The sequence below is a fragment of the Vanellus vanellus genome, assembly GCF_965231255.1.
Source record: "Vanellus vanellus genome assembly, chromosome: 1".
Classification (NCBI taxonomy): Eukaryota; Metazoa; Chordata; class Aves; order Charadriiformes; family Charadriidae; genus Vanellus; species Vanellus vanellus.
Window position 1 is genome coordinate 50,921,266 of NC_138905.1, and position 143,815 is coordinate 51,065,080.

The following is a 143,815-nucleotide window of genomic DNA, read 5'->3' on the forward strand; positions in this document are numbered from 1 at the left end:
ATGCTACACGTTATTCCTCAACAACAACAAAAAATATATATTAATGCCTTCCTCTCTGTTCTGTCTGTTGTAAACATTTTCCAAATCATTTGATTACTCCTGACAGACTAAACGGGAGAAAATAATACATTAAAAGACTCATGTTTAACCTGCACTGTGCTTACAGTCCATACTACTATGGGTAACAGATGTGAGGCACCTTTCTGCCTCATCACAATCCTCATCACAATCATAGGGCTATGTCATGCTGGCTGCAGCCATTTCATTAAGATCTTGCTTCCAGGCAAAAATCAATTGAAGTCTTTTTATTATGGTTGTAATAAATGCACCCATGTGCATTCTTTGATGCTGCAGACTGCTTTTCTAAGGAAATCTTCAGCAGCCTCTGTAAGATGTCCTAAGAAGTAGAAAGATCTGAGCTGTGAGAGGATCTGATTCAAAGAGTAGGTGAGTTTGGCTTTCTCTAAACAAACAGTAAACCTGCATTTTAAATCATACCTATGAGAAAACTTTTCAAACTTGTTATCTGCTTGTACCTAGTTCACTGTAAATAATAAAAAAAAAAAAAAGTAGTCTGGGTTAAAATTTTCAAAAGTAGCAGAAGTGACTTAGGCTCATCAGTCACTTGTGAAAATGGGACTTCAGGGCTTTGAAATTTCCATTCTAAGTAAGTTCCTAAATTAGAGAATACACTGAAACAGAGCTTCAGCAGTAGAGCGGGCCATTTGATAAGCCAAAAAAAGCCATTAGCAAAGCAAATATAACTCTAAAGAGATGTAATCTATTTAGAAGAACTTTGGAAGGTAGAAGGTGATGGAAGGAAGGGAAAAGCTAATGCAGAGATCACTTATAACTTATGATGTAAATGAAATATGATCCCATGGCATCTTGAAGCTTGGGATATATTTGTTCATGAGATACACACTCATCATCTTCTATATAGAGTTAGGACAGCCTTGTAATATTACGTTTTTCTGCCCACCCTCCCTAAAATTTTGAAGGAGAGTGAGGTAAGCAAGTTATAAAACGAAGTGGGAGAAATTACTCTTTTACTGAGCAATCCACCAGCAGTTTTGTGCTCTTCACTCCTATGTGCAGTTACATTGTTTTCAATAAGACTTTGTTTCTGTCCTGACATTTATTGTGCCATTACAGCCATTAATATGTGAAAGCCTATTTTCAAAGCACTATCATTCCTCTTATCTTCCATTTATTGGAGTGAGTATGCAATGTGAAGAGTGGTGGGAGATGATATTTTTTGTCTGAAAGTAATAAAGTTTAAAGAACTAAAATAAGCTGAAAAAATAATTCCCATTTTCTGTCTTTTGTAACCACAATTCCACTCGCAAATATTTTGCTACTTAAGAGTGATTATATATGTTCATAGGAAGGTAGCAAACGGCAATCCAGTATTAGGTAGGCTTACTGTAGCTAAAATTACAAAGTAAATATCAGTTCATTGAGAACTTACCCTCAATTCATTAGAAAATCTTATCCTCAGTATCTTGATGTGTATACACTGCTACTCATTCTGCTAGGTCTTGGCAAAATGGATTTGCCTCCTTTCTCGTGTACAATTTTTCCTTGGATTTGTGCTCCATACAAATACAGTCACGCTAAAGAAAGGGACGCTTACCCTTTGCTTGAGATTATATTTTTAGAGTGTCAGTTATAAAGATATACTAAAGCAGTAGCTCCCTTTTACTTGATAATAAACATAGCCCAACAGCTGAAAAGATATATTTACAATCTTCCACCAGAATCCTCCCAACCCTTTACTGCTAAGAAAAACAAGTGGGCCACTGCAGCATGTCCCAGAACTATTTTGGTATTGGGGGAAGTGCAAGTTCCAAAGCAGTGTGGAAAAATGCCCTGCCAGCTGCTCCCCTTTCATACAAATGTAGGCTTAAGTGTCTTCCCTGATCAACTAGTAGATGAAAGAACTTTCAGATAAGTTGCTTCTACATCATTAGTGCCACATACACAGAGATTTTTAGGTGTCTGAAGGCTCATAGGTTCAAATTAATTGCTGGAAGCTAATCAAGTATCACACCTCAGCTGACCTACAGTAGTCGGCTGTGCAAGTCAACAAAAAAAATGCAATGTAACTCACAGCAGCTCAGCTCTCAACACTATGGAGTACACTCAATCAAATTATTTGTGCCTGCCACATATTAAGAGCACAGAGCATACAGACCTATTGAGGCACAGTAGCTTGTTACCTCATACAAATGGCTCTGCTCTGAGTAACATTTGTATTTATAAATACAAATCTGCTTTCAAAGCTCTGGCACCAGTGAAGTCATTGGTGCCTTAACACTCACCAGTGAAGTTAGCTGAGTGCCGGACGTTCTACTACTCTGCCTGCCAAGATCTTGGTTTAGCTGAACATTTCAAGGGCCCATCTCATGCCTACTGCTCACAAGCTATCAGGCCTGAGCTTTGTCTGCCGATCAACCCAATAGACAGGCTTGTAGTACAAGTGCCATGCCGAGACCAGATTATAACACTGGGTATAACACACACTTTCTCTTCGAAGCGATACTAAAGCAGAAGGTAGCATCGCCCACCTTTTATGTGGCTGTCTAAAGGCTGGCATACTCACGGAGGTAAAAGACTACTCAGCTGAGGCAATTCAAACCCAGATTCTTACATAGTTCTTAGAAACATGAGGGCATTGGCCTTTTTAAAAGGGATTTATAATGGAGTTCATGCTTCTAAAGAAACATTTAAAAATGTGAAGCTTCAGTGAGTCAAAACCTTAGGAAGCAAAAAAAAAGTCAGGTGTGTGTGGACTTTTTCTAAATCTCATGAGCTGCTGGAATCTGATTCATGTATGTGGCATTAATGACAATAGTAAGTGCAGCAATGGCAGTAATAATAGCTGACACGAAGCATGCTGAAACTAGTTTAGTCTGGAGATGAAAAAGACTAAGAAAATAGTTGGGTGGTCTATATGAACTGCATATAAACACAGCTTCTTGGTCAAGCTGAGACTAAAAGCCAGACAGACAGTCTGGCTGCTGATGCTGCAACATTAGTGCTTCCCTGTCAAGAAAGCAGTTGTAAGATCAAGTCCTAGTCGTAAGATGCAACATCACCTCTTCCATCTTGACTTTTTTTTCTTCAAATTAATCGCTTTCTTTAGTATTAGTATCTTCTGTTTCTTCAGGATGACTTTCAGGCTTCTTGTAAGTTGCAGTCAAAGATGGAACTGAAGCTGATTTATACCAAAACTCATTAGCTATAAGCAGAGTAGCACTGCAGAGGCTTCAATTACAACATAGTACCAGGATAGCACCCATATTTGTGCAGCTGAAGCCAAATTCAATGCTTTTGTAACTTCAGCTCTGTTGCCTAGGCTACCTAGATCAATATTTGCAAAGCAATATCTATACAAGTCGCTGTCACACCTTTAACTGCAATGTAGATAGAGTCACAGGTAGTGGTCATTAGTGCTCTGAACTCACATAGAGACCAAAACTGGCAATTTGCCTTCTCAACTATTTGAGACACGAAATTTTTGTGAGTAGGCTAGGTTTTGTTCGAAACTGCAGAACACAATTGGAAGGACATTGCAAAGGGGTAAATGACATGACAAAGCAGAGAAGCAGACTGGGAATTAAATCTATCTCAGTGCAAACTGCCAAACTTCCAAGACACACTGAATACTGCTATTTCAAAATGAAGAGATGCTAGACATTCTCTGTGCCACATTTTGATTGCCTAACCTAATGCTCTCATGAACTCAAATTATATTGAAATTTGAGGAGAAGCAGTTAAGCCATGAGAAACTTCTATTAGTCTTCCAAGATAAATTTTTCCTTTTGATGCCCACAACAGTCTTGACCTTTTTCTGAAAGCAATATATTACATCATAGCAATGTGTAATTTTACTATGCAGTGCAGGTATATATTTAAGGTAAACTGTAACTTATACACACACGCAGCTCCACTGAGAAATTGTTTTCAAAAAAATACTTTGGTGATCCAAGCATCCAGGAGAGAATCAAGGCTAACAAAATGCTAAAACTTTAAAATGTCTTAGAATTTCTGGGATTTTCATTCTCTACTCAGTTTCAGCTCTGATGCTTTTATAAGCAACAATCAAGAGGCCATGGTGCAGACAGAGAGGGAAGAGGCTACAAAATGGCACAGCCACCTTCCTGTCACCTGAGCCTGAGCATGCATCCCATGCAGGATGGCGCTGTTGAAGAGCTACTGTCTCCGTATCACCTTTCATACGTCCACATCTGTTATAACACAATTTTGTTTTACATATATCTAGTCTGTTCCCAACGATTGTGAGGTTTTATCTGCCAATAAGGGAATTCTATCTTCAGTTTCAACCTTGGAATAGAAGGCAAAGGCTGGGAGCTTGTGCTACAACTTCCATCTGCAAAACCTCTTGTGTGGGCAGCAACACAAGAAATTCTTCAAGGCACATTGCAGATCAGAAGACATTGATGGCTATGTTTGCACAATGTAGTGACAGTAGATACAAACACTGTTTGAGCATGTTTTAAATTTAATTTCAGAGCATGTGAACTGTGGGCATGCAGAAGATGGGACACAAATATAGGAGCGGAAGACTCAGAGTCAGTGCTGCCACTCCACCTTTGCAACAATGGTGGTTCTCAGTGGCCCTGCAATAAAATTGGTAGGAATTTTTACATCAGAAAACCCCCAAGCATATCACTAGTAGTGCTAATGTATTTCCCCACCCTGCTAACTAAGCTTAAATGATTAGACCAACATCCCCCACCTCCAGTACAAGACTAATAAACATTTTTATAATAACACTGTACTCCCCTTTACAAGCAAGATGACTGTGCCATGTCTGGAAAAATCAGTGGATAAAAATGGTCATGTACTTTTTCAAGAGTTAGTTAAAAAGAATACAAAAGCATCTCATGACATAGCTACCAAAGATGCTACCACACAAATTAAGAATTAAAACTTTTTTTTTTTTTTTTTTAAATAAGGAAGGGGGGGACATTTAGATTTAATTGCACGCAAATGTAGAACAAACAAAACAACCCAAGAAACAAACAGCTTTCCAAAGTATGGAATCTTTCCCTTTCTTAAATACAAATGCAAAATGCATGCTACTGGTTGCAGAAAGGACTATCTTTTTAAGCTAAAAAGTGAGAGATAACATACATCATGCAGGAATCAAAATAAGGAAAGATGACACACAGAAACTAAGGAGTCTTTGCTGTGGGCTACTGTCAATGGAAAGCTCAACTTGACTGTCACAAAGAACAAGCTGTCAGCAATCTCATCACTGATGGTGGTCCAAGGGCTGACTAGCACTGTTCAAACAATGGGTAGGACCAACATGAGAATGGAAGTGGAACCCTAAACGTGCTGGTTGATCCCATCCCATCCATGGTTCCTCCCAATAACATTGTTATGCAGCCTAGCCAGAAATCACTCACATTTCCAAGTGCCCTTAAGCACCCAATTCCTATTGATTTCAATGGGAATTGGGCTTCTAAATGCATTTGTCAGTCTCAGCTTTACTGCCTTTGCACTCCAACAGCAGGGAGAAGCTTTGTACTACACTGTTTTGCTTTAATACCTTTTCAGGAGAAAGGGAGAAAAATCCATGCATGTCTTAGACATGACTCCTGTTCGTTTTGCATGGAGATAACCACATAGCCAGCACAAAAAGATATATCAAGAGGTATATCATTGTGTATGGCTTCTAATAGTAAGTGACAGCACTGGCCGGTTACCAATATATTATCATACTTCTTTCAGAAACTGACAACATAGTCCAGTATTAAGGAAATCCCTATTCTTCTTCTCTTTCTTTCAGACATCTTTGAAAACTAGCTTTAAGGCCTTGCATTTGTGTTAAGTTTAACAGCTATTTTATAAGCAAAATGTATTCAAGTATAGTTACTCTGGCTGTCAAGAAGCTTGATTGCATCAGTTTATAATAACACAATGGAATGTATTTAAGGTGACTGTCTTTAGAGTTATGTTCTGTTAGTGTTCAACTTCCCTTATGAGAGGAGATGATTGAAAAACAAAGAAAAATAGCATATGGCAGCGATTACCAAAATAAACACATACCACATCTTGTTCTGAAACCCTGCATGCTACTCAAGTTACTTTAAGAGTAAAAAGATTAAAAAAAAAAAAGAAAACACATCAATTCCATTAACTGTCTCCCGAGATTTTTTTTTTTTTTTTGCCTGGCAACAGGACATCCTTGCTGGCATTATGAAGATCTGATATTCATTAAGAAAAAGAAAAGAAAAAAACCAACTGTGCTAGAAATCATGAATGTCAAAGAAAATTGAGAATGCTAGCACATGCTGAGTCTTGTTCTCCAGCATATTAGCAGAAATACATTCCAAAACCAGGTTTTACCCTAAGAAACCCTGATTCAGAGTAGAAATTCGTCTTGATGTGGAAACAGAGAGAAATATGCAAAATGATAACCAGTACTTTTAACGCTTAAAGACTTAAATGGCTTATGGACATACCATCACAGACATCACTTATTTTTGCATGCCACAGTGTCATCACAGATCTTCAGCAGTGACAGCTGACTGACAATTTATCTCCTTTTGTATAAATGAGACCTAGCTACTGGTTGGACTACCCTGCTCCCAAGGGCAAAGAATCACAAAAAAAATATCTTTCTTTCTAGGACAAGGACTTGAAAAAGTAGGACTTAAAATGTCATCTGGTCCATTCCTCTACTCCAAGACAGGACTGTTAGAGTTTAAACTCTATTTTGTCATTTTTGAGTCTGTATCTGGAATAGCCTATATCTGATGACTAGAAGATACAAGTGAAACCAAACCTCCCCCATCCCAAAGAAGGTTTCCACCCTGCAAACTAATTACGGAAAAAATATGAAGAGCGATACTCTAGGAGTTGCACTTGAATTACATGGTTTGATCTGTGGGAGGTTATTGTAAGCTGTAGTGTTGTGCCTTGAAAGTGATGCTTTTAATATGAAAATTCCTGAACACAGGAATGCCTAGGTCCACAGGCTTTGCCATTGGCTTACAAAAATTTGCTATACTGTAAGCACATCAGAACAGTTAACAACAATTATCTGATAAAACAATACAGAAAAATACCTGCTTTATTTTCTGCATCTATTAGAAATGTTGTACCAAAGTACAGATATCATTAGACATATAAGCCGACATGTTCAGCTTGCAGGTAAGCAAATATTCCTTTCTCACTAAAGAATAATAGGAATTAATGTTGCTTAATCTATCAGATGACAGAAGTGTCATCTAAGTAAATGGATGCTTTGTGTTCCTCTGAAGACAATGTGATTTTAAGCATGTGTGGAATGAACTTGTTTCCCTTCTGAAGAGATTTATATTTTCTTACAGCAATCCTACAGATTACTTCTATGTAACAAAACCCCCAGAGTGTTAAAAAAAGTAAAGTTAAGCACATTTTCAGAGGCATTCTCCTGTTTAGTCATCACTAGCAACAAAATGATGGCTTTTTGTTAAAGAAGAAATATCACAAATACCATATACAATGAGGTTCCCAAAATGGTAGCTAGCAGCAGCAGAAAACATGCTTTCACTGATGCAAAGACCAAAATCCTAATTAAGAAGGGCAAATTAAATACCATTTTTACTAGCAGCACCTAATATGTACCATAAAAGCATCTTAAAAGCATCTTTGTTCTCTTTTTTTTTCATTCATACGTGCCTGTCCTTTCTGTTCCATTCCTTTTCTTGATGCTCACTCTTGTTACTTTAGTTTTCAGAAATTCTTTCTATAGTTCCACTTCACATTACTTTCAGATCAGCAGACAACTCACTGCCTACCTGTTCTCAAATGACAACCATCTTGTCCTAAAAAACAGCTGAAGAGCAACAGCTAAAAAAAAAAAAAAAAAAAAAGAGAGGGAGACTAAGCGATAGCATGCATTAACTTTCAACTATTTCAGCCGTCTTTAGCACAGCAGCAGGAGGCAATTTGAGATGTTTCCACTGCTGGAAGAGCTGGAGCAGGGGGGGACACTTTTTAGAAGTAAGTTCAAAATTTTTTTATACTATTTCAAAACAAAGTAAAAATGATTAGTTTTACTTTACCATTGCAAAATAATTGTTTAGGATTTACAAAGACCAGTCTGGCCTGGGTTACTGTTTGAAAATATTCCTTACCGGTAAAATCAGTATCATGGCTAATGTGAACCTACACAATCTACTTAGGTCATTTTGTAGCTCATTTCTGCACAAGATTACCATTAAAGTCATAGAAATAATGCTGCTAGATAAGCCAGTGACCCTGCTGTTTCCATGAGCACTTATAAAAATATCCTTCAAAGGAGATTATAAGAAGCCCTGTCGTGTCCCACGCGACATCCTTCTCTCTAAATTGCAGAGACATTGACAGATGGACCACTCAGTGGATAAAGAATTGGTTGGATGGTCACACTCAAAAGAGTTGTGGTCAACAGCTTAATGTCCAAGTGGAGACCAGGGACAAGTGGTAATCCTCAGGGGTCGGTACTGGGATTGGTACTGTTTAACATCTTTGCTGGTGACATGGACACAGGACCAAGTGCACCCTTAGCAAGTTTGCCAATGACACCAAGCTGTGTGGTACGGATGACATGCTAGAGGGGACAGATGCCATCCAGAGGGACCTGGACAGGCTGGAGAGGTGGGACTGTGCAAACATCATGAAGTTCAAGAAGGCCAAGTGCAAGGTCCTGCATGTGGCTCGGGACAATCCCAAGCACAAATACAGTCTGGGCAGAGAATGGATTGAGAGCAGCCCTGAGGAGAAGGACTTGGCAGTTTTGGTTGATGAGAAGCTCAACATGAGTCAACAAAGTGCACTCACAGCCCAGAAGGCCAACTGCATCCTGGACTGCATCAAAAGAAGCATGGCCAGCAGGTCCGAGGGAGGTGATCCCGCCCTCCCCTCTACTCCACTCTCATGAGACCCCACCTGGAGTACTGTATCAGGCTCTGGAGCCCACAACACAAGAAGGACATGGACCTGTGGGAGCAAGTCCAGAGAAGGGCCATGAAGATGATCAGAGGGCTGAAGCACCTTTCCTATGAAGACAGGCTGAGAGTTGGGGTTGTTCAGCCTGGAGAAGAGAAGGCTCCAGGGAAACCTTATAGCAGCCTTCCAGTACCTAAAGGGGGCCTACAGGAAAGGTGGGAGGGACTCCTTATCAGGGAATATAGTGATAGGATGAGGGGTAATGGTTTTAAACTGAAAGAGGGTAGATTTAAATTAGATATTAAGAAGTAATTCTTTACTGTGAGGGTGGTGAGACACTGGAACAGGTTGCCCTGAGAAGCTGTGGATGTCCCATCCCTGGAAGTGTTCAAGGCCAGGTTGGATGTGGCTTTGAGCAACCTGGTCTAGTGGACAGCATCCCTGCCCATGGCAGGAGGGTTGGAACTAGATGATCGAAGACAGATGTGAGAATGTTGAGAGTGGAAAACTGAATTTTACTTGAACTCTTAAGATATGCATATTTACTTTGCTAAGTAAAAGCTCTTCCAAAATACAGATACAGAAAAAATCTAAGTAATATAAACCAGCACAAAAACTATGAGAGAACCACCATGGGCCTAATCCTCCAGGTTTTTGATGATAAATACAGGAATAGGACTGATTTATTTTGTAGTAGGGGGTGGGTAGGGGAAAAGTATTACCAAATATTAAACACTTCCAGGTGCAGCAAGACACAAATTATGCTTACACAACATTTCTATCTACATGCATTTAATTTTATACTTAGAAGTCTTCTATTGCCTTAAAAATGCATACAGAAAATACTACTGCACATATTAGCACAATACTATCAAATAAATATTTTATCCAGCACCAATAAAGGATAAGTACAGCGTGGTCATCAAATTATAAAGGTCATCAATACATATAAGAGATGAAGGCAGAAAGTAGATCCTAATTCCAATCTTCGGACTGCACACACAAGCAATAATTAGCCGGGCTAAAATTTTTGGTAGGAAGGATTAAGGCAACAGACATACACTAAGCTATACAGCTCATCAGAATGAGACACAGAAGAAAGAAAATAACCATTTGACTACTCTGCTTTTTTCCATTTAGAATACAAACTTCAGTTTTCCCTCCCGAGCTCTGCAACACCTTTACACCATCCACTAAAAACACGTCTTGAAAGATCTCCTAAAGGGGAATGGACAGCATTAACACTGATAACCCACCCTGGGGATGAGCCATAATTATTAGCATAGGATTGATGTGGCTTTCATAGATGACACTGTACCATTCTGTATGCTTTTCTACAGCAGAGTAACTGAGACATAATATCTTATTTCAAGAGAGCCACTGAATATATTTGAAGACTTAGAACCTCTCTGAAGGAAAAAAAAAAAAAAACTTGTACATCTTTTCCAAGCTGGGGATTTTTATAGGAAGTGTTCTAGGATGCATGTATTTGATGTATACCATAAGGATGAATACTCATTCAGGCTATTCAGAGAAGCTGTCTGGAATTGGAGGAAGAGCAATGAAGCAGTAAAATAAATGTAAATAAAATGCAAATGAAACATTAAAAATATACATCAATTAGCAGCTTCCTCGGTTGTTGGGTTTTTTTTTTGTTACTGTTGTCTGTTGGAGTACAATCAACTATGATAAAAGTTAAAGTAATCTTTGAACAGACCAACCCTTCCGCACAGTGAAACAGGGATAATTATCCTTCTATTAGTAATGGTGATACCTCATAACTTCCTTACTGCCAGGATAACCTGATCCTATAGAAAGAAGCAGGCATGAAGGGAAGAAAGGAAAAGCAGAAAGGAAATTAAGAAACATAAAACTTTTTAAAAGCAAGGTGACGCAATGTATATTCTGTATGTTTTCTCCCAGCTGCAAATGTCCTGTATGAAGTAGCATTTTTTTTTCCTTTTAAGAAACAAAGTTCTAAACTTCAACAGGAATAAGGCCACCACCAATGCCCACATCCCCAGGTATCCTTTCCTGCTTGCCGACCTTGCTACAGGTCTGCTCTGTTCTCCACTACTCTTTTACTCTTTTCTGTCCACATGTCGTGTCTCATTTTAGCTTTGGAGGGGGTTAACTGTTCACTTCAGCAGCCATTGCCTTCATTGCACTCTTTGCTTTGATTCTGGCCCTTGGATGAGTCTTTTCTTTACCAGCTGCAGTTCTCTCTCATTCTTAGAACCTGAGTGAGGATCTGTTTTTTGTTAGTACTCTGTAAGGTAATCCAGCTACCTACTACTCCTTCTCAAATTAAGTTTTTAACTTATTTTTGTGCTCTTACACAGTGACAGTTCATTCACACAAGTGCTAGTTATTCCTATGCAATAACATTCAACTGTGTCTGTCTCTGCCCTTAACAAATATGTATTGCGCCTTTTGCATACTCAGGAAGACTCACTCATTCCCTGGCACAACCCTAAATATCTACACAACCAGATTTACTCCACACGTTGCCGTACACATGCTGTTTCTGAGCACATTCTTTTGCCCACATTCACTCAATCACACCCTCATCTTCCTCTAGTACTATTCAATTTTTAAAAGCACAAATATATTACTTGCAAGGCTGGAGTTTCAAAGTTTTGTTAGATGCAAATGTGACCAAGTAAAAATGTGGAAGTTCAATGTGTTAAGAAGCTATCTTATGGCTGCAGAAAGAAACGGTAAAGTAGAGTGCACATTAGTGAGTGGTCTCTGAAGTAGAATCATCCAATGGTTCATCTGAAAAGGCAAACGTGAAAGAACATCCTCTTGCAGTTTATATTATATCCACATTTAACAGTTGCTCCACAGCATTCTTACAAAGAAATAATATTATCTAAGAAGTTGGATTCCCATCCAGCTTGTATCTTCAAGTGAAATGAGTTTAGGAGTTTATTTCCTAGATCATGTAAAAGAGAACCTAAAGATATGTCAACCTTTCTTTTTGGTTTTTTTTTAGGACACACTACATATTTAGTTTGCAGCACACTGGCTGTACAGTAGGGGAAAACTGCTGACTATGATGCAAATTTTGCTCCCACCATAGTGTGTTGTCTTGACGTACATCAAAATCTTACTTCTATTGTCAGTTTATGCTGAACTTCAGCTGTTCAGTCATATCTTTCCATTCACTTTTCTCCTAAATATTTATTTTATAAAGCATTACTCAAAAAGAAAATACCTGAAAGGACAGTTTCTTTGTATCATTTTACATTTGAAATTGCATTTAGTATTTTAAGTCTATTCATTCAGAAATACAATGAGGTAACATACTGTGCTTCAAGTTAAAGCTCATAAGGTGGCAAATGCTCAATAGCTATAGGCATGAAAGATCTCTTCAAGTATCTGCCAAGAGAGCAATATTATGCTTTCATCTGTAGAAGTATACAGTCCCTAACATAAGCACAAATTTTACGATACCTTTAGAAATGAGTCTACTGAAGCAGTTTCTCTGCATGAATCAAAATCATTGTAACAGAGAAGCTGGTAAAATAACTAATGTTCCCTTAAAATAAACAAACATCTCTGTATAATGCATGCACATTATATTTAAAAACTCTTTAGGATGGGTAGCGTCAGCATGAATTTTAAATTTGTGTATTAAAGTACTTGTACTACATGTTCATTCTTTGTATTTTAGACTTTATTATATGAGGCCCGTACACTGAGTTCAGCTGAGGACAAATCAAGTGGCAGACATTACTTCATAGTTAAATGGGATTGCTCCACTTTTGTTGAACCAGGAAAGCGCAGAACTGGAGTCCACATAATACAATTAGTATGCCATTTTGCAGTGTTCCAGAATTAAATGGCCTTATCACAGAATCACAGAGTTTCAGAGTTGGAAGGGACCTCTAGAGATCATCTAGTCCAACTCCCCTGCTAAAGCAGGATGGCCTAGAGCACATTACTCAGGACTGCATCCAGGCGGGTCCTGAAAATCTCCAGAGAAGGGGTAATGCTTACAGATCAAACTCACAGCGCTATTACCAAGCATAATCCCAATTCTACAGTTGGATCTTTTCAGGTCACTTTCACATACATGAAGTCCCAAAAGACTTTAGCAGACCTTTGTGAAAGTCCACCTGGCAGCAGCTTAGATATGAATATGACACAAAACTGATACAAAGAGGATAATGCTTCCCAAGGAAAAAAAGATAAAAGATAAAAGGAAACAACATTGGGAAAATTGGAGAAACTCAGGAAAAGGAAGGAGGGGTAAAGGCTAAAAAGCACATGCTTAGCGTTCATATTACAGAATTATAATTCATGTGGTTACTTTTCATTTATTTTACTGGACTCCATTTGGTGGCACTTACGACGCATCTCTAGAAATTATGTGCACTTATGTCAACAATTTTGGTCCTACTATCAGGGGAAAACTAGTACCCAAGTGCAGATTCCAAGTAACCAATTGCAAAATCTGGTTCCAGCCACATTCCAAGGCAAGTATCTTGACTCTAATAGATGATTTCAAAAGACATGTCACCACTTTGAATAGCGACAAATTTGCAGTTGCAAATACAACTGATCTTTTAGCATTTACATAATCAGGATTTGAATTGTGAAGCCTATGCCTTCTAACCATCTAAACTTGATTTGATCCTCAGTCACATGCTAAACCCTATTCCAAATTTAATTCAGACCATAAGATCCTCATGTCTTTTAAAACTCAAAATGACAAGACTTGTAGTAAAGCACTGCCCTAGCTGGGTCAGTCTTGTAAGTTTCTCGCTAATTCTAGCAATCCATGGCATCCTTAAAGGCAGAAGGGAGGCATGATAAACAATGAACCACAGAAATAAGGTCCATAATTGCCATTAGAAAGAAAGAGGCTGTTTGAGACACATTTTATGTTTCCAGTGATGCATTGCTATTGTCACACCTGTCTGTCTTACATACATATAAAGATTCTTTATCTAAACTCTAAAAATAGTAACAGTAAGGCTCAGGAAATAATATAAAAATCAAAAGAAGCCTCATCCTTTTACAATTTTGTCCTTTTATATCCTGTGAGAAGTGTTAAAACTGGCTACAAAAAGTGAAATAAGAAATAAGGTGTTTTCTAAACTCTTGTCCTGGAGTTGTACTTCTGTATATAATTTACATAAATGTAGCTTAAGGACCAAGATACACTGTCTTTTAAGAACTCTTACAGTTTTTTTTCACCTACCCTTTGTCCACAGTGAAAACATTAAATGCTTGTTCAGAAGAATCAATTTTAATTTAATCAGAAATATTACTCATGTATTGCTCTTTTATACCAGTAAAAGCAATATTAAAATCAGTATGGAAAATGAAGCTTTTAAAATAAAATTTTAGTACTGATAATATGCATAACAGTTGAAACTTTATAAGTTCTCTACACTCTCTACACTTGGTCTGTTGAGAATGAGATGGACTGAACACCATCAGTCCATCATGAAAATTCACACACATGCTCACACAAATAAGGAAGCCTTGAGATAAACCTGAAAACATTTTTAGGAAAACATATGATAAATACAGAGCTACAATGTCATAAGATTACACGATCAGTTGTATCTAATTTGGTCAGTGAGGTAAAGTTTTAAAGCTTGCACAAGCACAGTGGAGGTTTGGAATTTGTTGCATTAATTATTTAATTTAATAAGACAACAAATTAAGTAATATAGCAAAAATTAAAAAAAAAAAAGGCAGCCTTCAGATGATTGAAGAGACAATTACAATACAATAGCCAAAAGCTGAAGAGACATAGTTAGTCTATCAATACTAGCAACAGACAAACGCAAAAAATCCTAAAAAGATAAAAAGACTTTCCTCTTCTTCCTGAGAAAGTCTTAATCACTGCAGAAGAGAACATTTTTATCTGTGGAGGAGTCTGAAAAAGCTGGATTTGTTCCCAAATTCAGGAAATAGCAAACTTCAATAAAGCAGTGGACAAACTGTTACTGTGATTCAACTTTACAAGCAATAACAATGCAAAAGGTATTCATTTACAGCATACTTACACTAAACGCCACTCCCATCAATATTTTAACACTTGTCATCAAGAGAAGAGTAAAACCAGAGCCTCATTATACTGAAAGATGTGAAGCTGTTAACACACATCTCAATAAGGAGTTGCATTTCAGAATCAAACACCCCCAGGCTTTGATTTGAAACTGCCCATATTTGTTGTCTCTCAGGACATTGTTCAGTAATATTTACTCAGCTTCTATTGGGAATGAGCAGGAGTTATGATAATGTAGTAACTAACACCTGATTCGCTAACTTCGGGAGGAACTCCAGGAGGAAAACTTGGTTTTACTCTGTATAACTTCATTTTTTAATTTATCTTCCTAAAATTTAGGAGAGATGTTTTAAATTGCTATTAAGAAAAACTACAGCGTTAGTGAATGCATTCTCAAGACTACCTGCATCCATATACCAGACTCCCCTCATATTTGTTGTACGAGGGGAAAAAACCAAATCTTTACAAAGTGATAAACAAACAAGTTTTAAGATACTTATCAAAACATGCAATTTAAATAATTTAATTTCAAATAACAGATATGGATTGTGCCATGAAGAAAAACACTCACTCAGAGCACTGGTCAGAGAAACAGCTAGAAGTTCCCTTCTTGGCTGTTCCTAATTTGGAGCTTACTGGGTCTCAATGCTCCAACCATCTGCCCATTCTGATGATCTTTCTCAAGTATCAATTCTGTCTCAGAGGACCTGGAAAGTTTTCCAGAGTTTGTTTGTCAAAATAAATACAATTTCTCAGTAAAACTTTCTTTTCCAGGGAAAAAAAGAACTTGAAGGAGTCCTAACAAGCTCTAATATATTTTTGTTTTACCCCATCCTCCACATCAATGCAGTTTTATTGTAACCATACACAGAAAACATATTCGCTCAGAAGCTGAGCAACAGAACCCCAAGCATATGGAAATCACTAGGCTAAAATCCAGAGCCACCATAGTGATATCCTACTGCTATCAACATGTAAGTTTATATGCAAATCTTCTGCTTGCCCACAAACTGTCCTTGCACAATTCTCTATGTGCAAAACCAAAACAGGCACACATCTGTGCCTTTGACCCCAGCAGAGCCCTTATGCACAGCTTAAATGCTACCTCCTGCTGGCCCTCTTAACACTAGGACGTTCAACTGTTAAATTGCAAACAGCTCTGATGCATATATTTAGTAAGAGTAGCTAAACCACAGTCTGCAACAAAAGCACTGAAATAAAAGTGATAATACCAGGCCCCACTGTAATTTGGCTCCCAAAGCTGATAACACATTCAGCCATCATATACTCCCTTTAAAACAGAGCAATGATCCGCTTCCATGTCTAGGTATTTTCAAATAGCCCAGAAAGATGATAATGACTAACTGATTAAAAATTGGTGGGGTACCAATTATGAGTCTACTCCACCCATACTAACCTGTAGATCTGATCTTTTTTTGAAGGTTGCTTCATATAAGAAAGGTTAAGCCTGACTAAACACATCAGGGTCAAAAGCCAACATTTTGGAATGAAGCCTTCAGATTAAAACAGTGGAGAGGAACATTCAGGGCTTTTTATTGTGTTATCTGCCACCACACCTTTGCAGTAATCACTTTTTCCAGTACGTTGGTTGAAGCCTGCAACATAACAGCACTGAAAATACTGTTCAGATATTTAAGAAATTGCTATGGTCTACTACCAAGATTTACCTTTGAAATTCAACCAGACAAAAGAGTAAAATTTAAGTGCTGTTTACTTCTCACATGGAATTACCTTTTGTAATTATCTCAAGTATTTCTTGAACTCACAGCTTCCACTCCTATTTAGCCAACTTCTTCAGAAAGCATAGTTTGGCCAAGCCTCCATTGTTTTTCTGCCACAAATTACTACGTTTTTCTACATGGTCAAAAAAGATGTGCATTATCAGACAAGCTCTTCTACTAGATTTATATAGTGTCATATTAGAAATAGACAGGCTCAAATAGTCAGTAACCTGGCTTTACAAACATACAAAAATAAACTTAATAAATAAATGACCTGTTCTGTGGGACTTGAGTTCCAAGTCTAGCTAAGCAGACTTCTGTTAGATTGGGAAAGAAGATTGCTTAAATGGCAGTCTCTCTTTCCGTTTTTGATGCATCTGTTAATAATACAATACAACTACCATTTTATTATTAACCTGGCTTCTAAGAGATAAGCTCTGCCAGAAAGAAATGCATGGTTTTAGGGTAATCCCTCTACCAATTCTTTCCATCACCCCATTGCTGGAAACCACAGGAGATTTAGCCAAACAGAACATGTGCCCATCTCTTGGCAACCAAATTCACAGTCCCATTTCCTCTGTATCTTAAACTCGGACTCTGAAGCAGTTGATATTGGATACAGATTTGCTGCTGCTATGGGAGTAATAACATCTTAACCACAGGGAGACTTCCAAAACAGTTCAGGTATTTTTTCAGCTTTGAGTCAGTGACCATGAAGCTCAACTCCCCAAAACCTAGACGTATTTTACCCTATTTTATTCAGGAAACTGAACAAGGACCAATGACAAGCCTACTCATACTACTACAATCTTTATGGAGCCACACTTATAATTTTAAATGTTTGCGAGTAAAGCAGGATTTCACTGCAATCACTGGAAGGCATAACTTTATCACTGAACAAGCCCAGTAACTCATGTAGTCTCTCCAAACTACATCCACTTACACCAAAAATAGTCTACTACCAGAATTAACTCAAAACTTGAATAACAAGAGTATTATGACAATGAATTCATAACTACAGAGGAGAAAATAGTAAGGACCCCACTGTGAAATGCATTGTTTACAGGAAGAATATTTATGAACATAAAACTAAACAATAGGACATCCCACTAACAAAGCCCTACAGGCAAGGGAGCTTAAACACAAATTTAAGATTACATAATCTCACAGATAATCTGAAATACACAGCCATGATCTTAATTCATACTTACTTATTTAATGAATTCTGGCCAAATCCTTGGGGTTTTATGTTGTCTCTATGATAAAGACAGAGGAATTTTGTATCAGTTAAAAGAAAATCTTCAGGTACTTTTACTGAAATTGAGTATCATCAATCTAGCTTTATTGTAGAAGCCCAATAAAATACGCTAAACAGTTCTGTAAAACACTACTTTTGCTATTTTGCTAAAAAAAGTTCAATTTTAAGCAAATCCAAACCAATCACAATTCACTGAATCAATAAAAGCACACCAAAGTATACAATACTCAATGTATAAAAATAAACATGCTCAGATGTCTACATTCAAATAAACATAGCTGTATTTAATTGCTCTCCCCCTTTTCATTCACTGCTGACTATTATTTACCCCCATATGGGAGCATTTAATGCAAACCCCTATCTTTACTGGGAGGGTCACTCTTACCAGACATCAAAGCAATGCTAACTATACTTTTTCATAAAAGGCAAGATTATAAAGCTGGATTAGCAGACAGTAATTGTGTAATTACATACAGTTCATTCAAGTTGTTCAATGATTAAAAAAAAATATATATTTATTGACAGTTGTAGCAGTGCTCTAGGTTCACCTGAAAATAAGGGAGCCCCGTGGATGGGGAATGCAACCCTTACCATAGCAAGCATGTACGTGTATTGTCTTTAAAATGCATTTTACAACACAGTCAGGAGAAGATCTGGCTCTAAGGGAAAAGACAATGTGCGACTCACTATATAAAAGCTGCTTTATGCAGCAGCATGATTTAGAAATAAATGTGTTCCATTTTTTAAAGTTCTCTGTTCAGTGTTTACCAGAAGAGAGCGTGTGTATGTTTTGGCAAGCTTTTTGCATATTTTTTGGCACTTAAAAGTATTTTAAGACTAATGCTGGCATTTTCATAACTGCTAAATCATTGGAAAGATGACATTTTAAGTTTGCAGGGAAGTTAACATGGCACTGCTCTCATTTGCTTCCTTATAGCTAATCACAGAGCAGTACAAAATCTCAGGAGAATCACTGCTCCCTGCTATTGTATCTTGAGGGAGTGAATCACCTTAAAAAGGAACTAACCTGATGAATACTTACCCCTTTCCGTATACCAAACCTCCTTATATTCAAATACATTTAAGATTTTTTTCTAGGTTTGGGAAAGGTGCTAACCAGTTTGGCTGTCAGGTTAACCTTGCCAACCTCAACGCTAGAGTTACTGTAAGTTCTGCTGAAATGATGACGGGGCCTAGAGCTGCAGGCAGCCTTTCACCAGACTACAATGCAGCTGAACGAGGATTTACTGTTCCAAAAGCCCACACAATGCAGCACTGGAGGGATGCATTCTCAATACACTGTTCGCTCCTGAAGTTTTGGATTTTTGTGCTCGTTTAACTGTTGAATACCAAAGAAATGTTATAACCACAACAGAACAAATGATCATCTAGAATGATGATAACTGAAGACACTGGTTTCCCTAATGGAATACAATTAAATTGTTATGCTATTTGCAGAGGCGAGAAAAAAATCTAAGTATCTATTTCTCTTCAGAGCAAATGTTATGCAGAGGACTGGAAGTACCTCCAAAGAAAATATTTCATTTTTATTAACCATAATAAACTAGGAGTGGAAAAGAAAGTTACATAAAACTTGCCAGAACATAGTTATTGGTTTCTAATCTCAACAATAAATGTAGGTCAAGGGAACTGGAAAATCTAATTACTCTGTAAATTTTTAAACCTGTTTCTTTCTTCTCAAGAAAAAGCAAATTGTTCCCTTGCATTTAAGCAGACTTGTCTTCACTCAATGTGTAACTACAGCTAGGTGGAAAGTTATTTTTGTCTGAATGTAGAGGTGTTAGAACTTCCTTTAAAGTGTCTTTGCATCCTGCATTATTTACACAGCTCTGGTTCACACTTGTACCCAAGGTATCATCAGTTACTTCACAATTACTATTGCTGTAGTGCAAAATCCAGAGACACTCTTCACAAAAACAAACAAAACCTCCACCTCTGTATAAAATCGAACTTAGGTACCACACTGTAGCAGTTCCTTTCAGTAATATATCCCATGCAATCATGGTTTGATAGCCAATATTCATAAACTGTGTTAACAAAATATGAAGCAATGCATCATTACAGAACTACTGTGAATGTGAATATGTGATAGCATTGTAAATGTTAATTATTTACTGATGATTGACTGTTTCATATACAGTTGTTGCTGACTTCTGTGTATAGACAGACCACATAACTTAGACTTACAAGATCAAAAATAAAAAAAAAATACAAAAACCTTGAAGATTCAAGCCTCTGGATGACTCTAAATACCAAGGGCCATTTAAGAATCACTACTCCAAATAAGAAATATCATTTCAGGCATTTAAGATTAATTTCTAGGACAAGGAATCTCAACTTAAAAAAAACAAACAAACCAAAAAAAAAAGCCAAAAAATAAAACCCAACACCTCTCAAAACAAAATCCCTCAAGGTCAAAATCAAAAAACCAAAACATCCCCTCACTTCGCTTTTTAGAATTCATCTGTCATTATTTTTCAGTATTTTTCCATATTCACAAAGCTGGGTTTCTTCTAGTTTGTAAAATAAAAGCCAAATTACATCTAGGTAGAAGCTGGGGCTTTCACAAAAACAATGGGAGCCCCAATGAATTTACACATCACTGGAGCTGTTACTGTTTTTGAGGATACGTGGACTAGAAAACATAACTACAGCCAGCTAACTGACTGGCTTGATTCGAAGAGCTCTCTCTTCCGGCTCTTACCCCTGTGATACGTGACAAAGAAACCATCGAGTTTCACAACAGAGATAGGATTTGTGTGTTGTGTTCTGATTTGGCAGTCAAATGTTTTGTTTGGTTTTGGGGGGTGGGAGGGGTGAGTTGTACAAAGTGGAAAACCTGGCCTAAGCTCATCTGATCTTTGGACACTGTTCTCGTTAAGTATAAATCCTACTTTTGAACTTCCTCCAATTGCGTGAGAGGTGAAGCCTCCCAAACAAAAAAAAAAAAAAAAAAGAGATAATTCAGGAAGAGCCATATTGAAAACTTAAAACATGTTTGTCTTAAAAGGTAAACCCTGAAACAGTAGCTCAAGGAACACCCCAAAGCAAAATGAGTTCTATCATAGTGATCAATTATCACAAGCAGACCAATGGCAAGATGTTTTTAGCTATATGCATTACATGAATTCACATCTATGCTGTGATTTACCTTTAGAACTACACAGAAATACAGCAAAGGTGGCAAGGTCAAACATGTCAAATCTTAGAAATGTTGGTGCAATGACTAACTGTGCAATCTTAATTTGTAGCCCTTGACTTTCATTACCACACTCCCTTTTCTGTATCACGGACAAGTTTATGAATACAAGCATCAAAACCATGTTTTTATTCCTCAGCATTCTCAAAGGTTTCAGATCTCAACCCTTTGAACTCTAAACTAAAAATTTCAGATACTAATTGGGTATTGGTCCTTCCCTCACAAAAAAAAAAAAAGTTTATACTGAATAGGGATCCATTAAATACCTATTAAAATTGTGTGTAGCCTGAGGCCTGCCTAGTGACAGGTAGTAATGAGACCTGGATCTGCACTGAATGAGCAGAAAAAGAAGAAATCTAATCTGCTGGTCCATTTGCTAAGTGGCAAAAGTGGCAGGGGCCTTCTTAAGAAAAATATGCTTATACAAGTAATCAGCGTGTAAAAGCAGATTAAATTTGGAATTTCTTAATCTTTGGGTATTTGACTTTACAGCTTGTTATAACTTTAACAAAATAATATAGTTCAATACAATTGTGCTTTCCCTGCTTTAGCATCCATGGTTTTCAAGCATGATATTGCACTAAGTCATTGCACGCAGTTCATGCTCTGAAGAACAGGCAGCCCACATTTCTCTAAGAACCACAGTAACCAGTGATGATGAACCAATCTCCCTTCAATGCATGCCACAAAAAGTATATAAGGAGTCCAACTTGTTACAGATCAACAAAAGTGTTAAAAAAATATCTTAGGATGAAAAAAATAGGTGTTCTGGAACAGCAAGAAACAAGTAGAGTAGAAGCTTAAAGCACATCGGTCCACTTTAAAGGCACAAAGGAACCTACTCAACATCAGTAATATTCAGGTGAAGGAAAAAGTTTATGAAACAGTTTAGATAGGTGATAAGTACAAGTATTGAAGTGCACACTATGCTTTGTCTGCCAATATAACAAAGCAATCTTTCATGCACAAGCAGTAATTGATTTGATGGCTACTTGCAATTGACGGCAATCCGGGGCCATTCAAAATAGTAGCATTTTCTTGTTTTGCTTTTGGGTTGGGTTTTGCGGGATTTTTTTGATGATAATGAAAACACCCTACCAGATCATAATAAAGGCATGTGGATAGAGCTTTTTCTGGCCTGTCATCAGTGTGGGGAAGGCCTTTTGTCCATCTTTAACTCCTAAATAACGTTATTACCTAAACAAAACAAAATTAAAAATAGCATGGGCTGCCTGCTTTCCCAGCCTGCAAACACCAGTATCTTCTAAAAACAAGTTATTTCAAAGCCGGATTAACTTACAAGGGCAAAGCTATGCTCTCACTGCGCTCCTTGAGAGCCATGTACATCCTCCAGCCCACCGAGCCCCGCAGCCGGGAAAGCCGCCCTTGCCTCGCACACCTACGCCGGGCTGCCTGCCACGGGGGCTGCCCGCAGAGACCGCATCCCTTCCGCGCCCGGAGAGCCGCGCTGGACCAAGGCCCAGCGCCGCTGGAGCGGCGCCTGCGGTAGCTCCGCGGACCCGGCGGGACGGCCGGGCGCCGCTGGCGGCGGGCCCGCTCCCTCCACACGGGGACACCAGGTCGCACAAGCCCGTAGGGGCACAGCCCTTCCCCACCACGCCCGCCACCCCCACCAACTCGGCGGGGTAAGCGCAGCCGGTGGGACTCTGGGGAGTGGTGAGGGGGCGGACCCCGAGTCGCGGCCCGGGCCAGTTCCTGTCAGCCCGCAGCGCTGTGAGGGTGGGGAGCGGGCGGGGGAAGAGACCGGCCTCGCCCCGCCTCACACCAAACCCAGCTCCCCTCAGGGGGAAGCAGGGCCAACCCCCACCCCCGGCGTAGCCCAGCCGCTGACTAAGCACACCCGCCGCCGCGCCGTGACCGGCCTTTTACCTCTCCTCCCCTCCCGCTCCCGGGCCCCGCCCGCCGCCGCGGCCCGCCTCTCCCCCCTCCCCCGCCCCACCTTACCTCGCCCCGCCCCGCCCCCTCCCGCCCGTTTGCCGCGCCCGGCGCCTGCGCGGTGTGGCGCGGCGCGCGCGGGCGCAGGAATGTGCGTTACAGTTAAATAGTGGGCGCAGGGGCGGCCGCCGCGGCGCTTGGAGCCGGTGGGGCGGCGGCTCCTCAGGGACGAGCCGGGCCGGGCCAAGTGGGGCAGCAAGGGGAGCCTCCATGGCGCGGCGCGGCTTCTGGGGCGGTGGCAGCAGCGCGGCGCTGCTGTGACAGGAGCTTGGCAGCCGGGACTGGCCTTCCTCCTGCCCCACTCCCCAACCGGGGGGCCCCGCGCCGGGCGTCCCGGGGGCGCGGCGGCGCTCGGACAGCGGAGCCGTGGCGGCGACGGCGACAGCGGCGGCCGGGAGCAGCCGGCGTGTCACCGCCTCTATGATGAAATTTAAGCCGAACCAGACACGGACGTACGACCGGGAGGGCTACAAGAAGCGGGCGGCGTGCCTCTGCTTCCGCAGCGAGCGGGAGGACGAGGTGAGCCCCGTCGAGCCGCCGCGCACGTGGGGCGGGGGGCGCCGGGCCCGGGCGGAGCTCCCGTTCTGCCCTCACCCGCTGGGGCCGCGTCCCTTTGTCTGACCGGGGGGCGCGGGCCCTTCCCGGGGGACACCCCCCTGCACACACGTAGTCGTACCGGAGCTCCCCCCTGCGACGCGAAAGCCGGGGGGGGGGGGGGGAGGGACCGGCGACAGCGCGGAGCTGTGCGGACCCCCGGCCCCGCAACCTGCGCTGGGAGCGGGGGCGGCGACGGCGGGCGCGGCGGCTCGAGTCGGCGGCGCGGCGCTCCTCTTGCCCACCATCTTGGGGCGGCGCGGCGGGGCGCGGCGCGGGCCCACGTGCGCGGCGCCCGCCTTTGTGCGCGGCCGCGGCCCCGCGCGGCGGGCGGCGCCCCTCGGCGGGGGGGTGGGGAGCAGCTCCCGGGGTGGGATCGGGATCGGTCACCGGCTGCAAGTGCTGGGTTATCCTTTGTGTGCCCACCACGCGCGAAAAACCGGTTAACGTGTAATGGCGCATTGAGGGGCAGGGCGGGGGTTTGCCCTTAAGACGAAGCCGCTGCCGTACTTGGGTGGCATTAAAAAAAAAAAATTTAAAATTTATATTTGGAAAAACTTGGGGGTGCCCCCCCACCCCACCCCGTCGCCCAAGAGAGTAAAATGGTGCTCAAAAATATTTTGTCAAGGAGTTCGGGGGCGGGAGGGGGGGGGGGGCGTTGTTGCGGTTTTGGATGTAGGAGGGTATTTCTCAGCCGGGGTTTTGTGTTGCGGCAGAATATGGGGAGGTGGCAACAAAGTTGTCCTATATTCCTGGCCAAGGTCAATTGCACTGGCCGTTATCTGGAAACTTTGCTGATGATTCCATTGCACAATACCTTTATGGACTGTCTCAGGCTGGAAGCGTACCCTTCCCTAATCTTCGTTTTCATTTTGTTGTTTAATAGCTATAAAGTAACTACAAAGGTTAAGGTTTGGTGTTGGTTTTTTTTTTTCTCTCTTTTTCTATATGCTGGAAGAAGCTAGTGTCCTATCTTATCTAAACTGTCAATTTGGCAAATTTCTTGCATATTTTTAAACATCTAATAAGGAATATACTGCAGTACGGAGAGATCTGATCTCGAAATACTGACCCTTGTGTTTAGGCAAAAATTTTGCATGGTGTTCCGGTATATGCCGTTCCCTGCACGGTATAAATACAGCCTTGGGGTCACACTGATCAGCCTTTCTGAATTTTTATAAAGGAGCAAGGTGCGCAGCAGAAATCTCAGTAGTTCTTGCTAATAGTCTAACTCTTCTTTGGTTTCAGCAGGGCCTCTGATACTCCAGCATGCTTCCCCATTTATGTGTCTTAAGTATTTATCTTCGGATGCTACTCCAGCTCAGGCTCGTTCAGAGTTCCAACACTTGAGCCACTGTTACAGCTTTCCTGCACCAGTTATAGTTGGAGGTTTATTGTTGGGGTCACCTTTGTCAGTGTTTTCCGTTCATTTTTCATTTCCTGCTGCAACTTCTTATATTCTTTTTGAATCTTCTATCCAAATGAGACCACCGATTGCTTCAAAAATTATTTATGCATAAGAACACCTTCCAAGGCTAAGGATAGTAGTAGCACCTTTGCTAGACTGTGGAAGAAGGGTGGATGCCAACACTTGTTGCACTGGAGCGCTTTGGGGTATTGCAGGTGGAGCACCTGTATGGCAGGCATGAAGCTGAGCTTTGGCATTGCGCAAGTAGACACAACTTGAGGATGAAATGAATAGGATAACACCAAGTCAGATTCGCAACATAGATTAAGCGTGTGGAAACAATTCTAATTATTTTCTAGTTAGTCACTTCCAGAAAAGCAATGGCAACATCTTGAAATCGTTCAGCTGTTTCCCAAGTCCCAGCTCCATCTGTATCCATACAGAACCTATTCCTTGGAAGTTTGATGCCTGTCTGCTGTTTGTGACTAACTTGTGTCACCAGCCACGTTCCCCAGTTTGGATGAGACTTGCCTCAGCTGTTTTTAAACACTGTTGTCTTAATATGTTTCTGTGTAGGTCTACTTCAGACTCAACCTAAACATCTTCAGTGTTTCCTTTTCAGTTCTCCAGAGATCGTACCATCAATTTTCAGCTGACCTACGTGTCCAGGGATCTTTAAGTGCAGGGTAACTGCTGCTTTGAAAGAGCACAAAGGCAGTACCGGGGTGACTGGAGGGAGAAGAGAGGAACAGCAGACTCCTGTAGAAGCTATTGGGGGAAAAAATAGTTTTCATAGTTATTTTAACCTATGGGTTTACTACCCTGTAAGCAAAGAGTTGCTAGACATTGGAAGAGAGACAATAGAACAGCCAACTGAAAGCAGTCTTTAGCAATACATTTTGGTTTAGAAGCCTTAAAGCAAGAAATCAAAATCACAACTTTTTTTGGTTTTACTGGAGGTACTGTCTGCAAGACTCTCAGCAGATCACATTCTACTTTTCAACTGGTTAGTTTCTATCTGGATGAATGAGTATCTGCAGCAATCTTCTGATACAAATCTTAGAATTAAATTGTCTTCCTACTTCATTCTGACTCTCTGAAAGGCCAGTCCATATCCAGTTGTGCTTGTGCTTTAGCTTTTTTCCTCCTTTCTTGCACTTAGCTTTCTGACATATCTGCTGTCAGCAGTCATTCCTTTCTTAGCACCTTTTGGATGGACTTGAAGTCTTACAGCCTCGTCTCCTAAAACCAGTTTTCTCTTTTTCTGATCATCATGGTAGCTCTTTCATCCCCCAGTTTGACAGCCGTATTTTTTGAATGTGGGCAACAGTTATGGTTGCCTTAGATGGAATCTCACTGTGTTGTGTAAAAGGTTACTAATACTTCTCTAGCTATACTGGGAAAAAAAACATTGTGATGGGACCCATGTTTGTCATGACTGTAAAGCTGTTGTGTAGTCATCCTGTGATTAGTGGTGGTATCTAAGTCTCTAACTTGTTCCCACCTCATGAACTTTCAACTTGTACCAGAAATTTTTAGTGCCCTGTGCATTAGATTCACGATATGTTCTTCTTAACCAAGTGTGATCCTTCTTCTGCAACTTCAACATGACATTGCCTGTTGATATCATGACTTATGGACACTGCCTCTTAATTTGGAAACTTACAAATTTCAGTAACAGTTTTTTGTGATCATCACCAATGAAAATTGGGACACTCACTAAGACGTTTAATATCTCTATTGTTAATTATCATCTAGCAAAATCTCCTTGTTATGGCTTTTTGGTCTGTTTCCTATCTGTATAGCACTACTTATTCTACCTTCATAGCCTTGTTGAAGCCCATGTTACAGCTGAGTTTTATGGACAGTGAAGCAACACGTCGAGTGAAAAAGACTGTGGTAACAAAGGATATTTGTGATACTCTATTTCCATTCATTTTCTGTTCACTTCTTTTTCTTAATTTGAAACATAGGTGGGCTCTAGAATACTGCTGAGGCAAAACTCAGTCTGGTGGTCCCTGCAGACAGTTTGAAATGCAGCTGTTGAACTCCCGCTCTCCAGCTACAGCACCCTGTCCAATTAGATTTAATGGTCTTTGCTGCCAGACTTAAAAATCGTTGAGTCAGTTCTCTTGGGTGTTGCAGGCTAGAAACTGGGCTTGCCTGCAGTCGTGCAACCTGTCAAAAGCTTCTGCTTTGTCTCGAGAGCTGGTCTTGCAGCTGAAAGCATGTGCTTGTGAGGTGACTGATGGTTGTCCAGACGCACCACTGCAAAAATCCTCCCTTCCTGTTTCTTTCTTCATCTTCGAGTGACTCCACGTATGCCAATTTACTACTATATAGCCCATCTTGGTTTAGATTTTGTAGCCTTCATGCTGTGATATTGTATGATTTTAAAAAAAAAAAAAAAATCCTGGAGGAAACCCAAATAGCCAAATAATGTGGCCAGTAGCTTCAAATTTGGGGGGTTTTGAGTGTTTTAGATCTCTTGGACTACTGTCATTTAAGTGTTGCCTGTTTTGGTCTCTCAGTGCTGTCATTTGGGCTGAGGAGAGCGAGATGTGGCTGGATGTGAGCTTAAGTGCTGGCTCCTTCTGTTGTTCTTAATGGAAATGAAGCAGTAATTGCAGGCACTGTCTGCCCTTTGAACGGAAAAAATTGCTGGAAATAAAGCAAGAGAAGTCCCATGAAAAATGAAAGAAGGCTACGTGGGCATGAAATGCGTGGGGGCTGCAGGCTTTTTGCTTTGAACAAGGCAAGAAGCTGTTAGGTGTGTGCAAAAAGCTGATGGTATTCAGCAGGCTGGGATGGGCCGGTGGATTTGTGCATGTGGAAATGCAAGTCTCTTGAGCAACTAGGAGATACGGATGGCAGCTTTAGGATAAACCCACAGGAGAACCTCTCAGTACTGTGAGGACAGACCGCTTCCACGGGTTGGAATTGCTTGTGTGTTCAGTACTGTGCTAACACTAGTTTTACATAAAATGCTGCTGTCTTAGAGTCTGGGCGGTGGGTGGGCAAGGAAATTCTTACCTCTCAAAGCAGAGAATGAGGCAAGAGCAAATAGTAATAAACATTTTTTTTTCTAGTCATTTGGATAACTTAAACAATTTTAAAAGCTAGTTTAATTTTTCTTCCATCAACTACATATTTAAAAATAACAGCTCATTTATTTGTACAATACCTTGAATATAAAACTTGAGTGCATTCTAATTAATTTGGCATCTGTAACACAGTTTTATGTAATTAAATATAGTATTGAAAGCCCTAGTATTCAGCCAGCAGTTGCTAGTGGCAGATCTAAAAAAATAATTTCAAATGCAAAAAAAAGTCTTCAAGCTTTTCAGTTTTTAATTTTGCCATTTTTGTTGTTCAGCCTTGTACAAGAGATGAAAATAGATGGGAAGGGTTTCCTGTTCCTATTGAGACAGTAGTGAGGGTAACTATTGTTACACACTTATGGGAAATGTAGATTATCTCTCTTTTCCAGTAGCAGGGCATATACTTGCATGTCAATTATTGCCTCTTAATTTTGAGGTAAAAGTTATAGGCCCCTAGTATTGTATCTCCTTTTTGGTCTGATCTAGAGAATTTTATTTCTTAGGCTGTAGAATGTAGAGATTTAAGTAACACTTGTTAGTTCTACCTTGTTCTGGTGGTCACTGTTTTATTACTTTAAAAAATAGTAGTGTTCTGCTGTTTGTTTTTTTTTACAGCTGTTGCTTCATATTAGCAATGGTTTTATTAAAGGATAATAAAGGAAAAAGTGAAATGTTATTTCTATTTGCATCAATCTAAATCATCTGAAAAACAGAAAGATATGTTGTAATGTAACCTGATCTCTAAAACAAGGGCCGAGAAGTGGTCTAGGAATTACTGTAAATAAACTTGCACAGTGGTGAAAGATATTCCATACTTGACTCAGAATTTGTCATTTGGTTTCTTTATCCTTCAGTGTAAGCTCTCAGGTGCAAACACACAGATAATGTGTGCTTTAAAATATAACTTGGAGTATGGCCGTGGCACCATATTTAAGGCTGGTGTGCTCTTCAAAGCTATGTATGGGCTGATACAGGTTACCTAGCTTGCTCTGTGGTTGCCTAATGTAATATAAGCATATTTTAAAATACCAGAGAATACATGTTTCAATCTGCATGCACTTCAGGCATACCGTGGTTTGTACTTTTTCTGTCTCACGTCTCTGCCCTGCTAACATACAGGAGGAATAATGGACATAGGGTGATTACTGCCTTAGTTTTTCCTCAGCATTTTCTTGATGTTTGGACATCATCTGTGTGGTGTAGGAAGGGTATCACTCAAAGTTAAGACCTACAAATAGCTTCCAAAATGGCTCTGATGTTTCTACAGAGACAGTGTGTGCTTACGGTGTATCCCTGTAGGCTTGCATGGTGTTCTGCAGTGGTTTAAGCTTGTGTTAATGTTAATAAAAATAATTGAATCTCAGGTTGCTGTGGTAGGGTTTATATCAGGTAACCAACTTATAAATCACAAATGTCTTATCTTTACTTCCACAGAAAAACAGCTTTCTGCAAGCACTGCATATGCACCTTGTCTTTGTGTTAGGGTCTTTTTTGACAAACTTCATGCTCCCACTGCTGGCAAGCAGTTGCAATTTCGGTGAAGAGGTCTCTGCCATGGCAGGAAATGTCAGTCTTCACTCATGCCTCTTCAGATATTGAAATTGGTCAACCATGAGCTGGTTTCTACTGCAAAACTTCGATTATTTTTTTCCAGTACCGATGGTGTTACTTGTCTATGCCATATGAATGTGTTTAATGGGATGAATAGTTGCCCAAAATGGGCTGAGCAGAGAAGGAAATATAGCTGTACCTGTCTAACATCAGGCTAAGGCGTCCTGCAACAAAACATGTTTTGTGTTTTTTTTCCTGTTTAGGAGAGGCTGTCTTTTTGAACTAGTAATACTTGTAAGTGTTTAGATACTTGAGAAAATGTCCTTTAACTTGCTTACACCATCCTAAGTTTACTTTGAGGATTTAAACAGGTGGCTAAGTTTCTGTTTGAATTGCCCCAGTTAACTTGGTGCTCAAAACTCCCAAGTTACCAGTTTCTGTGAAACAGTAGAGTGGCTGACTTCTTCAGAAATATATACAAATCCTAGCTAGAGAGAGATATGCCTATATGTGTGTGTATATATGCATATATCCCTAGCTAGGATTTGTAGCCATGTTTAAGAAAACATCTTTTGTAGATATGCAAGTCTGCAGACCACAGGTTGATAGACTTTTTTTCCAGTCTTGTTTGTAGAACACTTAAAAAGCTTATTTTAATTAGATAGCTTTCACCAGTTATTCCAACTTGAAGAAAGATGTGTTTGGCTTTGGCCAGCCACTGATTTAATGAAACACTACAATCTGACTTGGTGCTTAAGCACTTCAGTGGAACCAGTCTGATAAACATAAATACTTTCAAACAAATTTTGTCTTCAAAGAGGTATGTTGTTTGTTTGTTTTTTCCGAGTATCTCAAAGACAAAAAAGGCTAAAAGGTAACTGGTACTTGTCAAGAAGTAACCTTGTCATGTCTTTACCTGCAGCTGAATGGTCTTGAAGACTTGGAGCTCTTGTTTCTGACAAGTGCTTGGAAGCTGATCCCTTAGTCAAACAGATTATGTTGCTGAGTAACCGGTAAAGCCCAGTTCTGCTGCTCAAGATTAGGCCATGGTTTCAAGTTACAAAGAAATGGGCAGCAATGCGAGTTTTAGCTCTTTCCCTACTACCTTATGTGTTTTCTCCCTTGGTCTGTGTTGGCAAGTGAAAAGGAAGAAGGACATACTGTAAAGTGGATTGGGGAACTGACCCAGTGTGAGAAGTAAAACTTCTATAGGTACCTGTTTGTGTGGGGTTTTTTTTCAGCCAGGAGTCTCCTGTTGCCCTGTGTCTGGGTGCAAGATCCACACCCTTCGTCGCACCATGAGACCTGTCACATCTGATTTGGGAAGCGTACCAAAACTTAGGGGGAGATCTAATGTTACAGGTGACTTGAGTGCTTGTTGACGTGAGGAAATGTGTTCTGACTGACGTACTATAGTAGTATAGCGCTGTCTGTTCCTGATATGAACACTTTAGCCAAAGAACAAAACAAAGTACTTTAAATAGCTTGGGGAAGGTACTCAAATTCTGAATCACTATAACATGTTAGCCAAAAAGTGAATTTCATGTGAAATAAAATTTATAGAATAATCAAATTTTAATTGCGAGTTCAAGCAAAACTTCTTCTGAAAAAGGCTGATGTTTTTCCGCCCTATTGCCATATAGCCTTAAAATCAGAAGTTCTCAAAGGAAAAATCATTTGCAAATACGATTTTGAAGTCTTATATGCATCTATTTCTTTATCGTTCATCTTCAGAATTCTGGTAAGGTTGCACTGACTGAGATCCAAGTGTCGTGCTGCTGCTTTGAAAAGTGATCTTTACTTAAAGTTTGGAGGATATTTAAGGCTGTATTTAATATATTGTATAGACAGAACCCAGTTTTCTGGGTTGCTTTCAAGATGCTGTGCTCAAGTTAATGAATGTTAGGATTAATGTACTGCTAGTTGTTACGCCATTTCTCTGCTGCTCTGCTAGTTCCTTGTTCATTGAGGCTAAATCTTCTTTTAACCTCCCTTATAGCTGGGGACAGCTCTTCAGTCTATTGTCTGTAAAGTATTTTGCTAGAGGCTCTTGAATTGGCTTAGGGTGATCTGAAATTGGGTAGCTGCAGTCATGCCTTTCTGCCCCAGTTTGTGCAGTGTTGACCCATGTATGGCTGTGTACTGACAGCGTTGAGCATCTGCAGGCTGAAAACTAAGCTTTAATGGTATGGGCTAGTTTTCAGCCAGATCAGCTTCCTGAACTCATTGTGCCACTGTAAGGAAGAAAGCAGAGATGCTGCAGCCTTGACTTTAATTAGCTTTTAAAATGCTGTCTAGTCTGATCCCAAGGGTGTTTTTTTTTTTACTACTCTACAATAACTTTGTGCGCATTACAGGTTAAGAAAAGTCATTTTGAAAACAATTGCAGTAAAGCATGAGGACTATAAGCAATCACTCTACTGAGAATATTCTCAGGAAAGCAAAAGTATGTTCCTTACTAAGTGCTACCTGTGTGGCAATGCTATGGCAAGTTGTAAAGCTCCATTGCATTTTTTTTTTTTACTTTCTAGAATCCAAAAAGAGACAATGACATTCTAAAACAAGGGCACCTATAGGGGAACTGAGAAACTGTTTCAGAACTACTGAAATGATGAGGCAGGGATTCTTAAAATAGCAAAAAGCCTTAGATAAAGGAAATCTCTTAACTACAGTAGCAGGTTGACATGTGCTCTCAGATCTGAGATGTGTGCTTTTGCCTAAGAATTCATACAGTGAATCCTGCAAATATGATCCAGGGTTTGTAAGAGATGCTTTTCCATGGTATTTAATAGTGTTTCTGTGTTGTAGCATTCCAAGTAGTTTCCCAGTGCTCTTAAGGAAGCTCCTGAGCTGAAAACAATTGGAAGTTGGAAGTCTTAGGGAATAGTGAAATACTTCCTGCTCATATTCTTCCCTGAGCATCTGGTTATGGCAGTTTTCAAACAAATCATAGGGCTTGACTGACCATTTTGGCTGTATTTGTGTTAAACCATCTTTATGACTCCTTCAGGTGCTTGTAACTTTGGCAGACCAACCATGTAGACTGAAGTTCTCTATGTTGAGTGTGCTAAGGTAGATTATATTAACTTCCATCAAAGTGGGTCCTGTTCCTCAGAACGGGATGGATTTTTGGAGTTGGATTATTTTTTTTTATGCCTCCTAATGTTTCTGGCACCTGTGGGAACATACAATTTGTTCTCTGTAGTAGCATTTGACACACTGTTTTGTACTTAACAGGTACCTCTTGCTGCCCTTAAGATTTTTCCTATACTTTGACCAGCTTAAAGCTTCTGAAATCGTTCACGTGTACTCAGCTTCACAGAGCTTGGGAGCTAAACCCTTCATCTTCCATGCACCTGCCTTTTCCTTTCCTTCTCTGCACAGTGTTCAATCGTACACCTGAGTGATGTGATGTTCTTTGCAACTGAGCTGCACGTGCTCAGCAGCCTTTTGGGCACAAGGCATTGATTCTGTTCCTCTTGAAAGTTGTTCCTTTTAACTGCCAGTTTTACTAGAGAAAAAGGCAAACTTAGCTATCTCCATTAGGTAATTCAGCCATCAAGTTGGATGTAGCTAGTGGATTAGTGGGGGTGATGAGAGGGGAGAAACTGGAGTGTGCAGTGCATAAGAGAGGAATAGATGTGATTAGGCTGGGAGGAGGGAGCTTACGTGGATACCTAATGACAAATCAGTAGGTTCTGTGGAACTGGAGTGGAACCTGTTCAACTGTAAGTACTTTTTTCCTTGCAAGGAATACATCCACTATGGAAAAATTCCCATCCTGCAGTTGTTTTGTTGTGGGTAACTCTGCTCTCAAGTCAAAGAATCCATCCATCGGGGGTTGCTCTTTCTAGCAATTTTCAACTTTAACCATGATTATTTTTTTAATGTAAGCTGATTTTAATACAGTTATTTTTGTAAGCTGTTAATGCCCCACAGTTAAGGAAGATAGAAAGCAGTAGTATTTTGTATAACCTTGAGTCATTTTCTACCTCTTTGAGTGCTTGATATGGGGGGAAAAAAAAAATAAGGAAGAATAGCTTTTGGTTATAGCTTGTATTACTCTGAGCTGTTGCCATTTTAGTTTTCTGGAATATGTGGCTGCTAACTGTTGCGCAAGTTGCTTTTGACTTGAGAACACTAAATGGGACAAAACTTAGGCATCTTTCTATAGAAATTTTCAGTTGTTTGTCTGCAGGCTTAGCATTTATAGTGAGCAAGTCCCATGATGTCATGTGCCCTGTAATTACCTTTGGGTTTTTGGTTACCTGTATCTTGGTTAAGCATATTGATAGGTGCTTATTACAAGTAGACTGGTTAGCAGTTTCTCTTCCTCACTGCACTCAAAGGTCATTGCTATTATTGGTCTTGAAAACAAGGTAAAAACTTGGCTGGTAAGACTTAGTGGTGGAATTTTCTTTTTCTCGTCTTAGCTGAGTTTTGCAGCTTTACTGCTTCACTTGGCAGTATTGTGGAAAATAATAGCTTTACGTTAGCCTTTGGAGTAAGATAAACAACATTATAACTAGGCAAGCAGATTTGATTCCATTACTCTGGAAATCTTTTGAAGAAGCGAGTCAGTCATCAATAGCAAGGCTTTTCAGAGACATGGGGAGAGCAGTGACCACTTGCAAGTAATACAATACAAGAAATCTCATTCCTGTCTCTGCATTCAGAGATACGGCATACAGATTTCCCTGCATAGTTTGGTGGTTTTCTTCTGAGCCTAATGAGGCTATGATGTAAAATTCAGTGTGCATAGGCCAGAAAAAAATGTAGGTGTGTGAGACTGCAGTCTGTCTTTTTGGTACACAACTGTCATATGTGTGAACATGAACCTCCTCAAAAAAGACTGGATGTCCAGGAAACCTAGACCACTTATTCTCCTGGTTTGCCTACCTTATATTAAGGGAAGATGAATTGCTGGCTTTTTTTCCTGTTGATTTTGCACCTCTTTTTGGCACTTGAGTGCATTGTCAACTGACCACAGCTTTTTAGTGTCTTCATTTTTAAATGATCTGTATATTTACAGCCTAGTCATTCAGGTACTGTGGTATGTGTCTTCTGGCTGCTTACAGATGGAAATACGTGAAAACTACATCCACTGCATGGAATAAAAACCAACAACACACCAAAAACATGCAAATGAGTGCGAGATGGCTTGCTACCCTAACAGAAAGAATCTGTGTGGAGTGCTTTTCAGCCTTACCACACAATCTTGTAATTGCTAGCTATGGTTATCAGCTCTTGGCTTTGGTAGAAATTGATTGCCACTGAATACATTTTTGGTAGCATACCCCAGAAAGGATTCCTCATGCCCTAGTGGCTTCAAATGTTAATGTTACTGGGAGGGAAAAATTGTGCATCTGAAGGTCTTGAGAATATACCTTCGTGTGGTCCCCTGGATTCAGGCTGTAAAAGCACTGGGTTCACAGGAGAATAAAGCATAGAGGGAAAGATGCTTGAGAAAACGCTTCAATTCCCAGGTTAGTGGAGACCTGGATGGTTGCCAAAATGAACTCCCAGGCTGTAACCTTTGGGAGTTTATTGTATGTAAAGCTGTAAAGCCTGTCTACCAGAGTTTATGTATTTTAATGTTGATTACTTGCTAGATGTATTTGTTTCTGCTTTTTAAAAGGGTGATTTAAAACTAATAGATATACAAGCCCAGCTCAATAGACCATTGATCAGGTTGGCAGTAGTCAACTATTACATATAAAGGCATAAAAGATTCCTGGCTTTATGCTACACTGCCAGAACCAGCAACCTGATTTATCCCTTAGTAGTAATTAAGAATTTTGTTTAGCCGTAACTAAACAATGAATGCTGATTAAAACCATTCTACCAAGCTGGGAATGATTTAATGTGATATAATCATCCTTTTGTTCATCATTGTTGCTAGCTTCCACATGACTGCAGCCAGTGCTAGTTTCATCAGCAGAAAGTAATGTGTAATGCTTGTGTCTGGGATCCCACAAGTGAATTCATAACTTGATTTTTACAACTGCTCTTTAAGCATTGCCGATACAGTGGTTCTTTATAGTGATATAGATGCTCCACTTAAGTGTTCAAAAACTTACTCTAAAATTACATTTAGTAGAGCTGTGTACCATCTGGGAATTTTTTGTTAATATCAAAAGATCCTAGGGAAACCACAGGTTGTAAGGATCAGGTTGAGACGCATTTGTGTCTAACCTTGTTGCCTTTGACTATTTCTAGGATTTTAAACAGCTGAATCAAATATTTGAGTTGACTGAAAACATGAACACTTAGATCAAGAATTGTTCTGTACTAAATGAGGTCTTTGCTGCGTTCCTTATTTAGTGTAGGAAAAATTGGGGGGGAAATCAGTACAGTGGAGAATCCTTCAGAGTAGGACAGATCTTGACTGCAGGTAAAATAAACACTACAAGAAGAAAATCTGTCAGATACTGCTCTTCTAGGTGCACCTCAGTATGCACAGGTATTGTTGCGTTCACAAAGGTGTGCAGTCATCATAATTACACTCCACAGTTTCTGTAGCTGAACCTACACTGCATTTCTGAGAGCGCCAAAGGGACGTAGTATAAGTGATAAGCACTTCCCTGTTGCCTTTATCAGGGAATTGTTTTCCTATTTAATCCAGCAGGAGATGAGTTTAAAGGATCATAAAGGTAGTTGGTGAGGACTGGACTGTCACTTCAGTCATCTGGTCCCAGTCAGTACTTTAACCTTTAGACTAAGGTTCTTGTTGCTAGTCTTTTAATTGCTCTTAAAGATTTGAGCACTGACCCCGTCCCTTTGCTCCCCAGAGTTGTCCTTTGACTTTGGGGTAGGGCTTCTGCAAGTATTGCCTGGAATATGAAGTGTGTTACTACAGAGCTGATTGAGTATGTCTTACTAATCGGGATGTGTCTCAAATACAAGTTAAACTGTTTATTTCCATGTGTTCCTGAATGAAGGCCTTATTTTCATCGTCTTTGACTGCAAATTACTCTAAATCTGAGGCATAAGATGTTTTTTGGACAGGTGGCTAAAATCTTTTCAGCTCTGAATATTATGTAGGATGGGTCCTGCAGACAGTGGTTTTTAAATTGGTAGATGTCAATGATATGACCAGGTTATAGAGTCAAGTTAAGTGAAATTGAAGGGAAAAAAAAATGTTATTAAATTTAGAAATCATTTAAAAATCAATGTGTTAGTTTTTCCTCTTACAGAAATGTTAGAAGAAACCAACTTGGACAAGGGCCGATGAAGTACTCTCCTGATAATTTAGTTATGCAATATTGTAAGCATGCCATGCTAGTATAATAGTTCAGTTACTGAAAAGAAGCTTGTCTAAGACTGAAAATTAGAAATATTTTCAAAGGTCCTTTTTTTTTTTTTTTAGCCAAACAATGCCATTTCAGAAGAACTATTTTAACTTCTGTGTGATGAAAATGTCTTAATTTTCACACTTTGTCTATATGACTCTTAAGACTTAGTATTGGAGAATATTGTTATTAGGTTTTTTGTACATCTTTGTTCTTGTGCATATTGTTTTGTGTATTTCTCACATTGTGTCTTAAGCATGTGATGAAAGTGTGTGCAAGGAGATTACAATGACATTGTCTTGACTTAGTTGTATTAAAAAGACTAGATGTTAATAATGTCACTCTTTTTTTTTTATTTCTTGCGACTCCTGATTGCCTATTATATTTCATTTCTAAAGTCTATAATCCATCTGAGCTATATTTAACAGTCATTTGCAATTATTTATAGGTGCTGTTGGTAAGCAGTAGCCGATACCCAGATCAGTGGATTGTACCGGGTGGAGGAATGGAACCAGAAGAAGAACCAGGGGGAGCAGCCGTCAGAGAGGTGTATGAAGAGGTAACAAAAACAAAGCAAAAAAAAAAAAAAAAAAATTCCAGCTGCTTTCTGGTGCTGCTACCTTCAGACAGGAATCAAGAAGAAAGAGGGAATTCTACCTCCTTTATCCAGGATTTGACTGAGACTTCCAAAGTTGTGAAATTCAAAGAACTGCAGTTCTGTATGTTAGAATTGGGGTGTAGTGTGGTGAGGTGAACTAACTAGCTTGCTTCCCAGCACGCTCTTGTTTCATAGCTAAATTTTTGTCTGCTTTTATAAATGCTTACTGGAAGTGCAACTGTGACTTTATGCCAAATGACATATTATAGTAGTGTAGCATTTCTGTGTTTGTTCAGAAAATGTTTGACTTGCACCTTTTCTAGAACAGACTGAAGGTGAACTAACCATTAATGTGTAGCTACATAAGAAAGAGAAATAAACAGACCTTTGAGGAGATTCCAAACTATATGGATTAGGAAGTGATTTATCTGAGCAGATGAGAATTCAACAATAAAAAGGGCTTGTTAAGTACATTTAAGGCTGCTTATCTATAAAAAAAGCACATAGGTATAGTCTGCCTTTCTTTCTCTGCCCCTACTCCTAGTCAAAACAGAGCTTTAAGTCTTGGTGAATTAATGCAGTTTCCCACTAGTACAGCATTTAAATTTCAAATTCAAAATTCTGGGGTTTTTTACCTTGCTATTTATTTTTCCTAGGCAAACTGTTACAAATGTTAAGTGTTACTTACAGCCAGGACTGTAAGCCAAATAGAACTTCAAGAAAGATCAGAGTCGCTTGATTTAGCTAGAAATTATGCAGTGCAGAAGTGACCACAGATCAACTCTTAATTCTTTATATCATATTTCTTAAATAGAAGGTAGAAGGTTTTGCAGAAAGCAGATGCATCCTGGCAAGTGAGTGAACTACAGATTTCTGCTAGTCTTAAACAGTTTTCTGATCCCAGTTTGACTACTGCTATTCACAAAACACACTAATATTGTTGCTAATTAGTATGTATAATGACTTTTTATTAGCTGTGCTATCTAGTGGTTTAGCTTGTTTACCCTTAAGGCTGGTTCTGCTGGTTTGTAGAAGCTTGGGAACTTAATGTAGATGCAACTTGCACCAAATGCTGCCTGCTATTTGGTGTCAAATGAGATCTCTTGTGAACTGTGATTCAGTGACCCTCTTCCCCTCTTACACGTACAACAGACTAGTTCATCATCAATGCTCTTAGCAGCCTTCATGCAGCAGGGCTCAAGCATAAATAAGCCTCACTGATACAGAGTTATTCCAAACTTTCTGTCTGTGTCCAGGTTTGCTGGGGGAGCCCATTTCAAGCTGCCCAGGACATACTCAGACAAGTGCTCATGTATTTCTAAAAGTAAAGGAGGTAGCCACAAGGCAGTCCATTTGAAAGGAGCAAAAAATTAGGATTCTAGGAATGAGTCGGCAAAGATTTAGGCTTCTAGGCAGTCATAGCACCTCTGGGGAAAGTCTTGGCACTTGCCACTGTCACGAGTTGATGGGTGGGATTAAAAAGCACAGGATCACTGCATCTTGTGAATGCTGGTAGTGTTAATTGCTGATCTGACCTAAGGCACAGTCTGAGATGAGGGATGGTAAAATCTCATCTCGGTGTCAAACCAGAGCTGACTGAACTATGGTCCCATATGTTTTTGGTTTTGTTTTCTTTGGTGGTGAAGAATGGATTGTCTTGAAGAGACCTGTCTGCAGTTAATATGTCATCAAAGTTGCTGTGGGCGTTTGACCACCACTCAGGTGCCTGAATGGTCTACTGTCTCAGCTTGCAGGGAATGCAGTGCTACACACAAAGCTCTCGGGCTGACTTCCTAGCAAAGTAGTGTAGCAGTGAGTTGTGACCTGGGGGCTGATAACTAGTTTTCTGCTACACATGGTTCTGCCCTGAGAATATTCTGAGGAACACTTCCAAGTCCTGGCTTTGCTGGAGCTCTGCTTGCAAATTTCTGCAGTGGTGCAGTGGATGGGCCATGAGTGGTGGAGAAGGTTAAGCTGGGATAGACGAGGAATGGGTATAGAATATTACTGGATGATACATCATATAGTATAAACTTAGTACAAATTTCTCTGTTAATGTAAAAGCCCAAGAGTGCATGCAGTGCCCAGACACTGTGGACTTCTCTGGTTCATACAGATACCAAAATGTTAGATGTTTCTGATTTATCTTTTTTCCCTCTGCACATGCTTTCACACCAGCCAGTGGGGGGGAAGAGCAAATCAGACAGTGAAAAATAGGAGTACTTGCTGTTATGAAGTGAAGCAGTCCTTCCATAGCTCAGTGTTGTTCTTGCCCTCACTTCTTTCTCAGGGCAAAGCAAGAGACTTTCCCTACATCATGGTGGGTCTGGTCAAGAATTGCAGTACTCGCCAACCCTAGGCCGGTTTGAATCCTGAAGATAGAGGTCAACCTCCTTTACTCATACACAGAGCTCTTTTTTTGATCATGTTTTGTTGAAGTGCTGTCACACAAAGCGACTCTTAAAACCAGCTACATATAAATGTCGTTTAGGCAAATGCTTTGATTACCTTTCGGTGTATTGTACGTGCCATGGTTTAACCCCAGCCAGCAGCTAGAATCATGCAGCTGCTCCCTCACTCCTCCCTAAGTGGGATGAGGGAGAGAATCAGAAAAGTGGGGAAAAACTCATGGGTTGAGGTAAAGACAGTTTAATAGGTAGGGCAAAAGCTGTGCACACAAGCAAAGCAAAACAAGGAATTAATTTCACTGCTTCCCATCGGCAGGCAGGTGTTCAGCCATCTCCAGGAAAGCAGGGCTGTATCACACGTAATGGTTACTTGGGAAGACAAACGCCATAGCTCTAAATGCCCCCTCTCCCCCCTCCCCCGCCTTTTCCCCCAGCTTTATATGTTGAGCATGATGTCATATGGCATGGAATATCCCTCTGGTCAGTTGGGGTCAGCTGTCCCAGCTGTGTCCCCTACCAACTTCTTGTGTACTCTGTCTACTCACTGGTGGGGCAGTGCGAAGGGCAGAAAAGGCCTTGAGAGCTTAGCAACACCCAAACCCACCAGTGTGCCATCAACACTCTTTCTCATCCCAAATCCAAAACATAGCGCTATACCCAGCTGCTAGCAAGAAAGTTAACTCCATCCCAGCTGAAACCATTGACAGTCTGTTAAGCTGTTCTGTAGCTGCTTAGAATATGTGTTGTCATCAAAATTTCAGTAAGAGGCTTTATGATAGAAAAGCTGCATGTTGTAAATGACTCAAAAAAATACCAACATCATCAGTGTTTGTACACCGCAAGAGAAACTATTTCTAAAGGTAAAGAAAAGAACCCACCAAATAAGAAGCTCTTGCGTGGTGCTAGCACAGGGGTATTTTGCTCCATAGTTAAACCAATTTTTATTCACTTTTACTCCAGTGGCTATGCTTTTTTTTATTATGGTCTTTAGTAAGACACAAACTGCCAGCTGTATTCAGCTCTGAGCTGTGTTTGCAAATGCATAAAGATTTTTCAAAGGTAGGGTCTTTAATAAGCAAAAATCATTTGGTGACACTTGTTCTACAGCTTCGGAGTTTCTGGGGTTTGATAGCTTGTGTAGCTAATGAGCGTTAAAAGCTCATATCTTAAAGTAGAATATTCTTAAGCTACAGGCTGAACCTTGTGTGCTGCCACTAGACTGCAAAGTGACATTTTTAAAGAAAAGCCAGAGTGGTGTTCAGGGTTTTGATTTGAGCCATGGAAATTCATACTAACCTTTCTAGAGATGCATGTCCTTTCTATTTTTGTACTAAGGTCAATGTCACCTGGCAAGCTGGTTACAGTACAGTGAACTGTTACGAGTTTGTGAATGAATAAACTTCATCGGAGGCACACTGTGGCACTGGTTTGAACTGTTTCTTCAGTATTGGGTTATGCACAAACTAAGCATCGTTTTCCATTAATTTATTAAAATGGAGAAATCGGTAGTGGGAGTTGTAATGACGTTTCTTAATGAATGGTAGGAGTGCTAATAGCTCAAAATATAATAGCCCACTGACTCTAAATATCCCTCACTTTCCCGCCAACAGTCATGTAATTAAAATCCTTGTTTTAAAACCCAAGCGAAGATCTTTGTAGTCAAATCTGTATGCACTGCAGTTGTCCCATAGCCTGTCTGCCTGTGTGCATGACTCCAAGCTTCTTCTTTTTTTATCCTTAAGTTCTGTTCATGATGGTGACTTGGGTTTTTACCTCTACTAAATGTTTAGTATGAATTTCAATTAAGCTTGTCTGTCACTTCATGGATTACAGTAATTAAGATAACCGGTCAAGTTCCTTTGGTACAGTGTTTTTCCAAACCTCAAAGTAGAGTAGCAAAATGAAGTTAGGGTATAAAGCAATCCCAGAAAGGTATTAAACCTCATGTAAATGAGGAGCTACTCTGTTAATGAATTTGGAGCTTAATCTTTAATTGAGTAGTGTGAAAGATGGAAATAAGAGTTGTTTGCACATGTGGTGTTCAAAGAGAAATATGACACAAATAATAAGGGTGACAAGCTGATGATGTCCAGCCTCTTAAATGGAAGGAGCACCCTCCCACTCCCTTTTCTTCCTGCATCTCACCAAAGAAATGAGACTTTTGCTTTGTTTGTACTTAGTAGTATATTGAAATGCCTACCAAAAAGCATGCAGTCCTTCCAGACCTGTGTGAATATAGCTTCTGAGAAGGAGAGGCTGATCCTGGAGGTTAATCTGCTGCAACAAGTGAAAATGGCAGTAATATTACCTAAGACCTCTTGCAGGAAATAGAGGAATCTGTTCCAGTGGGCATCTAATATTTGCAAAACGATTGGGTGTTAGGACTAGGTAGACTAGGAAGATAGTTTAAAAAATAAATAAAACCTCATTTCAGCTGCAAGATTGCGGCAGGTACAATGAAACCCTTTGGGTTTTATAAGAGTATGCCAGAAAGGGCAGGAATAGCCTTCAGGAGCCTAGCCATTAAAGTACTATCCAACAGATCCCACAGTTAAAAATAACTCTTAAATCTTTCAGATTTTAACCAACTTTCTGCTCTGGTAGACTGTTAGCCTAAGAATTAAACTGCAGCGTGACTCTTGCTCCATCTACAGGACACAAAAGGCAAGTCTGACTGCACATAGGTGTCTGTAGTATGGCTGGAGCTGCCAACAGTGAAGGACCTCCAGGCCAGAAAGATTATGGGATGAAGTGGCCATATTTTTCTCTTGGCATTGGATTTAGACTAATATGTGCATGAATTCACATTTGAGACCTTGTTGACATAGTACTCATAGACTTCCTTAGGGAATCCTTCTGGGGAGGTGTAGCACTTAATTCAACAGCTTGTCTGCCAAAAGAAATGCTGTTTTTTCAGGCTTTTCTCTCAAAGTTTAGACTGTCTCACTTGCTTATTGGAGCCTATAGGATTTTGTTTACTTAAAATACAGTTCTTTAAACAGCCATGGGCACATCATGGTCAAAGGAGACAAAATGGTGTAAAGTCTAAGAACTTAACCAGTGTATTGGATTAGAAGCTTATGATTAGGAAAGTGGGAACTTTATTTGACTTTCTAGGGAAAAGGCTGAAGCATTTCTTGGTCCTCTAGCACTTAATTTTGACACGTTTTGGAGGAACTATGTTAAGGTGAGAACCTGGAGGAAATATTTCTGTTAGCAAAAGCACTTTAAAAAAAAAATCACAGTAAATTTAATGGTACTTCTTAAACTGTGAAGATGATTCAGTTCAATATGTTACTTTTGGAGAAAAGTCATGAGACCCTAGTTACCACCGTTTTATACTTTTTTGTGTAGAAGTTTCAAAAGACACTACAGTTTGCGGGAATGATGCTACATTTTGGAAGCCCATATCTTTGCCTAAAGAGTAACTAGGCATCAGTGACAGTAATCACATTGACATAGCAACATCTTTTTGCACAAAAGCTTCATTACAAGCTTTGGGGAATTTTTACACTTAACGTAATAGAGTGCTTTTAGTTGTTTCCTTCAGAATTACTCAGCTAAGAGTATTTGTTTAAACCAGTGACTTACTTAGAGGGAGAATAGAGAAGCTTTTAAGTAAATTCCACTTAGAGTAACACTGACGATAAAGTCACATTGTGACTATGGGGTACTAGTAAGTTGAAAAAACTTCTCTATGAAAGCTGTTCCGCATTGGTAAACTTACCTGGTCAGTGTTTGAGCGGTTTGTTGGCTATCAGTTAATTGTCAAAGTCCTGCTCAGCAGTTCAGAGGCGGCCTCCTGCATGTCTCCAGGGCGAGTGTCTTTGTCCTTCAACAGTCCTGTTGCCATATACCTGCCTTTAAAAAAATCTGTGTGATGTAAATAAGGCCTTGGCTAGGACTTCTTAAAGAGTTCTAAAATCTTGAAAGTTTTTTGGGTTGGTTTGAGAAACCTGCAGAGTCTATACTGGGCTTTCTGTCATGCTGTTAAGCTGTATCTTGCCATATCTTTAAGGATATTAAACAATCTTGTTCTTTCCAGCGACTTTAGGGAAGAAATGAAGAAATTGCAAAACTTGTGCAGCTAAAACCGCACACTTGGACACCTGAAGTATTAAAAAAAGACTAAGCCCAGAGATTCATATTGTTACTTTTGATGGAATAGGATGATGGGAAAATGCTATTTTAGTTATTTAGTTTGCCACAAAGTAGAAACCTTAAAGGATACAGCCATTCCTAGATATTGCTGCTGGAGAAGAAAGGCAAGAATTGGGGACAGAAGCATAAGTTTGTAGCCTTTTAGGTTCTGTTTCACTTTTTTAAAAGATACTGTAACGTTGAGGAAATTAGAACTGATTGGTGAAACTTAAACATTTTTTCAGCACATGTTCCTTTAGGCTAATGAATGCTTTTTCATTACCCAGTATAAAACACAAGGAGTCTTTAGTGCCTGTTGTGGCATAGCTGACCATTTTAGGTCAAAATAAGGGTCTGTCACTTTCATAATTAATGTGCTGCCTAATCAGTTATCCAGCAGGTCCAGTTATGTATTTCAGCTTCATGAGCTCTAACAGGTATCTCTGCCATCACAGCAGATGACCAGAAGAATATTGCATGTAGTCTTGCATTAACTTTAGGCTAGCTGTTGCTCTAGATCAGCAAAATGCTTGTTGAGTTGCAGGGGCTGTGATCAGACTTCCTTCATCAAAACTGCTTAATAAATAACACCAGCCATCTGCTTTCTTTAAAAAGAAAGACACAGAAAACATTCACTTGTAAGATCTTGATTTGACTTACTGCTAAAGCCTGCCCAGTTGTCTGTCAAAGTTACTCATTAAAATGTAATTAAGATCCATATGGTCCTTTATATAAAGATATAAGACATCAGTAGCTTTCTTTGGTTAAAGCTGGAAACAAAGACTGAAGGCTGGAAAATGTCATCTTAGCGCTAAGAAGCTCTATTTTAAATATCGGTTATACAACAAGACCAAAAAAATCTAAATATGGCTTTGTCTACCAGTAGACTACATATGCTTTTATGTCTCAGGCATATGGACTTGGATTTGCTTAGAATAAATGGGTGATCATAAACTACTTCTTTTGGAAGAGGCATTATATATTGCTTCTGGAAAAACAAATCCTAGAGTCTTAGAACATAAAGACCACCTTAACTGTATTGATAAAATTTACTAAGCGCAGGTTGATACACACAGGGGTTGTTTTAAAACATTGGAGTGAAACTCTAAATTCAAAGCCTTTTCTAATGCTACTAAAAGGAAAAAAGAATTAAAACCTGTTTCTAGAGAATTGGGGATATAAATTTGGGTTTAAGCTTACATGCCAAAAGCTACACTTTCATAGGAAAACCAGCATACATTAAGTTGTTATGCTACAATATCCACCCAGAAACCTAAATTTTAACTTGTTATTGTATTTTGAAGACTTGGACTTGGAGTTGTAATGATTCCTTCTCTAGACTTATTACTATACTACTTTAAATTCTCTCTTGTCCTATATAATTCCCTGGATTATTTCAGTATTAGATGTCATTTATCGCTTTAATAAAATACAGTATGCAAAGAACATGGTAAGTAAACCAGTATATTATTCTGAAAACTTGAAAGATTTATGCATTCTTTGATCCACTCATTAGGACAAGCTTTTGTGTTCTAATGCTCAAAATACTCTAAAACTAGAAACTCCAGAAGCAATGTAGAACTGTCTAATTAAAACTTATGTTAAAACACTTGGTTAAATAACACTAATAAGGAGGAGTAATTCACTTATGCTGATGTAGGAGGCTAGTACTGGTATTTTAGTTTGACTTTTTTTTTTTTTTTTTTTTTTAAATTAAGAAGCACATGTTAACACTTTTTCCTGTTTGTTTTGTAGGCTGGAGTAAAGGGAAAGCTAGGGAGACTGCTTGGGATATTTGAGGTGAGCTACTTCTTTTACCTATTAAAAACAATGTTCTTTCTTTCTGAGAGTTGATAAACTACTGAAACTTAACATCTGCACAGCAGAATCAGACTTAAGAACTTAAGTATTACCTGTCTTTAATTTTGCAATGCTACTGGAAATGCTACAGTAGATAGGTGTTTTCCTTTAGTTGTTACATGATGTGTGAAGGTTTGACTAGGAAGGTTTTAAAGTGCTTAGAACTTTCCTGGAAAGATTAAATTAGTGCTCAGGCAATATCTAGATTTTTTTTTTTTTTTAAGTGAAACAAACATTGGTAAATCTAGGATTTCTGAAATGTCACACATGCCTTTTTTGGGGTAATATTCTGAGTTTTTCTCTCTTGATTAGATTTTGCTGAAGTAACTTGCCAACTTTCACACACCTAAATTGATAGTCTGTATATGAAGTATCTCATTATAGCTTTGATTCACTAAAAAAACTAATGCTCTGGATTACACGTAAACCTAACCTTTTGCAATACCATGTAGTTCAAAACTTGTATTTCATAGTGTAAACATCAGACTCTGAACTACTGGCAGCACGAGGATGCATCCTAGGTGTAACTTTTTTTTTTAAGTGTTGGCATTGCCCACTGCTCAGGTTCTAGGCAGGAGTAGACTGTAGAAATGTAGGTGTGAATCTACCAATCATGATACATCCAACGTTATTATGTTGTGCTGTATGATGGATGAGAGTGGAAGTCCCTTAGTCTAGTAGTTAGGTATGAATCTTCACAGTTTAATTATAAAAGCAACTTTTGAAGGCAGTGTATTCCTGATAGGTATTTCCTATGTGAAATATTACTTGGTCATGTATGACTACTTGATACAGTGCTAAAGGTGTTCCCATTGTGAAATATGGAAACCATGACAAAATTGGAGAAGTTCCTGTTTGTAATTAGTTGCGTTCACTATACCTGTACCCTTTTTCTGATCTGTTTTGGGTTTATGAATACACCCGGATGGTCCTACACAGTAAAAACTTGTCTGTTTTTAACTCTGCTGGTTAGTCTGCAGAAGTATTAAATATTTTTCCAACCCAGACCAAATAAAGACAGGATACCTGTCATCTTGTTACCTTAAAACAGGGGCTGCAAGGAATGATGATTCTTTGGTACTTCAGCTGCCTGTTCTTCTGAAGCTATCTACCACCATCTAGACCAGACGAGATAAAATGTGTTGAGTGGCACTTCTGTACGTTACTGCTAATTTAAATCAAGGCCCTAGTTCAGTTTTACAACGTGGCCCTACAAACAGTTGGTAGTACTGTTGAGGGGACCACACATTGCAACCCGGAGATGGGGGTAAAGAGAAAATGGAAATGATGTTGCTGCTGAGTCCTTGTGTTCTGGAACTACAGCCAGAAATGCTTTTTTATTTTTAATAGATGTATTTACTCCCTTTAATAGTGATATTGACAAACAGCTGTCTTGAAGTATTTTTATTTCCTAGTAAAGCACAACAGTTTAAAATTATACTAAGCTTGTAGCGAAACAGAGTTAAGTAGGAATGTTTATTGGCACAAGGATAAAACCATCTGTAAGGGGAGCTAGGACATAACATCTCTTGGTTCTTAATATAGTTGTAATCGTAGATGGTTGTGGGTTTTCTAGGAGCTCAGTTCTTTTCCAAGGGGTGGTATGGTTTGGTTAGTGGGGGGCAGCACCTTTTAAGAGCGGGCTGGTAGCCCGCTTTGGAGCGAGCAGGGAATAATGTCTACACGGAGCTCGCGTGGACTGGCTGCAGCACAGCAACCCTGCCCTGGGCAGACTACCTCTGTCTTTGGCTTGCTGTGTTCAAAAGGTGTATGCTTTCTAAATAGGTGGTTAGTGCTGCTAATACGGCAAACCTGGCGAGTGAACAGATGGTAATGATTTTCGTGTTTGTCGTGATTGCAAACATAGGCTATTTAACTTGCCTGACTGACCGAAACTTTATAGCCAGCATTGCGTAGATGATCTGGCTATGTGATATAGTGGTTCCATCTTGCAAACGTTTTTTGAGTAACCTTTCATCTAGGAACATGAGTTGCCGGAACAGTTTTAGCAAATGCCCTCTGCTGTGGTAACTTAGAACATACATAAAAGATAAGTAATGGGCAGTACTAGTAGACAACTGCTAATATTAACTGGATGACCAAGAACATAGTTTGGTCCCAACTTTACAGTCTTCAAATTTGCTTGGGTTGTGGGTTTTTTTTTTTTTAGCCTAGTAAAATAGAATAGCTGCTGTTTCAAATAAAACTTCAGTTTTCCCATCCTTTTGGGCCTACTCAGTACAGATGTTCATTTAGTGAAAATCAAAGCCAGGTTTTGCTGGCAAGTATCGTTCAGAGGTGAGTGATTTCTAATCTTATAGTTGTGGTAAGTCTGTAAGTTATTTTTTGCTGAGAATTAAAACGTCTACTTCTAATATTCAAGCAGAACCAGGATCGGAAGCATAGGACGTATGTTTATGTTCTTACTGTGACGGAAATACTGGAAGACTGGGAGGATTCTGTTAATATAGGTAAACCTGTGTCTTCATCTGCTACACTTAAAATGTATTAAGCAAACTTCTTTCATTTTCTGAAGCAATTTGTATAATAACTCTGGGGGAAATAGTAATTCTGTTCTATAAACTGAAATTACTGGAAATTGTGATGCTGCTCTTTGCTTTCGTACACGTATAACTAGGGTAGCTTCCAAAATACTGTGTTACTCTTGAGTTATATTAATTACGATATTCTAAGTATTAAGATGGAATAAACTATATTACTAGTTGCTGATACAGCTCATAATTTTGTTTTTAGGCCAAATATTGTACTGATTAATTATTTCTTTCCTTCAAAAGTAGAGTGTTTTGCTGTCTGATACTCTAGGGTGTTTTTAAAAATGTCTTTGGAAAAAAGTTTGGAAAGCTTCCCCTGATTTTCCTGGGAGGGAGGGAAAAAAAATCACTAGTATTTAGTTTCACCTTAGCCTTACTTTTCAGCAGGGACAGTGCTGACCTTAAGAGGTTCCTATATATACATCTGTGTTGTACCAATATCATGCAGTTTAGTTACACTAACATATTTCATGATGTTGTATGGATCTTCCACTTTGAATTTAATTAAGTAAACATATTAACTGGGTTTTGTCCTTAAAAAGAAAAAAAAAAAACCACAAACGAAATAGTGTACTTGTCCAGCTGAAATCTGAGTTAACTAAGAACTGGTATAAAAAATGACATCCTACTTTGGTTATGATTTGCCTTTTTCAGGAGGTGGTGCTTTAGGAGTGTCAACATTCACAGACTTAGCACTATTAATCTGAGCAAATGGCACATAACTGTAAAGGTAGTTTCAAAACTGCTTAGGTGTTCAGCTGGAGAGAGAGTGTTTTGTTTCTGATGCTATCAAGTTGTGGAGAGTGCTGCCTATTAATTGCACCTACTTAATACTATTGTTGACCTTGTCTGTAAGTCTTTTCAGAGTCCTCTAATTTTAAAGGAAATCTTTAAAGACCTGTATAAGAAAGACGGTCTTAGGACTATCTTACTAAGATAAGTCTTTGAACTTAAAAAGATCTCTGGTATAAGATATATTATTTTTGAGAACTTAGGGCTAACCTGAGTAACTCCGTACGTGGATATGTTTTGAGTATGGAACGCTGTACCAAGTCATTCTTCTGCTGTAACTGCATGCATGTTCATTCATCAGATTGGTTTTGTGCTAGGCATGACAATGTAGGAAGGCAGTATTAAGTCATTTAAATAATAATACCTTTTCTGTAAGGACTAGGTGAGGCTTTTGGAGCACATGCACAGTCATATGATCTTCTGCCCAGTATCTGCTTCAAGAGAGTTATCTGAAAGGCTTTATTATGACTTCATGTCAGTAAGCTTGCGTGAATCTCTTGTGTTCATGAGCTCTTTCACTGTCTTGTCACTCTGTATCTTTTGACTGACAACTTCAACTTCTAAAGTAAAAGAAACAAGAAGTGAATGATCAGATTAGCAACAAATGGTGCTGTTACAAATCTGTAACTTTTTTTTTTTTTGTGGATTATACTCATTCAGGAAGGAAAAGAGAATGGTTTAAAGTAGAAGATGCAATCAAGGTCCTTCAGTGTCACAAGCCCGTTCATGCAGAGTACTTGGAAAAACTGAAACTGAGCTGTTCACCCACTAATGGAAACTCTGTGGTTCCCCCTCTTCCAGATAATAACTCCTTATATGTCACTTCTGCACAGACTTCTGGGTTGCCCTCTACTGTGAGATAAACATTTGGATTACCTTTTTATTCATGTCATCACAAGGGGAGACGTCTGTGATCACATGTAGGCATCTGTATAACTGTCGATTCTAAGTGAAATATGTGAATGTGTCATAATGTCAAATTTATTTTAACATGTTTTTCCTTTTTAACAATGTAAAATAGTATTTCAGCAAACCAAAGCCATATATGGATTTTTTTAAGATGCCTTAATAGGCCATTTTTAAAAAAAGAAACTTGAGTATATAAATTTCCATATCTGTTAAAATAAAATATGCATCTCAGTGGTGTTCAGCTTATTTAAGACTTGTAAGTTTTAGTCAGTAGTTCCGCAAGAGTACTTGCTTAGAAAAAAGCTTGAGCAAATAGTCTTATACTAAACTCTTACTTGGTATCCACAGATGAAGCGCTAAGATCTTAAGATGGCACTATTTGGGTAAATGGGCGTGTTGAAGGCAGAGATGCATAAGTGTGACTACAATAAAGCACTAAACCACATTCAGCCCATCGAGAGCAAAGGATGCCGACACTAAGCACTGCTTGCCTCAGTTATCCAAAAGGTTGCTTTGTCCTATGCAATCTTCGTGTAATGTGTAACTAGAGCAAGAACAATAACTTTGTCTTGCAACTACCCAAACTATCCACCATACTTTCATTACTTGGCCAGCTGATGAGCTGTCAAAAGACTTGCATGAAAAGCGTTGTAGATCCCTCTTCCCCCAGTTTTTTCCTGTTAGCATTTTGATGCATTTTGTTCACGGTGTAGTTACACTGCAGGTTCCGAAAACTTCTAATCTTCAATTAGAAGATCTTTACTGTAGTGTTCCCGCAGTCTGCTGTCACTTAAAAATGCATAGAGGAAAGTAAGACTTACCCAAGGGGCATCCTTACATTAGAGAGCTCTATTAGCAAGCAAGCCTTGGGGTGTATTGCCCAGCAGGGGCTAGTAGTGCCACCTCCTGGGCTCGGAGACAGGTGGACTAATGGAGAAATAATATTGCTTTATCTTACTCTGAAGGTGTGCTGAAAACCCCAATTTTAAGTTAATTAGTAAATACTTCAGTTTTACTCTTCCAGCATCAATTGCTTTAGCTTCTTGAATTAAAAGCTGTCCTCTTGATAAAACTTAGCTGGAATAAATGAGGTACAGCTGACAGCTTCCCTGTTCTTAATTATTTTCTACTCTTTTCAGTCAAAAAGATGAAAATGAAATACACTGTTGGTCTTAATGTTTTTACCATGGGATTACTCTCTCCTCTATGTGTGTGCGTGTATGGGTTCTTCTACAAGAACACAATCTAACTCATATGAACATCCTAATTTTGAATTTTTTCTAGGATCTAAACCCAACTGTACCTCTTCTATAGCAGGCCAAAAGAGAGGTTGAGGTAGACCACTACCTCACATGTGGAGTTTATTCTGGGTAAAGCTCATTCTCTTACTCAACATTTGAACCTTTGTAAATAGTCCAACTAGTAAATAGTGAGTGTAAAATGGAAAATAAATGTAATTTAAACCTTTTGTTACTCAACACACAAATGGTTAACTTCTACTTTTTTAACACAAATTGTGTAAAATGCTGCTATAAATTAAACTTTTTTGTGCTGTTACACTTTTTTAGGAAAAAATGTTGTTGCCACAAGTTACTCCTTAGAAAACCAATCTTGTGCCATATGTAAATGCATTGAAACTAGGGAGACAGATGATCTGATCTCTTAATGCTGCTCTCTTTGAAGAGGCATAAATACTACTGACAAGAGGCATGAGCCACAAAGCTGAAGACTTCTGAAATGTTGGGTAGGATACTGCTTTCCAATTCCTGTGTCTCCAATTCCAGGCCACTTCCAGAACTGGAAAGAACACACACACAACTCTGTTTGGGGGCACCCAAAGGTGGAAGTATTACCAACAGCTTTTCCCTCCTTTCAGGCATGAGGTGGGGGCAGGGGAAGTAGTGTTGGTATTCCAGTAGCATGCACTCAGTGTGCATACTTTACACTGAACTGAATCCAGATTGGGACACCATTTGCTCGGCTCACTCCCTTAAACTGCATGGTCTATCTGTCAAGAGCACTGTTTTGCCAGGCAAACCAGAAGAAGGTGGAGCTGAGCATGTTGAAGAATGTCTAATCTTCATTAAAATTGTACCAACAGTACGCAAGGGTACCTCTGGCTCTACAGCTGTCTTTAAAAGAGTGAATAATTTAGCTCCCTTTTTTGATCACTCTGATGCTCACTTTTTTGTTCAGTAGTCATTTTAACACTTTAAATTGAGCAAACTTGTACAGGCTTTCTTGTAACAAGATTATATAGAATCTGTGAAAGCTAAAACAGGAATCCCGAATTTGAGTTCTTATTCATAAAAATGCTTCTGTCTCGGTTTCAGATTCTTGGAGTGAAACCAATCCAAGCTTGTATGAGATTCAGTGGTAATGCATGATCTTATTTTGTAACTCTTGAATTATGTATTTGATAATAATGTAAAAATGTACAGTATTGCTGTTGCTAACAAACTCAGAGTTGATTGCCTATAAATATTTTGGTTATTTTTTGGTCACACACATTTGAGCTGTTTAGTAGTGCCAGACAGATACTTTTTTTTTTTTTTTAAACAGCATTTGTTGTATAAATCTCTTCAGTCTCTATGCAACCTTCAGAATGAAGCTCTATTGCTTAGTTTGACTTCTCCCTTTCAAAGATAAACGTTCTGTCAATTGTAAAGGTAAATTGAAAGTACTTCAGTACTACAGGGAACAACTGTAGTCAACAGGCAGCAGTATGGCTTCAGTCCTAATGCAATCTGACGCTGAACTTCAACAGAAAGAATCTGAGTAAAAATCAGAATAGGAAGGCTAAAGTTTTTTCTACAACCTATCAATTTAAATGTAGAAGCATTTTGTCTTTACATGCATCTCTATTTAGATGCATGAGCAGATTTGGGATTTTTCTTATGCTGTAAGTTCTGTACAGTGTATCCAAATCTAGTTCTCCAAAGAAAGGGAAGAGATGGGTTGTCACCTGCGATTTTCAAAAATTCTAGTTTGTACTGCTGCTTTCCCTGGCTGTCATGTTTTGAGGTTATCAAGAGTTAGATTATGGTGGTATCAAATAGAAATAGCCTTAAACTTTAAAACTGTGTGGAGCCAGAATTAAGTGAAACTGATGTGCTTTTAAACACCACAAGAAATACTGAGGTATTGCAGAGAGGCTGTTAAAAGTGAAAAATCTTTTTTTGGTGCTTAGTGCACCCCTGACTTAGCCAAGCATTGGTCTGTTAACAATGTGCTGTGGGAAAAAAAAAAAAAAACTGAGGCAAACACTTGGTTTACTTACCAACATGGTTTGTGAAGTGAAAACTGAAGGGAAGGGGTTGGGGGGTGGGAGGGCAAATTAAGTTGTAAACATTTTGACCTGCTTGCATGGATTTTCTTTAAAGATTGATGTAAGAATTTTGACTTTTTATATTTGAGAAATACCAGAATAAAATCTAAATTAGTCCTGTGGATGATGTCATCATTCCATTGCAAATACTGCAACAGATGTGTTTGTGCAGGAGTCTTCAATCTCATCTAAAATAAACTTGGTTTCATCTGATGTTTCCTACTTCTTGCCTCAGCCTTGTGCTCTAGCTTCATCTGGCCCTGTGGAAGAAGCCCTCTGAAGAGCTTATTCTGACACAACTGTCCCAGCTCATCGTACAGCGCTCTCCCCTGTGACTGTTACCCACACCAATGAGATTTCTGACTCTCTTACTTCCTTTTGCTATTATCGTACCTGCCGCTTGCAGCACACATTCCTGTTTAATATCTGTACAATAACAGTGAGAGCAGCTGCATCAGATCAGACCAAAGGTCCCTCTTGCCCTGTGCCTCATTTTCAGCAGTGCCTGGAGGAATCAGTAAGAACAGGACAGTTGAGTATTTGCCTCAAGTGCTTCACCCATCTACCACCACTGGGGATCTTCCCCAGCCAGACACAGTTTTTGTGCTGTTACAAGGAATGGATTTCTTTTTCCTTGAGCTTCACACCACAACTCCCCTCTTAGAACACAACACATGTCTTTAATGCCCACCCCAGGTATCTACCACCAGCACTGCAGGAGCTGAGCCTGCTGCTACAAACCCACCTCCTCTTGCCTTGTTTTTGAACATGCTTCCTTCTATGTCCTTCTGACAGTGAGCAGATACACTTTCCCCCTCTATGGATGACTTCTGACAAGTTGCCACACATCTTTCTCCAGATTTAAGAGAGTTTTGCCATAGTTGTGTCTGGCTCCTATCAGAATATCTCCCATACATCACATGAAGTTGAAGCACACAAGTAGGAGGAGTAAGTGTGTGTGTGTGTGTGTGTGTGTGTGTGTGTGTGTGTGTGTCAAAACATGACATACAGAGGGAAAAGCAAAATTATTGACTTTTTGAAGACTCAGAAAATTACAAGAATCTTCAAGCTTTAAGTTGAATGTGTTTAGGTTTTTTTTTAAACTTACCTTCTTTCTTTCAGCACTGTTCTGGCCTGAATACAGCTGTGGCATTGTTAGGCACTGCGCGCTCAGCTCAAGTGATGAGCTGTGTCCACATTAGGAGGACAATGCTCTACACAAGCAACGATATCTCCTCTTAACCTGCAAACTCGAGCTGCAGGCACGTCGCTGCTTGTGGCAATCTGAGTGCTCAAGGCTACGCACCAGCCAGAACAATGCTCTCAGACAATTTTCTGTCCCTAAATAAGCAGGAATTGCTGCTCAAAGAGCTAGGTTAGGAAAGCTAGAGACCACTGCATGAGCCTGCTGGAGCATCAGCTGCTATTTGCCTGATGGGCCCACACAGAACTTTCAGCAGCTCTCAGTGGTAGCACTGGTTCCCAGTAATTTTCTCTCATTATTTGTTACCACTAATTCTGTTGGGTGGATGGTATGAAGCAGCAGGTACAGCAATGCACACTGCTGCCCAAAGCCCATCACCTCGCACGCTTGCCCTGCTGTTGGCTTGCCTGCGGCCTGGTGCCTGTTACATCCAGACAGGCTCTGTAACAAGTCTACGGGACTTTTTGCTGCCACTCAACTTGGCTTAGTTCTCCTAAATAACACCTCCTTCTTTCCTGCTTCCTCCGTACCCCACGAGCACAACCTGTCTTTGAATAAGGCAGGCGAACAGCCACAGCAACTGAAGAAAGGAACAGTACCATTAGAATCACCTTACTGTGTCTTATTCTTCTGAGATTAGCCCCCTGTCCTGGTTTGAGGTAAAACAGAACCAATTTTCTGTTCAGTAATTTCACTTTTTAGCTAGGCCTCTTCTAACTACTGTAATTAACAGCATATTGTGCAGAAACTGTTCGCTCTCAGAGCGATAAGACCTATGTCTATAGTTGATGCCAAGGAATGGTATGCAGAGAGGCTCTTGCTTACACTTATTCCCATAACACCCAAAGGCAGCTGACTGAAGTAGAGGGGTCCCACCTGCAGGGAGGAGCGGACAGGACAGGTGACCCAAAACGGACCATGGGTTTATTCTATCCCATCTGCCTCATGCTCAGTATGAAAGCTGAAGGATCAAAGGGTCAGCCCTCTTTCTTCAATGGCCAGCAGCTGAGGAGGACGCTGGCTGTTGTTCTGCCTTCAATCCCGATCCTGAATCCAGATCTGGAATCCAGTTCTCGTCCATCACTGAGTGGAATCTGGGACTTCCCCGGTGCCAGCTGGTGACATGATTGTCATACTGGGAGCTCAATACTGGTTTTGTATATATTTAATTATTGCCTTTTTATTTTACTATTAATATTTTTATTAAAGCAGCTTAGTTTAGAAAACTCCTAAGTCTCTCTCTCTCCCTCCTCTCCTTGCAGAGAGAGGTGGGGGAGAGCATCTGTCATTCATCTCAGTGGCCAGTCCAGCCTAAACCATGACACCTGCCTTTAATAATTGTGCATGGGGCATAAAACCATAAATTTATCAGTACCCATCCTAAGCCTTCAGTGTTACCTGTAATAATGAGTAGCTGATGGTAAAACTTCTGAAGGCAGAGCAGGGATCCGGGCTGAGATGAGCACACCTGCTACAGCAAGCAACAACTGAACATCGCACAGGAAATCCTTCAGATTTGTACCACAGCTTGCAAGCCTGTCTGCAGCACTCACAGACACCTGAACGTGGGTACCTGTCAGGCAGGGAGGTGCAGATTAGACCTGAACCAAAAAAAAAAAAAAAATCCTTCACAGCAGCTCTGAGGGCAAGAGCCCAGCCTACATTGGAATATCTAAAACACTGCAACAAGTACTCCAGTCGGAGATGAGCTTCCCATGTGAAATAATTTATATTTTCCTTTTCAAAAAATAAAAAGGATAATGAAAATCTTTCTGTTACATGCCACACTTGCATCAATGTCTTTATCTGGGAAGGCTCATGTGGTGCAATAGGCAGAAAGGGCAGGTACCGCACTGCCCAGTGCTCCCTAACCTGAGGATTCTTGAGTATTCAGTGCCTCAGTGATGGGCTGATGAAAGGTGACAACTCCCTAGCAACGAACTGAGCTACCCAGATTAGTCATCTTAGGGGATAATTCCCTAACACAGGTCATCCAGTGGGTAGCGTTCAGCTGACAGCTCCCACCACCACTCACCCTTCAAATCAAAGCAGTTTTTATCCTTAGTTCTCTGCCCTGCAGACAAATACAGAATAGTCTACCTGCTCTCACCTAACCCCTTACCCTGAGGGGCATTTATGAAAGCACACAGATAAAGCAGTTAGGCTGCTTGATGCCACTCTTCTAATGTACTTCAGGGCAACATAACAATTAGATATTTTCTTTAAAGTTCTAGCTTTAAAGTTCCACGCTTTGACAGGAAAGGCTGCAATACACAATACAAAATCCATGATAGCAGACGTAGTTAACAACTTCATGCCACGCTCATAATGTAATATGGTTTAGCAAAGCTTAATGCATCTATCAATTTGATTGCACTAGAAACTGTCCAAACTGTGCACTTAAGTAGGAAAGTCTTGTACTAAAACAGACAGGGGGCGGGAAAAGCATCCTCTGAGCTTATGCACCAGATCAGTGTCCTCTGAGGGCTTTAGGACAGAGGTGTTGCTCTTTTCTCCCCAAACAAGGAGGGGGGGGCGGGGGGAGGGGGAAGCCACAGCTATTAGAAAGTGAGTTATGAGAGAAGTTATCAACATTTACCTCCCTTATTTTAATCAATGGTAAGAATGTGAGGAAACTGTATTGCACACCAATAGCAGCCCACTACAGTTAAATGAAGCTCAGTGTCTATATAATGAATAATCACTCTTCCTTTTATTTCAGTGTCATATTACATTACAGTCAAGACATGTTATTGACAAAACCTACCAGACATTTTACTTTTAAGAGTAACCCTCAAAAAAAAAAATCCCAAGAAGGAATGTACATAAATAGAGATGTCACAATTTTTGATGTTACTAGTCCATTAAGATGTTTCACAATAACCTCAATGTGTTGGAAAAACACTTTCTTGAAAGCTACAGAAGCAACGGTTCACTCGGTTTAGACTAAAGTCAGCTAAGATACAAAAAACCTGTTCCATCAGTTCCCAGTGATAATACACTTCACACCCATGACAGAACATGGCTACATGTTGACAGACCACCACTGCACGGTTACACAAAATAAAAGCCTTCCAAATCCTCCTCTTGATCTACAGAAAACTACCACAGAAGTATTTTGCACGTGTGGTTTTAGAGTCCATGCGATAACCCAGGCTCAAGAGCTACGCAGTCACTACCCACACACTAACATACAAAAGGCAGCGTCACCACTCTTGCCCAGGATCTCAGGACTTTTGACACACAGCACCAGCAATGCTAGAGGAAACCCATTTACTGTAAATTTATCCAATGGACAGCCACTAAAAATGGAGATAAAACTAACGGTCCCTAGAATATAGCTGCATTTGCTAACCAGCTGTAATAGTAGATGTAACGGAAGTTACTTCTGAGTTTCAGATAACGGCTGTGAATATACACTGCTTAACTGAGGAAAAAGTTAGATATAACTGGCTTCGAAGAATTTAGTCTAAGTTTCCCACATTCCCCAACATAAGATAGAATAAAATTCCCAGCTTGGCTTTATACAGGGCTCTTAAATTAGGTTTAAATGTTAAATATGTATTATTTAATATATATAATCAACTGTAAAATGATTAAACTTTGCCTGAATAGACCCCACAACAAACACAATTTCGTTTTTAGGAAGCCCATTTAAAGTATCTTTCATCACAACTATCATTTGAAAATACTCTACAGTGTTTTAAAATACAGTATTTTACCTCTCGTTTTACACCACTAATTTCAGATATACCATCACTATGGACTCATATGTTCAAACTCAGACAGCATGGACTTATTTAATAAAATCTCAAATTTGTTAAGATAGTTAAAAAATAACCCAGACGCATACTGGCTGCTGCATACTCAAATGATTCTATAATCCACTTTATTCAGTCACTAGCAAATGGAGGCAGAGGATTTTTTTCTATTAATATATTAACAATATTCCATCAAGAACTTAGTTTTAATTACATCCTCCAATTAGCTGCCAACTCCAGCTGAGTTTTAAGCCCTGAACATACAAATACCTAGCCATCTGCTAAATGACCTTGGGTCTGGATTCATCCCCACCCAGTCTGAAGTTAAATTGTCTGTTTCTCTACCGAAGGAAAGGAAAGCTACTTTCAAAGGGGGTGCATAGGTGGGTCTGACTGTCTCTGGGGGTGCCACTCATTCTTGGACTAGAGAAGGAGCCGAGGAAAACCATGTATGTAGTGTAAGGTAAAGCTTCAAGAGGTAGGTGAAGTGAATCCAGTCTGCCACACAGCTCACGTATTCTCAGCCACCTGTCACAAAAGCTGCCCATGTTAATAATGGCACATGTGGGATGTACACCAGCTAAACCCACGCATGTACTCATTTGTAACGAGAGGCAGGGTTAGTGGGGCTTACCCACTCAGACGAACAATTGTTAAAGCCCTGAACGCAACTTTAGCTTACATTCAACACAGAAATTACTTGTAAAACAGTTCTGGTGGTGTGTGTTTGTTGGGGTTTTTTTATAGCTCAGTCTGGTGAAAAAGCTGAATTCTGAACCAAGTTTGAACCGTGTTACAGAGAGTACTTTGAGGGACAATACCAGTTACTAACCACTGAAAGCACTGTCTGTTGGAAAATGGAGTTTTAATAGATATTCATCTTACATAAGAGCACAATAAATACACCACATTCTATAGAAATTTCAGATGACACCAGAGTAAGAAGAGGTGAAAGAGGGAGAATACCAATAACCATACCCCTGAACTGCATGACAAAACACTCCCTACTGCAACCACTGCAAGCTGTCATCTGTACACCTCAGGCTGGCCTTGCCGAAAGCTTTTAAGTTTCTTTTTTTTTTTTTTTTTAAACATTTCTTTTTGTGAGAGAGAGGGCTTGGGGAAAGGAAGAGAATAGGGATACAAGAAATCAATCCCAGACAAGATGCATACAGAAAAAACAAGGGTGAGAAGGAAGTTTTTAATCACTTTCCTTCCCCCCAGTAAAGAAGCTTTGCTGGTATTTAAGCAGACCAGTAGCTCAAGCAAGTAGCTTAATAAGGCTTGTAGAGAAAACCAGTGGTAGGAGGCGCTAGCTCCAAGTGGTTAAGCAAACATTAGTCAATACACAAGTTGGCTGTAACAGCAGTTCTACACACTGGTATTTCATATTAATAGAGGGCAGGAATTAAAGAAGTTAGTTAGAAAACTGTGTAGCCTAACATCTGATGACAATCAGCAAAGAGAAGTTACGCAGATACTCACAATAGTGCTGTCATTTACTCTCAACCTCCTACTTGATTATAGTTATTTCCATGAAAATGCATATCAATGCATTACTAAAATTACGCTTACAACGGTTACATCAGAGACTTGTTTCTAAGTCACTCCAAATGCAATTTCGTATTAAACTGGCCAAGTAAGGTCACCTACATAACACAAGCTAATAAAAAAAAGTCAGCCAAAAGAAGCAAAAACAAATCTTGTGAATTCCACCGCTTTACTGTTTAATCTGTCAGACTAGTGAAGACAAATTGTCAATTCTGGTTTTTTTTTTTTTTAAATACGATTGTCACATTAGAGAAATGAAAACACAGCAAAATAAACTGTACAAAGGCAAAGTAGAATAACAAAAAATATTTTACTAAAACATAAGATTTACAGGAGATTTTCCAGACAAGCCATACAAAATGGTCACAAGCTTTTTCTTGGAGGGATTTTTCTACACTTGACAGCAGAATCACAATATTATTAGTGAAGGTGATGGATGTTTAATGTTCCCATTTTTTGTTCAAACAATGAAGCTTGTCCATCTACAGCATCTAAGTTAGACTGGGCTAGAGGGTATATTCTAAAGTATAACTGGTTAGCTGCTTTTACCAATGCAATTAGCATCACCATAAAAAGGGAGGAGGAGCCCACAAAATTAAAACAAAAAGCCCCGCAGCTAACCCTGCCTACCTTCATTCACAGTGCTTATACTTAAACCATGATGGGAAAAATGATTAAAAGCAGAGATGTGCTGCTGCTTTTAAACAATTTCACAACAATCCAGATGATACTTCTAGCCTCTGCTCATGCGGTACAATAGTGAATTAGGACAAGACACAGATTTGCTAATGTGCATTTAATCACCAAAGGACTGAAGATGTCTGGGCTTTTATTCTGTAATGTTTCTAAGACTGTGTCCATTAAATGCAAACAAAAAAGGAAGAGGTCTTGGCAGAACAGGAGAAGTGATGCACACTTGATGTTCAAAGCGTATTTAAATATTATTCATGGCATATAGCCTAGTCCATGCTCTGGCTGTAAAGAAAAAGAAACATATTTAAGAAATTATATCTTTTTTAGGCTTTATTAAAGTAATTTGAAATACTTATTCTTAAATATCACTTTTATACCACTGCTGCAAGTATACAAAATATATCCGTTCTGAGATTTAAGTGCGATTTTGAACTCCTATACTATACAAAAGTTGACAGCTGCTGAAGTGGCCCGACTGCAGCGAATCCAACTGTGAAGAGGCATAACATAATAATTCTTTCAATCCATGACAGCCTGCAACAGAAGCAGGTATGGAAGAGACATGCTTTCTGCAACTAGCTAATCTATTCCCTAAGCTTTACACAGAAAAAGCAGTGGCGCGTACTTTTATTTTATCAAAAATCCAAATTAAACATGCTTGCAATTTAGGAACATGAAAACTCAAGATAAACCAGATCAAGAGTGCTTTTCTTCCCGGAGGCCTCACAGACGTGAAAACAGACCACCGCAGGCACATTCAGGCTACTTGGACTATGACTGTATGCAATAATTGCTTCTGCAAGTTGCAGACATCAAACAAGAGGTCAGGATTTAAATCCCCCAACCAATAAGTAATCAGCTACTTCCTAAAGCTAGAAAAAAAGAGTGTAAGATACATCACCTGTTTCTATGGCTTGGGCTTCATTGGTCTTCCATTGCTCAGCTACATCATTTGCTAGTGGATCATCTGGATTGGGAGCGCTTAACAAAGCCTGGATTGATAGCAGAACTGTACGAATCTGCAAAGCTGGGGACCATTTATCTGAAGAGACATTTATAGCAGTATGAAACACCATAGTCTACAGAAATAGTAAGTTTTCCTCTCCCAGATTAAAGAATAAGCAAGGTATTCTTTCAACAAATGAAATCTCTTTTAAGGGTCAATTTACAAGTTTCTGTACTTAATAAGATCAAAAGATGAAAAATAAAGTAGCACTTACCTTTCAAAATATCTAAACATATTCTTCCCAGCTTGTCTACATTAGGATGATAAATTTTGGTCATGAAACGTACTTTAGGAGCTGCCATTGGATATTCTTCTGGAAGGAATAGTTCAAGTTTAAATGTCCCACCCTCAAAGGGGGAATCCTGTGGGCCTGCAATGACCACGTGAAAATAACGTGCGTTGCTTTCATCTGGCTCTGCTTTTATCCCAGGGACTGGCTCTGCCAGCAAGCGCTGGGTTTCCTAGAAGAAGAAGAAGCAGCAATGTAACAAATACAACCCATTTAAAATAAACACGATCTGTACAAACTATTTTAAAAACAAGTATTCATTATGAGGTATATGCCTACATCCACAGGAACAATGTTAGACAAATACCTTAAAGACAAAGAACACCTGCAGAAAGAAGATGAGGATGTGGGAAACCAGTATGCGTCTCCTTTCGGATACCTCAACTGCTGTAAAAGTGTTTGCTCCCAGAGCACAAGGTAACAGGTAACAATTAAGTTGTCCTTGAATTTCTTAAATTTTGGTTAAACTACTGCCAAGATGTTATTTTTTTTTTTCAATATACTTAAAAGCACTTTAAAGAATACCACAATGAAAATACCAAAAGCGTTTCCCATTCTACCTTAAATAGAAAATCCTCTAAGTGAAAAGCCAATGGGGTTAATCACTCACAGAGAGTGTTCAAGGTTTACTCTAACAAGAGTGGACGGGTTTATGAAGAACACTTCAGATCCAACTTCAAAGATTTAAAGTACTATGCAGCAACACTAAAAGTGTTTTTAAGGATGTTTTACACATTTACACATACATATGCACGAAGAACTTTAGTGTGATCACTTACAGCCTCCATATAACCACATTTAAAGTCACCCTAACAAACAGAAGGAGACAGGCAAGTTGTTCTGCAAGCAGCAAAATTAGGGAAGCCTGGTTTCCTATAGAGATTTGCGTTCTTAGTTGCTCAATTCTTCTTCCCACAGCACCAATCCTACCTCAGGCACCACGTTGTGACCACAGCTAATAGCTGCCCACGTTCTGGCCATCCATCCCGCTAATGCACTGAGCAGACTGACCAACCAAGTCCTGTGCATCTTTCCCTCTCCTCTGCTGCCAACCCTCACAAGTCTCATAAGCACCATTCTTACAAAAAAAGAACACAAGGCTAAAACAGGCAACAGGACATTAGGCAAGGACAAGAAGTCCTGCCGAAGCCTCATTTCCTCAGGTAATTTTAGTCCCATTTCCTGCTTTTCCTCTAGCTTGTTTTTACTCTGTACAGTTAATTTTTTCACTACCTTTCTGTGTTGGCTTTCACAAAGAAAAGTTATCTAGTTTCTACTGAAGAAAAATGGTACCTTGTAGGTGTAATATTAATTTATTATTCTAGTTTTATAGCATAATTATTGTGTGTCTACAATAGCACTAATACAAGCACAAAATAGGTTAAGCCAAGTAGAGGGTAATACATTTTTCAAACATAACTGTTACAATACTGGCATTTTGTAGAAATAAATTCACACAGCATTTAAGTGATAATGGCTGTCTTGATGCAGTTTAATACTTCACTTCAGCAAAAAATAATCAAGTAGGAGATATAAAGAAGTGAAGTCACAGTAATTAATGCTAAAATCCAGTTATTCATCTCAAAATTGTCAAGGTCCCACAAGTCATAATACTGAAGTCATTGCTGTGTACATACACAAACATAAAAAGAAATTTATCTGGTCTAATTCTTTGTTGTGACTACATATTGCCTACTTATCTGCATAGACATTAGCTGCCAACACCACTTAAGTCACCTTACTGGAAGGCCATCCAAGCTTCTTAGAGCTATCTACATTCACTTCTGCGAGTATATTTTAATTTAAATGACACACATAAATTTATAACATACTCAGAATTCATATTCTGCTGGCTATTTACTTGTACAGTAATTCTGTAGAAAAGCAGTTGTAGCAAATGCTTAAAGCTTTAGTTCAGTGGTATGAAAGTCAGCAAGTAAGAAACTACAGATTATCCCTGTAAATGCATAAAACATTCTCCACCTTTCAGCAAGTTTTCAGTATGACTGCTGCCACAGGTAAGTGGGACAATTGGGATTTCCACCTATAAAGGATCATATACGTATTACAGTTTCAGAGTTTTGGCAGAGGGAACAGTGTCTTATGCCAAATGCAAACTAATACAGCGAGCCAATTTGAAATTAAGAAAGAACTTATTGAAAAGACTCAATTTTTAAACTCCTTCACAGCTGCTACCACCTGGACTTTGCCAGATACACACTAGTAGGCAAATTGTGGTTTTGGTTCTTAAGGGCATGCTCAAATTTAACATGCCTTTTTTTTTTTTTAATAAATATTAAGGGTAATACATTATAATAGCTGGGCTGATCTCAGCAGTCCCTAGCCTCCACTCAGTCACTCTGGTCCCCAGACTGCCTGCCTAGTTATGCCAGTATGCTGACTGTAACCATACCGGGCAGCCAATCCTGGCTTAAAATAACCCAGAATCAGCAGTTCTCTGGCAGCAGCATCAGCACTTCTACCTGCCAGCGTAACTGAGGGAGTAACGCCTGGCTGAGAGCTGCACATTCTGCCACTAAAAACATTTGTCAACAAACAATGAGAGAGCCCATGTATGAGAAAAACAATTCTTTTAATTGAGGTACCGCATTACACTGAAGGGGCTATATACCACTGCTAGTATGTCATCATGTTCAGATAGCCCTTTACGCCTCTACATTACATAGATGCAGTTATCTTGCTATAAAACACTACAGAAAAGGGGAGTGCAAAGAAAAGCATTTGTGCTGCATACAGCTACACTACCGCTGAGGCTACTCAGAACCCATACCGGCCCTGTGGAACATTAATATTAGATGAAAAATGCTTTAAGCAAGCATGCCTCGCTTCCTGTATTGTGCGTGGAGCTCCACTGTTATCACCACAATTAAAGCTGTTTTTAAACAGAGATGAGAAGGAATACTTGCAAGAAATCTGCGAGGGAACTGGCTGACACTCGTCTTTCATATCCACCAGGATCTGACGCAGCCATCATGCCGCGAGAGCAAGCATCAGGCTAAACTTGTCCGACACACAGAAAATGATAGGTCGTGACTCCTGTGAACATACATCACTACTGTTTTACACAAGAGCAGAGAAGCATCTTCGGTTCAGAAAAGGCATCTTTTTAAAACAGTGTACCACAGACAAGTTTGGTAGACCACAAAAAACACAAGAAAGATGCCATTTATTAAAAGAACATGAAATGTTTGTACTTAAATACCACCTACTAAATTCTGACAGTAAATAAGGCTTTTGTCCTTCAATTCTGAAGAAATCTATAATATCTTTCCTATCTTTCAGGGGAAACCATGAAAAAGGAACAGAAAGGAAGAAATTAATCAAAGAGTTAGGTTTCAAGGGCTAAGCATATAAAACACTTAAACATACAAGTAGGTCCAGTGCTAATGTGATATCAGGGACCCGACTTCCACATTTTACAGTTAGATGACCAGTTAAAGACATGCTGGTAATAAAATCAACTAGATTTGCCATAAGACTTGGAGAAATAAGTCATATTTGAGATCAACAGTGGTCAGTATACAGAGCAACACTATGCACCAGGTCAGGAAACTAAACTGCCTTTTTTTTTTTTTTTAAAGTGTACATTACAAAAAAAAAAAAAAAAAAGAAAAATAGAAACCACAAAACCAAACCTCTAAGTCACCCACAAGAGAGTCACAAGACTCAATCTACAAACAAGGAAATGTTTAACTATGTGTTGATCTTATTTTGTAATTTTATATTACTTTTCCCAGAGGATGGTTACCCAACAAAAAAAGTCTCTCAAACATGCTAAATGAATAAATAAATCACTTCTAATTAAATTTTTAGCTTCCCACTTTTTTCTCCACTAATCAGGAAGATCAAGCATATGCAATACTTCATCTTCAAGTATCTTTTTAGGCAAAATCCTTCTAAGACTTTTTTAGCTGAGGAAGTCAGTTTTGTGCAATCTGTTACTTCCCCCTTTCTCCCCAAAACTGCCTTTGAACCCTTTATCCAATTTCAGCTTTTCTGTACGTTTTGTAAGCTTGCAGTGGCTAAGACAGAAATCAAGCTCAGTGCTACCAAAGAAAAAGACATTAAGAACTCTGATATTATATGTTGTTTGGCCAGTTTATTCCAACCAAGTATGTACTATTCTTGCCTGGCAAAAAAAAAAAACCTACCAATAAGGATAAAAAGAGATAGGACACCCAAATATTAACATGCTAAAGAGGAAAAGGACAAATTCACAAGAATACCACGTTTTGCAGCTCTGCTGCTCACAATAAATGTCTTTACAATATAGCAGTTTATTTTGTCTTCACGGGAATACAAAGTTCCATCAAATAAGTGTTCCAGAACAGCACTTGATAGTGTTTCTTATTAGCTCTCCTCTAGCACACTGAAGTAAGTTTCACAGAAGAGACTTCAGGACATATTTTGAACTCTAAAGCATTTAATGAAGTATCCCATGCTGCCATAGGCAGTTATTTCTATTTGTCATACTCTGCAGTGGTCTTAGATTGAGCTCTCTTCTCAGTCCTGCTTTTACCAATTCCAAGTTAATGTCATAATTTCCATTGACTGAAAAAAATTAATAAACCCAAAATGAAGATACATGCCAGTCAGTACTTAAAAAAAAAAAAAAAAACCACAACACTGTCATTCACAACTGGTTATGCCACCCACAATTTCATCTTTCTTATTTTTAATTAAGTGGTTAAAAACACAGAAGTGTTGAAAGTGTTTTGACAAGCAAAAGCAAAGCTTTTCTTACTGACACAGGTGGCCTGAAGTAGAGTGACAGATGATACGGATGGGACAGATGGTGTAGCTGACATTCTCCATAGCTATTCTTCTATGAAGACATTAAATTGAAGACTAATTGTACCTGAGGGGGCAGCAAACCCTCAACTTGTTTATAGTAACCTAGAAGGACAAGAAGCCTCAGGAAGAGAGAGCGCTGTGATCTTTAGAAGAGACCAACAGAGCAGGAGGTGGGGGTGAGAGTTTTTCGGGTTGCTGAGACTGAGAGAAACCACACAAACATGAGAGATCAATTTGCAACAGGGTGTGTTTCATTCTTTAAGCTTTTGCTTGATTATCCTGCTTTGAGTAGAAGGAAAAAAACAACAGTTACTGAAAAGCAGACATAACCACCAGGATTCTCCCAGTTCATACACCTCGAACAAGACAGAGCACTTCTGTAAAGTGAACTGAACAACCCAGAAGATGCTTCCATACAGACATGCATGAAAATCAATTGTTAGTGCACGCAGAGATATGAAGCAGCATACAAAGAAGGAATCCATTAGAAATACACTACTATTTTAATCACTTCTAATCTTACAGAATTGTTTATAAAAGCCTCAAATTCGCATGGCCTCAGTCAAAACTACCAAGAAAAGATTTCTGTACACCACATTTTTGGAAAACAACGAGCTACTTCAGAAGTCTTATTTGCTATTGACAGACTAAAGCCTGAACATTTTAAACTGGTAAGTGAGCGACCACTGGGGAAAGGAAGGAAAGAGACCTGTACTGCCTCTCCACTTCAGCCTATTATGCACCTTCACTTTTGCCTGTATAGCGGTCTCTCGACCTCATGGTGAAACATAGCATGTAGCCAATCTGGAACCAAAAAAAAAAAAAAAAAGAAAAAATCATACAAGAAAGAAGTCCCTGATGCAGTTCACCACATGTCCATGAAAACAACTGTGCCAACAAAATGCAGGGTGCAAACACATGCTGCCAGAAGGATGAGAGAACAGACTGCTCTTTTTGGTGAAAGGGCTGGTTTAAAGAGTTGAGACTGCTGCATTAATCACAGCAAGATACTAGCATAAGAGATTACTATTCTGTAACCAACCTAAAAAGGAAATGCAGAGGCTACCTCCTCATTCCAAAGGAAGCAGCTTAACCACCAACAGGGCTAATTTCAGTAACAGATGGTAAACTGCTAAATTAAAGTCTTCACCCATCTATGAAAGTCCTAAAACACCAAAGACTGTATCTTCTTACTTGTTATAAACAGTTATCTAGCAACCTTTTATAGTGTTGAGACTACAGAGAAGCATCCTTATGACTAGCAGCTTTACACTAGTACCTCAAAAAGAGAGACAACATCATTTAAACTTTCAGAGGTCAACATAGCTGTGATAAAATTACTCTGAAACTTCAAAACAGAAAATATTAATAAGGCCTCTTATGCAAAGAGAAAATATTGCAGGTCTTGGAGCTGTTAAATATTTAAAATTGCATAAAGATGTGGTATTGTGCCAAGTCTCAGGGGAATGATTCTTTCCTTGTATTTTCAGCAGCACATTTACTAGCTCAATTCTCTATGCAGTAGTCAAGTAATTTACCTTCAGCATCACCTACTAAGATGGAGGTTACGCCCCTACAATTTTGTCCAGCCAAGGCAAGGTACAAGCCCTCTCTAATCTACTTCAGATAGTGACAAAATTTAGGTAATATCCACCTTTATCTGTAGGTTCAACTAACCCTAGGTGGTTTTATTCTGAACAGACCAGGAAAGACAGATGATGGATGTGTATCTTTGTCTTAAAAAGACTTAATCCGCAACAGGAATTACAGCTCAACATATTGCTGCCCCCTGGTCAGAAATCACCATCCTGCAAATCTACCAAGAAAGTAAAGCCTGTCAGCATTCCCAATTCAACTCAGGAAGAGTGAGCTGGGCTCTCTTAACTAGATCTTTAACCCAAAAAATGTTGACTGACAGCATACAAACTCTGCTGCCATCTAGCAGAGGACAGTAACTTCCAACAGAAATCAATGAACAGTTGGCATTGGCTGTGGGTGAAAACATCTTCCACCAGTACAAATGAATGAAATCTGCACATCCCTCCATACATTGCTTCCATAGGTGCTACAAGCAAGGGTGGCCAAACAGCTGGCTACAAAACAAACTTCTTTGGTAGCCCTGACAATTTATAAAAGAAACATTAGGATGCAACACAGCAGAAATAGTCCCAAGATGGCCTACAAGAAAGTTATTGGTAAAATGAAAGAGGCACTCAGATTGAAAGAAATACAAATCAGCTTGCCTCACTTCTTTGGGACACAAAACTTATATTGGATATGTCCTAATTTAACTGCATAACCACCTACGCATATGTACAGGTTGTAGGTGTCAAGGTGCTGGCAGCAGGGGGGCTCCAAGGATGACCTCTGTAGGAAAAGACCAGAGGCTGCCCATGCCAGAAACAGCCAGTTCCAACAGACCTGCAGCAGGGCACAGCTGAGACCATCAGCCAAGCTGATGGCACATCTGGGAAAATGTATTTAAGAAAAGACAGAAAACATCACACAGAATACTGAGAGGGGGAAAAAAAAAAAAAAAAAAAACCACCACACAAAACACCAACCACACAAGCATGAGCAAAACTAGTATGAACATCAAGGTCAGAGAAGGAGGGTGAGGAGGTGCTCCAGGCGCTGGAGCAGAGATTCCCTGTAGCCTATGGAGGACCACAGTGGATCAGACATCCACACTGCAGCCCATGGAGAGGACCATGCTGGAGCAGGGAAAAAGCATGAAGAGGAGGGAACAGCAGAGAGGAGCCCCCATTCCTCATCCCCCTCCACCCATCAGGGACAGGAGAGGTAAAGGGGGGCAAAGGTGTTGATTTAATTCCGTCTTTGTTTCTCACCATCCAATTCTATTTTACTTGGCAATAAATGAATTCATTTTCCCCAAGTCGAGTCTGTTTTGCTTGTGATGGTCATTAGTAAGTGATCTCCCTGTCTTTGTCTTGACCCGTGAGCTTTTCCATCTTATCTTCTCCCCCTGCCCAGGTGAGGTGGGAAGAATAAGAAAGTGGTTGGGTGGGCAGCTGGCCAAGGTCAACCCACAACAGCATAAATCACAAGGTAACTTTTAACCTTAAATGTGTTTGAACTGTTGTATCCAGAAGCACTTTTAGAGAGAATGTGGTAGACAGTTTCAGACTCTGCAGATGATATTGCAAATTAGTTTTTCAAAAAGAGATGACAGACTTAAAATGAAAGCCACTAGCTCCATTTTCTATATAGTTGAAATGATAGCACTTATCATTTGGAGGGTACCACACATACCAATTTATGTGAGAGAAGATGTGATGAGGAAAAAGAGATATCTTTCAGTTTCACTGATTGCTCATCAGTCTCTTCAATATTTGCTTCCTAGGGGAGATCAGACATTTGCTGCCAAGTCCTCTAGGAAGATTTCTAAAGCAGATGAGATGTCACTATCAATAGCAAAAAGCAAATAGATTGTTTTTAAAAAATGTTACACCTAAGTTCCACTGTCAATGACTAAAAATTAGGGCAAATCCTTTATATCATTCTTCATTGGCTTCAGCTGTTGAGTTTACAATCGAGTCAAATTGCTTTTCTCCCTACCATTTCAGCCTAGTTCTCAGTTCTTCTTAACCAGCTTCACTCACATCTGTAACTACCTCTACCTTTTCCTTTCCTCACAAAACGCAAAGGTTTGCCTGAGTGGGAAGCCCCAACTTCTCAGCAACAGTGCTAATTTGTACAGTCACCATTCCATGCACCCCTTTCATCAGCCCAAGTGTTTACAAAGTCAAACAACAAATGAGATCACAGAACTGATTTGGCTTAAGAAATAACCTCTGCCGCAAAGCTCTGAGCCAAATCAGTCCCTCAGTCCAAGTTTATAGCAGCAGCACAAAAACTTTTGCGCCAGCACATCCCAGGCTAAATCTGTTTATACAGTGAGGCTGCTCAACATGAACCACAGGCTAATCACCTTCAGAACTTCTGGTTAATCTAACTTAACTAGTGGCAATTTTTCCACCTTGTGCTGGCTCTCTGCAAGCACCACAGCAGTACAACACCAACTTCAGCATTTCAATTCAGACTACATACAGCATACATTTGTTCCATATTTCTATTCTGATTGCAAGAAACACTTGCCAGCAACCAGCTACATTCTCTTCCAACTACATCTAATAGTTTGGATTAATTTTGGGATATGAAATAGAAACTAATAGTTTTAGTTGCACAGGGCGAAACTTAAAGCAGCATATTGGCACACAGACAAGTTATAATTACTTGCCAAATGGCAATTCTTTCCCATTCTGTCAGAGTGGGATAAGGGGGAAGATCCTACTGATCTCCTACACCAAGAACTGATAAGTTGCACACAAGAAGGTAAACCGCATGCATGTTTTCGCTTTGATTTTTGAGGGGGAGGCAGCAGGAGAAAGCGAAATATATCAGTCAAAACTGTCTTCTACATATAGGGATAAAGCTGCCTCAAAAAAACCACAAAGACTTAATTCAAAAACTTCTTATAACAGTACATTACATTCTGGCACAAATTCTTCTAGGGTCTATCAATTCATTAGTTACAATTATGTAAAGAACTGGCTATAACCAGCATTACTGAAAATAAATTGGTTACCTAAGCAGATGTCATATTGCCAGAGAGATTTCAGAATGTTTTCATTAGAATTACATGACTGTAAAACAACCATACTGGAGAAAGTCTTCTGAAAATAATGTCTGCCTTTTAGGGAAAAAAAGAATTAGCAATAAAGCCCATTAAACTGTAAAGCAAAGGTCAAACATCATAAATAGAAGGCTGCACTTGTGGCTTCCAGTAGCTGGCCTCCACACAAATTCTTCTCTTCCTTGCCATATAATCCCCGAGTGTCAGCATCCCACATGCCTCTGCTTCCTGGACTCATTACTGAGCTAACATCTCTGTACACTAATGCTTCCACCACCCTGCCAGTTCCTAGACCCCATCACCAGCCCCGACTGTATCAAACCCCACAACCACCCTCAGAAAAAACAAGAAAACATTCTGAGTGTCAACATGTCAAATGTATCTGCTGTAAAAAAGAAAGACTAAAACAGTGGTACAGTAGATTTAGAAACCACTAGCTAGTACTCAATCTATGGAGAATTGTCCAGCAATTTGAAACTACAGCTCTGCTAAGCAAGCACAGTGAATTCTGGATCACACACAATCTTCTGTCACACACTTCTGGTTCTCCAGTTCCCATCACCACACAAACCAATTTTAACCACTGCAAAGTCACACACAGCAAGATGAAGGCAAATATACTCCAGGTAACAGCACCTTCCTCCCCCCCAAAAAAAACCAAACAAAAAAAAACCCACCACACAAACAAATCTAACAAACCACAAAAACCCCACAACAGAATCTACCCACTCTTGGAAGACAACCTTGTTGCCAAAAACAGCTACACGAAGTGGGGAATTTTTAAGGTCAGCATCGCTCTCCCCTGAGAATGACCTTGCTCTCAAATTTTCCACAGCAGATTACAGGATTTTGGAACTGCGAAGCTGAGATCCTATGCAAATTCCTAGAGGATTATCTACATACTAGCACAGATCAAGCTTTTCATGGTGCATCTCCAGCTATAGTAAAGTGAGGCATAACTAAATTCACTAAGCTAATAGCGTAAACTGCAGTTATACTGATGGAGCACATTTGCATTAGACCCTCACATTTATATATAGAGTTAGCTATCAAAGTGTGGTTAAAGCAAACAATAATTCATACAGAGCTTTTGTCCAAATGCCATCTATGGCAAAACGTGCCCCTTGCTTCTCACTATTAACCCACCAGTCACAAGTAACCATGAAAATGTGTTTTTGTTTTATACTAAAGTATTTGTTTTGTTTGCACCAAACAAATTTCGATGACAGACTGAAAGCTAGTAAATATAACAGACAAGTCCAGTATAAAGCAGCTGCATGCAAAGCAATAGAAAACCATTAGCACCAGTACTTAGAAAATTTGGTGTACTATAGATTTGTACCTCAAAGTTGCTCAAGTATTATACAAGAAGGTGGTCCAAACAAGATTTTTGCCTCTAGTTGGATTATTTGCTGTTTTTTCCTCATTTTTTATTCTCTAGTGTCTACTGAAAGCTTCTTTAAGGAAAAGGCTGTGGAAAGTTATCAGTGTCCTCTTTAAGACCGTTAATTAAGACTCCATGTTCTCCTTTTAAAATTGGTATCTTGGTCTAACTTGGAAGTTTTCTTATCATCTGGGCCTGAGTCTCCTTCTCAGCCTCCCTCCCACACCTCCACAAAAGATTTGTCCTGCCAAACTTCAGGCTTCCAATATCTGCCTATACACCCCTCCCACTACCACAGCCAGCCTATGCTATACTAGTCACCTGGCAAGAAGACTCAAAGAGAGTCACAAAGTAGCATATGTATTATCTTCCTATCTTCCTACATTTGTTGGGAAGGCAGAGGGAAGGTGGTTTTAAGAAGAATAGTACCAAAAAAGCCCTCTGAAAATTCCCAGAGTTTTGACCCTTCTATCAAATTTGAAGGTATCCACAAGATTCAAAAAAGCATACAAGGAGCAAAAAAACACTAAAAATACCAAATATACAGCTTCTCTGACAGACATCAAGGAGCACTGCCCCGAAGTAATGTTTTCTACGCCTAACCACCATCCAAACAAATGCAAGATACCACAAAAAGGTATTAAGTTTACCTCCAGACTTTATTTAATTTCTTAAATAAAATTTATTCATTAAAAATGGCTGGAAATGTCAGAGAAATCAAAAAGTAATGGTGATTCAAATTTTCACGTGCAGACAGATGTCCATGCCCCAGAAGCCCACAGCTTCCAAGACAAAGTGAGAAACTTCAAGTTGGCTGCCATTAATACTATTTAAGAACTTCTAGAAAGTTTCAGAAGTTGCAGAGTAAATACTTGATTTATATTTTTAAAAAAAACATGAAGCTGATTATAGTGACCTCTAATATAGAATGCTGTAGGTTCCTATCACCATATACACCATGAGAATCTCCATAAAACCTCCCAGAAATATTACAATTTGAGGTAGCATTTTATAACTCAGCAGTCCAAATGTTACCCAGATTCTCAAAACATACTGCAAGCAGGAGTTCACTGGCAGCAATGTGGAAACAGCTTCTCACAGCAAATGGCAAGGAAGGAGTATCTCAGACAACACCATGCTACCGTGCAGGGGAGGAAATCAAAGCCTCATTAACTGCTTCAGATGGTTTACTTCATGGTAGGAGCAGCTGCAGCAATTGTAACAGAAGCACTACTAACAACTAGCTACACAGTTAACGCATAGACCTGGACATCAAATTATGAATTATGAGATCACTGCAGCAGTGAAAACAGCAGAAAAAACATTTTAAAAGATGACAGGAGGCAGCACTGCCCATCCCATTCAGATATACCAACTGCACTTGACACAGCAATGAGGTGGTTTGAATGTCAGCCAAAAAAAAAAAAAAAAAAAAAAAAAAAAAATCAGATGCAATTCAACTCCTTACTTGACTGGAGCTACGTGACTTTGCAACACTGGAGCAAACTCGTGTAATAAGTGCTTGAAAGTAAAAATCGCTACACTTGTTTATTGTGTATACTGCAAAGGCTCACTTTTTAATACTGCAGTAGGAAAAAAACTTACAGCATCAAAAAGACACATCTATGTAAACGTGTCATGCTACATTTTTATTTTATCTTACATTAATATAATTTTTGTCAAGGTGATTCTCCAAGGACCCTTGGCTTTGGACTACTGAAGTAAATAAAAATACCTCTTCTCTACTCACAAGATAGAAGGCTTTCCAATTCAGATTATATCTTTACATATTCAAAACTATATTATCATTTTCTACTCATCATTTGTGATGTGCTAAGACTAAGTCATAACTCTGAAGCAAGTAATCTCTTGAGCTTACATGCCATTCTTCCAAGTTGTTTAAAGTTTGTGTTTCTAAGTAATCAGAGGACAGCAAACCAGGAGTCATTCTGTATCTTCTGTAACAACTACTTTGCAACATCTATACTGTCACCTTTTAATTGAATTTGGGGAAAGTATTGGAAATACAGATAGAGAGAAGGAAAGCTACTGCTGTCCTACTGGGCTAGATGACAGCCTGCACATAGCAAAGAAGCAGGCTGAGGAGTACAGGGCCGCTAGTCAACCTGAGAGCCAGGCCATCTGCCAGCAGTCGGTCAAGACAAGAAACGCCAACTGCATTTCAAGCAGTTAGCTAGATTCTGTACTTCATTATGGTCCAAATATGCACTCCTATCCCCAATCAGCCATCAACAGTCTTTCTTGGACAACACCACAAAGGGTACATGTGGATCAAAGGGAGAAAGTATTTTCCTAACAGCAAACTAAGCCATTTATTTACTATCAAATTTACTACTGTGCATAAAGAAAATCGGATCTTCTTGTTATTGGAGTTATTTCACCTTTCTATAGCTCTTTCTTTTTCTGTATCTCTCTTTCTTGATCTTTCAAATTCTCATTAGCAGCAGCATTCACTTACTCCCCTCCATCTAAGACAACCAGCAATAGGAAATTTAACATCAAGATTGGCAAGATAGAAGAGGTCAAAATAATTCTCACTCGAGACTCCTGAAGACTCAAGCAGCCATATCTCTAGGTCTGCATCTCTGCAGCTGCGATATTTCAAAATATGACTTTGCATGTTTTTGAGGCTATAGTAACTAGTCAGATTCAAGTCCTGGCCTGTACGTACATCTGACAACCTAACACATGCACAGCACAGGAGCTAAAGAACTGGTCATCTAACATAAGCAATCCAAGGTTTAAAAGCTCTAACCGGCTGCAGACAACTTATAATGCAGATGTGGAAACACACAACCCATTGTACACACCACCCTATAATACATAATAATCCCCAAAACTTGAAGGGGGAACCTCCAGAGGAAATCTGGAGTTTCCAGATCTCTCTTCTGCTGCCCTCCACCTCCCCTGTCAAGGAGGATATGAAACGTTCCCATGCCATCACACATTTTAAGTGAGTTGTGTGAATTGCTCCAGGTTTTTTCTAGAAAAGCATCAAAAAAAAAAAAAAAAAAAAAAGAACAAAAGTGCCAAGAAGGACACTTATGCACCAGCTCTTACAAGCGGGTGCACTTCTCGGTTGTATTCAGGTGAATTGTCAAGAGCTATTAAAAATATTTAGCATGGACACAGGACTCACGACTGAGCTCCTACCACATCTCTATGATGACTGTCAATTCCACTGCATTATGAATCAGTGTTCCCTCTCACACCTGAAATATATTCAGCTTTGTATGCTGTGCACTAAGGCAGCTGGATGAGCATCAAACTCATTCTGTAAGATTTGTCTTCGTTACTTTGCTTAAAATTCTGAGCATTAATCATAGCTTAGCCTGTTTCACAGTAGATAAACGCTACTTCTGCCTTATTTTTACCTCATCTCCTCTACCACCTATTAGAAACTTGACGTTTTAGAGAAAATCCAGTTTTATTTTTTCAACCACTATTTAACATGTTCTACGCTTAGGTGTTTTACAATGGTTGCCAACACTGCGTGCTCAACCAAGAGAACTTCACAGCATTATAAATTATTTGTGACATGCGTTCACTTCAGCAAGTAATAAGGGTGCTCTTATTTCCTATGAGGGCTAGTAAACCTTACTAGAATCACTTAGTAATACTTGTAAAGTGAGTGATCACCAATTTGAGAGCTTCAATTCACCTCACTGCAAACCGAGTAGGAGATAGCTAGTGTAGATGTCTGTACTGGGCTGCTACAGGACCAAGCTATCAAAAAAGACTCACGGGTATTGACACGCAGCTACGTGTATCTTTGTTGAGTGAGTCCAAATCATTCACAGTCTTAAGCTGAAATTGCACTCTGACGGTCAGTTGAAAGCACCCCAAGGTTAAGAGCCCTTACAAAGCTTGGTAAATGGAAGTTAAAGCAAGACACTAAACCGCCAGCACATACACGCTAATACTGACAGCTCGGAGCGCACATAGCAGCAACCAGGCTGGCCTAGCCCGTACTAGTATGGATGTTCCCAACGTACAGCTCAAGCCCCGGTTTAACTACTCGCTGTATTTTGCCTCCCTGAGCACAAGAAGAGGAACCCGAGCACCGCGCCGCCGCCGCGCTCCCCCGGCCCAAACACAGCGAGAGCTGCACTGGGGAGCCGGGGCCAGGCCTGCCCACCTGCGGGCCGCCCCAGCGAGGAGCCGCATCGCCGGCAGAAAGGGGTAGGGGGTGCGCCCGGTGCCTTTCAAGCTGCGGACCCCGGAAAGGGCGCGCAGGCACCCGACAGACGGTAGCACCGGAAGCCGTGAGGCGCCGCCGCCCGGGCGGTCACCGTGATGGGCGCGGGCCCGCTCCCGCCCGCCGCCCCCGGCCCGCCAGGAGGGCCCAGCCGCTGCCGACCGACCGCGCACGCCGCCGCCAGGCCCGGGAACCCCCACGAGCGGCGGCGGGGAGCGGGGAGGTGAGGGAAAAGGCCCGGCACAGTCCCCCGTTCCCGCTGGTCCCGCGGCGGCCAGGCCCGGCGGCGGGTCGCCCCCCGCACGGAGGGGGAAGGGGGAGGCCTGGGAACGGCCCTGCCCCCGCGCGGCCCTACTCCCGGGCACCGGAAGCGGCGCCCGGCCCGGCCCTACCCGCCGGGAGGGACCCGGCCCGGCCGCCCCTCGAGCTCCCCCGGGGGCCGCAGGGCGAAGAGGGCGGGGGTACCTTGATGATCCTGCGGGGCAGCCCGGCCATCTTGTCTCGTCGGGTTGCAGGCTCGCGGGCTCGCCTCCGCTCGGGGCTCGCGCACAGCCGGAAGTAGTCCGCGCCGCGCTTCCGGTGGCACCGCCCTCAGCGCGGGACGCCGGGCAATGTAGGCCGCTCGCCGACAGCCACCGCCCCCGCAGTCGGGCGCCCCGGGAGCGAGGCGCCCCTCCCCCTTCCCCCCCTCCCGGCTGAAAGGGTATCCCAGGGATTACGCTGCCAGTGGGGACGAGCGCGGCGGAGGGGGCGCTGTGGTGGGCAGCCGGGAGGGGGGTGGTCCGTGAGGCGGCGGGAGGGCCAGGGCGTGCCGCCGCCCGCACCGCCCTCTGCCTGAGGCCGCGCCGCCCCGGCCGCGGGTGGCGGGACGAGCCCGCCGCTTCTCGTAGGCCGGCGGGCTGCCCCAAGCTAAAATCACGGAATCACGTAATTTTCAGCGTTGGAAGGGACCTCTAGACATCATCTAGTCCAACTCCCCTGCTAAAGCAGGATTGCCCAGAGCACATTACTCAGGACTGCATCCAGGCGGGTCTTGAAAATCTCCAGAGAAGGGGACTCCACAACCTCCCTGGGCAGCCTCTGCCAGTGCTCTGTCACCTGAACCGTAAAGAAGTTTTTCCGTGTATTTGAACGGAACTTCCTATGTTCCAACTTGTGCCCATTGCCCCTCGTCCTGTCACTGGGAACCGGTGAAAAGAGTCTGGCTCCATCCTCCTTCAACCCACTCTTTAGATACTTGTACACCATAATAAGGTCTAAATAATAATAATGGGTAATAAATGGGGCAGGGCAGCCAGCCTGCCAGCCTGGGAGGAGCGTTCGCTGTTTCTCCACGGCCTGTGGGAGAAGCAGGCAACGCCCAGGGGCAGCGGCCTCCTCAGCCACCCCAGTAGGAGCCGGCAGAGCCCAACTGCCCAGAGCTGCTGATGGTCCCTCTGATTGACACCCCCCTCCGTGGTGCGCACCAGCGATCTCCAACGGCAGGAGAAACCTGTTTGCAATAAGCTTGTGGGGTCATCTGACAGAATTAAGATTTCATCAGCGTGTCCTGTGCACCATGATGGTGTACCATGATGGTGTACCATTTCCTGATTTTAGGCAGTGTGGGTGTCACCAAACCTATCACAAAGAAAAAATGTTGTAGAAGTTAGATTATAATTACTACACGGGCATCCTATGACACTACTACAGCTGCATAGTAATAGTAAGATCTAGCACCATGCGTCATTATTGTTGCTGTTGAAATGGGAAATAAAAGCACAGAAAGATGAAGCAATTTGCAAGAGGTTACCAAGCAGGCTAGCAGTGTAGCAGGACCCTATGGATATGATTCCCTGTCAAGTGTTTTCTTCTGGTTTAAAAACAGGACTTCTAGACAATGTACATCATTTCTTTATGCTGTGGTAGAATGGAAAGTTCTCGGACGTTGGCAAACCTGAACTGAAACGCTCCTATCACAGATACTCCAAACATGTTCTATATCCAAAAATCTGAGCATTTATATTATTACATGATGGTTACAATAACACAAAGTATGTGTCAGAAGAGTGGTGTGCTTCCCTCTTCCAGCTTCCCCTGGACGCTCTCAAAAACTTACCTCGTTTTCCTCCTCAATCCTTCTCACTAAGCCACTGGCACTACAGAAGGCAGCTAACCAGTACAGAGTTGTTCTACGCTATTTGATGTCCTCAGCTGTTGAATGCAGCAGTAATTCCAAACTTCATGTAAATCCAGGTGAACTCTTGTGTACATCCTCAGCCCGTTAAGCACTTGGTTACTCTCCTAACTTTCTGGATGTAACTTTGCAGTCAGTCAAATCAACAATGAAGTGACATGCACCAAGAGAAGTGCATGAGAACACGTCTACAGAACTGGGGCGTAAAGCATTCATCAGTAACACTCCCTCATTCTCCAGTGGACACAGGTCAGTTCATTTGCATACATTAGCATGTGAAATGGCCATGTTTAGAGGTGGTCCTTCAGCAAAATCTGGTCTTACTAGTTACACATAGAACTATTCTTTAATTGTGGATTCTTCTTTTTACTTAATCATTATAACCTGTTGCTGCTACTAAACTAGAACAAATAGATTTACTTTTGTATACTCAGCACCTTCACAGTACTTACCATCTAACCTAAAAAGGTGAAATGCTGATCTCTAGAAAAAAAAGCTGTAAGGAGGAGTAAAAACCCTCCTAAGATAACATGTTTTATCAGCTGGATGTTAGCCTGTTTTTTTTTCTATCTTCAAAGATATTGAAATATCTATACCACATCTGGTGCCTTAGAATAAACAATTACAATCTGGGCTGATAGGGCTCTCCTCCTGAGAATGCAGCGTCTTATTGTTAGATTCTGGTAGCAGCAGTCTTGGTGATTTTCTATTTTGTTGCTTTTGCGTCTGGGTTTTTTTTGTTTGTTTGTTTTTCAGATAGGTGAGATCACACACAGAGATGTGAAACCTATACCAAATGACTATAGCACAGCTTCCCACCCCTCTGCAGGAGCAAATAGTCTATATGGACAATACAGTATTCAAGATGTTCTTTGTATGTGCAAAAGTAAACCTCAGGCCTAGGTTCGTACAGGGGTTTCAGAACCCATGCGGTACTAAAATTGCTCTCATAGAATCATCGAACGGTTTGAGTTGGAAGGGACCTGAAAGATCATCTAGTTCCAACCCCCCTGCCATGGGCAGGGACACCTCCCACTAGACCAGGTTGCTCAAAGCCCCATCCAACCTGGCCTTGAACACTTCCAGGGATGGGGCATCCACAGCTTCTCTGGGCAACCTTGTTCCAGTGTCTCACCACCCCCACAGTAAAGAATTTCTTCCTAATATCTAATCTAAATCTACCCTCTTTCAGTGTACAACCATTACCTCGTCCTATCTCTATACTCCCTGATAAAGAGTCCCTCCCATCATTCCTATAGGCCCCCTTTAGGTACTGGAAGGCTGCTATAAGGTCTCCCTGGAGCCTTCTCTTCTCCAGGCTGAACAACCCCAACTCTCTCAGCCTGTCTTCATAGGAAAGGTGCTCCAGCCCTCTGATCATCTTCGTGGCCCCCCTCTGGACTCACTCCCACAGGTCCACATCCTTCTTATATTGAGGGCCCCAGAGCTGGATGCAGTACTCCAGGTGGGGTCTCATGAGAGTGGAATGGGGGGGGATCACCTCCCTCGGACCTGCTGGCCATGCTTCTTTTGATGCAGCCCAGGATCCAGTTGGCCTGGGCTGTGAGTGCACATTGCTGGCTCATGTTGAGCTTCTCATCAACCAAAACTGCTAAGTCCTTCTCCTCAGGGCTGCTCTCAATCCATTCTCTGCCCAGCCTGTATTGCCCCGATCCACATGCAGGACCTTGCACTTGGCCTTCTTGAACTTCATGATGTTTGCACAGTCCCACCTCTCCAGCCTGTCCAGGTCCCTCTGGATGGCATCCCTTCCCTCCAGCCTGTCGACCATACCACACAGCTTGGTGTCGTCAGTAAACTTGCTGAGGTTGCACTTGATCCCACTGTCCACGTGGCCAACAAAGATGTTAAACAGCACTGGTCCCAGTACCAACCCCTGAGGAACACCTCTTGAGCAATCCTTGTTCTATAGGAAGAATTTTAAGGCTGTATTCAGTGCCTGTTTCTAGAACTCAGGTCTTCACAAATGAAGACTTACTTTGCAGTAAATTTTACAAGGTGTAAATACAGTAATGCCTTTTCAAATCATCTGTCACTTGGGAGAGCTGTGAGGTTGGTGTAAATGAATTAACAACATCTAGTGATGACCACAACGCAGTGCTGCCCTGCGTATAAGTAACTGCTTACCACTGAGGAGCATGCACATGGCGTAGAGAATCTAATTGCTTTTGAGGAATGGAATTACAGTGAACTTTGCTTAGGGAGTCAGGAGAAAAAAATGAGGACAGGTTAATGAAAAGAGGAAATTAACATTCATATAATCTTGCAACTTGGTGAATAACTGAAAATGGTTGTAATCTTGTTGCTATGACACCCAGTTATAGCGAGGAGCCTTCGTTTTGAGTTAGCAGGTGTACTGACATATGCAGAAGGAACGCAAATATTTAGGTTATTTTTATAATTGTTCTCTCCCTGTTGTATAAATTTCACATAATACAAAAGGCAGTTTAGGGACCAAGACCAGAAATGGTACCTAAACCAAATGATCCCTTTTCACCCTTCTGTCCTATGCTAGTAACCCTTGTATGCACTTGCCAGCATCAAAAAAATATGAAGATACAGCTGGAGAGGCAAACCAATTCCTTGTGAAAGATAATAATTTCTTGTGAATTTTGTGAAAGTAGGAAGACAAAAGAAAACAAAAATGTTGCTGGTAATCCCACTAGGAGAAAGACTCCATGACTCCAACACTTTATTAGACATCAAAGAATCTTCACTGGGCCATATCCTCAAGACCAAAGTAATTTGAAACCAATGTACTTTGTTGCACAGCTTGCAGAATTAATTCTTTTTCTTTGTTTCTGCCCTCTCCACTCTTTTTTTTTTCTCTCTCCTTCTTTTACCCTTCTCCCAGAATACTGACCATTAAAGGAATAAGCAGAAGAAAACATCGGCCAAAGATGCTTTTAGGCTCAGTGCGAGCAAAGTGCCACTCAGATTCCTAAAAGTGCTGGAACTTCTGCTCTGTGAACCTTGCCCTATGTCTGTGAGATGCAACCACAGAGTGGAGCAGAGTTGGCTCAAAAAAATGCTCATGAATGTTGCATTCAGTGTTCCCTTTCAAGTGTTATAGACCAGGAATCTTGCTTCAGTCTAAAGCTGCAGCAAATCAATCTGGCACACTATTATGTTTTGATAGTTTTCGTTGCTCAACAAGTGGCCTGCCACATCCTGGGTAAGTTGCAGTTTTCATTACGCCTCTCTTTCCATCTCCTTTTAGGAAGGGGCTTTTGAAGTCCACTTGCTCAGGAGATGGCAGTGAACAAAACCATTGTTTTCTGTTGTCATATCAACAAAGATTTGGGTGGTTCTGCTAAGTCATTCTAGCTCCTACAAGGACTGCTGCAGAGATCCCTGAGTATTCATTCATACAGGTGTTGGAAAAGCCATCCAAACTGGCTACTCCAGAATACTGGCTTTAGACTTTGCTTCTTTGCAATCTCTCTGTGGAGAAGCGGTAGTAAAAATTGTCCTTCTTTTATCGCATTCTCAAATTACCAAAGGAGGCAACTTATTCCTCTGAATCAGAGCTGGCTCAAGACACGTAAGTGCCAGAGGAGCTTTGTCTCCTCAAGCTAGCCATACCCCATGGAGGTTCTTGCATCTTCCAGGTGTTTTCCCAACCCAATGACCTTCTAGTGTCCACCCCTGTCCTTCAGGATTTTCCACTCAGCCATTATTGTCACTGTAACTGGATTCTGGACCACAGCCTGCACTGCACTGTGTGCATATCCTCCATTTGACATGTGTCTTGGAAGACATCCTTGGAGAAGCACCATGGGTGATCCAGCCTAGCATGCTTCTGCTTTTCACTTCCCTGGGTAGAATAGTATTTCAGCACTCCTGTTCTGGCGCTCAAGGTTCTTGCTAAAATTTATTTATTTTTGTCTGCCAGATTATTTATTTTGAGCACTATGGCACAGGGATTCTTTATCCATACAGTTTTTCAAAGCCACATATAACATTAAACATATGACAATACAATTAAACACGACAATGCCATTAAAACCATCTAAAAAAAAAATTAAAATTTTCTTGGAGAACATGGGAGAGGGGACAGAAAGGAGAAAAGGAGAGAAGAAAAAGTAGATCTGAAAAACTAGCTTTCCACAATGCTCATGTGTAGTTTGTCAAAACTTTCAGAGTGTTTCAGCAATTGGTGGTTTGGGGTTTTTTTGGTAAAATAAAGGTTTGATGGAAAACAAATTCTGCTTTTATCCCAAGTATTGTAATTAACAAAGTCATGCATCCTTTTTTAGACAGCTGCCCTCCCTGACTTCAACCTGGTATTTTTCTTTTGGTAGGCTGAAAGATTTAGATGCTATGTGTTTGGAAGTCATTAAGGTTGATATTTTTGTTTAAATTAAATTGAAATTTTTCATTAGACTCATTGCCAGCAGTTCTGTCTGATGCTCTCTTAGCACTGGTGATTGCTAACTGTTTGGTCCCTTAATATCCTGAAATAAACATTGCATATCAGGCAGAATGTGAGGAAATCTGGGCATATTGTATGCATGTATTTTCTCTGATATATGCTGATAAACAGTTCAGGGATATATCAGACAGGACTCTGGATGGCTGTACTGCGCTTAGATCAGTAAAGGCTTTGTTAGATGCTATTTTGACTCCACAGCTTTGTGTCAGGGCACTGAGTGCACAAATAGAGCTTAATTGGTGTGATGGCCTCAATGGGGGCCTCCACCCTCACCCTCTGATAGGCTCTGATTTTTGGTCCTTCCTGGTGTTCAGTCCTTCCAGAGCTACACCTCAGCTGTGCCTGCCTGAATGTTGGGGGCTCCTGGACCATCCTCAGACCTGGCCTGTTACTGTGTCCCACCTGATGACCCCCAGACCATCCACAGGCCCTGCTGTGGTACCCACCCCGCTCTGCTCACCTGCCTCTGGCACAGTGGGGCTGTGCCCCATTTGTGGGGTCACCACTCCACTCGCTTTGGGGTGCCCTCGGCTCCCCCGCCCTGAGGGGACAGTGCCACCCTTGCTGCACCCTGATGCTTTGCTCCTGAGTTCAGAGCGCCTGAAAATGCAGGTTCATTTTAGAAAAGCGATCTTGTCACGCTACAGTTGCTGCCAGTTGGCTTTTATAAAGCATCATTTGTATTTGCATTTCAGAGGAAATTTAGGTACAGTGTTCAGTAAGACTGATGTCGCCTGTAGTCCCCATTTAAATCAGACTTCATTCCTACAGCCCAGCTCCACCAAGGCCTGCCTCCACAGGGGTTACTTAGGGTGTAGTTTCATGTCAGGGTTATGTCACTTTGTATTTGCATTGCTGCTAAAGAGGGCTTCTGCCCTCCTCTTCTGCCACACACCACTGCTCCCTCAGCTCACTTCGTGATCTCACAGAAGGCAAGCTGATCAAAAGCGTGAATAGTTCCTGGGTGAGAAGTGAGCTGATGTGAGCCACAGGCAGTCACACAGCTGTGTAGGTCTGGCACAAGAAAGGGGACAGGAACCCATCCATACCTCAGGGTGTGAGAAAGGGGACTGTCTATAGTTCACTGCATTAGGGGTAGAGTGAAACCACATATTTGAGGTCAAGTTATACCAGACAGCTGAGTCAATCTGTCAAAAAGAGGACTTCTTACTTCCCTTTCCCATCTTACACCTTTTACCCTCCTTCCTCATGCAAAATGTTTCCCCCACTGTTCACTCCCGAGGCTTGTCAGATTCTGCTGAGCTGATTCAATGCACTAAGTTGGCAGAAAAACAGCCATTTAGTCTGGTGTTATGCTGGGCTGGTGAATTGATTTGGCTTACTGTAGCGTCTAGAAAGCACCAGAGACAACTAAAGGTAAGTAACACAAGTGGGAGTGAAATTGCCACTTGTAGTATCCGTGAGTTACTAAGCCAGCTTTGGATGCCTCTTATCCTTTTGGAGAAGCTGTAGGCAACAATGAGCTCCTGCTCCCTTTCCCTGTGCTCTGCCCTCTGTTCCTGATCCCCTCCTTCCCTTGGTTTGTATCTATTGGGGTGCAGGGTTGTGGGGGTGTTTTTGTGGTTACCCTTCTGACCAGCTCACTGCAGCATCAGATCTGGCACAAGAGAAGCGGTAGGAAACAGAGTAAGATGTGGCAGATGTAGGATTACCATTTCCCACATCAGTGACCTGTTCTACTGGGTGAGATGATCTTGTCCTACCGCACCGATGTGAAGGACAGGATGGAGAGTACAATCCTCCTCCCACAAATCCGTGACCATCACATCATCACTGGGATTACAGCGGTTCTGAGAAAAAAGTTAGGTAATCATCTTACTCACCAACAAAGTGCTCTATAATGTCACTGTAGGCAGAAGAGGTAAACAAATAATTGCAATTATGCAACTAATACTTCCAGAACAATTCAACACAGCTGCTGACCATCTTCCTATGACAGCTTTTGCTGTCATCGAGTTACTCACTGAGTGGGTGCATCCAGGCCAGCTGAGCCTGTGGCTGACTAATCTTCCTTCCCCTTTGCAATCTTATAAAAGTCTTACTCCAATTACAACCCTATCTCAAAACCCAGATTCTTTATTTTGCATAAAAGCGTTTTTATATTTTTGTCAAGTATTGTAGAAAGGCTGTTCAACGGCAAAAAACAGATGTATGTACACATACAGAATGAACTATCACAGTAATATCAAGATTTTATATTAAAATTGTTCTTCAGTAAATCCCAGAGTATTTTACAAGAGTTGTTATGATCCCTATGTACAAATGGGGAAACTGAGGCAGAGAAGTGCAGTGTTTTTCACTTAGCGCTAATTGTAAGAGTCACTGGACAATTTCTGAATGATCTTAACTGGCAGTACTGGGTGAAACTGTACCAAGAGAAGAAAAAAACACACCAGTTACACATTTTACCAACTTAAGACATCAGAATGGGATGCTGTGAGTAGGAGCCTTCACTGTAACAAATAACTTGATTTTTTTTCATTAAGTGGCTGCTTGAATAGAGGCATAATATTGCTTACTTGAACTACAGTAGTCAATGGGAACACAAATTATTTAGGCTGCATATGACCACTACAGGCACTTTAGTTTTGTCATCTGTTGTTTACACTTGCAGCTTGACTCCTTACCAGGATGGTAAGTGACAGGTGGACCAGTGACACGATGGCATGAGATCTGCTAAAGAATGAAGATAGCCTATAGACATAAGCATTGGTGTTTACCCTGGCTGTCTACAGATTGACTTAAAACATAGAAATCTGTTTGGCTACAGCATAACTTGAGAAAATTTGAGAATTAAGAATATAACTAAACTACTTCGTCTTATTAGAAATTTGTATCCTAAATGTATAGAATAACCTTACAAAGATTAAGATATATTATTTCAGGAGTGAAGGCTTCTCCATCTCCATTGTTAAGACACCACCTTTGCAAGAAAACAAACCCATCCATTCACAAATTCCACTTCAAGGTATGATTGTACAGTATCTTTTCTACTCCAGATTTAAAGGAAACAAAGGAAACCAAATGCTTATTCCTGGAAGATTTTGAAACATTGGTTTCTATGAAAAAAAAATGTATTATATTCATTTTGCTAATGAGCAGCCTGAATGATTTTACTAAGAAACAATTTCCTAAATATGCCACTGCAGCAAAAGAGCTAGAACAGAAGAGCTAGAACAGCCAAGTCCCAATTCTCCATTTCCCACAAGGGTGTGTGAGTGTGTGTGTGTGTGTGCGTGTGCAACTGCTTAAACAAAACCTACGCCAATCCAGATGCCAGCTCTGATTTATAAATTTGTTCTTCTAAAACAGAGCCAATTAGCATGGTCCTGCCCTCATTACTACACAGCATTTGTTGCCTAACTATAGGGCAACTCTTTATCAGTTAGAATATTTCCTGGAGAAGTTTGTACTGACTGTTTGAGTAAGAACAGATGATGATTTTTCTTCACTGAGAGCAACCTAAAACCAAAAATTTCCATGTTTTCAAAGACATGAAGTCCCAGAGGTCTGCAGCTTATCACCATTAGTGCCTCCACAGTATCCCCACAGTTAATGGAGAGAACGACCTCCTTCCTGTTGAGCCAATACGGAGTGAAAAGCTCTCCTCTTTGCTGTCTACAACCTGCTGAAGCAAGCAAGGCCGTTGGCAGTTATTAATAACCCCATCTCCAGACACGCTGGAGAAGCGTGTAGTCACGCTTCTGAGCTGTCCTTAAGCAATTCCCATCTCCCTACCAGAAAGTTGTAATCCGACAGAACATGGTGCTAAGAATAGACTCGCAGAACATTATGTGTCAGGAAGGGGGTAGACCTCATCTACTGTCTCCTAAAAAAATCTTTTTATAGAAACCATCTAAAAATAGCCTGGAAGTTTAACAGAGAAAGTGACTTAGTTTTTAAAAAATAAACATAAAGTTCTGCAGTACCTTCAATTGCAACCTTTTAGAACCAGAATTTAAGTTACAAGATTTGCCATTACAGTGATATTTTTAAAGCACATCTTTCGAGAATAAAATCATTACAGAAATACCCACAGGCTACCTCTAATTTAGAACTAATTATGCCATGAGGCTATAAAATCAGGGAATCTGAAAAAATCTAGTGAAGGCTATTTTGTGAATCAAGATTCCAGAGGGCTGTCAAGTGTTCCAAATGAGTTCACACAAGGGACAGAAGATTGCTAACAATTTCTGATGAACCTTGCAAGTGATATTCCATCGCAGTGACATGAAAAAGAAGACTAAAGGTGTAGCAGCACTAGGCAACAGATATCAGCAATCATCCTGGTGGCTGCCCTCCTGTCGGGAATTAGAAATTCCCCCCAGGGAACCATTTGCTACGTGGAAATAAAATACAATAATTGAAAACAAACAGTACAGACTGGCATGTGGTGCTACATTCATTAAAAAAAAAAAAAAAAAGAAACCTCAAATTCAAGATCTTTTGCTGTTCTTTACTATGTTGTTGATGAATTAGCTCCTTGGTTGTTAAGAACTGAATAACCCCAGCCCAGAAAATCCCACTGTTCAAAGACTTGTTGTTCACATTCATCAGTAACATCAGAAACACTACTTTTTCAAACTTGTGTCTGAGGAGAAAGAGCACGCGTACCTGTGAGTATGTGTCTGTACGCTGTCCTCAGAAAATACGTGTGGCACTGAAGAGTAAAAAAAATGTCTTGATAAAAGTAAATAAATTGATATACGAAACAGTAATGTAGGAGCACCGCAGAAGGCTTATATTGCAGTGATGACTAATATTCCCGAGCATACCAAGATCTAGTATTTTTTATGGAGAGGGCAGTTTTCTAAGGGGATAGTTAGAGTTTTTTAAGATTTAATTTTTCTAACAGATGCTGCTCAATACAGAGAAGATCAGTTAAAAAAAAAAAAAAAGTATCTTACACTGGAGAATGAAGGAGGTGTGATTTGCAGTGGTTTCCAGCTGTGAAGTGAGTTAATTTCAAGGTTTCCACTGGACAGCAAAGGACTTCTGTCTCCTGTATCCTTTCGAGAATCATAGAATTTTCAGAGTTGGAAGGGACCTCTAGACATCATCTAGTCCAACTCCTTTGCTAAAGCAGGATTGCCCAGAGCACATTACTCAGGACTGCATCCAGGCGGGTCTTGAAAATCTCCAAAGAAGGGGACTCCACAACCTCCCTGGGCAGCCTCTGCCAGTGCTTTGTCACCCTCACTGTAAAGAAGTTTTTCCGTGTATTTGAACGGAACTTCCTATGTTCCAACTTGTGCCCATTGCCCCTCGTCCTGTTACTCAGAACCATTGAAAAGAGCCTGGCTCCATCCTCCTTCAACCCACCCTTTAGATACTTGTATGCCATAATAAGGTCTCGCCTCAGCCTTCTCTTCTCCAGGCTAAAGAGTCCCAGCTCTCTCAGCCTTTCCTCATAAGGCAGATGCTCCAAGCCCTTAATCATCTTAGTTGCCCTTCGCTGGACTCGCTCCAGCAGTTCCCTGTCCCTCTTGAACTGGGGAGCCCAAAACTGGACACAGTATTCCAGTTGTGGCCTCACCAGTGCAGAGTAGAGGGGGAGAATGACCTCCCTCGACCTACTGGCCACACTCTTCCCTATGCAGCCCAGGATTCCATTGGCCTTTTTGGCAACAAGGGCACATTGCTGGGCCATGGATAATTTACTGTCTACCACAACCCCCAGATCCTTCTCCTCCGAGCTACTTCCCAGCAGGTCCGCCCCTAACCTGTACTGGTGCCTAGCATTCTTCCTCCCCAGGTGCAGGACCTTGCACTTGCTTTTGTTGAACCTCATTAGGTTCTTCTCTGCCCAGCTCTCCAGCCTGTCCAGGTCACGCTGGATGGCAGCACGGCCCTCTGGGGTGTCAGCCACCCCACCCAGTTTGGTATCATCAGCAAACTTGCTGAGGATACACTCTGTCCCCTCATCCAGGTCATTAATGAATATATTAAACAAAATTGGACCGAGAAGGCATCTAAGAATCAGAGGTGCCAACCACAGTCATCATCCTCATTGAGTTTAGGCAATCTTTTAAAGAAGCTATGACAACTAGGTCGTGAGCACCTTCAAGATACGTTAGAGAAGTCTTAATTTTACTCTAATGTTTCCTAGGAGACTAGAACAAGGCCTAATGTGCTTGTGTCACAGGTTCACACACAAACACACACACATAGAGCACGTGACAGCATTCTGTGCTAAGGGACCGTAACAAGGTGCATTTGCATACAGGTGTGTCACACTGTGGCTGTCCAGGAGAAAGGCAAGAATCCTAAGCAGCAGTTCCCCTGTTGTCATAATCTGCTCCTGGCCATAAACTTTGAAGTAACTCTGTTTATCCCCACTATGCCAATGGACAAGATATTCCTGAAGCTCACTCCTTAAACACAGTTTCAGTCCTTTCTTTAATTTCCAGACCACACTTGTTTCAGACAGTTTATAACCATTTATTTATTTTTGTCAACATCGTCCTTGAGCTTAAAATCCTCCACGTTTTCTTTGGCCATCAGTGTAACCACTATTTTGCTTGTATTCAGCTTCAAAAGCTTCTTCATCCAAGCGCTGCCCTCACCCTAGGGCAAGGATTTCCTTGTGAGAATAATGAGCTGGTACACAGCAGAAGATACACAGAACTATGTTGCCTCTGTTTGTTCCTTGAGCCCAGATCAGACCTCTCTGTAGCTGCACACAGACCTTAATGGGAACGATGGAGAGAGCTGACGTCCACAAACGTGGAGAAGTCTCTTGTAGTGGAAATGTGGACTCCCACCTTGGTTGCATCTCTCCAAGTAGTATGTAAAACATTTTGGCCCATGTCTGCCCCCTCTCTCTATGGTTTACTAAGTTGAATATTACAAGAAGGCCCCAAATGAATGTCTTCCATCTTCCACTGTCAGGAAGTTTTGCCTCTACTAATGGGATCAGCTCTTGACTAGTGGTTTCTGGCTACATTTGTGTTACACTTCTGGAAGTTATCAGTGTAACTCCAACTCTGCAGCTACAGAACAAAGTTAGAAATTGCTGAAATTGCGAGGCTTCTACCGACGACTGCAGGAAACTGCTGTACCACAGCTGATGACCAGAAAAGATGCAATAGTTTGAAAATATCTGGAAGAGGTTGCAGCCTCTTCAGGAGACATTATCCGAGACTCTCCAAAAGAGTAATTCTGTAAAAGGAAGAGTTGGCTGATGTGACTTAGCAATGCTTCATGGGTGCATGAAAGCTTATGGTGCTGGAGCCATTTCAGGTACTAGTGCAGCAGGTCAGGTAATTGATTTTTGTCTTTACTTCTTGTCTTTTATCAATGTTGTGTAAACGTAACATTGTCTTTGAAACACTTTGTGACTTGGGTCTCTGAAAGAAGCCAACCAAGGAGTCCCAGAGCAGCAGTGTGCTTGGGGCATCCAGGGGAGTTCTGCATGCCTGGAGTATCTGAAATGTGCTGTATCACGTACACAAAACCCAGGCCTTCCCCGTGAAAAGGTATGACAGGCACTGCGAAAGTTTGGCAGGCTGAAGAGAGGGAGATGCTGCCGCCACTGTGTAATTTAACCTGGAAAGCAAGCAGGCTACACTCACCAGCTTGTGAAATAACCAGTAACGTTAGAGATGCCCCTTCAAACTATAGGATTAGTGGGGGTTATTTGGCAGCTAATAAAAGACGATGGCACATCCCCGGGACAGGTGGGGGCGCTGCTGCGGCTAAACAGCTGCTGCCAGGCCGGAGGGGATCCCAACGCCCCCCGCTGCGGGTGTCTCAAAAAGGGACTGCCTGAGACAACGGAGGGCGGGGATGGGCGGCGGATGTCCGCCCGCTCTTCCCCGGCTCTGCCCGCTCGCTGCCGCTGCCGCAGCCGCACACCGTATTTTGAAGCGCCTCAGGGTTTGCTGCCGGGGCCGGGGTGGTGCTGGGCATGGAGGGAGGGAGGGAGGGAAGCGACAGCTGCTGCGGCGGCGGTCCTCCCTGCCAGAGACAGGCCCCACCCGCTGCCCCCCCCCGCACTACGTTTCCCGGCGTGCCGCGGGGCGAGCCGCCGCCGGTACCGGAAGGGTGCTCAGGGCCACTTCCGGTGCTGTGGCCAGTGGCGGGCTGCTGTGGGGACGGCGGCGGCGGTTGCACAGGTAACGGCTGTGTTGTCGCGGCCGGAGGCAGGTAGGGATAGAGGCAGGGGGACAGGCAGCGGCGGTTGCCGGGCATGGCTGTTGCGCTCTGTGCCGGAAGCACTCGTGTCCGCGGGCCGGGCCGGGCCGGGCCGGGCCGGGCCGGGCCGGGCAGGGCCGGGCAGGGCAGCCAGGGGCAAGGCCGCTGAGAGCCGGACTGCTTCACCTTTTCTTTAATAGAAGTGTCGGGTTTCGTGTTCTTGCTTGTTGCTGACAGACCTTTACGAGTTTTCTGTGTGCTGGCTCAGGGATGGGAATGCGCCGAGTTAAATTGTAGTGGTCCTCGAGGGGAGGCCGAGAATTGGGCCGGTGGTTGAACCCCGTCCTTTGACAAGGTAGTTCAGATCCGCTGTATTCCTCACACCTCTTTTGTTAATGAGCTTTCCAAGGCAAGTTATGAGCAGCTCTGTAGATGCTGTGTTGGTGTTGTCTGACTTCAGCAGCACTTGTCGTCATGTGTAAAGAAAATGATGAATAATTGTCGGAATTGGAAAATGCACACTTCTGGTGACGTTCTGAAGTGCTCAATGTGAATTAGTTTTAAAGAGGTGCTGTTTCTTTTTTATTTGTTTATGAGTATGTCTTTAAACTGTCTCCAGTTATGTTTTTTTGGGCATCATTATAAGTTTTACTTCGAAGTTGGTTTTTTTTTTTTTTTTTTTTTCTGTAGACAATGAAAACTTAAGATGTTTATATGTGTCTTTCTGCTTCTGTGAAATTTGGGGCAATATTTAAGGTATTCTAAATAGTGTTTTGGAGCTTTTAGGTATATTTCTTTTGAGTTGGATGAAACCAACTGCATGTAGAGTTTTTTAACTATGGCAAGTGTTATAAGTACTTTTATTTTTATACCGGGCAATGATATTTACATGAACAAGAAAAACACGTTTCAGGAATAATTCTGTGGAGTGCATGGAAGGAAGGATGCAAAACTTAGATGGGTGAGTACCAGTAGAAAAACTCTGAGAAGACCCAAGCTTAGGAACTTTAAAAAAAGTTAATGATGTACCTTCAAAGAGTACATCTCAGCAAATAAAGTCTTGTACCACATTTAACTACTAAGGAGGCAGGTGCCAGTATCTTAAATAACAAGGACTTGTAAATAACAGACAAATAATGAAGAATATACTACACAAATTTTATTTATCCTTAAGATATTCAAGAAATTAAATTGTCGGTCTCTTGTACCCTGAACAGTTATGAAGCTGGTTTCTTTCAGAGGGTGCTCTGCAGAAGAAGATACGGTTTCCATTTGAGTTCCATCTTGTCCAGGGCTGGTTTCTTCTCTGCTGTCAGTATGGCAACATCACTTAGAACTGTGTGGTCCAGCTTCTTTTGGATGCGTTCAGTAGCAAGCTGTAAGCAGGCCCCACTGCAGAGTAAGTAGTGATGAAATTATAGAAATCTTTTATTAAAATTTGTTCTTTGAGAGCCTCTTTCCTGTACTTTTTAAAGTAATAGAAGCATGGAAATGAATTTTTGTTTGAACGGAATCAAGTCTGATATTCCGTGTTCTCTGCTAATAATTAAAGGATATCTTGATTTGTTTTTTTTTTTTTTCTTTTAAAGCTTCCGTGGTCTGCATATGACACTCTAATTTATTAATTAGCTTGCAAATAACACCCTTTGTACCACTGATTATATTTGAAGATTAAAATTTATTTTTTCAGACTTACAAACAGTGGTGAGAAAAAGTTAGATAACGTTAACATTACTTAACTTTACTCATTACTTAACATAGACAGAGAACAAGTGAAAACAGGCAATATTATTTCTTAGGTTTGTGTCCATGTTTTAGGCATCAATAGAAAGATGTAGGGGAGATAGTAAAGGGGGTAGAAAACACAGGAATTGAGAAAATATTATGGACGTGTTACATTTTAGAGGTTAGTGGGCAAGGAGGGGAAAGAAATCTTAGGAAGAAAAACAAACTATTTGCAGTAATATTTTACCAGAACTCAACTTTTATTAACTAAGAATGGTTTAATTGGCAGAACTGAGGCATGGAAGTGCTAGCAGAAATTCTAAATTTAAGAATTTTATGGCTAAAATATATATTTAAATATACTAGCTATATCTAAATTTAAATTCAATAATATTACATCTAAAATATTTCTGAGAGGAAAATAACTACAAAAAAGTTTCGTCTTGGTTCTTTCTGCTTTCCCAATTTTGACACACTGAATGCTCTCCCCCTCTATCCTGAACAGCCAAGAAGAATCCTATTTGTACTAAAACTAAAGATGGTCTACGTAAAATAGCATGTCAGAAAAAAGTTGAAACCTTTCTATGACTTATTTGAAAACAGAAGGCTTAGAAGATGCTGAGTCTTAGTTCTTGTGATCGTAATTTAGTTCTTGAAGTGTAGTGGTAGAAGAAGCATCACTGGACTTACGTGTGGGTTTGTGTCAGGTTCTGGCAGTAAAGGAAGGGGTTTGCCAGTACAAGTCAACCAGCTACAGACATCTCCCAGCCCCATCTGAGGCTCGCATACCTGCATGGTTGTGGAAGGCAAGATGCCCATGGTATGGTTCCTGTATAAGGGACTGTTACTATTTAATGCCTTAGGTTTACGGTTGGACTCAATGATCTTAAAGGTCTTTTCCAACCTAAATGATTTTGTTATTCCATGAAAAAAAGGGAATGGAATTGTGGGAAAACTCAGTTGGAGGGGACTTCGGGTGGTCTGTGGTCCAGCCTCCTGCTCCAAGCAGGCTCAGCTCTGCAATCACACCAGCTTGCTCAGGGCTTTGTCCAGCTGGGTCTTTGAAATCTCCAATGACAGAGACTGCCCAAAACTGCTTGGGTCCCAGTCCCACTGATTGGCTGTCCTTATGAGGAAAACATTTCTCTACATATCCGGTCAGAGCCTTTAGTTTCAACTTAAGGGTGTTTCATGTCCTTCCACCATGCACCGCTATGAACAGACCGGCTCCCTTTCCTCAGTAGCCCCAAGCCTCATACGTAGTCACTGGGGGCTGCTGTTAGGTCTCCCGAAAACAGTCTCTGCTCCAGCCTGAGCCAGCTCCGGTCCCTCAGCCTCTCCCCACAGGCAGGTGCTGCAGCCCCTGACCATCTTGGTGGGCCTTCGCTGAATTCTTTCAAATTTATCTTTTATTAAAGTGCCCCAAACTGGCAATAGTATGTACATGTGGTCTAACAGATGCTGAGTAGAGGGACATAATCCCTTCCCTCTCTCCATTTAGTATAGTCCCAGATGCCAACAAGCTTTTTTTAGTACTTGTAATTCTTGTGATTGCATTCCTTGGAGCAACAAGAACCTGGGGAAAGGGGTAAAGTTCTCTAGTGTTACAGAAGGGAAGACATAGTTTTGTATAGCATATAAAACAGTCTTCAACGAAGTACAAATTTTATTTTTATAATAAATATTGCTACGGATGAAATTATGATCTTCCCTGTAAGTCACAAGGTAATATTCTTCGCATATATAAAGAATATGCTCTAATGGTGAAATCTATAGGTATTTTGTTCATACTGTGATTTTTTTTTTCTTAGGAAAACCATAGAATTGGAAAGGTAAATGTACGCCATAGCTACCTAGATGCTGTATTTTTTGATTGCACTAGAAACCTGTGTAGTAAAGTGAACTTCTGTTTAGGCAGTGTTTGGGTTTTGTTAATCTAAAACTGAGTATGACTATAATCCCCAACTAAGACATAGAACAGAATGAAAATGTAAACATTCTTAAATTTGGCACAGCTCTGCTTGTTTTTACATTAGTGTTCTTTACTGGTTGTTTTTTTTTTTTTGCAGATGGAGCTGTGTATCTTGCCTGCCATAAATCTACATACTCAGTTCTCCCTGAAGACTACAATTGGTATTTAAATGTGCTTTGATGTGTGGCCTTTTCACGTTATGTTTATTCCAGGCCTACTTTCTTTTTTGTGAAGTTGTCATACATTGGTATCAAATACATCTTCTTCCAGTTTTGGATATATGTAAAAATTTTAACTAAAGTACTGGTTCCGATATAATGATTGTGGAGTTAGTATTTCAAAAAAATAAGCATAGTGAAAAATCGTGCGGAACTCATTCTAAACATGGTGATGAATGACCCCAGTACCCCTGCAGTTTTGTGGAAGAGCAAAAGTAGCTAAGAGCAGTCATTTTCATCGATGCTTATTGTTAAGACAAAGTCCAGCTATTTTTGTGCTGCTCCAGGAGAAACTTGCGTGGAAACCAGAAAAGACGATTTAAATGTAGTGAGAAGCACAGCATCTGTGTCATACAAGGTTTTAGGAAGCTGTGTCGTGGGAAGGGGGAGGAAGGTGAGAAAAGTCTTATTCCTTCAAGGAACATCTCAGTAGGGCTTTTTGTTCATCAAGATCATAATCTTTTACCAAATACAAAAGTTGGAACCCCAAACAGATCTTTGTTTCCTGTTCTTTCTTTTGTAGGTGCCATACTTCTTCTAAAGGCACATTGTCCTAGGCATCATTATCCCCATATGTTGCTACAGTTTTATATGGAATTATTCAAAGTGTTAAAGATTTTTTTCCAACCTATATTTCCAGCTATCTTTAATACTATTTTTTAGCCCTTTTTTCCTATCCATCCAAAAAAGAAACATCAAGATGGCTGGAAAAAAAAAAAAAAGAGGAAGTTCAGATCAAGTATTTGTGACCCTTATTTTATAAGGGTTTATTTTAGAGAATTCTTAAGAATGCTGGGTGAAATCTGGTTTGCTTTGGGACTCAGGCTGCTCAGTTGCTCATCATTTCTGAAAATTGTAAGGAGTGTATTTAAGAGTGTAAGCTTTTATTTTTATAGTAAAGTGGAACTTGCAGTGACATCGGATTTGAAGACAATTGTCTGCTACCACCCTTCGCTTGAGATTCCATATGAGCACACAAAAGTATGTCCAAATGTACACATTTATATTTCTTACTCTTGTAGATGCATAAGTAGTTCATAATTTTGAGTCTTTTGGCCATCTTTTTTTAATTTGAAATACTGAGGTACTTTTTAGTATGTGGTCAGCATGTCTATGAAGTAAGTGAATGGTGAATATAGCTGCTGCCATGAGGAGGACCTTATTCTTGGTTGAATTCAGGCAAAGTTGCAAAGTGAGAAGTGCTCAGATATCACAGCATATAAATACTTGTGCGCTACAGAGAAAACGAGTGTCTGTCTATGGGTGTTATCCTCAAAGAGGATGTTTGAAATGCAGGTTATAGGTCACACATCCTGCTGTGTACATGTGCAAGAGGATATAAAGAGGTGCTGCTGCTGCTGTTTTCGACTTGAGCTTTAAATTCCTTTCAGCACTCCAATTCACAAATGCCACAAAAAAAATGTAAATACAGAATTTTTATCTATCAGTACTACTTTTGATGTGTTCTTTACACTGACAAAAATGTCTAGATGGACTTTTCTGTTGTACATTCTGTTTCAATTTCCAATTCTCATGTGCTAGTAAAATACTGTAAGTGGTAGCTATGTTGCTGAAGTACCCAATGTGAAAATTCTTCATTGAAAACTTAAAAGTTTTTAGCGCTCTTTGCCTGCAAGTTACTTATCGGTATTCTTAAATTTATTGGTTGCCTGTTTCTCAGGAAAAACAGGTGTAAAAGACTAAAATGAGGGAAAAAAACTTGCTAGGTGCTAGGTAGTTAGGTTTCAGGTTGAGAAAAAATGTCTTGGTCTTAGCAGATGCACAAACAATTAGGAAGTGACATTCTTCTCCAAGGTACAAATCATCTAAAAGCTTTTTTAGGAATGATGATTGTCACTATGAATAAATTTCTAAATAGGGATAATATGAGTACTTTTGTACGAGTAGAACTGAACCTTATGATTCAGCTAGTGAATTGTAAGGATGAGATCAGCAATATGATGACAGCAGTTCTGATTTTAGGGGTAGGATAATCAGCTGTAGCACCTGGGGTAATTAGCTGTTTCTAGATGTCTGCTACACAGTGGTGTAGGTTTTTGGGGGGGGAGGGGAGCGGAGCTAAACAGGCATTCTTCTGTTTTCCTTTGGTTTCAGCTGTTAAGAGTAAATTGTAATGCTATCTATATAGCTTGGCTTTTTGATTTTTCTCAAAAGAGGGAGAAAAAGGAAATATATACGCTACTGTTTTTATAGCCCATACCACGGCCAGATCCAGTGAATAATAAAGAAGAAACCCTTGATCAAGTTCTGAAATCCAGATTGAATGAAAAAGAACTAAAGAACAATAGCGGTCCTACAATTGAAGAGCTCAGCAAAATGTTTTACACGACAAAACATCGCTGGTATCCTGTGGGACAGTAAGTATTTTCTTTTCAGTGTTCATTCCTTTGGGATGTAAAAGGAGGTACAGGAATAACTTAATGACTAGGTTCAACCTAGGAGAAGTCATGTGACACAAGATACTGTTAGCACATGGGCTGCTACATAAAATCTTAAATGCAGTGTTGTGTAAATGGAAGACTGGAAGGGTTTTTTTAACACTGCCCCTTAGGTAAACTTTGCAATTTTTTTTTTTTTTTTTTGTAAAATATGTCACAGAGTAGAAATTTCTCATAGCATCTAGTTAGCTACTGGTTCTGATGATTTATTAAAGTTGCATAAGTGAAGTCAGCATAAGAGAATCTAGTATGTAAAAATGTAAAATACCTTCAATGGCTATAACCAAATACAGCTTGGAAACATGCATTGTCTATTCCTTGACAACTTTTCAGCAAAAAAAAAAAACTCGAGGATGATTCTCAGACTTAGGAATAGTAGAGATTTTTCATTTGAAATGGTGAAAAGTGCACCTTAGTGTGCCTTGTACTCAGAAAGCAAGTAGGAGAGGTACAACTACTCATGACTGAGCTTAAAGAGGAACTATATACATTCAGATATACCACTAGAAACGCATGACATTCTAGTTTGCGTTACTCCTGTCCAGTCTGTGTTACTACACCTTTTGGTAGCTGCTAATTTATAGCTATGGAGACTTGATACAGGCAGAATATTTCAGAATTATTTTTTTTTCTTTTTGTCCACAGAAAACTTTTAAGTTACTGTGTTTTAGGAATAGATAAAAGGAATTAAATGGTAGAACTTTCCATGGCCAAAGGCTAGCTGTCACTTCAATGAGCATCAAACAGGATCCTCCTTGGTTTAGGGTGGGTAATTAAGAGGAAAGTAGGGCTCATTTTTGTTGTGAAGAATTTGGTTTTTTGTTTGTCTGCAAAATATTACACTATTTAACGTACAGTCTGGCATAACTCCTTTTAACATCGTCTCTTTGTTCTGTAGCAATCATTTTAGCCAAAGGAAAAGCTGACCACATAATAAAATTAACTTCACACAAAGGATTAAGAACAGCAGCCTTTGTACCTACTCAGCTGTAGAACTGATTGGATTTTTACATGCTTTTAGCAGATGTAGCAATAGAAATGAGTAGCGTTATGTAACTCCACGAACAACAGAGATGACATCTAATGAGTGGTGATGGGCTCTGCTTGTGTATCTTGTGTTTTGCTTACTGTGTAACCTCCAGACTACTCACTGGGGGGAGGAATGTCAGCAGAATCAAAGACTGTCCAAAGCTTGCATTCACTGCAGCCTTTTTTAATTCTAGGTATCATAGAAGACGCAAGAATCCTAATCCTCCTAAAGACCGATAATTAAGATAACTTCTTGTTCATCCAGGACTTTGCTATTAATCTTTATTGGAAATAAAAATTACAGAAAGCAAGATGTTTGGTGATTCTTTGTGAGTGCTATAACTAAAACATGCTTAAGTAAATTTGACTGTTCATTTCTACTTCAGCTAGTTGACAGAAAAACAAAACTGCACTAATGAAACAGGGATCCAGTGAAGGCTGTTGCACATGCTTGGTCAGTGACAGTGCTAGTGTTAGAACTGGATGTAACGGGAAATGGTGTGCTCTGATTAAACTCGGTCAGAGGCTTGTCATTGGTAAAGTGAAGGCATAGAAGTCTTATGTCAAAATGGGAAGTGTAGAACTGGACACTGTAGGGTTTGATGTTATTTTGGGGGTTAATTTATTAATTTTTTTTAGAAATCTAGTAACTGAAATGCTGGTAAGCTTTAATGCTGAGGTATTAATGAAATAGTATTGATGAAAAATATTATGAGAGGTATTTAGGAAAATGATGAAGTAGTTTTGCTTCTTCTGTTATGCTTGTAAAATATTTGATTCCATGTTTAAGCCTACATCATCCAAGTGATTGTATTGAAGGCTATTGTCATGTACTGAAAACTGGGCAACTTGGTTCAATTTTAGTTTCCAAGGCATACTAACTCACCCTTCCAAGTCACCCAGCATTCCCCAATATCTGAGATAACTTCTGTGTGCATTTGTGGTTCAGGGTTGTTTTTTTTGGTTTTGTCTCTTTAACCCCACCCCAACTACCATTCAGTGAGGATGCTATGTTCATATATAGCTGTCGCTCAGGGGAGAATTCTTGGCCTCCGCAAGGTAATCCATGAAAACTCCCAGCTCTTTCTAGGGATTTGCCCCTTATTATGTAAAATGCTTTAAATTAATGTGGTTTTGATTCTGCTTCGTAGCTTTAGTGTTTTGTAGTGCCCAAATGTTTCTGCTGTTAGAATATTCTATGACATCTAGTATTTTTTCTCAGGAAAAGGAGGTTCTTCACAGTTTTAGGCATCAGCCTTCTGGTAGAAAGGGCTAGCTTGGACGTTGTGCCTCTGCGGAGATCCCAGTGACTTCATTAAGCCTTCTTAGCAGATCCTAATAAATAATCAGAAAATAATTATCCCATGTATGTCATACATTTTGATTGTATTTCTTTGCCAAAGCATCTTTGATTAAAATAGGAAGGTTCTTGTTTCTTGTGTTAGTGTCATTTAGCCAGCATGTGTTGTCCACGCTTTTTGCTAGAAGTGGAATACCATATAAGGTCCCTAATTCTGGTCATTGTTAGTATAAAGGACAGTTACTTTTCTGAAGTTATTACTAAATAACTTTTTTTCCTTGAATTTCCTTTAATTGTGAAAAAAAAAAAAAGTAATATTGGATGCATGTAAAAAGACTGCCTTTAAATACTTCTGGAAATTTTTACATAAAGCTAGTCTAAGTATTTATCCTGGTATTATTTTGAAAAATGCATTTTTAAATCAGAATGCCAGTTAGCTGATAATGGTTTATCATGGCAGAGCATGAAATCGTTTTGCTTGTTCTGTCTGTTATGCTTGTAAGATAGCCAAGTCCATGTTTAAGCCTACATCAGCCAAGTGATTTTGGCTCCATATTATACGATGTGTTGCTCGCGTGATAACAAACATGCTATCACGAAGGAATGTCTATTGTGTCTGTGAAAAGGATCGCTGCTTACTCTGCAAGTTCCGTCACATGAAAATAACTTTTTTTTTTCTGCCTAGAATGTAACTTTTGAAATATTTTCTAATAATTTGTAGTACAACAAATTTTACTATTTTCATCAAATCATGGACCAATGTCAGTACCAGGCACCATAAGTGAGCAGCTTACCTCTTGTGGTTGGTGTTTTGTTATGTTCCACTGCATGAAACGGAGCCCCCTTTATTTTTGGAAAGCTGAGACCTCATTTGTCACCATTTGACTTTACTCCAGTGTAAGAGAAGATATCCCTGGATTAATCTAAACTTTCATTTGGTTTTCCCCCTTCTTCTCCCTGATGCTTTTGCTTATTGCTTCCTAATGCTATTAAGACATTTTGCTTTACAGAAACCTTCAATTGTCACGTTTATCTGTTCTTGCCTGACTCTGTGATCAAACGTCCACAATCACTGTAGAAATGTTGGCTTTCTCAATGTTTCCCAAACATTTTTGGATGCTTTTCAGGCATGTTGAGGGCTAAAAATCTATGATGTGCTAGACTGCTATCTTTAAAGTACTTCCTCTTATGACTAGTTACTGGAAATGGAGTCTAAGAAACATGTTCACTACATGTACTCTCTGCCATTTCAGTATTACATTAATTCATAAAATCAATATTTTAAAATCTTTCCCTGTGTTACACTGCGACTCTCAATCTTTCAACGTTCTCTTCTACTAAATCTTTCTCTTGAGTCATCTGAAGCATGACCTAATTAAAGGCCTATTCTCACAGTAATTCCAAGTTGTCCTCCTGATTTCTCTTGGTCTTGAACAACTACATACAGCTGTCTTTATCTGTCTCTCTTCACTTGAAAACTTGGAATTAGAAATCCATCCATTTGATTCTTGTCCCACTTCTATGCAAAAGAATAATCCATTTGAAAGTTAGTTCGGGATTTCTGTTTTCTGTTGCTCCTGTTCTTTGTAATTGAAAACTTTAGTTGCATGGAATGTACAATGTTAAGGCTGCTCTGGTATCTTTGTATCCAATTTTAGGCACTTAGCCATTTGCTTTGTATCTAGTAGTTATTAGGTGGTTTAGACCTTATTAGGCGCATTGCTCTGGGTAATAGACAGTTGGATACATCTTAACTGATTTTTATTTTTGTTTTAACATCTCGCTAAAAACGTTCTCGGGCTTTGCTTGCTAGCATGCCATTGGAAAACTGTCAGTCAGGTGTCAAACTGTCCTCAGTTCAGAGCATTTAAATCGCATTTCAGTTTATCTTGATGTCCTAGTGAAAAGAAAGTTCTTTCACTTCCTCTAGACCTGAATTTAAAAAGGAAACATGCTTTTAAAACGGGGTTTTGCCTTTTCTATGTGCAAATTATGTTGTTCTGTGGGTTCTTGGTGCTACCACCAGGAGGCAATCTTGCACAATAACGCAACTGGATTTGTCTGAAACGGTAGAGGATTTAGCCATCTCATCAAATTTAAGAGAGACATGCATTAGCTTTTCTTTAATTAAATTTGTAAAATGGACTCCCCTAGCAGGTCTGAAAGTGGTTGGATTCGAAGGGTCAGAGGTTCTTTTGCAGGACTTGCCTGTTTGATTTGACTTTTTTAACATAGAGCAGAGATGTATGTTCACACTTAAAAATAGCCCTACCCTCCCAATCTGGAAAAAAATGAGCCAACAGTGGAGCAGTTGGGACCCAACTGCCAAATACACCCGTGTGACAACTTTCATATCTTCATGCGTCAGTTCCTCATGATTGCAGTGGAGGGAGCAGTTATCCGTCCATCCCTTCCTGCCCCTCCAGTTGTTCAGCCCTAGAAGAAAGTTCCCCTCTCATCCGTCTGCTATTGTGACAGGTCTGAATTTCAGCTGCCACGTCCAGATTCGGCTGTACCAGAACAAATCGTTGCTGCAGCTCTGTTCTAAGTCACAGTAATGATTGCTGTTTAAAGCCAACACTGCTTTTCTCAGTTATTCCAATCTTTATGAATTTCAGCAGCTGCTCTGCTGTAATTTCTCACATGCTCATTCCATCCTCAAAACGAGTACAAAGTTACATAATAAAGAGATCGAATAGATGTAGACTGCATTCCTCTTCTGTAATGGAGGATGTATATTTTGTTTTAATGCTACAATATAGCAAAATTGATTGAAAGCCCACTGGTCACTAGAATAAATGTCAGACAAATTGTGTACCTACAATACATAAAAGCTGGATTCATTGCTAAGATCAAGACAGGTAATAATTAGACACCGAAGCCTGCGTTAATCTTTGTAGGCTCCCCTTATAGTCAATTGACACAAAAAAGTACCCACACAAGGCAGTTGATCTTATTTTAAGATGTTCTGAAATATGTCACAAAAATTGTTTTCTGGAGGTTCTTCTTCCTTCTCGTCTATGAAGGGAGGATGAGCTTTAGTTGAGATTCAGATGCCTGTAGCAGAGCAAATGGAAGCAGTCTTACTGTTTGGGGTTTTTTTTGGGTGGGGGGGTGGGTTGTTTGTTTGTTTTTAAATTAAGACAGCATATATGTAGGAGAAAAATATTCCACTTAAAATTAAGATAAAAAACATTTGCTGATTCTGCTAGCCTTCAATAGCATGTAGTCCATATATAGGAACTCTGTTTTCTGTATAGATTAATTCACATACATTTAATTTGTAATTTTGAATAAACAGTGTATAGGATTTTAATCTCACCTCTTTATATTTAATCAACCTCCTAACTATTTTTTTTTGTTTCATTTGATACGTAGTCACAGGAGAAATAAGATAGTTACTTATTTTATGTATATTTTACAGCACCTCTTCTAATGAGCTCATGATCCCAATTGTTACCTCTAGGTACTTGTAGAAAAATGAACACAATAAATGATAATTTACTGGGTAATTTGCACATAATTATCTGAAAATTTAAATACAATTTACACAGAATGTTAGTTCCGCTATATATAACTGCAACTGTTAGGGCACTGCACATCAGAAGGTGGGAGCTGAGTGGAAGCTGCATGAACCCAAGAGCATGTCTGGCCAGCAACTTTGTATGGCACGGCTTCTAGAGAAGTCGAAGTTTATGGCCCGGAGTACCACTTTATTAAGTGCCATGATGTAGGTGAGAAATGATATTCAATGTATCACAAAGTTATTCATCACCTAGAGGCACCACAGGAGGTTGGAATGGCCAATAAAACTGAGAAACATTGCCAACTAGTTTAAATAAGTATTAAATACAGAAAACAGTTGTGCGTATATTCAGCTTTACTGCTTGTCAAGATGAAAAACAGTCTTGGGTCAGAGGCAGTTTACCATTTTAAATAAGGCCAGCTTTGACTGCTACCAAAGTTTACAATTCCTCAGCAAAAGAATCTCCCTACCAGCAAAATATGAGATAGCATAGAGAAAAAAAAAAAAAACAAAACTGGAAAAGCTGTTTTTTAACATCTCTTCTGCCAAAACTAATAAAAGTTTAACCATGTAAGTATCACAGAAAATTTAAATGAACAGTGAAGAGTGACTGTGAAATTAGGCTACTGCATTAAGCCATTATCGTGTAGAATAAAAAGTAACCGAAGTAAAAGATAAAACTATTAAAGCATGAGCCTACTGTACAAACATATATTTCCTGCTCACTAATGCTAACAAGAGAGTTCTATAGTTTCATGTAAAAATTCATGTTTCTTAAATACTGCTAGTCTTTCTCATTATTCAAATTTATGTTGTATTTGTTTAAACAAATAATAAGCCAGTAGCATTTTTCTGAAGTCAGCATCTGTAGGAGTTATGCTGGATCACAGCTTCGTGATCGTCACATTCTGCTTTAGTTAAGACACACTGAGGATTTCAGTTGAATAATAAACTAATACCAGGAAAAAATTTTCCTTGACCCCTAATTAGTTAACAATTGGTTGGTATACAGTAGCATAAAGTTTCACATATTTTTTGTTATTTTGTAATTTTTTAAACTGGTCAAGATTGGTATGGGTTCACTTGTTATTTTACAAGAACACCTCATATCTTTGTAAAACTCCCTTTCCTCCAAGCCATTTTTCATACGGTTAAAATCCTGGCGTTAGCAATGGGGAAACTGAGGGTGCCAGCAAGTTCCACATATTTTTGAAATGGATTAAGAAAAAGGATTTCCTGGCAGAATAAAGGCACAGTGCAAAAAAAAAAAAAAAAAAAAAAAAAAAAAATTCATGGTAAGTGCACCATAAGCAGAGATAAACAAAACAGCAGAGAAATTCCCTTTCTAGAGCATATATTTGTATGTTCAAATCTAAAATAAACACACCGTATGTTGGCTGCGTGGGTTATGATTCATTGATTTTATATGGCCATATTTGTTGAAGAAAAATATTTGAAATGAGCCCAAAGAGGCCACTGGTAAAGCTGAAAGGTGATACAGTGGTCTGTGAAGAGAAGAGCAGTGGCGGTCCTGATGGAGAGCAGCTGTGGCTAGTACCTACACAGTGCTCAGCCAGTCCTTGTCCAGACTGAGGGCAAAACCTCGAATCGCTGGAACTGGGTGAGTGTTTTGCTTCAATATGACCAAAATTTTAACTCCTAACGCTACGGAAATGATACATGAGAAGCCTTATATTTCTTTAAGAGTGAAGCATTTATTCTGCAGTCAAAATACCTGTGTCTACATGTTACCTCAGGCAGGTGGTCCCCAGCAGCAGACTAGTACTCAGGGTCCCTCTGAGCCTGTCCGTACTGCTGCAGGCTGGGGAGCATGCTCAAGCTCCAGCTGCTGATCCCTGCACCTCTTCCCCCTGTTCCACCTGTCACTCTTTAGAGGAGTGGCTGCGCACCCCTGCAGGGAGCATTCACACCAAGCGATGCTCCCAAGATCGCATCTTGTTTGACTTTACCCTATGTGCTCTTCTAAACTGCTCAAGCTGACTGTGCACCCTCAAACATCGCATCCCAAAACATATAATACACACCCTCGCTTTCATGCTAGGAAAGCACCATTCTCACAGACTGCAGTATAGTTTCACATAATCTCAGATACTTCAAACTGAAAGATACACAAAAAATTAGAATTACATGTTGGGTCTATAGAGGCACCAGAAAGAGTCCAAGGAGTACTGTGGGATGTGAATATAGGAGTCTGCTCTGGAGGGAACTAGCCCCAGCTACTGTGAATATAAGCCAAGCCTCTTGGCATCAGGGGCTTTTTTTATTTAGAAATAACAAGCATGCCCTCTGAAATCAGGTAGTCAGGACACGCGTTGTTTTTAAAGATAACCTGAGCTCAGATTGTCTTTGTTTGGACTACTAAGACTGAATGAGTCTGGTACAGACTTATGGAGATATGCATAATTACTGTTCTCTCTAAGCAACTTGAGTCATCAAGATTGTCCTGTCCAATCCAGTCCAGAGATGCTCCAGTTGAGACTCCTGTAAAAATAAAAGGATTTTTCTTCTGGGTAAACAAAATTAAACATGTAGAGAAGAAAATGCATTTCCATAACTTCAGACAAAGTCTGGATTTAGGAGCAAGCATCTGCTTCAACAGTCCCCATTGGAGTAAGAGAACCACACCAAAGGTCACTAGATGTCAATGTTCTGTAATTCTCAGCCTTCAGAGGATGAAAGAAATCTAAAGAAGGTTCAAGTTGAAGCATTTGGCAAAATAATGAGGTGAAAGGCTTTCAGAGTTTTCTGGAGAAAAAAAACAGTAATTGGATATAATTCTTAAAAACTTCATTTAGGCATTACTAAATAAAAATGTTGTGTTTCCATTTCAGGGCTAGTGAAATGTCAACAAAAGAAAATAGTAGTACAAAAAGCAAAGAGCTGTTTTTCTATTATCCTCAGGACACAGGGGTTTATTTATTTAAAAATCTGTGACATTGTCAAATAAGCTGTTCACTTTAAATAGCTTGCCAGGTGTTGGGGTTTTTTTTCCTTTTCAGCTGTACTTGTATGATAAATTAATTTTGCTGGGAATACACTACCAGTTCAGCACAGATTTTTTAACAATTCATCTCCTTGCCTGGCGTACTCTCACCCCCCTGGAACAGCCCGAGGAACTGATCCTGAAAATGCCCAAGGAGATTAAAAGACACGCTTCAATTGATTGTTGAAGTGTAACTGTCAGAAGCTGAACTGATCAGTCGTTTGGGGAATTTAATTGTTGTTGCTGCATCTTTTCCATCAGCCAGTCCAAAGGGATTTCATTAACATCTCACTAGTACCTCTGACTAAGTAGGAATTTTGACTAGATTGTGAAAGCTTCTAGAAATAATTTATTTTGAAGTGTTAAGTATATAAATGCAAACTGAGTGGAAACAGCTGTTATTTACATTCTCTGGACACAGGATTCCACTCCCTGATGGATAGCAAAAAATGCCACTGAAAGTACATGATGAAATTGGAAAAATATGGCTCTATTAAAAATATATGTAATGGACCACGTTGTAGGGTAGACTACATTGGTATAGCTTCACAGGTTTGCCACTGTAACAATACATAGCCCACCTGCCAGAAGGACTTGAAGAGCTTCACGTATTTCTTGGAAAAAGGGGGGGGGGGGTTGAAGGAATGAACACGCTGAAAACAAAAGCATATGAACAAATTCATGTTTCATCCTTTTATGCAATGGCTAACAGAGAGCCAGGCATTTCTAGAAATAGTCTCACAGAACAAAGCCCCATTCACAACAAAATTTTGCTATGGACTTCTGTTAGTTTGAGATTATGTTCTGGAAAAATTACAAAAGCTCCTGAAAAACGTAAGTAGCATATTCTAGACCAGTGAGCCTGAAAGTGAAGGACTATGCTGGAGGGAAAAGAAAGCACAGTGTGAAAGCTCACCCCTTCAATCAACCCAAACTTTATCTTTTTATTAGCCTGGCAGAGAGAGGCCCCCCTGCATGTCCTTTGTACATGTCCCCATTCACTTACCTGGAGCGGATCCCCACTGCCACGTGTTGGAAAGCTCACGCTCCCTCCTGCCATGCCTGCTTCTATCTGTAACATCACTGGAAGCCACCTAGAGTAAAATGAGCAGTCATAGACTGTCCTCAGGAAAGGTTAGGCATGTTTAAAAATGTACACAAAACGTGGCTGCTAATTTCTTTTGGATCAAACCCATTCAGTCAAATTAGCGTTAGGAACCCGAGCTGGGGAATTAAAGGTGGGATTGTTTTGCTGGGTTTTCCTTATAGAAGGGAAAAGGAGTTGATACAACAAAGACAGCTAAAGCTCAAGCACTGCAGAAACACTTGATTCTTAGAGCCTGTGGAGCGATTCCTTCCAGGATTAGTTCTGTTTGACTTGGGATTGCTTTGTGCCTGCCAGCACACAAAACCTGTCATAACACAGGCAAACGTGGGACAGAAATTTCATTCTTGTTCCATTTTAGATACAGACGCTTGCCTGCTGTTCTGTCTTATGCAAACGATACATCCAATGGCTAAATGCATCCTTTAGTTCCTTCCCAGAACAGAGACTGATCTACGGCAGCAGGTTTTGCAGCTTCCTTCCTTCTAGCATGATGTGGCTTGAAATGCTGGGGAAAAATTCTGCTGTGCCTCAGGCATCTTTCTGGATCCATTTTTTTTCCCAGAGGGATAATTTATCAGAGAAGTGAGCTCTGAAGAGAATGCTAAAAATAGTGTTAAAATTTTGAAATAACAGGGCAATGGCACCGAAAGTCAGAAAAGATGTCTAGCCCAAACTCACACTTTATAAAAGGCTTTGTGTATTTTGTAATAATTATAGATGTTATTTCCCCTCCCCCATTCATTTAAGAAGACAGAGAGATAATAACAAACTTCAGCAAATCTGAATTTGGTTACACAGAGCCATCTGTTAATTCTGGTATATGGCAGTAGAGGGCATCTAAGGACTTCAAGTCACATATGGTAAGGGATTAAAATCAGATGGCTGAAGGAGTTACTACTCTCATCCTCAGCCATTCACCCCACCCTGTGACAAAATTTGCCACTTCACGACCAAAGAGCTCCTGAGGCTGCTCCTGAACGACTGCAGGTTTGAGCCACACTGAAACTAGGGTTGATCTTAACATGACAGACTGAAAGATGAAGTTGTTTAGGAGACCCGTGAGTTAATTTCTCATCCCTGCTGCAGGCAGCACTCTGAGAGCCATGGGAAAGGATGGTTCAGATACAGTATAAGGGGAGACAGTAACTGCCTCAAGCAGGCTATCCAATTTCGTCTACTACTGTTTGAGTTTTAATTTTCACATACCTGGCAAAACTGCTTACAGGAGGGGCAAGCAATCCTGGGAATAGGCAGGTAGTGCCAAGAAAAGGCGAGCTGTGGAGCAACGCTCTTTCCTTAACCAGGAAGAGTAGCCCTGTGTCTGTTTCCTCTGTTGAGCCCCAAAAATGCCAGTCTGTCTGTCTGGCCTGTATTTCAGTTTACATCCTCCCAACATGCCAATCAGTTCTAGGACGATGCCTTGAGCTTTCCGGACAAAAACCAAGCACTAATCATGATAAATAGAGAGAAGGTAGTTAGCAGCTAGCACTGTTTTCTTGTCATCTGTTCAGGTTTGTATGACATTCCACGTCCAGCCTCTATACTGAAGCAGGGAAAGCAGCCATGCCCATCTTGAGCCAAAAGAAGCCAACACGTCAGAGGCAGGTTACGTTCATTACCTGACAACTAACACTTAATGCACTCATCTGAAAAATGTATTTGATCCAAGCAGCACATAGACATACCATAGGCAGCATATTTTCAATTAACTGTAAGAAGTTTAAAATTGTATAAACACATTAGTACTCGTTGATTATCCTGTTATTCAAATTCCTAAATACAGCAACACGTCAGGCCTTATGCTTAAGTCTATTATAGCCTCAGTCTGAAATTTAAAAGTGTCTCATGCCCAGGAAAAGATTCTACAACCCATTTAATGATTCACAGTACTCCTGAAATGATATTCATCTGTCTGTTTTCCATGGCAGCGCTTTCAATCATAAACACTTAATTGTAGGAATTCATCCTCAAGGCCAAATAGCTCTGGGTGAATTAAACCATCTTTAATAAAAGAACAGTGATTTAAAATTAATCTTTTTCTGATGGGAGACCATTTATTCAGAGACATCTAACCCAGTTTCTTCTTCATCTTCATTTTACTTTGCGCTCCAAACTCTCCCCTTTGGAGATAGCCACTGCATCACCTGTTTTAATTTTCCTTAGTAGTTTCAGAACTGACTCTTTGTGAACAAAGGAACTTTACTTATGGACTGGCAGAGCACAGGAGAGCTGCCTGCGTGCTGTCAGGAAAATTTTTTTCACAGACATTACTTGCTCTCATTTACTTTGAGACGTAGGACTCACAACTGGCAAGAAAACATCTCAAGCCTCCTCAAGCATAAAAGGCTTGTTTTTTCTGGCAGCATCTAGGACGAGAATGCAAGATTTCAGAGTGCTTTCAGCTGTGCTATCTCTAGGATTTTTCTAAAACAAAGACAAGAGTGTACGTTTCTCCAAAAATCCATAACTTCAAAGAGTGTGGTTGTCAACGTGTGTATGTATATGTATGTATATGCGTATATATACATCTGTACACTCTTTCTCAGACATATACACACTTTCTCAGCCAAAACCCAAGTAAATAAATATTACAGTCACAGCATCTTATGCCATAATCTGAATATTAAAATCCATAGCAAATATTCATAGAATCACAGAATGGTTTAGGTTGGAAAGGATAACTCCTATCAAAATGGTTCTTGCAAGTAGTCTTGTTTTCCATCATGTTCATAATAAGAAGAAAGCATGATGCAGAAGAAAATGCTGTCAAAGCATGTATATTTACACATTATCCTCAGGTAACTTTCAGCAATATTTAGCTAGTCCTAGTCAGTGAAATTGCATAGTTCACAAAATAATGAAGTGACGGAACAGAATTCTGCTCGCTGTTTATAAAGAAGCCTAACACAGTATAAGGTGAAAACTGCTGTGTCAATTATCTTTTTTTTTATATAGTACCCTGTGTTGCCACATTCCACTTTTCCTTAACAAGTCCAGCTAAATTATTTTTATGTTATTTTGGTTTTACTTTAAATTGTAAATAGTAAATTAGAGAAACTATAAAAGCACTACATTTTATGTTTTTAATTAAAGATCCTAAGTGTGTTTAGATAATATCTTACTCAATGCAGTTGAGGCCTTCAAATGCTACCATAAGTTTTAACTAGTATAAAGCACATGAGATGAGAGAAGGACTTAAATGCCACCTTTTTATGGTCAGAATTTCATGCTTGCCGGTGATTATCTGTCTACCTATCCACTGAACCAAAGGAAATGATCCTTCTTTTTCTCAACCGCCCCTGAAAGAAAATAATCTGGATGTTATTTCAAAGTACTGCTCTCTTAGTGCTATCTCGTGATGGTTTGCTTTTAAATTACAAGTGCCGGTTTTCTTTTAGAACACCACCGATTCATAGAAATTATTCACTGAATTTTTGATTACTCTCTTTGACCAAATGTATTTTCTCGAGAAAGATAAAGCATTCACATCTGAATAGATAAAAAATGGCAGGAAATAAGGTGGCAGCTGGTTAAGGGTAAAATTGTTTGGTATACATCATAATTTATTTCATCAAAGCATTCTGTTCCTTGGGAAGCTGGAAAGAGACGAATGATCCCATTTACAAAAATACTTGTCTTCTCCCTGCTGTATTTATTATGTTTTAAAAACTCTGTGAAATAAGGAAACCTTCCTCCCGACTGCTGAGTGAGAAATTCTCCAAGGGCTTGCACTGCGGACCTTGTTCGTGGTGCAGAGCTACAAGTAACTTGTTCTAATTTGCTTGAGAAAAAAGCTCAATATTCCTATTTCTTTGCTTGAGAACCAGACGTGCTGCCTGACCACTGTAGTCACAGGACAGGGAGGAACCATGGCAGTAATACATTCTTATTTAGATCAGTTCAGGTAAACAGTTGTCAAAATATGGTCAATAAATAGACATAAGTGATAAGCAATAGCTGGCCTTTCAACTAAAGCAGATTTTATCTGACCAAATGGTATGTCATGGATAATGGATATTCTGTGCTGCACCTTCGGGAAGTGAGGATGCAGACAGCCAGGAAAGGCCCCTTGTATTCTTTCAGGTAGCTAGATAAATCTAGCTAAATAAATCAGTAAACCTTTTGAGCAAATCAAAGCAAATTTAGCAAAAGCAGCTGAGCCAAAAATGCATTACCCCCTCCTCCACTCACGTCATATTATATAAATAAATCAGCGTGCTAGCTCTCCAGTAATTTTGGCATACTTTTCAGGAACAAAGTGAAAATCATTTCTAGCAACAGGCACTTCATGCCATTGTAAAAATGTTGCTGCTTCCTTCCTTGGTCATGAAAGGGATTTTTGCCTAAAGGAAAAATAAAAAATAAATCCACTCATCCCTCCCATTCTCGTTTTGAGCACATGTATTTGAAACCAAGTCAGAAACATAATAAATTCTGCTTGTGATTTTCAAGAACTCTTCATGTTCATGTTTTCACTACTAGTACAAATCTCGATCAAAAATATCTAATATATGGATGAGATACTGCCCAAACCAAAACACTCATGCACAGTAGAAAGTATCTGGAAAAGAAATCAGAGATTCCTTAAGTTTGTGCCTTTCATCTCCAGTTGGATGATACGTCTCTAAAACTGTCTCAGAAGAATTCATAACCGGCAATATTTGTCCTAGAATTGCTACCCCAAAACATGCAGACTAAAAATAAATAAAGCCCTTGGCTTGAATTGTACTTACAAATTTTAAATCCCCATTTGTATAAACTAATTTTCTTTTCATATTAGTGACTGTTCAGAAAAATTACTTTGTTACATGGCAAATTAAAAAACCTTATTTTGTTCACATTATGGAAAGCTAAGTTTTCAGTCTGATATCTCCATGCTGCTTCTTTTCTCTTTCTCCATTTCACATCTTTCTCATACTCCATTCTAATTTTTTAAACAGTAAAACACTTAAGGCAAACCAAGTATGTATTAAACATCCTAATGCCAAAGAAGCTAAAAAGTAGCTTAAAGTAGTTTAATGCACCACATGTGGCCCATAATCCCAAAAGTAATTTAATTTAATCACCTTTTCTTACACTTAAAAATTATTTTTTCTCCCCTGTGACTGTGTGAAATACTCACGCAGACAGAGGAGAAAACCAGCTAACTAACATTGTTGAAAGAAACAATGAAATACTAACTTGTTCCACCGAGTCTATAGTACTTACGGATGTCTCATACCAGAGAATAAAGGTAACTGTGAACTGAAGTACTCTTATGAGGTGCCAAAAGTGCCATTTAAAGATCGATTTGCAGTTTTTAAGCTTGAATTTCATTACTCTTGTAAATTTATCAGATCTTTAGTAGTATTTTTTAAAAGACATTAACTTCTCATGAAAAAAAAAATTGACAGAACTCTGTTTAGGAAAGATCCTGCTGATATATTGCCTATTTAATTTTTATTCTACCTTTTTCATAACAATACCTGAAGTTTTAAGTAACAAATATTTATTACATTCTTCTGTTCTTGTTTCTCATTCACCACATAAATCATGGTCTTCCTCTCTCTGCCTTTATAGCAGCCAGCTGTGGTTTTAGAAACAAATTATTATGACTTCAAGTGATGAATAAACAGCAGAAGCAAAGGAAGTCCTGAGATACTATCCACATGAAAATGCCATTAATAAGTAACACAGGGAAAGAGAGTTACAGCAAAGCTGTAAAAAAGCTCTGTATCTAGACAAGATGCATTCCATTTATCCAAGATGAATTAGTGAACTTTGAAGGAATAGCCCTAATCTGAACACTACTGTATCAAAATAATATGGTTTTGAGCAAAAGCTCTGTGCCTGTGTATGCATATAGGGAATTATTTTAGTAATAAAAATAGATTTGTATTCCTTTTTTTTATTTTTGCTCTTCTCAGCATAGTGAAGTCAGTGCAATTCTGAAAAAGTTAATGATAGTTACACAAGCTTTCACATCATCGGTAGCAGAACTGTCAACTAAATTTCAAAGGACACAGGCATACTCTCTCCCCTCTTCATGTCTATCCAATGGAAAGTTAGCAGGGATTCCACAATAGTCACTGGAGGCTGAATCTGAGGCTATTCGAACTGCACGGATGAAAACCGGAACAAGAATGACCTTCAAGACCTAAATTGTTTTAAGCCATTTCTGAGAATGCTTAAGTAAGAAAGCCCGTGTTTGTTCCTCAAACCTCATTTTAAATCTGTGGTGCTGTCAGTGATTAAAACCACCTTTTTTCATAAACTGAATAAATTAAATTCAAACGCACTCAGGCATTACAAACAGATGAAACCATACTGACCAATTCACTTAACACAGTAGGTTTCTTTCCCCTCAGATGAATCTGCTTAATTACTAAACACGGCACTTATTTTTTGAGAGAACTATTAACTCTAAATGCTCTTCACCCATCCCCTAATGTTTAAAAATTCTAAATAATATCTATTGTAAAAGCCTTCAGGAACTGTCCTCCATGGTCTTTTTTTTTTTTTTTTTTTTTTTTTTTTTGTTAAATAAACGTTGAATTTCAGGAGTTGCTGGGGAGTAGGACCGAAGGCAGGAGTGTCCCTGTAGGAGCTTTCTCTGCGGTGCAGGGGAGCTGGCGTGCCGGTGCTGCCCCGCTCCCTCAGCCAGACCCTTCAGCCTAATACATATTCATTTATCTCTTTGATAACAAAGGCTCCCCACCCCCCGTTTTTTGAAGAGGTTATTTTGTATAATTTTACATTATTTTGTTCCTGAGGACTTTAAAAAGACACCCCTTAACCCTTCTCCCGTCAAACCCGAAAAATGCTCTCTCCCAAATACCGCCGTACAATTTGCAGGGAGCCCTGACCTGCGGCCAGGGGCAGGGGTAAGACTAATACGGTGACTTTTGCTTTGTTTCCCCTTTTTTCTTGCCTTTTTTTTTTTTTTTTTTTTTTGGTCTTTCTAAAGTCGGCTCGAGGCCGCCCGGGCAGCGGCGGAAGGCGGCTGGTTACCGAGCAGCACCCGCGGCCCAATTAATTATCTTTGCGCCGAAAAAACAGCTTCGGGTTTATTAAAAAAAAAAATAATAATAAATAAATAAATAAAAAAATCGCGGAGGGGTGGGGGGAAAGCAGCGGCGCGCGCATCGGCGGGTAATGGCTGTTTGTAGCAACGAGGTATTTAGCGCCGGAGGGTGCAGGGGGGTGGAGACCAGGGTGGGGTGTCCCAGGAGCTTCGGCCGCCGCAAGTCCCTGGCACGGAGCTCCTGGCACCGGCCCCTGACGCGCTCCTCGGCCCTGAGGGCGGGCCCCCGCCGCGCTCAGGTGCCCGCGGCTGCCGGCGCCGGGCAGGCCGGGAGCCCCTCTCCCTCACCCCGCCGCTCCACCCCGGAGGAGAGCGGGGTGGAGTGTGTGTGTGGGGTTGCGTTCCCGCGCTCGCCCGGTTACCTCAGGAGGTGCCGCGCGGCCCGCGCGCGGGCGGCCGTTGGAGCCGACCGGCGGGGCCGTGCCTCGCGGGGCGGCGCACGCCGCCCCGCGAGGCACGGCCCCGCCGGTCGGCTCCAACGGCCGCCAGAGCGCTCGTACCTCAGTGCTCCCGGCCACTGACCTGTTCGCCGCCGCGGCTCCGCGGGCGGTGGTGGGAGGGGAGGAAAGTCTCGGGGGGAGGGTTAGGCCACCGCTGCCCCGGCGTGACAGGGGCGGCGGCTCGGTGCGTCGGCCCCCGGCTGGCCGCGATCGCGGTGGAGGCGCCGGAGCGGGTCCTGTCACATGATGCGGTTCCTGGAAAGTTCCTGGAAAGCAGCCTTTGTATGTAGCCATCCCGGGAAAAGGGGGGGGGGGGGAGGGAGGGGGGGGGGAAGCGGCGGGGGGAGAATGCCCTCGCCTCGCAATCAAAGGCGAACAGACCGCCCGCGGCGGGGGGGGGGGGAGTGGAGGGTGTTGTTTCCCCAGGAGCACCATCCTCCTCAGGCAGCGGCAGCCTGTCTGTCTGCCCGAGCACAGCCCCGACGCTTCTCCCCGGCCGCCCCGCTTTAAACACACACACACACACACACACACACCCCACTCACACTCAACGCCGCCGGCAGCAAGAACAACCTGACCCCCCACCTCCAGGCGGCGGCAGCGGCGGCTCCAACCCCATCCCGCCGAGCCCGGGTGAGTCCCGTCGTCGTCGTCCCCTTGCGCCCGGTGTCCCACCGCTCCTCGAGAGCGGGGAGCCCGCCGCTCTGCCCCCGGGACGGAGCTGCCGACAGGCGGGTTGGAGGCTCCCCCGAAGGCAGGGGCAGGCTGCTCCGGCGCTCCTAGTCCCTGCCGGGGGACGCCTCGCAGCAACTAGCTGCCACCGCGTCGCAAACCCTCCGTCCCCGCCAAGCTCCCTTCGCAACGGGTCGCGCCCGGGCGCCCCTGGCAAGGCTGTTCTCACCTGCGCTGGGGCTCTGCGGCCGGCGGCTCCGCGCCCGCAGCCGCTCCGGTGACAGGCGCACCTGCGCCCGGTACCCGAGCCGGCGGCGGGAGATATCGCGCGGGGGAGAAGGGGACGGGGATGGGCTTTGCCGGGGGGTTGCCGCATGTGTGCCTGCATATATGTTGCGATAAAAACCCGGCAGCCAACCTATCGGCTGCCAGTAAAGTTTAAGTTGGAAAACTTTCTGAGCTCCGCCGCGGAACTTGCGACGGGAGGAGCCACCTCGGCATAACCCCTCACCAGCGGCTGCTGCGCACCTGGAGGTAGAGACTCTGCCGGGTTCGCAAGCACCGACGGGGGTCCCTGTCTTCCCCGTGAGCCCCCTCCCCACCCCCGGCCAAGCCGGCTACGCTCCCCCTCGCTGGCGCTGCCCGGCTTCGTGTCTCTCCTGGCGTGACGGTGGGAGGGCAGGAGGCTGTTTCTGTCCCCCCCGTTCGCTTCAGCCGAGCGGAAAGGTAATTTTTTTGTTTGTTTGTTTTTAATAGTATCAGCATTTAATGGAACGGGAAGAGCACATTTCCTGCCCCGCGCTAAATATATCGCTCCCTCCGCTGCGCTGCCCCTTCCCGTGCCCGAGCTGCCAGCGAGCCCCGGGAGCCGGCGCTGCCCGTGCACCCGCCCGGCAGCCCCCTGGGCGCGCCGCTGCCCGGGAGAGGCTCGCTCCCACCCCAGGAGCGCGGCCCACGCCGGGTTCCCGTTCCTAGAGGTACGATTTCACGTATGACCTTACTGAAAAGTGTACCGCGCCGTGCCGTTCCTACGCACCGCAGCCTGCAAGCCGGGCAGCGCCGGGGCTGGGACCTGCCCCGCTCCCTGGCTACCCCTCCCTACTCCCACCTTTACTTGCTTGGCTCTCCCTCACGACCTCCTCCCTCCCCAAACGCCCCTTCCCCAGCGCTGCCGGCCGAGTTCGCCTACCCCAGCCCAGGGAGCGGCGCATCAGCGGGTTTGCCCTTGCGATAAAGGGAGCCCACCTTCGCGGGCCGCCGCCTCCGCTTCGTCCCCGGTGGAAGGGAGCTGGGGGCAGGCTGGGCGGCGGGGGGTGGGGAGGAGATGTCCCTCCCCCGCTCCGCCGGGAGGTGATTTCTCGCCTCGGGTCCCTCCTCTGGATGCTGGGAAGTTCCGAAGCGGGAGCGCCAGAAACGCACGGGCTGTGTCGGGAGCGCCTCTCGCGGGGCTCGCCGCTAATCACGCTCTCTCTCCGCTCACAGGCGGCGCCCGGGCCGGGGGCCGGGGCCATGCACCCGGCGCGGCGCTGAGCACCGCGGCGGCGGCGGCGAAGCGGAGCCCTCTCCCCGCGGGCAGTCCCCGACCTGCGTGAGAGCGGGGCCGCGCCCGCTGCTGCCGCCGCCGCCGCCCCCCATGACCCTGCGCTCCGCCGAGTCCCTGGAGAGCGCCGAGGGCTCCCGGGCGCGCTGGGGGCACCCCGCGGCGGCGGCGCCCGTTGCCGAGGAGTCCCGTGAGGCGGCGCAGCTGGCCGCGGCTATGGAGGAGCTGCGGCGGGCAGGTAAGCCCGGGCGGCCGGGCGGGAAGGGGGGAGCGCCCGGGGTGTCAGCGCTCGCCGGAGTGTCCGGCTCGCCGCCGCCCGCCGCGCCGCGGTCCCGGGGGAGGCGGTGCGGTGGGGAGCCCCGCCGGGCCGGGAGGAGGAGCGGGCGGTGGGGCGACGCTTGCCGTCACCGCCCGGCGCTGCGGGGTCGCGGCCCCGCCGCGGCGAGGGGCGGCGGCGGCTCCGACCTTCCGCAGGCTGCGGCGGCCGAAGCGAAAGCACCGCCCGCGGCGGCAGCGCCGCGCCCCGGCAGCAGCCGGGGATCGCCGGCCGGGCGAGGACCGGGCGCTGCCGCCGGCCGGGGCGGCCGCGGCGTGGGGAGCGGGCGGCGGCGCCGCCACATCTCCTCGGCCCCGCGTACCTGCGCGTCGCTCGCCGGCGTGGCGGCGGCTCGCCCGGCCCCGCAGGACGCGGGGCTTGTCCGCGGGCAGAGGGAAGGACATTTTTCTTCATCGTCACCCCTCTAGGACCGCAGCCGCACCGCCGAAGTTGTTTTCTTACCCTTCTCTGCTTCCGATTGCTAAACAAAGCTTATTTCAACAACAGCCTACCTAGAGTTACCAAAAGCGGGCTTTTTGCGGGCGGCCAGCGTGTGCCGTGCGGGCGCAGCCCTCGCCCGGCCGTGTGCGCAGCGCGGAGCCGCGGGGCGCGTCCCTGCTACCTTACGGGCGGTCCGCGGGGTCGCCTTGGGCGGGAGCCTCGCAGGACGCTGCAGGAAAGTTTTGCGTGTGTACGCAGAGGTATGAAAATAAACAGCGACCTGGAAAGCTCTGTCAAAACGAGACGCATTGTAAAGCAAATGAATTTAAATAGCAAATAAAATTACAATGCCTGCAGGACTGTAGCTTTCAAACAACAAAGGAAATGGGTTATTACAAGCATATCAGCCAAAAAGCAGCTTTTTAAACAAACAAACAGGAATAAACAAAACCCTTTCTCTCCTGTTTTAACAGGGTGGTACTGGGGCAACATGACTGTTGCTGAAGCCAAAGAGAAGTTGCAGGATGCCCCCGAAGGGACCTTCTTGGTTAGGGATAGTTCACATTCAGAGTATCTACTGACTATTTCGGTAAAAACATCAGCAGGACCGACCAATCTACGTATAGAATATCAAGATGGCAAGTTTAGACTGGACTCCATCACTTGTGTCAGATCTAGACTTAAACAGTTCAACAGTGTTGTGCACTTGATTGAGTATTATGTGCTTATGTGCAAGGACAGAACTGAAACACCTTCAAATGGAACAGTTCATCTTTACTTGAACAAACCTCTCTATACGTCGGCCCCATCTCTGCAACACCGCTGTAGAATAACTATAAACAAATGTACAAATCAGATCTGGGAGCTGCCATTACCAACAAGACTAAAAGAGTACTTGAAAGAGTACCAATACCAGGTATAAATACCTTTGCTAAATGCCTCTAATGTAGAGTAACTTTTAAATGCAATTCTTAAAATCAGCCAAAGAACTGAGTAGCCAGTTGTACAACTCGGCATGGAATTCACTATCAAAACAGTGGCAGTTCTGGGGGAAAGGTTTTTATTTTAGATGCCACAAAGGGAGACTTTATGTAGAACAATCCCGGCTTGCATCTCGGGGGTTCGACAAGGTAGCATGCTATTCTTGAGAGGAGAGCGCAGCCAGGAATCCATCCAGATTGTGTTGCTCTGTCAATGGCATAAAATACTGCACTAATATCAAATGTTAACCGAAGCAGTGGGATCGGGAGAGACTACAGAAGCGGGCAGAGACATGAGAGTGCATAAGTATTTCAGTTGCCTGATTCCAAGATTAATTTGGTGCTGGTGTTCGTATAATCCTGAAAGCTTAACTGGATCACACTGTGATAATCTTGCCAAAGTTATGCAACTAATCAAATCCAGTCAAAAAAGTGATCATCTATTCAGTTTTTATTGAACTATAATTCTTGTGCTTTTCTGCAAGCAAAGGAGTACTGTAAGTAATCAGTTTAAAACACTGTTTTTCAAAAAGTTCTCTAAAAGCTGACCTTAAGGACAAATGCCACATCTTTCATAGGAACCCAGTATGTTGCTGATTATACCAGATTGGTATCCCAGAATCTTTGTTAACATGTTAACATCTTCCCAGTGGTGATATATCCATGTTATTACTATTAAGCCTCTTTTGGTTGAGGCTTTAGGACTGTACGCTGCAGACTTGCAGTTGCTGAGTTCCAATGTCAAAACATGGATATCAGCAGTTACAGCTGTCTTCTACAGTGTAGAATGTTTTCTTCAGCTTGTTTCCCAAAATGTGGGGAAATACGGATTTGGGATTTTTTTGGGGGGGTGGGTGGGTGGGTTTTTCTTTTCTTTTGTTCTAATTCACCATTGTAGCTATTGGACTATTACTCAATAAAGTAAATCAAATTGCACAACAATCTCCCAATCTTTGTATGTATGGATTTGCTACTATTCAGGATCTTACAAACCTATATAATTTCCCAGCTAATACTCAGATAAATGCACATATATGAGTGGGGATGAATACCCCTGCGTTGCCTTTGTGGTGCTGCTCAAAGGTATAGCTGGATTACATTCAGATTAGTGGCTTAGAGGCTGCCTGCTGAATTCCTCTAGTTAGGTATTAGCATAGGACATCACTTTTTCTGTTACAGCAGTCCTCCAAATGGGAAGAAGGGACTAAGACCCTCAGTATCCTTTCCTCAGTCTAAATGTAAAGTATTTAATAGAAGAATTATCCAGGATGAGAATGATAGGAGAGCAGTAAGGAGAGAAACAAGGACATAGATTTATCCTCAGTCAACTATTTCATAGTTTTAACTCTTTCCCTAGCTTACTTTTTAATTAAAGCAAATAGACCTGTGTTTGAACAAAGGAGGGTTGTCAAGACTTGCTGTAATCTAGCCCTGCCCAGGCTGAAATGGAAACAATGTAAAATCATCTTGTTTTCCTTGTGATTTAACTGCTCTGTAGTACTGTCAAGATGCTCTGTCCCTTCTCATAAACTCAGGGGCACTGACCAGCTTATTTTGTTGTATCTAAACTCCCAGTGTTCCGCACGCAGTTTTGTCATTAACATGCTGGCAGAAACGAGTAGCGCAGTTGTTGAGACAAGGAAGACACCAAGAACCCAAAGCAGAGGTGATGGTCCCTTGGTATGGCAAATACTTGATATGTTGTTGTTCTCCTTGGGGAAAAGGTGGCTTTTCTCTCTCCTCCATGGCTTCAATTCTCTCTCCTCATTTTTAATGCAAACTTTAGCATAGAAATGGGGTGAGCTTTCTCCTGAAAAACAAAACAAAAGCTTTTGTTATGTAATTTTTTCCCCCATGCCTTGCCAAATGTAGCATATTGTTGGAAGTTTTTCACAGAACGCAGCGACCACCCTCCGGTTCCCATCCCAGAAGAGCTCTTGTATTCCAGGTATGTGTCGTAATTACTCAGTTCTTCTGTGCTTGGCACATGTCTTGCTAGGATCTGCCACCCTGAAGCTGAGGAGCTTTTCCTGTGAGCAGTGGCCATGAAAGAACCGTATTCCTGGAAACACTTTTCAGTCTGATGAATGTGTTTTCTTACTGTTCCTGTCTAGCTCTACCTTGAGAAGGGATAGCTGCTACACAGAATAACTTGTTACAGTCAGGGAATGTGCTAATTGCTGCTACGTTAACCTTCTACAACTGGGCATTTTCAGCCAAAGTGGTACTTAGGTGTGATATGCTTGGGGTCTCAGTAGAAAACATGTTATACTAAGGTCCTTTAAAATAAGTTCCCTCCAGGCTAGCCCCTGGCCTGGGGATTTAAACTTATGAATGCCAATGCCGGAACAAGCAGACTGAGAAGAGGAGAGCTTAGGGGTGCACTGAGACAGGCATGTTGTATATATATGAAATGATTTATGGTGCGTTGCTGGCAGCCTGCTGTAAGCGGTCACAGGCCAGGTATACCCTATGGAGGAGCCAAGCTCTGAGGAGTGGCGTGAGGCAGATGCAGGGCAGGTCACTGGGCTTTTTGTTAGTGGTTCTCCAAAGCACAAGGGCAAATGGTAGAACAAGTGAAAATTGGTGATTCTTGTAAATAATCAGGAGTAGTTACTGTGACGTGGAATCAGGTCACCAAACATTGAGCACACTGACTTACACTTCCTATCACTTGTATTAGTTACTGCAAGGAGTAAGTAGGGTCTGTAGCTATGGTGTGCTTGAAGCAGTGAACAATATTTTGAACAGACTGGAGGGGGAACTAGTCCTCTTTGTATGAAAGCGTAGTTCTTGTCCTCATTAGGATGCCAGCCCTAGGGCTGATGCATTGCACAAGTAAAACTAAACCACACTATAGCTCGCTGCAAGCTCGGCTTCGTTCTAACATAGCACAGAAGAATGACTTGTTCTGGTACAAAAAATCCAAGGATAGCACATTATTAGATTAAAGAGTTGCAAAAATCTTTCACGTAGACCCCATGAATTTTCAGGCATGATCCTGTTGTCCAAACATTTTTTTTTTAAAGTTCCAGTGCTTTTTTTTTTTTTTAACTTTATGGATGTTGCTGTGGCTTGTTTGCAGCACTAACTTTTAAATTGCTGGCCCTTCAGATTCCAAAAATGACTTCTAACTGATATATGTCATCTTGAATTGCTAGTACAGAGTGTTCAGTGAAGCCAGTTTCACAGGTTCAATGCCCATGAGTCAACCAAAAATCATGATAAGGATTTTAATCCTAAGCCTTTTTTTTCATCCCATGTTTTGGTTTGGCTTTTCATTTTTGAGGCTTGAGGTTTCAGATTTTCCAGCTTATAATGTTAGTTGCTGAAAACCTCTTCATTTTAATTAAAGGAAGCTGAGAATCCCACAATCCTAAAAGCGATGCTTGAATAAAATAATAATAAAAAAAATAATTGCAAGATGAATGATGAAAATGGAATTGGTTACTGTATTTGGTTTAGCACTAAACCTAGCAGAAGTGTGAACTGTGGCTCCATTTTAGTTGTATGGCTATTTCCCTGCTGCTCATACTGTCACCAGAGACAGAAAATGGTCCAAGGACAAGATGGGTGGGTAGAGTGGGAATGTAACAAAGCAGCTGCGCCCATTGCATTATAATTAATTTTATTTTAATCTGATCTCATCAGTATTGTCCTAATTATATTTTATGTAACCACATTCTAGGTAAACAATATATAATTATGAGCAAGAAGGAAAAATTGTTCACTAGAATATGGGGGGAGAGTTCATACCTTAAAACAATCCAGAACTTATTCCTCACGAAAAACTGTGGAGCTTTAGAATCTGAGACTCTTACTAAGTCTCATTACCTTAAGAAAACAGAATCTACATACAATAGGAAGGGCATGGCTCTGTAGTTGCATGGATTCCTGTATCTTAGCCACCTCTTGTGCATTAGCAAGGTGTTCCTTGTTAAAGAGCATAGAAAAGCTTTATTTACTTACATGTGCTATTCAAGAGCTTTTTCTTGCATTCCTGATAAAATTTGTATGAATTTTTCCTTTGGCTACAAGCTTAGGATCTAGCAGAAAGTAAGTTGAGAGGTGTCGGGGCTTCGTTCTTTTTAAGCCAAAACATGTGATGGAAATGGGAAGAGATACCTTTAGACGTGGGTGTCGTGTCTAACAGTAATTTAATTTAAAGTAAAATAAAACTTCTGCTGACTTTGCTGTCATTAAAATAAATCTAAGTATCATATTGACTGCTAGAGGAAGTAATGGCTTGAGGGATTCTAACAGTTGTATTACTGGTTCACAATAATTACAAGAAACTCCTCTGTCGAAAGGAGAAATTTTATTTTTAAAAACCTATCAAAATAAGGGAAACTTTTAGTACATAAGCCATGAAATTTCCAAATACAATAACTAGAAATTCCTTGAAAGGTCTGTGCTGGTTAGAGCTGTACGCACAAAGCAGTGGGGATGACAAGCTACCCTGGTACCTCAGCCTAGCTCCTGAAAACCACTTCTTTATTAGTGTGAACTTCAGCAGATCTCAGTATTTTGCTAAGCCCTTAGCATGACTGAAAATGCCTGGAAACAACATCCCACTGACACATAAATTCAGATCACCAAGGTCTGAGCTCGCTTTACAACAACATGGCGGTTCGCCGCAGCATTGCTGAAATTGGGTAATTTCTACAACGGGCTGAATATCGGTCAATGAAACTGGGAGGCAGAGTCGTCGGTCCCAGGGGCTGTGAAGGGCATTGGTGCCGGACATCATCTGCTGTCTAAGACAGAGGGCATGCTGCAAGCTAGGTGAAATACTGCTGCTGGGAAAGCAGATGAGGAGCTATTCTGCTTGCTGAGGAGGGGATCGTCTGTCTGGCTTTTGGTGTCTAAGAAGGAACTGAAGGGAAAGAACATGGAAAAGCCAGCGGCTCCTACAAGAGGTGGCACTTCTCACATGGCATATCAAATAACTAACCATCAGGACTAGTACTGTGCTGAAAGGTCCAGGGGAGTAACAGCACACTTTGAAACCACGTATGAACAAAGTCTGGCTAGATAACTGAACTTTGGAGGAAAAAAAAAAAAAAAAGAAGCTTGTAGCAAAATCCATCGGTCCTGGTCCCAGGGTTGCCAAGGGGGGATGGGATTAACTGTGTTTATTAATCAGGTTATCTACAGGGCTTTGAAGTCGCCAGTGCCTCTGAGAAAGTCTAGGGAAATGTAAAAACGTATCACCATAATTATAGTATTTAATCTCCCTGATAATTGTGGATTTTATTCTGCTTAAATCCTATTTTAGAAAAAGGATTGCACCTGTGGTTTGTATTGTTTTGGTTCTTTTTCTTCCGGAGCTGGAGACATTAACTCTCCAGGAACTTTAATACCAAAATAATATCATTATTTTCTATAGTATTAAGGAGTAAAAAAAACCCGCAGGAGCAAAAGCTATTTACATTAGCATAAGAAACAAGCTGGCATTTAATAGGAAAAAGTTCAAACAGATAATACGCAGGAAAAGTTCAGTGCCAAGTGCTGCAAAGAACAAATTACATTAAAAAAATGCCCAAATTCAATGTGCCTCCCTTAATTTTTCTTTCACTGGCAGGCAGGGTTTATATAAGTAAACCCTTTGTTTTCAAATTGTTCCATAATTGATGTTTCATAGCTGAGGATTGCAATTTGGTGCACTCTTGGTTAACAAATAGTAAATGCAGAGGTGCCTTAAACATGGGAAAACATTCAAAGCCCACTGCAACTTCTTTTGACTTTATCGAGGTTATTTATAGAAGAAACAGTTGTAAGACTGATAACTGAAGGCTGTAAAATCACTTTTCCAAATGCTTTCTTACAATTCAGTTGCATCTATTTAGGCTGCAGCCCTGAAAAAGGATCTGTTCAGCTGAATCTCTGTACCCACTCCATTTGTCTCAGGAGGAACATCCAAATTTGAGGCATTGCTCTGGACGCCTGTATTACACACATCATACATTTCCTTTTTTCTTACCTGCTCAATTACACAGTCTGGAGGGTGGAATAAATTGCAGATCAGCTGTTACTGTTTATGGGATTTTTAGCTGGTTCACTTTCTTTTAGGAAGAGCAGTATTTAACAAGACCAAGCCTATGTTAGCTGCAATTTACTTGTCTGTAAAGTGGGTAGTGGACTTCACACTTTGCAGTTTATCAGCGTGGGGTGAAAAGTCGCTTATATTTCAATTAACATTGATATGAACTTAAAGCTGCAATGATAGTAATATCTTTGAATGGCTGCATTGCTGGGAAGAGAGAAGAAAGTAAATTAGGAAAGTGAAATTCTTATCTAACTGGATTGCAGTGGAAGTGGCATTGCAGCTCCTTTGCGAGCTGAAGCGCTTCAGGCGTGTGCTGTCTGCGAGGGAAACCACCTGTGAGAAGATAACTCTTTTCTGGAAATTCATGTTTCTTTTAACTCCCCCAGCGGAGGATGCAGTGCCTACTGCAGGCTGCTCACCCAGCCCACTGTAACCATGCATGCAGACAGGTTTCATTTTGAAAGGCAACAAAACTGAGTAAGCGAATTTTTAATTGAAGGGTAATTTTTGTTTGAAAACAGGACATATGGAGGAAGTATAAGCAGTAGTAAAACTCTTGCTCAGCTACCTGTAAAAACTTGCCATGAATCATTACTAGCTCCTGAAAAGCTTAACCTGAAAGTAAGAACCTTTAAAAATATAAGTACTGTATATGAGTTTGTCCAGTTCAAAGCCTGGGGAAGAAAGAAAAAGACTACAAAAAGCAGTCGTTATTCTCCTCCTAAATAAAACCAACCTTCCACTCTTTTATCTAAAATGCTAGACCACCATTTCATATGCTGTAATTTGCAAATAAAAGAAGTTGGTTTTGCGAAAAGGTTTCAGACTTGAATCTTAAATTCCTTTTACTTATTTGTCAATATTTGATTTTCAGGCTAATTTGTGAATTTACTTTGTTTGTTCTCACATTATTAAAACAGTTGTTTTACATTTAAAAACTAGTTTCATAAGTCTGGAATAAATATTTAGAGGCTTGCAGTATTTCATCTGTCTCCTCAAAGCATCTTTAAATTAAACTTCAAAAACAAACATAGAACTACATTAATTCATATATTTAAAGAAAATGGACTAAAAATTCTGAGAAATACTGAGTCACATTTTGCAAATATTAATTGCAGGGGTTTTATTACAATTAATTGCAGAGATTCTTTTTTTCCTGGAATTAATACAGAAGTTTCACATTTGATGCCTGCTTTTTTCCTTGTAACTACTCTTCTTTCAACTTTTGGCTAGAGATTATTTTGTATCAAAGTAAACAGCATCAATAATTAATTCATTGCAGTACTGCTAACAAACATTTTTATTATTGAAACAAATGTAAATGTATGGACACTACATGGTCACTTCAAACCCCACGGTTTAAAGCTGTTCTGAAACTTGCTGTGCTATTTTACCTACATGCTGGACATGCCTTTTAATAAAATAATACTTTTAAGGAAGTTCATGATGCATCACCTATGTTTCATATTCATTGCTCTATTTGAACTGCGTTTAATTTAAAGCCTTTATTATTTAAACAAATAGGACATAATGAAGTATCAGAATAATGTAAGCGGCAGCCCAGGGGCTGATCCCCTTCACTGATGCACTTCAGTCCTGCCCGTCATCTTTTCTCGGAAGCGATAAGCAATCACTTTTGGAGTAGCAAATGCCACCTGAAGGGGACACCCCCTCCTGACCCACAGCCCAGTGCCCTCAAGCCCCGCTGGCACCCAGCGCAGAACGCCTAAGCTCGGTCCACAAGTTGGACAGTCTTTCCGTACCAAAACCCTTCCCTTCCTTGGCATCAGCCCGGTTTTCGGTGGCTGGCGCAGGAGACCTGAGGGATGTCGGTATTAGGGAGGGCCAAACTTGCAAAGGGGAGTGCAACAGGGACCAGGGTGAGGAGAAGGAGGAAGGGAAGGGATTATTGCCTGGGACAGCAATGGCTTGCGAGACCCTCATCTGGCCTTCAGGCCACCAAGTTTGGGCCACCCTGACTTGTATTTTAACAGTGTTTTTGAGATACATCACATTCAGAAAAGTTTTCTGTGCTCTTCTTTCTAAAAATGACAGGCAAACATATAATATATGTTTCTTTTTTTCCATCTTCATTTCAGAGGTTTTGTGAGAGGTTTAACCAATTAGATATGTTTTTAATAAACAAATCTAGAGGCTCATATTTCTTTTCTTTTGTCCTTAAAGTTGGAATGCTGTCCTACAGACAATTGAAAACAGCACAGTCCTAATAGATTAAATCTGCTTGCACTAGTTTTAAAAACACATTTTGGCTCTTGTTATCAGCAGAAACAGATTAGTCTGTAGAAAACAAAGAAAATTCGTTCATGCTAGGATACAGCTTGACTCTAATTAGCATAAAGGATCCTCTCAAAAAGCTTTTTTTTAAAAAAAATCTCATTATATTGGACAGAGTTTCTAAAAAGATTTGGGACTTTTAAGTGAGCTTTAGAAAAAGTATACGGTAAATTTAAAATTCTGGTACTCTGACTTGGGATAACCCACAAGTAAAGATAAGAGCATTGTCAGAAGAGATGCCACTTAGCTTGGTTCTTACAGGTTTGGACTTGCTACCCCAAACTAAGCAGTCCTTGAAAGCGTGGCCTGATGATGACTGGCAATTCCCCAATCCACAGGACCAGCGAGAACAAGGTTTTAAGTCTAAAAGTCTCATGACACTGAAGTGTGGGATTGACAGTGGTACATCAATCTACAAAGTCTAAGAAATACTTTTAAAATCTCCATGGTTAGCTTTGAGATTTGAGCAGTTAGTGGGGAGTTGAGCTGAACCCAAACTGGCTCAATTTATATTTTTGGGTTTTTTTTCCCTGAAACTGGAATATAACCGAACCATCCTTCTGAAGTTTTGCTGAACTGGGATCAGAACTGCTCTGGAAGAACTTTAGTCAGGGCTCAACCCAAAGAGAGCTGAAACAAAGTTTAAGGGCTTCTCTCCTTGAACTTAAAGTATTACCTGTGCGCATCCTTACTCTGTAGCTGCAGAGTATAAGCACCACCGGGGGTGCTTTGCTAAGGATGAACCCGAAACACCATTAGTGAATTCACAGCACTAGTTATAAACTAGCGGAAGGAAAAGGAAACACCAGATTTTCCCTTTAATCAGACTTGGACCTCTGCTGTCATCCCCTTCCTTCCCAGTCTTATCTGTTTCCTTTCACTGCTTTCCTTCCTTGCATCTCTTTTTAGGCTGTGAGCAAAGATGTGACTAAATGCCGGCTGTATGGCTGCTACCATTTACTTCAGCGGGAACTGGAGTTGCTCTGTGCATATCCATATGTTTTACTAACTTTCTAAGATATTCTTGGACAGTATAAAATAAATAATCCTAATTGCCTCATCTGGCAAAAAGATACAGTAAATGCAAGTGATGCAACTGCTTGTCTTCATTTTCTATTTTAATATGTAGGCACATTATCTGCAATTAAATGCAGCTGTCAGGATCACAATGATGTGATATTTTAGGTCTCCAAGTTTGGTCACTCCAATTCCAGATATAACACAGTTCCTTAGATCGTGACGGGGGAAAAAAAAAAAAAAAGCTGGCAATCAGGAATACAAGAAGCTAAGAAAGGAAACTTTCAGTAGCTGTACAGCGCTGTGCTAAGGAATGATCATATAGATGGTTTGTGGTGTTCTCTGCTCCCTGGTGCCGGTTTGTGTTGTTTACAAATGTATTTTCTCACAACCGGCATTACAAACTATCCATGACATGAAAATTTAAAACCACCTCAGCTGTACTTTGGCTACAACAGCAGCATACTTCTTGTCTTAGAGTTACCGATGATGACTTACTTGTGTGGTTTCCAGTGTTGTCAAGGTCATAGTAAATATGTTAATGCATCACTCTGAAACAACCCATAGGAGTATTTAAATTTTTTATGTCTGTGTTTCTGGAAGAGTAACATGTGTGTCTGAGACAGAAAATGTTTACCTTGGTTGAACAGATGTATTGGAATAAGATATTATTTACCAATTATTTAAAAGCAATTTAAACCCTTTGTATCAAATTTACTGTCTGGAAATAATCCTAGATATAGCGTTATGTCAATTAAACCAAAATATTGCTTTAAAATTGCCAAGTAACTATCATCTCTGCAGGAGCTGGCCACATAATAAATGTGTATAATTTTTTAAACATTACTTAAATCCAGTGCACAAACTTTGCCTTTCAGACTGTGATTTACATTCTGTGTCCACATAAATCCTTGACTTTGCTGTCAGCCACAGGAAAATCAAAGGAAAAGGATCTAAGCTTTCTAAGCGTGCCTAAGTGTGTATCTGTAGGCAAAATCTTGTAGATAAATACCATGTTGAGCATATGCAGTATGTGAGCTCTACCAGTAATACTTCCAGTTATATTTTTCCACGGCACATGTTTCCTGGGTACAATATCTAGGAAAGGCATGTAAAGGTTTCCATAACTAACTTCCAAATACCATTAAATCTTCCAGATACCCTTAAATCTGCACGATTCCTCTAAACTGAACGTACAAATGCGGTTCACGCAGTGGCAGCATTTCTAGCAGCTGCTGCAGCAACTGCCTTTCCTGCTTTTCCAGAGGGTAGGCATCAGCCAGCCAAGCAGACCACAGCCAGCTCACTGTGGTTGCCTGCAGCTTCAAGGTAGCGTGTTCCAGCCCTGCAGGATCTTTTTTCCTTTTTTTTCCTTTCATTGCTATTGTGGTCCCGACATGAAAGAGAAGGGCTGACACCGCTCAAGCCCATGTGACACCTGACTCCTACGTAAAGACCATGATATGTGATAGGAAATGACAACGCTTCATTATTATAGCTCTATGAATCACAGTTTTCCCTCTTCCACCTTGCTTTGGTTTCAAATATTCGTATAAAATGATGTGAAAGAGATGTTTTTGTATTCAGTAACGGATGAATAAAACTATGAGAATGTGCAGAGCACTTGAAATGCGGCAGACGCAGGCTGGATCTTCCTAAATGGTTTTCATCTTTGAAAGCTTCTTCATTCTTAGGCTGTTCAGATGAAAGTCATGAAGCTAAATATATACAGTATTCAATACATCGCTGTGCATTTGATACGATGGTGCCAGCACCGGGATGAAGCCCAGCTTCCCATATACCTGCAAACAGGAACCACCATCCCTAGAGAGTAACGAGATCAGCCGTTTCCAATGTCATGAAAAACTCCATTTTCGCAGCTTCTCATTTAATTTTAGAGACAACTCCTCCACTTCTTAAAAAAAAAACAAAACAAACAACCCCAAACCACAACAACCAAACCTACCCCACCACCCACCCGCCCAGAGCGTAGCAGGGCCCCCAAAACCCCCGGGAAGGAGCCTCCTTCGCGGAGAACCACCCCCCAACCCCCCACACGCCGGGAGTTCCCCCGGCACCGGGCAGCGGCGGAGGCCGGGGCTGGGGCTGGGCGGCGGCCTCGGGCCTCGTTCGCTCAGGCCGTTCCCGGGTTGGCGTGGGGCAGGCTGCCCGCCGACAGACCGGCCCGGGGCTGGTTCCCCTTACCCACTCGCGAAGCGGACGGGGGCCGGCTCCGCGCTGCCAGCGCCGCCCCTCCAAACCCCAACCCGGCAGCAGCAGCCAGCAGACCTCCCTCCCCCCCTCCTCTCCTCTCCTCACACCTCCCCCGCCCCGAGGCCCACCTTCCCGGCGGGGTAGGCGGGTGGGTAGGCGGCCGTGCGTCCCGACCCGCGGGGCCGCCCAGCCCCCGCTGCCCACAGCTGACATGGCGGCCTTTCCTCGGCCGGCCGGCGGCTTCCGGCGAAGCCCTCTTGCCTTCAACAAAGATGGTGGTCCCCGCGCAGGCTCGGCAGGTGCCCGGGTTCCCTGTGTAGTTCCCCACTTCCCTCGTGTAAGTACGGGGCGAGGACGGGGGGGGAGGGCCTCTCCCCTCACAGCGCTCGCCGCCCCCACCGCTCTCTCGCCCCGCTCCGCGCTGCGGTGCCCGGTGCAGCGGCCCGGTGCACCCCCCCCCCCCCCCCCTCCCCCCGGGCGCCGCTGAGGGGGAAGCGGGAGTGAAGGCGTCAGCTCCGGCGGTGCCGTTCGGCGGCGGCCCCCCGCGCTGCGGGGCCGGGCTTCCGCGGGGCGGGCCGGGCCGGGCCGGGGCGGCGGCGACGGTGGGGGCCGGGGGGGGTGGGGGGTCTGGCGGCGGCAGCGCCCGCCTCCGCTGCGGCAGCCGAGGGCGGAGGGGAGGAAGGCCGGGGCGAGGCGGCCGCCCGTGGGGCTGGAGCCGCGGCGGGAGGGTCGGGGCCCGGGGCCGGCAGGTCGGGCAGTCGGCCCCGGGCTGCGGCGGGAGTAGCGGCTTCCAGACCTCGGGTACAAGGGAAGAGTTGTATTTAAAACTTGGTTTTAATTTTTTTTTTTTTTTTTTTTTGGGGGGGGGGGAGATTTTTAGGTATGCTGCGAATAGCCACAGTCACTCGTGGATTAATTAGGCAGGGTGGACCCTAATCGTAGCTGAGCGGGCACATGGTGATGTGCTCAGGGAGTCGTGAGCGGCCCAGCGCAGTTGGTGTTTGGGAAGATGCCAAAGTGCTCCTAGCCAAGAACTAAGTGAGTGTTCTTCTTAGGAGCAGAAGGGGTCTTTTTAGGGCCGAGGCTTTCAAAAGTTTTATCCCCACCCAGGGACAGGTTCTGTGTCGCATACAGAAAAAATGCAAACCCGCCTGTGTTGGTGTGGTGGTAAGTCAAGGACTGTGCTCATTCGGCAGGACGTGGGGGTGTATTTCTTAAAATTTGGCTCTACAATGGAAAAGATGCGTTTTTAGAAGGATATGGGGAAGGTTTGAGCCATGTCATCTTTTGGGTAAACGGTCGTCTCATCTTTTTACTTTCCCTCTAGCACCAGCATTACTAGAGAAAATTTATTTTAGAGCTTATGTGGGATCTCCAGATATTTGCTGCGTTTAAAATTAATTTCAATGAATTCTGTCTTGCACTAAACTCCGTCCCTACACTGTTATGCACCAAAATCCTGATACATTTACATATCTGGCTGCTTAGTTCCTGACTCAGACATTTCCTTCTCACAGTAAAAACACACAAAGAAATACTTAATCTTTAAAAAGACCTTAAAAATCAGTACACCCCATCCTGCAAGTTTACTGGGCCAATGGCCTTGGTGTTAAGGGCTTTAAAAACTCAGTTGTGCTCACTCTGCAGACCATGAGCCAAAGGCCCTTTTCAGCAGAAATTCCCCCTTCAGATGCATGGCTTGATTGGCATCTTTCAGCGCATGAAGGTGCAAACTGAGATGGTTTGAAAAGGCCTTGTTCTTGAAAAGCGCTAGCCACTTTGTTCGTGAAGAAGGGGAGCTAATCAGGTGCTGTACAGTGACTGAAGTCAATGTTCCTCATCTGGCTCATGGATGAGGAGACTTCTGGACGGGGACTCTCGGTGGCCCATGCACAATGAATCACAAGAGCTTCGTAGCATCTGAAGCGGTTTTCTGCCTGGGTTGAGATAAGGCCCTTAGTGCTGCTGCAGGTTGCCTGTCTTGAACTCTGCAAACATTTCATGAGCTCAGGGGCAGTCAGGGAATCCTGGAAGGGAGAAATGGCGGGGATCTGCTGCCTGACTCTTACCTGGTTTTGCTCTGGTCCAGTGATTGCTCCCAGTAGTGTAAAGGTAGTATGTGTTAGAGACCAGAATCTCCAGCTTTGCCTGTCCAAGATGAGCATCCTAACATCAAATGGGGAAATCCAGTTCTCTTTCTTGCCTGCTCTTTTTCCATCTCCTTGCTTGCAATATCATCTCACTCCGCAATGGAGTTTGATGTTTGAGCTATGTTTAACAAACTAGCATTTTTTAAGGAGATGTGCTGGGATAGCTGTTGTTTGATTCCCAAACGATCCCTAGACAGAAGATAGGATCTTCAAAATTCACTTCAGTGTATGAGAAGCATACTGGGTAGCCCAGGAAAAATTGAGTCCTCCTGGGAAGGTGCCATCCAGCAATGCTTTCAGCACTCGGGGGAAGCATTTTTGGAAAGCAGCTTTATCAGAGGGTGTTACAGACAGGGTTTTCCAGTCTCTCTCTTGTGGTTCTATGCTCTTGCATTCTGTCCAAGATGCCATTTACGTGCCTGTATGTTCTCTTGGTTGCCTGCCCTAGATTTTAACAGCCAGGCCAACCAACCAACCTTTGATGGGACCTTGGGAGTCAGTAGGCAACTCCAGTGATACAAAGACTTTAGCAGGTTGCTTACAAAAGCTTTGAAAATCTCTGCCTCTCCTTGTATCTTCACGCTGAACAAAGTACAATTTCTGCAAGGTCTAGCTGTTCAAACAGCAGCTTCTAGTTTAATTATCAGAAACTCTCTTGATAATTACACTCAACACCGGCTGCAGTTTTTTTACTTCACTATTTAGTCATGAGAAAGTATTTAATTGTATTACTCTGTCATTTTCCTTTTCAAGTGCCATTAATGGGCCCAGGGATATGTTTGTCGTTAAGGTCTAGACTAGACATCTTGATTCGGTTCATAGGTCTGGCACGGACTCCCGATATGATCTTGAATGAGTTGCTTGGTCTCTCTGGACCTTGATTCCTCTTTTGTGGAGTGGCTATAAAATGCATCATTTCCAGCTTTTGTCTAGTCAGAGTATTAGTCAAGTGAAGTGAATGCTGGCAGAGGGTATGCGATTGCTTCCTGTGAACACATTAGAAGGGTAAATACCAAGGAGGGAGAAGAGCTACTTAAGCTAAAGAACAGTTTTGGCAGAACAAATGCCTATAAATAGAAGGTAGATAAATTTGAGATGGAAATTCGAAGAAAGTTTCTCATCATCAGATCAGTCGAGTTCCAGAGCAGCCTTCCAGGATGAGTCAGGGGGAAGAACGACCTGGTGCATAAGGTACATTTCCACCCCTTCTAAAATTAAAATGCATCACATAGGCCAAAGATACCTGCTGACTCTGTCCCTGCCGCTGCTGCCTGTCTGTGCTGTGTCTACCAGTCCTGCTGCTGCTTTTGCATTACTTTAGCAGAAGTGCTGCAACAGCAATAGCGTCACTGGCATTGGTAACAGAGGTCAGGTGTGACATCTCTCTTAACTTTTTGGGGTTAGAGTCTCTTTAAGGACTGGTAAATGCTCTAGCTGCCTTTAGCATGGACCTTCAACAGTTTGTAAGCGGGATTATTTGGCATAGTTTTTATTCCAGCGAAGGACTGGTCTTCACAATGCCAAAGGTTCTGTTCCTGTCTAATATTTCCCAGATATGGCTGCATTTTAGCTCGTGAGACAGTGAAATCTGAGCAGAAAGAAGGTGGTGGGGATCATTCATAGTTTTCCCAGGTCGGTGATTCTGAGTTTGGCATTCTTTCTAAAGGTTGCCAAGTATCAAACATCATTTCTGGATGTTAAAGGTTGAAGTATTTTAATCTTCACACATTTCCCTACTCCTTTTCTCACGCTCTAGGTTGCCAGATGGATGCCAGAGACAAGCAGCTTTTACGCTCCCTGCGCCTGGAGCTCTGCACAGAAGTGCTGGTGGATGGAGTTGTTATTCAGTATCTCTACCAAGAAGGGATTCTCACGGACAGTCATGTTCAAGAAATAAAATCCCAAACCACCAGTCAGAGGAAAACCATGATGCTCCTTGATATTCTCCCCACCAGAGGACCCAAGGCTTTTGATGCGTTCTTGGATTCCTTACAGGAGTTCCCATGGGTTAAAGACAAGCTGATGATGAAGCGTAAGGAAATGACAGTACACGATCCTGCAGGTAAGGCCAGGATTGTTGCTGATATTTTGTTCTCAAACCAGAATTTTGAAACTATTGAATGTACCATTTTTCAAGTTATTTTTCAAATCTCAAGTTATGCGTCGTGTAGATATGGAGCATGATGCCAACAAAAGGGGACAGCTTGGAATTCCTGGAAGCAAGCCAAACACCAGGAAGTACTGCAAAGTTTGGGGAATCATAGAATCATAGAATTGTGTAGGTTGGAGGGGACCTTTAAGATCATCAAGTCCAACCATCAGCCTAACAGTGCCAAAACCACCACTAAACCATGTCCCTAAGCACCATGTCTACCTGTCTTTTAAATACCTCCAGGGATGGCGATACCTCCACCGCTTCCCTGGGCAGCCTGTTCCAATGTTTGATAACCCTTTCTGTGAAGAACTTTTTCCTGATACCCATCCTAAACCTCCCCTGGCATAACTTGAGGCCATTTCCTCGTCCTATCGCTTGTTACTAGTGAGAAGAGGTCGACCCCCAATTCTCTACCTTTCAGGTAGTTGTAGAGAGTGATAAGGTCTCCCCTCAGCCTCCTTTTCTCCAGGCTAAACAACCCCAGATCCCTCAGCAGCTCCTCATAAGACTTGTTCTCTAGACCCCTCACCAGCTTCATTGCCCTTCTCTGGACATGTTCCAGCACCTCTATGTCTTTCTTGTAGTGAGGGGCCCAAAACCAAACACAGTACTTGAGGTGGGGCCTTACCAGTGCCGAGTGCAGGGGGACAATCACTTTCCTAGTCCTGCTCACCACACTATTCTTGATACAAGCCAGGATGCCGTTGGCCATTTTGGCCACCTGGGCACACTGCTGGCTCATATTCAGCTGGCCATCCACCAACACCCCCAGGTCCTTTTCCGCCGAGCAGCTTTTGAGCCAGTCTGCCCCAAGCCTGTAGCGTTGCATGGGGTTGTTGTGACCCAAGTGCAGGACCCAGCACTTGGCTGTGTTGAACCTCATGCCATTGGCCTCACCCTATTGATCCAGCCTGTCCAGATCCCTCTGTAGAGCCATCCTACCCTCAAGCAGGTTGACACTCCCACCCAACTTGGTGACATCTGCAAACTTACTGAGGGTGCACTCGATCCCCTTGTCCAGGTCATTGATAAAGGTATTAAAGAGAACCAGCCCCAGTACCGAGCCCTGGGGAACACCACTCGTGACCAGCTGCCAACTGGATTTAACTCCACTCACGACCACTCTCTGGGCACGGCCATCCAGACAATTTTTTACCCAGCGAAGTGTATGCCCATCCAAGCCATGAGCAGCCAGTTTCTCCAAGAGTATGCTGTGGGAAACAGTGCTGAAGACTTTACTGAAGTCCAGGTAAACAACATCTACAGCTTTTCCCTTATCCACTAAGCGGGTCACCTTGTCATAGAAGGAGATCAGGTTTGTCAAGCAGGACTTGCTTTTCATGAACCCATGCTGACTGGGCCTGATCACCTGGTTTCCCTGCATGTGCTGCATAATGGCACTCAGGATGATCTGCTCCATAAGCTTCCCTGGCACCGAGGTCAGACTGACAGGCCTGTAGTTCCCTGGATCCTCCTTCTGGCCCTTCTTGTGGATGGGCATCACATTTGCTGACCTCCAGTCAACTGGCACCTCCTCAGTTAGCCAGGACTGCTCATAAATGATAGAAAGTGGGTTGATGAGCATCCTCATATGCCATCCGATCCCATCAGACCCCATAGATTTGCGGATGTCTAGGTGCTAAAGCAGGTCACTCACCATTTTCCCATGGATTATGGGGGATTCATTCTGCTCCCCACCCCTGTCTACTAGCACAGGGTACTTGGGGAACAGCTGTCTTACTGTTAAAGACTGAGGCAAAGAAGGTGTTAAGTACCTCAGCCTTTTCCTCATCCTTTGTCACTATGTTTCCGCCCCGGTCTACTAAAGGACAGAGATTAACTTTAGTAATTTTGGCTAGCTACCAAACAGTCTCTTCACAATCCATACCTGATTATTGTTTGTTTTACACGTGTTTTGCAGTGGTTTGTTTCTGGATTGTACATACTGACAGAATTTTTATTTGCTTACTTTTATTGTGATTTTAATGTAATTTTGATTTAGTACCATATGCTAATTTAGATTTATTCATCTTATTATGTTTACTGGAGTGCAAACATCTAGGATCATTACTTCCAAAATTACTAGCCATTGCTTAATTTTAAAACAAATTTAGGAGCTAACCAATTTAGTGCGAATTAGATAATCTTATTTAGTCAAATCTCTGGCTTTCTGACATTTAAAGGTACTTCTGAAACTAGTTTTCTGGACTTGGTGTTTGTTCAGAAGTGATTTCTTTACCAATCTGTGCATGCAGTTGTTGAGCTGTTTTGAAGTTAAGACGACTGCATAAAATGCATGTTTCTTGCCCTAGATTTTGGCAGCACGCACTGGCTGCTAACCTCATGTTACCACCAAGATAGTGAAATAGTCCTCACTTGGGAACATCGTTCCCGAGCAGTCTGATTAACCTTTCTACAAGCCCTCCACACCAACCCCCTGTCCCATTTAAGTTTGGTCATATGTATTTTGATGCATGTGATGTGTGATTTTTCTAGTGTCAGTGTGCTTTGCCTGAGACTGAAAGCCTGTGAAGATGGGTGACTAAGACCCATTGACCATCATGTGTAGCTGCATCCCAGTTATCTGCATATTAAAGAACGTTTTGTCAAGATGTGCTGGACAAATCTGACATTATCTTACCTTAGGACATTTTTTAATGGAATTTTGTGACAGCTTGTCTTTCTGTTGGGTCTCTGTGGAGGTTGCTTTATGCTTGTTCGTAAATGGGTAAATCATTTTCACAATTTGGGAAATAAATGTCCTGTGTTGTCCATAGGGGAAAACACTGCAAGTTGTCAGCACAATGCAAACTTGTGGCATTGAGTGTGTTGGAAAAGACCTTGCTCGCTGTTATGACAAATCCTGTCATGCTAATGCTCTTTATTTGCCTTACAAATCAGCCTGTTCCTTTGCTAATTGCTGGTTAAGCTGTTGAATAATCCTTACAGTTCCAGAAACTCACACACAGCTATCAAGTACAGTCAGGATCATGTAGTTTGTTAGTGGGAAAATTCCTTCCGATTTTTGTTCTTTTGATTGTTTTGTGGATTGCTTGTTCCCGTTCTTGATCGATTGTGACTAATGTGCTGGGTTTATGCATACCAGGTTCTCTGGTTTCGAGTGGGCTGACTGTACTTGATAATCCTATTGCCAAATTTTGTGTGTAAATTAGAAAAGGCTTCCAGATTAGATCAAAGGTTACTGTTATTTTTACTGTGGCAATACAGAGTGTAAGAACAGGGTAAGAGGCAGATAGCCAAGTTTGCTTTAATATTTAGGCATGTTCTTTAGAAGCCAAAGAAAGAGAGCACCATCTGTGCCCTAATAAATGCTGAGTACACCCTGGAATGAATTGGAAACCGTGGCGGCATCATCAGTGCTGATTACATGCAAGAAAATGTGGTTTGGGATAAAAAGCCTCGCTTTGCATTCTAAACAACAAACTTGTAAGCTTTTGTCTCGGCAGAGTACTTGAGCGCATGCTTGGCCTTAAGCATGGAAAGAGCCATTTGCTCTAATAAAACTATAAGCATACTTAAAATTGTGTTCTTCAGTGCCATGCTAGATAACTTAACTTCTGCCTTACTGGAAACAGTTCTTATAAATGATGATTTGTCAGTGGCAATTTCTTTTAAAGAATCCATTTGTAGTGAAAAAAGCCTGCCACGTACACAGTACCTTTTCTTAGACCCTAAAACTTTTAAAATTTAAGCTGTTTTTTTTTTTTTTTCCCAGATTTTTAAATCTTTTTTCCTTTGAATCCTGCATACTTATGGAAATCGCATGCCTGCTGTTCACTTGTTTATGCTCAATTAAAATTCTGTTTACTCAAGCAAAATAGCCTCAGTTTTTGCAGACCTTTTGCAGGACTAAGGACTGGTGTCAGGTTGTTCCTTGAAGGAAGGTTTTATTTTATAGTCCTTCACTTCTCACTGAGTACATGTAGGATTTTTAAAGTCATTAAAAGTAGACTATTAGGTTTTCTCTCTCTGAATGTAAAAACTGTGGCACATGCACAGTGATTATTCTATGTAGGCCTTTGGATTATTGTGCATTTTGTTGAAAGAGATCAGGCTTTCTATCTTTGCTTCAGCTAAGAAAGATAGTTTGTTGGTTCTCGGTTAAAAAAAATAAATCACAACTGTAAATGTTAAGAAGCTTTTAATTTATTTTCTTCCCCTAGTAAAAAACAACCAAAACAACCAAACCAAACAAACAGCAATTTCAGAAGGACAGAAATAAAAACATTTTTGGTAACGTAGTGTAAATAGGATCTGGTGGACCGAGCAGCTACAAAATGGAAGCCAAAGTCTGAGACCTAAACTGACTGCCACTGACTCATCGGGAGCCTTTGGGAAAATTCTTCCAAGGCAATGGATTTATTGATTCCCAAGTTGTGTAATTCGGTGTAATGTTCATGGAGGAGTGTAACTGTAAATTGGCTCAGGATTAAACCCAGAGTATGGTGTTTGGCTGCGCGCAAATAAATGAACTTTAAAACCTGTGATATCCTGAGTTTTATTGCTGAACATCACTTGACTTAAAAATAATAGTTCTGCATACTGTTATCTGCTGTAGTTCCAAGAAACACAGAAGACCCTAATCCTGCAGAGCATAAGGAATAGTTTTTCCATGGGAATCAGGAGAGCGACGTGCAGGCAAGTAGGGCCACTTGCATCTGTATAATTGCAGCAGAGAGACCCAAGATTCCTTCCCCTTGCTTGTATACTTTATACACAGGACAGCCTTTTGCCTAGGGTCACCTTTCTCCTTTGTCATATCGATCTATGAGGTGGCCACAGCTTTGGGAAAACCTTTTCTTAAGGCAGGGAAAGCATCATTGTAAAACCCAAAAATCTCAAGAAGAAAATTTAAAGTCATGTGCTTTTGGAGGTAAATGACTTCAATTGATTTAAAGATGATAGGGTGTGTTTATTGCTTGTGTAAGAACCTGTGATAAAGCGTCTCACCCTGTGCAGACTGGCATTACAAGACTTAATCATTTTAAACATCAACCACAGCATGAGTTCCTGGTTTTGAAGATCAAAACTTCTGCCGTAGTAAGAGTTAACAAAAAAAAATGTGGGTCTGTTTCGTTGGGAAAAGACTATTCTGTTTTTTCTGCCCTAGTTTGGATAACTTTATGCCTTTGTCAGGAACATAAATCTTCAATATAATATTATAATTCCTATGAAAAACTACAGCTGTTGGCAACAGAATCCCATTCTTTCTAAGAACAGTAAACAGTTACCCGATATTTTTTGCACTGAATAAAAATATATAAGCTTTGATGGCATTTGTTTATCAGAATGTTTTTCTAATCTCTCTCCACTCAGGAATTTTTCTGCCCAAGTATTATATTACTTTCTGTACTATATGTTGCTATAAAATTATTTACTTCTAAAAGTCTTAGTACTGCACCTCTTTGTAGTATAGATGACTTCTCCATTCCACAGGAAATCACAGCATATTGAGAAAGAGAAAAGTCTGAGATACAGTGTTTGCCAAAGGAATCCTGCAGCAGCCATTGCTATCTGGCAAATGTTAGTGAATTTGGGGCATGGAGTTACACAGAATCGCCTTGGGAAAGCTGTTCTCTCACAACTAAGCAAGGATGATTTTGTTGTTGTTGTGGTACCTAGTCAGCAGCCTGCATTCGGGTCCTGTTGGACTTGGGTGAGTTTTTTTTTATTTAAACAGATTTTGGTGTGGTTGGGGTTTTTCCCTGGATGTGTAGGGAGCGTGTGTTCTCGTATAGCTATATAAAGCTTCATGTTGTGTAACACTTTGGATGAAGCATGCAAATACAAAACAAAGCAAAACATGTACTTCTGCTGTGAAAGTCATCCTTCTCTCTTCCCGTCCCCTCCCCCCCCGACCCCCCCAGCTTTCCCAAAGTCCTTTTTCTACAGCTGGGTTGTAGGTTTCTAAGAATTCTGATTCAAATGTGACAGCATTAGGACATGGGGAAGTTTAGCATCTCTTCTTACCTTTTGTTGGCTGCTTCCTGCCCTCTTCCTATCCTGCTTCCTCTTGTGTGTAACGCAGTGAGGAAACAGCCTGGTCTCTTGCCTTTTCCATTTGGATGTCAGATAGGAGAGCAGCTGATGAATTCCTTTTCTCTCTCTGAATGTTTTATTTTCTTTCTTCTCTTTCCCTCTCCTCTCTTGTGTAGTCCAGTGGCAGAAGGGGGAGTTTCCTCCCATGTGTGTCTGAAGGAATGGGATGGGCTTAGCAGCCTTGGCTGCACTGGCTTGACCTGCGGATGAAGGAATGCCCTTGTGCCACATCCCAATGCCTGGAGGCTATAGAAAATGTTTTCTGGTTCTCTGGAGAGATTCAAAGGCATCCTCGTAGTAGAATTTCCCAAACTCTTTTCCACATTCCCATCTCCCCTGAAAATCGGGTGTTACATTTACGGCTTTGGCTTTGTTCCTGACCGCAGCGAGATCTGTGAAGTCTGGCATTAAAGGTTTGTGCGCACACTTAATATTAGCAGCATGCATCATGACATGGACAAGTAATCAACTTCCCTGGTTCTAAAGAGCATTCTGTGTATGTGTTTTGGTTTTAGTGTGTGTATGAACATAAGATTTTTTCTTTTTTTTGTTTTTTTTTTACAGTTGGAGGAATATTTGTTTTGCTTTTTTGCTGTCTTAATAAGCAGCTGTGTTTATGCTGCTTACATCTATGTTTTTCTCTTTGAGAAGCCTAAATCTTAGGCATTACTGTTAAGAATTATAGTGTTTCCTATCCAGTCTCAAACAGTTTCTTTCAGGTAAGTTAATGGAAAGATATAACCATACTTGGTGTCATCCTCAGTAACACAAATATGTGAGGCTATAATATAGATAATATAGATTTAATAAAACATATAGTCCCTGGGACAGAAGAGGAGTGAGTTCTGGCAAAACAGGTGTTTGGGCCAGCTGTGCCTGATCAACTACTCATAGCCAGTGCCACTAATAGGAAGCAATGGTTATTTGGGATTGAAGACTCCCTGGTGTAGGGAAAGGAGACATCCATCTAAAGGGTGGGTTGAAGGAGGATGGAGCCAGACTCTTTTCAGTGGTTCCCAGTGACAGGACAAGGGGTAATGGGCACAAGTTAGAACATAGGAAGTTCCATTCAAATACACGGAAAAACTTCTTTACCGTGAGGGTGACAGAGCACTGGCAGAGGCTGCCCAGGGAGGTTGTGGAGTCCCCTTCTCTGGAGGTTTTCAAGACCCGCCTGGATGCAGTCCTGAGTAATGTGCTCTGGGCAATCCTGCTTTAGCAGGGGAGTTGGACTAGACGATCTCTAGAGGTCCCTTCCAACTCTGAAAACTCCGTGATTCCGTAATTCCATGATCTGCTGACCAGACCTGATGACTTCTAAAGTTTGTTGTTTCCCCGGGGACTGGATCCAGGATACCACAGAGGTTGCCAAGGAATGGCCAATCATCAGACTTTGCTACTGTCTCATGAGGGCACTAGTAATACTTCAGAAGATTAAGATCCCTCCTGACCTAATTTTTCCTGTGATCCTGTAAGCTTGGCATCACACTCTGTGATTTCTTTCAGGTGAATCTAAACAGGGTAAGTGCTCTAGGAGTTCACAGAGTCCCTAGGACCAAACTAGAGCCAGTTAGAAGTGAAACCTTCCAACTGTATAGAGTCTGAATGCCAAATCCTCAGCATGATCTGTATCAGTCCTCTCCTATTGCTCTGTATGGCTTGCTAATACAGACATAGCCTTTTCTGTCCCGTGGATGTGGTGGTTTTGTCCATAAACACCTGCAGTCTTGGAATCCTTTCTTCCCAAAGAAGATACATACAGATGTAGATGTGCATCGTATCGGGGATGCTGCTACATGCAAATAAATGCATTTTTTATTCTTTGATTATTTAAGTATCTCTGTTTCCCAGAGTTTATAGTACTGTTTCTCATCTTGGGGTGTGTCCATTCTAAATGGCTTACAGAGTTCAATACCTCTGGTTTTCCATTTGTCAAAATATCTTCTCTGTCCATTTTCCTCCTCAGCTTGCATCACAGTATGATAAAATCATGTCTGTGTCTTGTATTTACAAAACCATGCA

The 143,815-nt window shown here is 41.4% G+C and overlaps 5 protein-coding genes and 1 long non-coding RNA gene across 12 annotated transcripts in view; 4 read left to right on the forward strand and 2 right to left on the reverse strand.

Annotated features, from left to right (window-relative positions):
• The first annotated feature begins 23,274 nt into the window (after positions 1 to 23,274).
• NUDT4 (nudix hydrolase 4) lies at positions 23,275 to 53,905 on the forward strand. Of its 2 annotated transcripts, none has more exons than XM_082499126.1 (5): positions 23,275 to 23,678; positions 37,554 to 37,664; positions 46,007 to 46,051; positions 48,495 to 48,582; positions 50,116 to 53,905. In XM_082499126.1, exons 1-5 carry the CDS (start codon positions 23,580 to 23,582, stop codon positions 50,316 to 50,318), a joined length of 546 nt encoding a protein of 181 aa, XP_082355252.1. In that variant the 5' UTR covers positions 23,275 to 23,579; the 3' UTR covers positions 50,319 to 53,905. The 2 variants fall into 2 exon arrangements, with proteins under 2 accessions (XP_082355252.1, XP_082355253.1); XM_082499127.1 differs by having other exon boundaries at positions 48,498 to 48,582.
• Positions 53,906 to 60,496: 6,591 nt separating this feature from the next.
• On the reverse strand, positions 60,497 to 77,827 carry UBE2N (ubiquitin conjugating enzyme E2 N). The gene is made up of 4 exons (XM_082498588.1): positions 77,737 to 77,827; positions 62,122 to 62,368; positions 61,803 to 61,943; positions 60,497 to 61,183 (listed from the first exon to the last, which is right to left on the reverse strand). The coding sequence occupies exons 1-4, from the start codon at positions 77,764 to 77,766 to the stop codon at positions 61,143 to 61,145; spliced, it is 459 nt and encodes a 152-aa protein (XP_082354714.1). The 5' UTR covers positions 77,767 to 77,827; the 3' UTR covers positions 60,497 to 61,142.
• Positions 77,828 to 91,973: 14,146 nt separating this feature from the next.
• On the forward strand, positions 91,974 to 100,912 carry MRPL42 (mitochondrial ribosomal protein L42). Of its 3 annotated transcripts, none has more exons than XM_082495938.1 (6): positions 91,974 to 92,041; positions 93,300 to 93,459; positions 95,855 to 95,918; positions 96,872 to 96,956; positions 98,190 to 98,353; positions 99,658 to 100,912. In XM_082495938.1, the coding sequence occupies exons 2-6, from the start codon at positions 93,378 to 93,380 to the stop codon at positions 99,701 to 99,703; spliced, it is 441 nt and encodes a 146-aa protein (XP_082352064.1). In that variant the 5' UTR covers positions 91,974 to 92,041; positions 93,300 to 93,377; the 3' UTR covers positions 99,704 to 100,912. The 3 variants fall into 3 exon arrangements, with proteins under 3 accessions (XP_082352064.1, XP_082352065.1, XP_082352066.1); XM_082495939.1 differs by lacking the exon at positions 91,974 to 92,041 and adding an exon at positions 92,049 to 92,072; XM_082495940.1 differs by lacking the exon at positions 91,974 to 92,041 and adding an exon at positions 93,013 to 93,021.
• A 5,081-nt stretch (positions 100,913 to 105,993) lies between these two features.
• LOC309681969 lies at positions 105,994 to 117,866 on the reverse strand. 4 transcript variants are annotated; one of them, XR_014270086.1, is made up of 3 exons: positions 117,766 to 117,866; positions 108,300 to 108,387; positions 105,994 to 106,791 (listed from the first exon to the last, which is right to left on the reverse strand). It is a non-coding gene; the product is annotated as an uncharacterized lncRNA (long non-coding RNA). The 4 variants fall into 4 exon arrangements; XR_014270087.1 differs by having other exon boundaries at positions 117,822 to 117,852; XR_014270088.1 differs by lacking the exon at positions 117,766 to 117,866 and adding an exon at positions 115,987 to 116,112.
• Positions 117,867 to 118,063: 197 nt separating this feature from the next.
• On the forward strand, positions 118,064 to 120,681 carry SOCS2 (suppressor of cytokine signaling 2). Its single transcript, XM_082480382.1, has 2 exons — positions 118,064 to 118,354; positions 119,347 to 120,681. The coding sequence occupies exons 1-2, from the start codon at positions 118,210 to 118,212 to the stop codon at positions 119,793 to 119,795; spliced, it is 594 nt and encodes a 197-aa protein (XP_082336508.1). The 5' UTR covers positions 118,064 to 118,209; the 3' UTR covers positions 119,796 to 120,681.
• A 10,947-nt stretch (positions 120,682 to 131,628) lies between these two features.
• Positions 131,629 to 143,815, forward strand: part of CRADD (CARD and death domain containing adaptor protein) — a 79,919-nt gene continuing 67,732 nt past the window's right edge. The window contains exons 1-2 of the mRNA XM_082498251.1: positions 131,629 to 131,765; positions 135,335 to 135,640. Of these exons, the coding sequence (XP_082354377.1) occupies positions 135,343 to 135,640 (298 nt within the window). The 5' untranslated portion in view covers positions 131,629 to 131,765; positions 135,335 to 135,342. The remainder of the gene's footprint in view (positions 131,766 to 135,334; positions 135,641 to 143,815) is intronic.

Excerpts from the sequence above, each read along its gene's own strand:
- NUDT4 (XM_082499126.1), top strand. The coding sequence starts at position 23,580 with ATGATGAAATTTAAGCCGAACCAGACACGGACGTACGACCGGGAGGGC. Across the intron at positions 37,665-46,006 it reads TCAGAGAGGTGTATGAAGAG|GCTGGAGTAAAGGGAAAGCT; the intron begins GTAACAAAAACA and ends TTTGTTTTGTAG. Across the intron at positions 48,583-50,115 it reads GGAGGATTCTGTTAATATAG|GAAGGAAAAGAGAATGGTTT; the intron begins GTAAACCTGTGT and ends ATACTCATTCAG.
- UBE2N (XM_082498588.1), bottom strand. The coding sequence starts at position 77,766 with ATGGCCGGGCTGCCCCGCAGGATCATCAAG. Across the intron at positions 62,369-77,736 it reads TGCCCCGCAGGATCATCAAG|GAAACCCAGCGCTTGCTGGC; the intron begins GTACCCCCGCCC and ends TTCTTCTTCTAG. Across the intron at positions 61,184-61,802 it reads AGCCCAAGCCATAGAAACAG|CCAGAGCATGGACTAGGCTA; the intron begins GTGATGTATCTT and ends TTTTCTTTACAG.
- MRPL42 (XM_082495938.1), top strand. The coding sequence starts at position 93,378 with ATGGCAACATCACTTAGAACTGTGTGGTCCAGCTTCTTTTGGATGCGT. Across the intron at positions 95,919-96,871 it reads CTCCCTGAAGACTACAATTG|TAAAGTGGAACTTGCAGTGA; the intron begins GTATTTAAATGT and ends TTATTTTTATAG. Across the intron at positions 98,354-99,657 it reads CGCTGGTATCCTGTGGGACA|GTATCATAGAAGACGCAAGA; the intron begins GTAAGTATTTTC and ends TTTTAATTCTAG.
- SOCS2 (XM_082480382.1), top strand. The coding sequence starts at position 118,210 with ATGACCCTGCGCTCCGCCGAGTCCCTGGAGAGCGCCGAGGGCTCCCGG. Across the intron at positions 118,355-119,346 it reads GGAGGAGCTGCGGCGGGCAG|GGTGGTACTGGGGCAACATG; the intron begins GTAAGCCCGGGC and ends CTGTTTTAACAG.